This window comes from Malania oleifera, chromosome 7, assembly GCF_029873635.1.
Source record: "Malania oleifera isolate guangnan ecotype guangnan chromosome 7, ASM2987363v1, whole genome shotgun sequence".
Taxonomy (NCBI): domain Eukaryota; kingdom Viridiplantae; phylum Streptophyta; class Magnoliopsida; order Santalales; family Ximeniaceae; genus Malania; species Malania oleifera.
The window spans coordinates 19,088,868-19,233,046 of NC_080423.1; the positions used below are offsets into that span (position 1 = coordinate 19,088,868).

Sequence of the window (144,179 nt, forward strand, 5' to 3'; positions counted from 1 at the left end):
TATTCCTCCGCCATAAGTGAGGGAGTGTATGTATGTATCATAACGGGACTGCGTATAAATGGCTGCCGGTTCTTCTTAGAGTATGTATGTATCATAACGGGGCTGCGTATAAATGGCCACTAGTTCATCTGAGAGTGAGTGTGTATTTGGTAGTATGAATGTGTTCATAATGAGAGATTGCAAATTTCGAGAACGAAATTTTTGTAAGGAGGGGAGGTTGTAAGAACCCGAACCGTAGTATGTGGATTTAATATTCGAAATGAGGGTAAAGTGGAAATTTGGGCAAGCTTCATCAACGAAGCTAGAGTTCGTCAACGATGTCCCTATTATTCTTGGCGACAAAATTCAGTGTCTCATCAACGAGGAGATCCCGAGGGATTTTGGAAAAATCTGGAACCTCGGGCTCGTCAACGAGGCCACCATCTCATTGACGAAGGTAATGGTGGACTCGTCGACGAGGACGCCAATTCCTCGACGAATCCACCCAAATCAAAGGGCTATAAGTACCCAAATGGGTTGCTACCAAGCTAAGTTAGCTTAATATCTTCACTTTCTCTCTCTAGAAATTGAAGCTCTCTCTCTCTCTAAAACTCGAAGCTCTCTCTCTATCTCTCTCTTGATTTCTTCGCCGTTTGTCGCCTGATTCATAAATCTGACATCATTACGAGGATCAGGGAAGGATTCTCTACGTTTCTAGCGGATCAGAATCTCGTTTCGAGCAGTTTCAGGTTTCGGACCAAAATCGAGGTAAGGCTCGATTTTCCTTTCTGATTCAAAATATATGTAGTAGTATGAGTTGTAAGCATGTATTGTATTGTGGTTTGTAGGTTTTGGAGTCTCAGTTCGTAGTTTTGGGAACCATAGAGTTCATAGTTGGAATTCGGGTTAAGATAAGGGGATTCAATTTATATCAGTTACTTTTTGAAATCGAGATCGGTAAGCTTGTAGGCTACGATTGTATGTATGTTTTGGTAACTTATTTAAGGAAATCTATTGGGTAAAATACAGGATTTTTGAGTTACAGTTTTCAAAAAAATTTGGGGATTTCGAGTATCATCTCTACTTTGTTTGGAAAACTGTCTATTTTGTTTAAACTATATTATTGAGATGACTGTTATCCATATTTGTATAAAACTGTATACTTGAATTGGAAAACGATATGATTTGCCGTAAACCAAATAAGTGTGGTATGTATGTTTATATGTAATTGTTCCAGGTATTTTGTAAAATAGCTATGTGGCGGCTAATTACCGTACGCTGATGAGTATAGAAACATGAGTTTCAAAATGATTCTAGGCTTTGTGAAATCGGCTAGGGGCGGCTAATTACCGTACGCCGAAATAGCTATGTGATGGCTAATTACCGTATGCTGCACCATGTACTGGTGTCAAAACCTTGGGCGAGAGTGTCTGGCTCTATATCCGAGGGTGTGAAATATCACCATGTATCCCGGATGGTCACCAAGGGGTGTGAGCTACACTGTAATGGAAATGTAATTGTTGCGAAGTTTCGGGTTTCATGGAGTAGTTGCGCATTAATGTGAGCTACATCGTATTAGTAATGTAATTGTTGTGAAGCTTCGGGTTTCATAGCATAGTTGCGTAATAGTGTGACGACACTGACCGTATGTTTGGGTATCGTATGTACTGGAATAGATTTGTGAAAATACTAGAACTATATGGAATTGTATGGAAATGTTTTGAACTGTATCGTATTGTATGGTGCTATGTTTTACATAAAATAACACTGGTATGTCACACCCAGATATAACCTGCTTTCTTCCTTACTAGGAGGTGTCTCACCCTGAATGTACGTACAAATGTTTTTCAGGTCCATCAGGTAGCCGTAATGAGCATCCTAGCATTTGGAAGCAGAGGTGTCGTTAGCTACTACTAGTGCCTGTTAGGAACGAATTTTTTAATCTGGGTTGTTGGAATGGTTTTTGTAGACGCCCGGAATATGTTTTGTAATTATGGGAATGTATATCCTAGTTTTGTATAGACTCTGGTATGGTACTGTACATGTATAGAAAGACCGTATTTCGCTATGTATCTAATGAGTATGGATATGTATGTTTATGTTTTAAGGGCATCCGTGTACCCCACAGGGTCGGACCCTCATTTGGTATTGTATCATGTATGTTTTAATTGATACAGAGACAGGTTAGGTTACTGTATTCACACCTGGGACCCATCTGCAGGTTCGGGGCGTGACAAATGTAAAATTAGTTATTAATAAAAACTTTGTTCTTCAAACACAGGCTTTTTTTAGACACAGAAGCAGAATTGCGTTCAAGAAGGTTTAATTCCAACTCAATACTATGAAAAAACAACCACCCAATTATATGGCACAAACAGTATGATGCTTCAAATACAATTTAAGATATCTGATGTACATATTTGTAATCAGGACATTTGTCTTAAAACTACCTTCATATTAGCCTAAAACATGCAACAAGAAATTATTTTAGGAACACCATTTTTTACTCTCATTTACCCCTTTCAAGTTGATGAAAACGGAATTCATACTCAAATTGCAAGACAAGAAATTTTATTTGAATTTATTGATAAAATGAAAGAAAGGGAAGTCAATACGTTAAAAGACTTAGCCATAAAGAAAATAAATTTAATAAGACATAAGAGAAAACACATAAAGCATTTATCAAAAGAAATTCATCATTAAAAAATTCAAGAAAGATTACAATCTCTAGAAATTAAAATAAAAACTGAATAATTCAAAGAAAAAGAAGTTTGTTCAAATTTACCCAATGCATTCTGGTCATGAAAGAAACATTTAGTAAAATTACCTTACACAAAAGAATTTTCAGAAGATAAAATTCCGACAAAAGCAAGACATATACAAATGAATCAAGAATTACTGGAATATTGCAAAAATGAAATTAAAGAATTGTTAGATAAAAAATTAATCAGAAAAAGCAAATCCTCATGGAGTTGTTCAACTTTTTACGTTAGAAATCAAGTTGAAATTGAAAGAGGGGCTCCTAGACTTGTTATTAATTATAAACCATTAAATAAGGCACTTCAGTGGATACAATATCCTATACTAAATAAAAAGGATTTATTAAGTAGACTTTTTAATGCTTCAATTTTTTCAAAATTTGATATGAAATCAGGATTTTGGCAAGTACAAATTGCTGAAGAATATAGGTATAAGACTACCTTTACTGTACCATTTGGGCATTACAAATGGAATGTAATGTCATTTGGCCTAAAAAACGCTCCTTCGGAATTTCAAAATATGATGAATGAAATATTTAATCCTTATACAAAATTCACAATAGTTTACATTGACGATGTCTTAGTATTTTCAAAATCAATAAAGCAACATTTCAAACATTTAAATATATTTTTCGAAGTAAAAAAAAAATGGTTTAGTCATCTCTTAGCCAAAGATTAAACTCCTTCAAGTGAATGTTAGGTTTCTAGGTCATAATATCTACCAAAATACTATAACTCCTATTCAAAGAGTTTTAGATTTTGTAGATAAATTTCCTGATGAAATTAAAGACAAAAATCAATTACAAAGATTTTTAGGATGCCTTAATTATGTTGCGAATTTTATTCCTAATCTAAGAATATTTGTGATACCCCATGAATGAAAGGCTTAAAAAGACTAAATGTTACTACCCATATCAACAAGGTGCACCTTTCTTTTCAGGAGTCTTCCCATAAGAACTTCATAGTTAAGCGTGCTTGGCTTGGAGCAATCTTAGGATGAGTGACCACCTGGGAAGTTTTCTCGGGAAGTGTGTGAGTGAGGACAAAACCACACTGAAAAGGACATGTGTTGGTTTGTGGGGCCAGTCATTAGTACGATAAGGCCCGCCCCTTGTTGTCTGGTCCAGGTGGAGGAGAAGAGACGCGGTGCTCCCTGGCAAACCTAGGTTGGGGCATTACAAATGGTATCAGAGTCAACACCCAGTCGGAAGTGTGATGAGATTCACGTCGCCTGGGTTTGGAAATGTGGGTTCGCAACGAGGACGTTGCGTTCTATAAATGGGGGAGAATGTGATACCCCATGGATGAAAGGCTTAAAAAGACTAGATGTTACTACTCATATCAACAAGGTGCACCTTTCTTTTCTGGAGTCTTCCCATAAGAACTTCATAATTAAGCGTGCTTGGCTTGGAGCAATCTTGGGATGGGTGACCACTTGGGAAGTTTTCTCAGGAAGTGTGTGAGTGAGGACAAAAACACACTAAAAAGGACATGTGTTGGTTTGTGGGGCCAGTCATTAGTACGATAAGGCCCGCCCCCTATTGTCTGGTCTAGGTGGAGGAGAAGAGACGCAGTGCTCCCTGGCAGACCTAGGTTGGGACGTTTCATTTGGTATCAGAGCAATGTCCAGCTGGAAATGTGATTAATTTCACATCGCTTGGATATGGAAATGTTAGCGTATTAGGTTAGAGATGATTTATACCAGAGTATAGGAAATAGTTAGGATAAGGATGCTAAATGGATGGGTTATGTTAGGTGTTGAGAAGTAGGTATGGTGTAGGAAAGTATAGGATTTTGTCTTATAACTTGGAAGCGGAAATCCCTTGGCAGACTTCTGTGATTTTCTGATTCATTCGAAAGTTTCTGAAAACCACGGTAAATCCATCGACGGTGATGTTTCTTAGCGTGAGACTGGTCCTTATATGGAAAACTTGGACGTGTATTGGATTTAAAGTACGTAATTGTGTTGTTGAGATTATGATGTGCGATATGGTAAATCAAGGAATTATGGGAATGAAAGACCGGGTAACAAATTTTGAGGACGAAATTTTTTAAGGAGGGGAGAATGTAAAGACCCGAAATTTTAAAAGGATTAAAATAATTTAGAAAAAAATAATAAATAAAATAACAGATAAATAAATAAAAGGAATGGTGTGGGAAAAAGAAAAAAAATTAAAAATAAAGAAATTAAATTAAATTAAGATAAATTAAATAATTAAATACCTAGTTGTTAAATTAAATATTATTGTATTGGATTTATAAAAAAAATAATTAAAATAAGATATATATATATATATATATATGTAAGTAAGTTAATATATATATATATATATATAAGTTAAAGTAATATATAATATATATATATATGATAAGTATAAGTTTAATATATATATATATATATATATATATATATATATATATATATATATATATAAAGTTACTGACAGAATGAAGATAAGAAGAAGGAAGAAGAAGAAAGAAGAAAGAAGAAAGAAGAAAGAAGAAGAACCTAGAGCAGAGCTGCACGCCCCCCCCCCCTGGTGAATATTTTTCCTGCGTGTCAACCACTCCGACTTCGTCTCTCTCCTTCTCTCAATTACTCGGCGAGTTTGCGACGGATTGGGAAACGGAAGGTGCCGTTGGAATCCTGGTTCTGTTGCCGACATTTCTATTATAGCAGATTTTTCATGGGAACGGTTTAGGCACTGCTCCTGGGAAAAGGTAATTTTTCCCTATTTTCTCAATTTTGCCGTTAATATGTGGTTAAATCGATGAACGGACACCACCACGAGATCCTAGTTGTCGTCATCGTCATTTTGACGTATGTAATTTTCCAATTGGGGTTTTTTAAGCCCTACTCCAAAGCGAGAGTGGGATTTGGGAAATTTGGTAATTTGGCTAAATTTAAGGGTATATTTATTTATTTAGGAATTATGATCCTAGGAAATATTTAAATAAGATTTTATTTAAGAATAATTTATTGGGATTAGGAATTTAATTTCAGGGTCCGGGTGAGCGCCGTAGGTATTTTTCGGAGTCCCTATTGGCGTAGTTCAAGAAACCAGGTAAGGGAGAAATTTATATATTAAATCAGGTTTTTCATGAATTAAAAATGAACATGTGTTATTTATGTATATATGTTTTTTTTATGTGGGTTTAAAATGCCAGTCATGAAATTTATGTTTCTAAGCTTAGGATTGTTGATATAGTTATGTATGTGTGAAAGTAAACAAACGAAAGTGAAAGGAATTTTCTAAGGAATTATGTAAGAAATGAAGTATATTTTGAGCATGTAAATGTTAAATGTGAGTTGACTTATTTTATGAGAAATATGTATGAATTTTACTGCTAAATTGTGTGGCATGAGAATCTGTGCAAATTATATGTTAAATGTATGAGATGCAGGCTAAGTAAGTAAACAATGAGAATAAAATATGATATGGACAATGTTGCCTGTGTATGTTAAATGCAACCATGTAAATGTAAGACAACTGAAAGAGAGCCATGTTAGCAGATCTAGCACACTTCTGTGTAGACTAACTGATGACAGCTAAAAGGAGCTGTGTTAGCAGATTTAGCACGTTTCTACGTAGACTAACTGATGATGGCTAAAGACCAGCTGTAGTACGAAGTAATGAAATGAAATGTTGTGCAATGAAATGACTGATGAAATGGCAATGAAATGAAATGACAAAGGCAAATGATGTAAATGGGAAAAAGTCACTTAAAGTGAAACGAAATGCAAAGTTAAGTTATGAACAGGAATGAATGTGCATGAATGTATAATGACAGAAAAGAATGATGTATTGTGATATTAAAAGTATATATGTACGTAAAACATGTTACGATTGTGTGAGGCGTACTTTTTGCCTGAGGGCTTGCTGAGTAAGGAGAGTGCACTAGTAGTTACAAATGTGGTAGGAACCGCATAACGTACTAGGGCAGAGGGAACCTACTTGTATGGGCGGGTAGATTTCCCTATCCTTAGGGCCTTTGTCAGTAAACTTTTGTATAAACTGTGTGAGTACGAGATCAATTTATCACTTGAGGGCTTACTGAGTAAGGTGAGTGCCCTGGTATGCTTTAGTTGTGACCTTTGGGTTGCCAAATGTATCAGAGCAGAGGGGTGCTACTTGTATGACCGGGTAATTACCCCTATCCTCAGGTAATTTTATGGGTTAAACATTTGCATGTGTTTGATTAGGTTTAGGGAATGATTTCAAAAATTATATTAATGATTTTCAAATGTTAAATATTATGTTATATATAAACTCATGTTGGCCACACACTGCTTTAATATATGGTTTCTTCCCTTACTGAGATGTGTCTCACCCGAATATGAATGTATTTTTTTTTCAGGATTTCCTCGAGATCGAGCTTTGAGAGCTCGAGATTTTTATAGTGTTATTGGGGAATATAAAAGGTAAAGGGTATATTTCTATATTAATTTTGAGATGTACAAAATTTATGTTTTACGTCCTTATATTTTAAGTCTGTGGAGAAAAGAAAGTTTGTGAACATACTGAATTATTTTGGGAGTTATGTAGATTTATGGAAATGCAGGTGTTGGATGATTTAATATGGATTATAGTTAGAATTAGTAAACTCTGGTTTTATGTTATATGGAGATTATGATCATGTTTTCCACTGCGTATGTTATGTTAATTATAGATTATCGAGGGTAACGAGCCGAACCCGGGTTTAGGGTTCGGGGCGTTTCAATATTACTCAAACCTCTTTTTAGAAGACTTAAGAAAAATTCACCCGCTTGGTCTGAAGAACACACCCAAGTAGTTAAAAGGGTTAAATATGTTGTCAAGACTCTCCCATGCTAAAGTTTACCTCATCCGAAAGCCTTCATGATAGTTGAAACCAATGTCTCTAACTTAGGCTATGGTGGTATCCTTAAACAAAAATTAGACTCAAAAGAAGTTCTTGTTAGATTCCATTCTGGAGCCTGGTTAGGACCTCAAGTCAATTATTCTACCATCAAAAAATAAATTTTATCGATTTTTTAATGTATTCAAAAATTTCAAGATGATTTATTTAATAAAGAATTTTTACTTCGTATTGATTGCAAAAGTGCAAAAGAAGTTTTAGAAAAGGATATTAAAAACTTGGTTTCCAAACAAATTTTTGCCAGATGGCAAGCTCTTCTCTCTATTTTTGATTTTTAAATTGAATTTATTAAAGGATCTTCAAATTCTTTGCCTAATTTTCTTACAAGAGATTTTCTCCACGGGCAAAAATGCCAGGACAAAATGCGAGTGACTAATATTCAAAAGAGAGTTATTCAAAAGAACGTTCTCAAGAGGGAACCATTACTCATAATAGGTTTCAACCACTCATAAGGCCTTTATTACTATCATCTCAGCCATCTTTCAAGGAAATTTTGGAAGAACGAGCCTCCACTCCAAAGAAGACGACATCAAGTTATGTTGACAAACCGATTTTCAAGGATTTATTTGCTATTGAACCAGAGTGGGACTCGGTCACTCCCTTTGAAGTTATTCAAAAATACTTCTTTAGAGGATGTCATTTTGACACTCCTGACCCTCTAAAGAATCAAAATTTTTATGAACTTATTTTAATAGAAACCAATTCAGTTTTTATTGATCATAATTATAATTCGAGAGATGTCTCAAGAATAAATTTTTCTAAAATAAAAATTTTGAAAGTTATTACTCCTTCTGAGTGGGGACAACACCCAAGAAATTTAAGAAGATTTCAAGGTATTTTTAATCCCCAAACTTATGATTATAAAGACTACATCCAAGTTTGGTCAAATACTTTATTCATAAGGTATTTTAGCCACTCGTGGCTAATTCACTTCGATCAAAAAATTGCAAGGAATTTTCCAAAATGGTTTTTATCATGGTTTTAGCATTTTGGCCCTGAAGAATGTATTTTCCCTGAGAACATTCGTGATGATTTTGAATTCTTTCAAAAGAATTTTCATGCTCCTCAAGCATTTTCGGATCGATCTTCAAAGTTATTACTTTTCTGTTCTCATTTCATGATTACCTGGATTTTCTATTAGGACTATTGTATAGTTCCTCCTAAAGTCAGTATGTTATGTTACTTAAGAACCATTTGAAGAATTTTTAGAGTCCATTGGTGGGACAAATTTTCTATCCCAGAAGGCAAAGTTCAAGCTTGGCTTGCACAAAGCTCTAGTCAAAGTTTGCCCGTTTTTCAAGAAGGTCCTTCATCAAATTCTAAAGACAAGAAGAAAATTTTTGAAGACAAGGCTTTTTCTTCATGTTCTTCAAGAAATTCCAAATCAAAAAATTTCAAGGCCCAAATGCTTAAAATGATTGCTCAGCTAAAGTCTGATGATTCAGATTCATCTGCTCGTTCTGTTGACAGTCCCCTAAGTTCTCCCGGTTCAGTGGATCTTAATCAATTAGGTACAAATATTGGTAATTGGTATGACTTTATGCAAAATGAACAAGTTATTAAAAAGGAATTTCGTGCTAAGTCAAGAGATTTGAAGTCATTATCAAAGAAAAAGTATCTTTTTCAAAAGTTGTTTCTCCTTTATCAAAAGAATTGTCAAAAGTAGCGGTGCCGACACTCTAGTCCAAAATTACTTTTTGAAAAGCATACAGAAGTAGCCATCACGTCAGCTAAAGTAAGATTCCTCTTTATTAAAAGTTGTGACGCTGACGCTCTCGTCTAGATAACTTTTCAAAAGATGCCATCAAGCTGTCAAGATTTTTTTTAAAAGATGTCGTCATGTTGTCAATACTTTTTTATGACACGTTGCTCCATCATTTTGTAAACACGTATCAAGTTTTTATCCCGCAACTGTCTATTTAAAGTACTTCTTCTCATAAGTCATTCATCGCCTAGTCGCCTTACATTGCGTCCCAAAGAGAATTTGTGTGCATCCTGAGTGATCCCATGTTTCATCCCAGAAAGGATTTGTGTGATCTTGAGTGTTATCCAACCTTTCCTTGCAAAAGTTTGTATTTGCTTCTAAACTTAGAAGTTTAGAAGATTATTCAAGTGTAATTGATCAAAAGAAGTTACTATTATTCAAAAGGTGTATTTTGTATCTTGTAAGCTTTTGTTTCTAAATAAAGAGAAGTACTTTTCATTTCAATTTCCTTGAAGGTTTGATTACTCTGTTTTGTCTCATATTTTATCTCTCTTAACGGTTATTCTGAAAGTAATATTTTACTACTTTGTTATAATTTTGATTTTTAATTCCTATCTGTTTACTATTTAATTTCTTCAAAGAAGGATCTTGTCATTCTGGCGTCAGAGCAAGATGTTTTTATTAATTCCTCGTTTTCTATATCTGCATGTTCAATTTTGCTAAGCGCTTGGTCAACCTGTTAAATCCGTTTGGGTAGCCCAAGAACTGGGGTGGTCCTAGTAGATTGTCCCGTTTAGATTTTGAATTTTGCTGGTATTGTTAATCTTAAAAATAATTAAAATTTAGTTCGAAATATCATGAAGAAGAGAAAGTTTTTAGGAGAAAGTTCAAACTTTAGAACAGATCAGAATAAATCAAGTTTACAAAACAAATCTAAAAAGAAAGAAATTCAAATTTCAATAGGCAAAATTGAGAAAATATTAGCAAATTGGAAAGGTAAAGATTTACCAAAACAAGATGCAAAAGAGATCTGATGTCAAGATCTAAGTCACAAATTATTAAACAAAAGGGTTCATTAGAAGTTAATGAAGAATATATAGTAAAAGTTGTTAATAAATCAATTTCATTAAATACAAATAAAGTAAGACAACAAAAGAGATTACTGAATAATGAAGATCTTACAATATTTAAATCAAATTATGACAGAATTCATGTAGGAATGGTTCAAGTAGGTTTTTTCCCCTTAACAAGAGCCGGTCTTAATAAACCAATATGTGTATTATTAAGAGACATCATGAGTTTAATGATTCCTTATTAAGTATTATTTTGAATGTCATATAACGAAAGGGAACTAAATACCATTGATTACCAAAAAAAAAAAGCAGAGTTTAAAGATTAATAAGAGATTTGTGATTTTAGTATCAACTCTTAAATTCATGGTATTACTCATTTTTCACCATCTTAAAAGTATAAAATTAACTAACAAGACTTAATAAATTAATCCACTAGATAAAAAGGCATCAAATACAAATGTTAATTAATAAACTACACTACTAGTGAACCAATACTATTTACCTCATAGCCTCACAAAAGATGACAATCATTGAACTGAAAAAGATTTGTAAATTTTGTTATTTTAATTTACATTGTTTGTTAAAAGTTTTTTAAATCTAATACTCCTCATTCTTTTCCCCATTAATACTTATTGGCTAATTCTTTCCATTAATACAACATATCACTGCAAGTTTTAATATTTTTAAAATTTAAAAAATCAAATTTTGTTGGAGATTAGAGTGCTAGCTAGTGTGCCTTAATTCTTAAGACGCGTCATCTTGAAGGAAACATGAATATCTAATTGTTTTGTTGAAGCAAATACAACTATAATAATCTCGTATTAAATCAAATCAAAATTATTACCTCAAAAAGTTTTAAACCAAAATTTAAATAATAGCTGAATACAACAAAAATTCATTTTAGTGATTTGTAGCTCATTCTTCAAACCATTATTGAAGACTATTGGGTACAACATTTTGTAAATTTAAAAAAAGTAACAATATAGTGTAGAGATTAAAACATTGTACTGTAAGAGATTTGTAATTTTATTGTAACTCTTAGACTCAAGGCTCTACTCATTTTTAAATAAAGTCTTATATGTATTTGTTGGCCTAACAAGGCTTATAAATCTTATTTTGATGATAATAAATCAAGGGAACTTAACATATGTTGGTTAAGTGATGATGTTTCAGGAATCAAGCATATGAATTCAAGATCAAGTACTCACAAGTTTTGTTGAAAGTTTATACTCCAAAGACAAGTGGCCATATGAAAGCTTAAAGTATATTTAAAGTGTGGGCTCAAAGATAGAAAAATCTGATAAAACTTAAAGTATATTGAAACTTGAAAACAAGATAGACTCAAAGAAAAACAAGCATGAAGACTTGGTGCTTAGAATGTTTAAGTCTCAAAGAGTCTTATGTAAGTACTTCATTTAATGTTGACATGGACATATTGAAACTCTTAGGTTTCATTATTGACTAAGAGACCAAATTTTGAAAACTCCGGAAAATATTTTCAAAATTCTCAAAGCAATATGGCAAGTATAAAAGTTAACAAAAGTTTTTGGAAACGAAATTGAAAAAGCATATATTGTTGCACGTTCAGACAACTGACCTAGTTTGGTGTAGTGGTTCCAAAAAATAAAACTAAAAATAAAAATAATAAATAATAAATTAATTAATTAATTAATTATTATTAATTTAATAATATAATATAATGTAATAATATATTAATATAATATAATATAATATAATAATATTTTATATATATATTATTATAACGATTAAGAAAGGTCCTGAGATCCCCCTCCCCTAGCGAACTCTCTCTCTCTCTCTCTCTCTCCTTAAACTTTCTCTCTCTCTTCAATTTTTCGGCGATACGTGCATTGATTAAAGAAAAAAAAAATCTCTGGGTTCCATTTCCAATCACCAACGTTTTAACCGGGGTGATTTCATCGTTAGGGTATTGTAGGCACCACTCTTGGAATAAGGTAAAAAGAATAGATTATGTCAGTTTATTTTAAAAATATTTCTGATTAAATTGTAATATTTGGTTTCAAAAATAATATACATGATTTTCTGAGTGTTTAGGCTTATGAGAATGGTAATTTTGAATTATTATACGTATGTTTTGGGGAATAAATTTTAATTAAATTAAATTGCAAGGTTTTGATCAGATCAGGATTTTTGGGAATATATTCTAATTAAACTAAACTCCACAGATTTGATCAAATCATATTTTTGAGAATATTTTGGAGTTAAATTAAATTGTAGGGATTTGATCATATTCAGGTTTTTAAAATATATTGGGGATTAAATTTAAAAATGGGGAATTGATCTTACATGCGTTATAATTAAATTTACCAATTATATATTTTGAAAATTCTACAAGCAATTGGTGAAATTATTATAATTATTGAATAAATCGTGTGACATGAGATTTAATTATATTTTTCTACATAATTGAATTTGAGTATTTTTGTGGTATTATCTTAAAAATGTGATTTGGACTATTTGATGGAAATACTGGAAATGTGGTGGAATTTGTGATTTGAGAGATATGACGGCTGAGAGTCAAGTTTGATATGACAGCTGAGAGCTGAGTTTGATATGACGGTTGAGTGTCGGGTTAGATATGACAGTTATACTGATTTATGAAAATGAGAATTTTATTAAAGTTTTATTACTTAAATTGCATTATATGGTTTAAAAACCTTGAGGACCAGTTGTGATGTGAGGACGATACCATAACTAGTATTTGAGATAGTGCAACCACACTTTGAATAGAAGTGTTGGTAATGAAAAGTCGATTTGGCCACGAAATGGTTGTGCACCCCCTCCTGGAGTTTAGACTAGGCTGGGTAGGCAAATCGGACTCGCAGACATAAGGTTTGACTTCGCCTCGTGGTAGGCCAGCTAGGGTTAGGTCCAGTCTTTGGACCACACAACCCGATCATGTGAGTTTATACATGATGATGTCGTATGTCCAAAAGGGGGTTTCTTCTATGCATATATGTGAATTTATGTAAATGAGGTTATTTAAACAAACTATTTTATATTCTAAAAGAAATGTGTATTTTTAACATTATAGGTGTGAGTTATGTTGTACAAATGTCATATCTGTCAAATAAATTAAATTAAAGAATGTGTTTAAATTCATGAGAACTCATAGTAGCCACACACTAACAATAATCTATTTCATCTCACTGAAAAGTGTCTCACCCCATTAAACATACAAATTTCTTAGGACCTTCAGGAAACCGAGTCTAGGAGCTTTAGGGCGGGACCTAGACGAGTTAGCTGAGAGTGAGTAGTGTTGGGACAATATTTTGTTTATATCTGGTTGTTTTGGTTATTCAGGGTTGTAATATGTTTTTAGGGAGATGTTGATATTAAGGTTGAGAGGTAGTACTCTCGTATGCATGGTTGTAAAAGCATATTTTGTTTCCGCTATTTGTTTGTTTAAATTAATTATGTAATGATATTACTTTAGACCCCACTGGGTCCGAGGATACGGTGTGTGTGGTATCAGAAATAGCTTTGATGATGTCATTATTATGATTATTTATGGATTAATTTCAGGAGTGTTACATTTGGTTAGGAGACTGTACTTTTTATGCTAAAATAAATTGGGAACACAGAATAGACACAGTCGACTGACCCCATGAGTTTAGGCGACTGACACCATTCTGACTTTGAAATTTTGCTGGTTTTTTAAAGAGAAGGCGACTAACCCCGATAGTCCAGTCGACTGTACTTCATAACGGTCAAATTTAAACAGCGAAGAAAAGCTTCCAAATTTGTTTACTTGGACCCCAAACTTTATGAAAACTTGGAAAATACTCAAAGCAATAGGGGAACATGAAATAGAAGCTTTTTTCATCTATAAATACATGGAAAACCTAAAGATTTTTCACACCAAAAAATTGCAAACAACTTTCAAGCTATATTGTTTACACTCTTCAAAAACTCTTATTGCAAACACTCTGTTGAAGTTCTTGCTGATCAAATCACACGGTTCTTTGCTCACTTACTGAGAAATTCAAATCCAAAAGAGAACCCAATGATAAATTTTTGAGCTTCAAGTCTTTCTATATTGATATTTAATTGAAGTATCTTTGTTGTGCATTCAATTGTACTAATCAGCTCTTTTGAGAGTGTCATTGTACACAAATTGTATCTTGTTGATTTTTTACGCTTCAGGTTGTTGAATTGTTAGACTAGCGAGAGAGGATTCTTGCTAAGGAGATTTGTTGATGGTTCAAGGGATTGGATCGTTGTACTAATGAGAGGGGATTCTTGTTAAAGAGGTCGTAACTTTGGCCTAATAAAAAAGTTGGAAAGGAAAATCCTCACAGCGGTTTGCTTGGGGTAAGGACGTAGGTCTTGGACCGAACCTTGTAAAAATACGGTGTTACTCGCCTTACCCTACTCTCTTTAATTGTCTACATTTAGAAATTGGGTGGATGCTTAGTTAATTGTTAGAAATTAATTTGTTTTTGGTAATTGCGGAAACCTTGATTAAAGAAAGTACGTTGATTGCTGAAATCTTGATTAAAGGAAGTACGTTGATAAATATCAAAGTTCATTAATAGATTTAAACTCAAGTAACTTGTTTGATATCAAAATATGAATTTTGAAGACTAATTGAAATTTCTATTTTATTGTGAAATCAAGCTTATCTTATTGATTGGATTGAGTGTTGGTCATTGCAAACCAATTATACTTGTGTGATTGAGTTGGTTATAGTTCAAAGGTTTCTTAATTATTGTGTTTGTGTGTGACAGCTGAAAGGAAACATAGTTGGGGTTCAAAATTAACTAAAGGAACTTATAAAAAGAATCTGTAAAGAAGTTTTTAAATCCCAATTCACCCCCACTCTTGGAAATACACCTTATTTTTCAGTATTGAAATTAATATAACCTACACCCTTTCCCTACCATTTGCCATTTAATAGACAATTCCACATCTAGAACTACAATTTAGAGATGAATGGTTAGAAAATTATATTTGAAAAAGTATATAATGTTAACCCAAAAAAATGGAAATTATTATGCAATTGAACAAGTATTGAAGATCTTATGGTGTCAGAACTTTTATATATAACGTATAATGGTTATCTAAAACTTTTCTTCTGCATAAACATAGACATAACTTTTTTCATCAAGGACACTCCGTGACTTAGGCATATATACTATTTAGACCATCTAACTGGTCAATGCAATAGAAAATTTGAGGGATATCACTTCATTATTTACATGAGTGTACATTTATTACTTTATGTTATGCTTAACACTCTAAATTTTATTTTTAATAAATTTTAATTTCATAAATTCATTTTAAATTTGTGTTTCTATTTTAAATTTAAAAGGATAAATAATATACATCTGAATATATAAATTGATACAACAAGCTACAACTCTTGATTTAATTATTATAAAACAACAACGACAACACACTTTAAGTTTCACTAGGTGAGATTAGTTGCATGAATCATTTTCCACCAATTATACAATCAAAGGAATTTTTATTGACTAACTTAAAAGTTAGTAAATCCTTTCTTACTATATGATTTCTAGTTATTTTAGGTCTATTTCTACCCTTTTTACTACCAGTAACAGTAACTAATCCACTCTCTACTCCTTTTACTACGAGTAATAATAACTAACTCACTCACTCCTCACTAGTGCACCCCTAAGTCAACATTTCAAATGTCTAAACTATCCAAGTCGCCCTTCTTTCATCTTGTCTTTTGCTAATGTTATGTTTAACTTATTATGAATATAATTATTCTTTAATTTATCCTTTAATGTTATACCATTCATCCAGTACTTCAGTATTTGCATTGGATTGCTTTTACTTTTTAGATATGTTACTTCTTAGCTACGCAACATTTTGGTCCATAGAGTATGATTGGTCTCATTGTCATCCTATATAATTTTTTAAAACAAAAATTAAAAGTATTTTTCAATCACACAACACGCTTGAAATACTCATTCATTTTACTTAACCTACCTTTGTATTATATCCTCTTCAATCTCTTATTCTACTTGCATGATAAATTCAAGGTATCGAGATTTATTAATACTACTTATTTATGCTAAGAAAATATGGAAATGGAGAAATAAATATGAAATTTAATGGCTTGATATGGATGAGCTGCCGATCGTGGAGGAGCCAACTCTCACACGCTAGAATGAAAATACCACGTGCTTATTTATTCCATTAAATATCACGTGCTCATTTATCCCATTAAAATGCAATAACTCCTTTCCTTCTCTATCAATCCTATGTATCTATAAATGAGAGCATTTGTGTTGTGTGAATAGTGCAAACAAGTGAGCAAGGAGTATGAGAGTGTTGAAGATGAGAGAAAGAAAAGTGTGAGAAGAGTTGAGTTGAGTGTGTGTCTCCCCCTCTTGTTTTTCTCCCAGGTTATAGTAAATTCGGTGTGCTCTGTGGATGTAGGTCAGATTAGACCGAATCACGTAAATTTTGGTGTTCTTATTTTGCGTATTTGTTTTGCTTGTGTGTATGATTATTGTTCCTAAATCCCTAACAATTGGTATTAGAGTTAGATTGGAGCAAAGTCGCTAGATCAGAGCAAAATTTCCAGATCGGAGCAAAGTCGCTAGATCAGATGTCTCAGGAGCTATATTGTGCTAATTACGTTTCTAAGGAAAATTTTGTCTAGAAAAATGAGACTTAAGCGGTCCATTGTGACCCCCCACTTCCTTGGAAATTTACTTGGTGTAATTTAGCACTATCATCACTGGGCCCACTGCCACGTCATCAGTCAACCCACTTTAGCGTGACATCATCGTGCTGCGTCAGCAGGGCTAAGTCAGCATCCTCATCAGCGCTGCATCAACGCTGTGTCAGAGCCATGTCAACAGACACGTGTCAGTCGCCACGTCATCCTTGGGCCCACTTGCCACTACCTACCACGTTAGCAACCAGGTAACGGTGTAGGTAACGGCAGTAGGAATATTCCGTTAAGTGGGAGTATATTGCGTTAAGTTTAACGGAAAGTTGACCGATTTTGACCAAAAGGTTTGACCAGGTTTTCGGAGTCATTTCAGGTCCATTTTTTGAACGACTTGAACCATTTTCAAGGTTTTCAACCGTTCTGGATCCAACTATGTTGTTCATTTGAGCTGATTCCATCTCTAGATTGATGAATCGAGATGTCAAATAAAAAGAGCTCAAAGATCGAGATATTTAATGACACCAACTTCAGTTTATGAAAGATGCAGATTGAGGACTACTTATTTGGTAAGGAGTTGCACTTATCATTGAAGGGAAAGCTGGATTCTATGACGGAGGATAAGTGGGAGTTGTTTGATCGAAAAGCTCTCAGAGCTAACAGGATGATACTGGCAAAGTCTGTTGCCTTCACTATCAAGCATATGACAACCACCAAGTCTCTTATGGATGCGCTCTCCAACATGTACGAGCAGCCATCAGCCACCAATAAGGTACACTTAATGAAGAAGTTATTTACCATGAACATGTTCGCAGGTGAAAGTTTTAGTAGACATTTGAATAATTTCAACAAGTTGTTAGATCAACTCACCTCAGTTGAAATCAAGTTTGACAATGAGATCTGTGTCTTATTGATTCTTAGTTAGTTGCCTAAGAGTTGGAAAGGTGTTGTTACTATGATCAGTAGTTCCGCAATAAAAACAAAGCTGAACTTTGATGAAGTCGTCAGCATGATTTTGACGGAAGATATCAAGATGCAGTCAAACAGTGCTTCCACTTCTAATTCAACCTTGAATGTGGAAAGCTGAGGGAGAGATTCTTGGAAAGGAAGCGGGTATGGACGATTAGACAATTGCGGCAGATTTAGGACCAGGCGGTCCAAATCCAGAAATCTCAGAGGTTCCCGTGGCACAAAGAACATTGCGTGCTAGAACTGTGGAAAGTTTGGTCATTTTAGAAATTAGTGCAAAGGTCCAAGAAAGGAATATGAGGCAAAGATAGAAGCAAATGTTGCTTCAGAAGAAGGTGATATGTTGATATGCTCTTTGGAGAACAAGAAGGAGCCTTGGGTCTTAGACTCTGGAGCCTCATTTCATACCACTTGCAGTAAATATTGCCTAGAGGAGTATATAGTAGGTGACTTTGGTAAGGTATACCTTGGCAATGATCAACCTTGTGACATAACCGGCAAGAGAATTGTGAAATTCAAGATGAACAAGTCAGTATGGAAGCTGAAGGATGTCATATATATTATAGACCTGAGAAAGAACTTGATCTTAGTTGGTCAACTGGCATATGAGAGATACACCACAACATTCATTGGCGATGAATGGAAGATATCAAAGGGTGCACTGACAATTGCATGAAGTAAGAAAAGTGGAATACTTTATGTGACTTTTAATGCCTGCATGTCTATTTCAGTTGCTATAAGAAATGACGATAGCAACATTTGACATCAACAACTCAGTCACATGAGTTAGAAAAGACTCAAAGTAATGCACTCAAAGGGAAAGTTGAATGATTTATGGTCAGTAGAGATTGATATGTGTAAGGATTGTATACTCGGAAAACAGAAGAGGGTCAGTTTCCAGACATACACCAATACCCCAAAAAAAAAGAGACTTGAACTAGTCCACTCAGATGTATAGGGATCGACAATTGTCTCATTCACATGTGGAAGGAATTACTTTGTGACATTTATTGGCGATCATTCTCGGAAGGTATGAGTTTAATTTATGAAATACAAATCTGATGTTTTTGATGCTTTCAAGATTTGGAAAGCAATGGTTGAAAATGAAACTGGTTTAAAAATCAATAAGTTGAGAACTAACAACGATGGTGAGTATAAAGACACTAGGTTCAAGAAATTCTACTATGAGCATAGTATCAGGATGGAAAGAACTATGTCAGGTATGCCTCAACAAAATGGCGTAGCCGAGTGGATGAACCGATCATTGACTGAAAGAGCCAAAAATATCTGTATGTAGTCAGGCTTACCAAAGCAGTTATAGGTATAAGTAGTCAACACAGTAGCATACTTGATTAATAGGAGTCCATCAGTACTGTTAGACCACAATCTACCAAAAGAGGTATGAAGTGGAGAAGAGGTGAGACTTTCACATTTAAAAGTTTTTGGTTGTGTAGCATATGTGCATGTTAGTGATCATGTCGGAAACAAGCTTGATCCAAAGTCCCGAAAATGCACCTTCGTCAGTTACGGTGAATATGAGTATGGGTATCGCATTTGGGACGATGAAAACAATAAGGTGATCAGAAGTAGAGATGTGATCTTTAATGAAAAGGTAATGTACAAAGACAGACACACAACAAAACCAACAGAACCCACAAAACCAGTTCAATATGAAGCAACCTATGTAGACTTGGATGATATCCTAGAAGGTGTCGAGACACAACACACCGAGAATCCTCAGGTAGAGAAGAGACAACAGCAAAACGCCAAGATTCCTCAAACGGAGGAACCTGTGGAGCATATTGTCGCACCACCGCCTCCTACTCCAATTCCGGAGCTTAGGAGATCTTCTCGACTGCATGTACCAAATAAGAGGTATATGAACTATTTACTTCTTACAGGTGAAGGAGAACCCGAATGCTATGATGAAACATGTCAGGTGGGAGCTTCGAGCAAGTGAGAGCTTGCAATGAAGGATGGGATGAAGTCCCTTAACTCCAACAAAACATGAGAACTAGCTAAGTTGCCCAAAGGTAAGAAGACTCTTCATAACAAATGGGTGTACAAGATCAAATAGGAACATGATGGATCTATAAGGTACAAAGCCCGATTGGTAGTCAAAGGTTTCGAGCAGAACGAAGGAATTGACTACACTGATATATTTGCACTAGTTGTGAAGTTAACAACTATCAGATTAATCTTGAGCATTGTTATCTTAGAAGGCCTACATCTTGAGCAGTTGGATGTGATGACGACATTTCTTCACGGTGGTCTTGATGAGGAGATTTACATGCAATAGCCAGACGATTCTCAGTAAAAGGTATAGAGGATCTTGTGTGCTGATTGAAGAAAAGCTTGTACGGTCTCAAACAAGCTCCTAGAGAATGGTACAAAAAATTTGACAGCTTCATGCATAGGAAAGATTTTCAGAAGTGCAATGCTGACCAGTGTTGCTACTTCAAGAGGTATCAGTCTAGCTATATCATATTATTGCTATATGTCAATGACATATTAGTTGTAGGACCAGATATAGAAGAGATTAGGAAATTGAAGTAGCAAATGTCAGAGGAGTTTGACATGAAGGACTTGTGTTCAGCCAAGCAGATACTTGGGATGCGGATCTCCAAAGATAAGCAACAAGGAATGTTGCAGTTATCTTAGTCAGAGTATATTAACCGTGTTTTATAGAAATTCAACATGAACAACACCAAAGTAATAAATACACCTTTGGTCAGTCATTTCCATCTCTCTAAGGACCAGGCTCCCTAGACAAATGAAGAGGATGACTTCATGGCTAAGGTACCTTACGCCTCAACCATTGGAAGTCTCATGTATGTCATGGTTGGTACCAGACCAGACATTGGTCAAGTAGTGGGAGCTGTCAGCAGGTTCATGTCAAATCCAGGAAAGACTCAATGGGAAGTAGTGAAGTGGATCTTGAGATATCTACGTGACATTATTGATAAATGCCTATGTTTTGGCAAAGGAGACTTGAAAATTCAAGGATATGTTGAAGTCAATTTTGCTGATGAAATTGATCATCGCAAAAGCACCACCCGGTATGTGTTCACTATTGGCACAACAACTGTTAGTTGGATGTCGCAAATACAAAATATTGTTGTCCTATCCACTATAGAAGTTAAGTATGTAGCAGTGACAGAAGCCAGTAAAGAGATGATTTGGCTTCAAGGTTTGTTAATATAGCTCATCATAAAGCAGGAGAAATGTTTTGCATGGCGACAATCAGAGTGCGATACATTTGGCAAAGAACTATGCATTTCATTCCAAGACCAAACACATTGGATTATGTTATCATTTCGTTAGATCTCTATTAGAGGATGGAGTGTTGACACTAGAAAAAATCCAAGGTAATAGGAATTCGGCAGATATGTTGACAAAGGTGGTGACTACAGAAAAGTTGAAGTTGTGCTCAACTTCAGTGGGTCTTCATGCTTGAAGACAGATTTGAGCACATCATTTATCTATATATTGGTTGAGATGGTGTCTCCGTCTCCAAGTGGGAGATTGTTAAGCAAATATGGGAATGGAGAAATAAATATGAAATTTAATGGCTTGATGAGGATGAGTTGCAGATCGCGGAGGAGCCAGCTCTCATGCGCTGGAATGAAAATACCACGTGCTTATTTATTCCATTAAATACCACATGCTCATTTATCCCATTAAAAGGCAATAACTCTTTTCCTTTTCTATCTATCCTATGCATCTATAAATGAGAGCATTTGTGTTGTGTGAATAGTGCAAGCAAGTGAGTGAGCAAGGAGTGTGAGAGTGCTAAAGGTGAGAGAGAGAAAAGTGTGAGAAGAGTTGAGTTGAGTGTGTGTCTCCTCTTATTGTTTTTTCTCCTGGGTTATAGTAAATTCTGTATGTTCCGTGGACGTAAGTCAAATTAGACCAAACCACGTAAATTCTAATGTTCTTATTTTGCGTATTTGTTTTGCTTGTGTGTGTAATTATTGTTCCTAGATCCCTAACAATTTATTGATTATCTAGTTTAATATTATCTCTAATATTCCACCTTGCACGACTGGAGTTACATTTCATGTATTCTATCTTATTTCTACTTATCCTAAAGTCTCTAACCTCTAAAGTTATTCTCCATAGTCCTAAGTTATATTCTACATCACTATTGCTTTCATCAATTAGAATAATTTGCAAAGAACATACACCATAGGATTCTATTGTAGACATTCCTAGTGAATTCATATATCACTAAAGCAAGAAGAGATAAAAAAATTCAGAGTAGAACCTTTATGTGCTTATACTATGATTGGAAATTCTTTGTAATATATACTTAGTCCTAAAGTTGTTTGTTACTCCACCATGTAAGCTCTTAATGACGTTAGTATATTTACTGCATGCTATTTTATTTTCCAAAACTCATCAAAGGACTTTCCTAGACTTTCTCTAAGTCAAATAAAACCATATGCAAATACCTCTTACTTTCTCTAAACTTTTCCACTATCCTTTTTACAAGATAAACAAATTCTATTGTTGACCTCTTAGGCATAAAAACGAATTGATACTTTGAAACCCTCCTTTCTAATCTTATTCTTTGTTCAATTACCATTTCCCACAATTTCATTGCATTATTATAAGTTTGATTCCACAATAGTTATTACAAATTTTCATTTGTTTTTGTATAAAGGTATTAATGGGCGTTTCCTCCAACCACATGCCTTATTTGTTTGACATCAAACATATCATCTTCAAGGTATTTGTTTATACACTACAAATGATTCTTGCCCCATTTTAATGTTTTTTCTTTCCTTTTCATTGTAGCAAAGTTTAAATTTTATTTTTTATTTTTTTAAATTTTGCTTTCCCCCCTATCCACTTAGTCTATTGAAATTAAACAATATTAATTTTTTTTTTCTAATTATTGTCCACTATCTTCATGCTTTTACCCCTAATATATCTTTTACTTACATTTTTTTATATTTTTATATTCAACAATTGTAATATCTCTTAAACACACATCTACATTACAAAAGTAAATACTAAAGTTAATGATACATTTACCACACTTTCTATTTTAAACCAAGATTGCTGACAAACCTAAATTATAAATTGTGTGGACAATCTAGGGTATATTTGGTATTGTTGCTGTTTTTTTCTTTTCTCTTTATATTTCTCTACAAGTAAAGAAGTAGATTATAAAAATATGTTTGTTTATGTTGTTAGTTTTTTATTTCTATTACTGGTTTTCAGCTATTTACCAAAAAATTGAAAACTAGATTTTATGATTTTTAATTGTTTTGATAACCTGTTGTTAGAAATTTTAATATTTAGAAATAATATTTTTGGATTAAACTATTCATTTTGTACATTTTTAAATTAAAATCAAAATAAAATAATCATATGAATTTATAATTAAAATAAAAATACACATAAATTTCAAAAATAAAATAAAATAATAAAGTCAATTACAAAATACTTTCACTATTTTTCCAATTATCATGTCCAATAAAAAAATTATTGTAAGTAAAATTTAAAGTAGAACAATTAAGTAAAATAATTATAATAAATTTTATTTTTATTAATTTAATTATATTTATATAATATTATTTAATTTAAAGATTAAAATGAATATTTTTAATTAATTTATTAATTTGTATTAGTTTTATAAATATTAATCAAATACATTACTAATTTTTAATTTTAATATTTAATTTTACTTTTTAATTTTCATTTCTCCAATTTAAACTTACTAAAGTTAGAAAAAGGAAGAGTAATGACTTAAGAAATGTAAAATGTATAAAAAATGACGATGATATTGTCTTGGTTAAGGATGAAGATATTAAAGAAAGATGACGAAGTTACTTTAGCAAGTTGTTAACGAAAACCAAATAGAAGGCTTAAACTTAGAATTGTCAAATGAGAAAAAAACTAAAAATATAAGATTTATTCACAAAATTAGAGTTAACGAAGTTAAATTTGCACTAAAAAAGATGAAAAATGGGAAAATTATGAGACCAGATAATATCACAATTGAAGTTTGGAAATGCTTGAGTGATAACAGAATTATATGGTTAACTAATTTATTTAATACAATTGTAAAAATTAAGAAAATATCAGATGAATGGAGGAAAAACACTTTAATAACTATATACAAAAATAAAGGAGATATTCAAAATTGTAATAACTATTGTTGAATTAAACTTATGAGTCATATGATGAAACTATGGGAAATGGTAGTTGAATAAAGATTAAGGTTAGAAACGAAAATCTCAGAAAATCAATTTGGTTTTATGCCTGAGAGATCTACCACATAAGCTATTTATTTTTTAAGAAAATTAATAGAAAAGTTTAGGAAAAAGAAGAGGGACTTGCATATGATATTTATTGACCTTGAGAAAGCATATGATATAATACCTAGACAAGTTCTATAATGGGTTTTAGAGAAAAAAAGTGTATGTTATAGGTATACCGATGTCATTAAGGATATGTACGATGGAGTAATGACTAGTGTAAGGACTATAAATGGAGAAACTAGAGAATTTCTAATTATTATAGGCGTACATCAATGATCTACTTTAAGTATTTATCTTTTTATTTTAGTGATGAATCAATTGACTAAGAGTATTTAAAATGAGGTTCTATGGTGTATATTGTTTACAGATGATATTGTATTAATTGATAAAACTAAGGACGGAGTAGAGGTTGAGTTAAAATTATAGAGAGAAACTTTTGAATCTAGAGGCTTTAGGATAAGTAGAAATAAAACAGAATATATGAAATGTAATTTTAGTAATGATTAGAAGAATATTGGAGATAAAGTTAAACTTGATGATGAAAAAATAAATAGCACTTGTAGATTTCGATACCTTGAATCTATTATACTGAAAGAGGAATTAAAGATGATGAAATGTATAAAGTTAAAACAGATTGGGTAAAATGGAGAAGTGTTTCAAGTGTGCTATGTGATTATAGAATACCCTTAAAATTGAAAGGAAAATTTTATATAACAACTATAAGACCAGTTATGCTATATGGATCGGAATGTTGGGCGGCGAACAAACATAAAATCCTAAAAGTAAAAGTTGTCAAAATGAGAATGCTTAGATGGATGAGTGGTATAATATTGAAAGATAAATTAAGGAATGAACATATTCGTGATAAGTTAGATGTAGCTCCTATAGAAGATAAGATAAGGGAGAGACGACTCAAGTGGTATGAACACTTGTAACGTAGACCTTGTAGTGCTCCTATGAGGAAGTGTGACTTAATTATTGTGGGGGCAGTAAAAGGGGTAAGGGTAGATCTAACATAATTTGGGAGGAGATAATGAGTAAGAATTTAATATTCTTAAATCTATCAAAAGAAATGGTCCATAATCGCATAGGTTAGCGGAAAAAGATTCATATAACTAAGACTTGGTTTTGTTGTTGTTATTGTAATTTTTGAAAGATATTATACTAATGACTTGGGTTTTGGACAAAAATTGAGGGCATCCTGGTCCATCGATCAGAATTTGGCTGACATGGCCTAATCTTTTCCTCATAAAATGCGCACTAAAATCCCTCTGTGCGAAACTTTACTTCCAATAAGGCCCCTTCGTTGTCACAAAACCACATCCGAGTCCAGATTCCAGATAGAGGATCCTCAACCTCAAGAGCCTTCTCTCCCCTCTCTCTAGGAACACCCAAAACCCCTAGAAGTAGAATTAGGGTTTCGTGCTTTCTCTGTTTTATCTGTTAGAACTAGGGTTTGATCGAGTAGTACACTGTTTTGAGTCTTCTGCAAGGTCTTTGAAGTGATTCGATCCCGTTCGCCTGTCGGATAGCAGAGAAATGGATTTTGACGAGTACGATTACCTGGAGAAGGCTGTGGAAGAGCAAGAGAATCGAAATGAGTCTTCGAAGAAGAGAGGTGGAGCTGAAAAGAGTGAGAGGGAGTACAGGAGGCGGGAGCGGGATGAAGATGGCGATGGCGAAGATGACGCCGAAGAAGATGAGAGGAGGAGCAGTAAGAGGTCTAGAGGCGAGGAGGAAAATGGCGGGAGGAGAGAGCGTGAGGGCAGAGAGAGGTCAAGTCGTTCGGAGCGGCACAGAAGTGAGAGGGATGGTGAGAGGAAGATAGAAAAAGAAAGGGATGGGGAGAGAGAAAGAGGTAGTAGAGAGAAAGAGAGGGAGAGGGAAAAAGATAAGGAGAGGGAAAGAGGTAGTAGAGACAGGGAGAAAGAGAGAGATGTAGAGAGAGAAAGAGATCGAGAGCGTAGTAGGAGGGAGAGGGATGAGAGAGAGAAGGAGAGGATCAGGGAGAGAGATAGAGAGAGGGAGAGAGAAAGAGAGAGAAGAGAAAGAGAGAAGGAGAGAGAGCGGGAGAAAGAGAGGGAGAGGTCAAGGAGAAGCAGAAGTAGGTCAAGGAGGCATGAAAGTGAGAAAGAGAAGGAGAAGGAAACGCGAGAAAGAGAACGTGAAGTTGAGATGAGAGAAAGCAGGTGAAGTTTTAGATTCTTTTAATTCCGTTTGTATTTGGAACCTTGCCGTTCCTTTTTGCTTACTTTTTGTTGTAGATTGTTTTCATGTGACTTTCATACTTGAACTAGAAAGAGTGTTACTTCAATGAGTAAAAATCTACTCATGAATACTTGAGCAATAACCTCTAGCTTGGTATAAGGTTAATTGGTTTATGCTTGTTTTTTTTTTGCATGTGGCATGTAGTACTGTGGGCAAAACTGCAATGTTGATTATGAATGAATACTCAATTGTAGTCTCAATGTCTGCAGCATGGAAGCAATTGCCTTACTCAGTATTTGGATGATATGCTATTAAATCTTTTGACTTTTGTGTATATAAGCGTATTTGGTTGCTTAGTTACATTTGGATTGCCCTTCTACAGATTCTATGAGTTTTTCAAGAAGTGTGCTGTGGCTGTCAAAATTTTTCTATTGTGTGCAAAATTGAGATGACACCCTTGTAATCTGCGTGTTTTTTTCTAGAACTTGTGCTGTGTCAAATCTCTCAGTTCTTTTCTTTTTGTTATCAAATTAAAAGAAAAAACCAGATATTCAAGTTGATTGGATTTTTTCTTTTTAATAACAATATCTTAGAGGTGGCTAATGCCACTAACTTGAGAATGACCCATCACAATCAATGGAGAGCCATGATTTTGAAATGATAAAAAATACCAGTCATATTTTATTAGCTGCTATGATATGTTTCAAATTTTGAAGATTTTCTCTGCCATTATTGAATATATTTTATAATTTAGTATTTCAGTTTTTTTTTAAAGAGAAAAAAAGGTTATATTAACAACAAACCAAAGAGTACAGTAAGTGGAGTACAAGGTATCCTCCAAAGAACAAAAGGAAACAAACAGAAAAAATTACAGAAGTGCTGCCTGCGAATTCCTTGTGCATTAATTTGATACGTAAGATGGTAAGAATATAACATCAATTAAAATATCATCATCTTCAATTAATAAATGTTAGTATTTAGTATTTATAATTGTTTGGAAGATGATACAAAGGAAAATATTTCAAAATTGCTTATTTGATTCCTGCTCCAATCCAATACATTTGGTTGGTGTAGAATGATTTATCAGAATCACTGGTTAATCTCATAATTATTTCCTCTATGCATGTTTTATTTTTTTTTTTAAAATTTAATAATGTCTCTTATTGATTATTCTATATCATCGTCATGATTCTATAGTTTATATATAGATTATAGGTGTCTTCATTTAATCACTTCAAGTTTGATGCACAATGATGAAGGGTCATTCCCACTGGCTGTTACAATGTTGCCTTACCTAGTGACTGCATGTTGAATTCCAGTACACTTGCATGCATCAAGCTTTAGTGCACTGCAAATACATATTTTTGGGCTTATCACTGCATGGAAAATATTTTTTCTCTCCTACTTTTAGATCTGTTGTATGCTTTAAGGATTTCCTTGCTCTTTCCTGCTTTTCTAAATTGTTTCCATTTTGTTTGGAACTAGTTATGCTTGATTGACTGAAATTTAATGTAGTGTCAGTTTAAAAGTTGGTTGCTTATTTCCCTCTTTTCACTTGGTTGCTGCATTGCAACCAACCATTGATTTTTGTTAAATAAGCATTTTGTCCTGTTCTCTGTTACTTGATTTTTTAAATTCAAATTTGAAATCATTCATTAGAAGTTTGCAATATTTTAAGCTAATTTTCTTTGTCCTACTTTCTCGCTTTAAAAGAAATCTTACTTAACCAGAAAAAATACTCTTTTTTCTTGTTCTGATTTCTTTTTCTAAATTCTGAATAATTGAAAAAAAAAATGGTATTTTATCTAATGATTGTTCATGGTAGAGTTCTAATTTTGCTGCCCCGACTATTTTCTTTTATTATCTTTTTTTATTTTCTTTTAAACCGCTGCGTTCCAAGTCATGGGTTGTCTAGTGATGGGTTTACAGTGAGGCCTGTTTATAAACCTATTAGCATAAGTAACCTAACTTGAAAATTTCAAGGGTGGAATAGTTTTGACTTCTGAAACCTGGCCAGGTGTGCAATGTAGATGATACAAATTATTTGGATCTGAATTTATTTCGATTAGTCATCAATTCATTTGAATTCACTAATTTAATTTATTTGGATTAGTTTTCTAGCGTTTATTTATTTTTATACTTTGCAGTATTTGGAACTGTAGTTGACCACATGGATGATGGTTGGACTTAACTCTTAAGGTTTTGTGGTTGTTGTACTATAGCTATTTGACCGTTAATGAAGTTGACAAATGGCTTCAAATATGTACAGGATGATTCTGATTGATCAGGATTGAATAGCTAGGTTTTGAGTCCAAAAATTGGTTGCTAAAACTGAGCGTATGTATTTCTTAGTGAGAGAATAGTTCACGGGCTAGCATAATTAGCCTCAAACTGGGATTTATTGAGCTCATTTATGGAGCTCTCTCCATTTTTTTTTTTTTTTTTGGGATTAGGCTTGCTAGAGTGAGCTGAGTAACTTTCTCTTGGGGATTGACTTTCTTGTGGCACTGTAAACATTTTCTATCTCCTTGTGCTTTTGGAAATTTTTAAGAATTTTTTTCCTGGCAGCATAGTAGTTAATTTTATGAGGGTAATCAATGGTTGCTATGAATGTGACTCTATATCAAAGCATTATCATTAATCTGATGCAGATATATTTCCATAGCACTAGATGAGTAAAATATGAATGAAGGAATAGCTTGCATTTTGCCTTTGTGGTTTTACTGTTTTTAGTGTTCTTAATTAGGACATTGGCACTGGTTTAGTTGTCTGATGGATGACCTTGAAATGTATGTCACGAACATATGTAGATATGGTAGAAAAAAGGCCAAGATAGTTGATGCAGATATGTACCCATAGTACTAGATGAGTACAATATGGATGAAGGAATAGCTTGCATTTTGCATTTGTAGTTTTACTGTTTCTAGTGTTCTTAATTAGGACACTGGCACTTGTTTAGTTGTCTGATGAGCTGACCTCAGAATGTATGTCATGGACATATGTAGATATGGTAGAAAAGAGGCCAAGATAGCTATTGTGTTTAAAATTGTTGAGAGTAAAACTTTTCTCTATTATAATTTTTCTGTTGCTTGTTTGGGGAATGATAATAGGGTTTGTAGTTTACATCCTTCTGGGGAGTTCTCTTGTAAATCTTTATTCATGTGACTTGTGATTCTACTGCAATCCTTTTGCTTTGTATCCTTTGATTTGGAAAGCTAAAGCTCTCTCAAAAAATAAAAGATTTCATTTGGACTGCGATACTCGAAAGAATTAATAGCAATGATTTTGCTTCAGAAGAATAAACCTTATAAGGCCCTGCCCCTGACATTTGTGTCTTTTGCATGAGGAGTAAAGATGCTTGTGCACGCTTCTTTTTTCATCGCCCTTTCATGTTAGCTGTTTGGAATTAGTGATTTGGTATAGCTGGTGAAAATTGGGTCTGTCCATGCACTTTGAAGACCTTTTATACCCATGATTGTTAACATTACGACTTGATCGTAGAATCATACGATTCTAACCCTCACGATCCAGCTCCCATGGAAAATCGCATTTCAGTAGAACCGTTGCAGAATCGTACCTGAATCAGTAGAATCGTAATGATTCTACATTTTCCCTGGAATGGGTCTTTTCCCTCTTTGGGCTTGAATTGTAAGGCCCAATATGTGTTTTTACTGTAAAAGAGGGCCCATAGTTTTTATATTAAGCCCGAAATCTTGAAATCTAGGGCAAAATAGCTTTCAGAAGCGCTGTTTGACAGCTTCGGTGTTTGATTATTCGATCAGCAGCAGGGCAGCAACCAGCGAACCCTTCGAGCACTCTCGTCTCCCTCTGGCTCTCCTCTACTCTAGTTGACTACTTCTGTAAGGCTGTAACAGTCCTGTTCGTGTTCGTGTGCAGAACAGCACTCGCCATCATCTCTGTTCAATAGCTGAGGTGTTTGATACTTCGATTAGCAGCAAGGCAGCAACCAGTGAACCCTTCAAACACTCTCGTCTCTCTCTGACTCTGGTGTAGGACGGTTCTAAGTAGCCCTAGTCCTACAGTTGGCCTTCTTTGTAGCGCACACACTATATCACAATCTATGGGAAGAATTGAATTAACCAAGCAATCAAAAACATATTCTAATGATCACAAGTTGTTGGGATTTTGAAAACGTATATGATTTGGTTAGAAACCCTTAGTTGATCATTTCATTCAAATAATCAAGTTCGCTTAAAAAATGTTATATTAAAAGTCTTAGATCACAAGTCCTAGCATACAAATCAAATATCCTTAAGCATGGTACTAGCAAACATGTTCATACTGAAAATCTAGGAAGATTCAAAGAGAATGAACAAGGTTTTTCAATCTAGTATTTGGGTAGAGTTTCAAGGCTTACAAGGTACCTTAGGGGCTGTTTTAGATGGTAACAAACAAGGAATTGAAATGAGCTTACCAAAAGATTCGGAATGACAAACACCAAGACACACGAGTACTCGATTGCACCACGAACAAGCTTGTTGATCCTTAGGAATCTTGAGACAAGAATGAAGCTTGAGGTGGTTGTGGCTTTGAGCTATGAAAGAGGTGTGGGTGTGTAGTGTTGGTGATGACGATGATGTTGTTGTGGTCTCTCACCAACCTCCCTATCTTTGGGGAGTTGGAACGTAGCCTCACACTATTCACTCACAAGGAGAGGAACAAGATTCACAAATTCAATCAAAAGCTTCTTTTTTTAATTGATAATGCAAGATGCCTTTTACAATACAAGTGATGAGATATTTGTAGCCTTACATGCACATGACTTGCGCATGGCATCTTAAAAGATTAAAGAAAATATAAAAGTAAAATTAGACATTTAAAACATTGGTAATGAGGTTCCTAGGAAATAGTTTGTCATAGGAAATAGGTGCCTAGGAACTAGAATAATTATGATAGTGGAGTCTAGGAACTTAAAATGAAATAAATGCTTCTTGAAAACCCAAGACTATTTGACTTGCAAGTTGTCATCCTTCTTGAAAAACCAAGACTCTTTGACTTGCAAGTTGTCATCCTCTTTCCAAGCTAGCTTCTAAGAGAAGCTTTAATTGCTGCAAATAAAGTTCACATCAATGGTGGACTTCGGGTGGTCGTTCACATGTCATAATATCTGTGAAAGATACTCGAGGTGCATGTTGATCCCCATCAGACTCTCCTCTACTCTAGTCGACTACTCTTGTAAGGCTTCGATGTGCAGGCACTCGACAGTCGACTCTTCTGTCGGCAGTAAGTTCTGATTGTTCTTTGGTGGTCAACTCCTTTCTTCAGCCCTCTTCTCTCTATCGAACCCCTCAGCAGCCAGCAGAGTCAGCACTCTTCTCTCTTTTGACTTCTTTCTTCCTCTTTTTTTGTGGTTGTGCTTATTAAGCTTATAATCTTAAGAATTGTCATAAAATTCCATAAACATTTATTTTAAATATTTTTTAATTAAGATTATTAATTGACTTATAATTAAGCTTAAAGTCTTAATCATTGTTATAAAATTCCATATACATTTTTAAAAAATATTTTTTTACACTAAAAGTAGAATCTTACGATTCTCGATCCGATTCTACGATCTGATCCTGCAGACCCCTCCAACGATCCTATGTAGAATCCCGATTCTGACAAACTTGTTTATACGATAACTTTTAGAATTTTTGGCAAAGGAAAGGATAGGAAAGCTCTATGGCATTGCACCGTTATGGCTATTATTTGGTGTGTTTGGTTGGAAAGGAACACTAGAGTATTCAATGGTGTTGTTAGTACTAACAATTTGCTTTGGAGTAGAGTGGCATATCTTCCGTCGCTGTGTGTGTTAGCAAATGGTTTTTTTCGTCATGTTTCTCTGGAAGACTTGCAGCCGGATTGGCCCTGTTACATTGAGTTCTGTTCTCTGTATAGGTTGCAGTACTTGTAACTAGTTTCTATTGATGTACAAGGAGGATTTCTTACTCTTCCCTGTCTTTTTCATTTCCTTTCTCTTTCTGATTTTCTGATGTACATTATTTTCCATTTTAATACAATTTTTTGTTTATAAAAAAAAAAATTTCTTTTTGCTTGTTAATTGTTTTGTTTCAAACTTCAAAGGGTTCCATGTACCAAAATATGAGGTTTTTCCTTGAATTTTTCTTCATATGTTGAATGACATTTGGATGTCTGGCAGGAAATTTAAGGAAAAGAAAGAAATGGTGGAGCCTGAAGCTGATCCTGAAAGGGACCAGAGAACTGTTTTTGCTTATCAGGTTGATGGCATCAATATGTTTTCTTATGTAAAGGATTGCTAGTTGTGGATTTCTTTAAAATTTTGTTTGTTTGCATTTGTTTTTTTGCCTATTCTGTTCACTTGCAATAATTTTTGGTGATGGCAGATGCCTTTGAAGGCGACTGAGAGAGACGTTTATGAGTTCTTCTCCAAAGCAGGCAAGGTTAGTCAATTTCTTTCATCCTTACTCGGTAGAAGCATTTAAATGTGTTCCTTATATTTTTATGATATAGTCTGCATCATCAGATTTTGCGATTGTGCAGCTTTGGCAGCCATATGTCTTCCAAATTTGTTAGTTGCTTCTTGTATGTGTCATAGAATAGTTTACACTTGTCGTGTGAGAGACTCCTTATTGCTTGTTATTGAGATATATCTACTTCCTGTTGCAGTAAATGGTCCTCTGCCTTCAGTTACGAGTAGTATAATGAGTTTCTTGTGTCTCAACATTCTATATATGTGGGGTGAGTTAAATGTACATATGAGTTAAACTGATGAATTGTGTAGACACCCCCTAATTGGTGTAGCAATATATAGCATGAATGGTTAGAATCACCTCATGCATCCTAGCTTCTTAATAGATTTCTTATTTTTCCATTTGAATCATTTGAATTGTAATTTCAGGTGAGAGATGTCCGGCTTATCATGGACAGGAATTCAAGACGGTCAAAAGGAGTTGGGTATGTGCCTTTCTGCTGAACAGTGTCGTATTAGTGTGCGTGTATTCTTAGAAAGTAACTATTAGCATATATTATTTCAAAATTTAAGTTTAACTGTATTTTTAAATTCACTAGCAATGCGATAAAGAATCCATGATGAGGGATGGTGGGAATACCTTGCACTCATGTTTAATCAATTCATGCTGCGCTCAAAAGGTAGATGACATGAACCCTCCGCTACTTTTTTCATTTGATAAGGACGCCATTCTACAAGTGTGCGTCTTTTCCAGTTTCTTGATTTTATAGTACACCGAATCTGGACTGGGAATTGCATTTCCAACTCATTTGGGTTAACTTGAAACACACATGAGAATGAATTTCACACATTCAAAAAGGGGTGGAGGATGTTCTGCTTTTGGACCTAGCTGTTGTTTGTTACCATTGCTAGGAGCCGAAGTTTTATTTGAGGGACATCAGTTTGATTTATGTGTCTATACCTATTAATTTGTACAGTAATGAGTGCTAGGATTGCACACTGAAAAGTTATCAATTGGTGCACAAATTGTCTTATTTCATTTTTAATTGTTGCCTTCTCTCCATAGACAGCCTGTGGTTTCTGATTTTTATTCTATATTCAAAATTATCTTCACGCTTTCTCATCAATCTCCTTGACATATCATATCTCTTGTATTGTTGTGTTATTACCATGATGAGCTAACATTCTGTTTTACATGGGGCATCAGATTCATCAAAAAGAAACTCAGCTTCAGCTCTATACACTTAAAAAGTTTTTTCTGTGCATCTTTTTGCTATATGATTTGTAAGTTCCAATTGTTTGTTTTGTCTTATATGCCTTGAAAACTTAGTGAGCATTTGTTGTTGCGGCAGGTATATTGAATTTTATGATGCAATGTCTGTGCCAATGGCAATTGCCCTATCTGGCCACCTACTTCTTGGACAACCAGTAATGGTCAAACCTTCTGAAGCTGAAAAGAATCTTGTTCAATCTACTGCTTCTGGGGGGAGCTCAGGTGGTCTTGCGGGACCATATGGACCAGTTGATAGAAAATTGTATGTGGGGAACTTACACTTTAACATGACAGAGCATCAGCTTCGGCAGGTAATATGAATAATATTTTGTTTTGGTTTACCATTGATTTCTAAAGATGCATAATTTGTTTTGAGTCCGCCTAGGATTTTGACATAAAGTTATCTGTCCCAGTCTATGTGGGTTGGGTGGATTGTCTAAGATGGAACTTTTGATATCTTATCACTCAGAGATTCCTTTAAGGAAATTGTTATAAAATACAATGGATGTGTAAAGTGCACCTTGTAGTCATGTACAATACCTGATGGGGACTGTATCCAGCCAAAAGCAAGTTTGCCATGGCCATTTTTCCCAAGGCTTTATTGTGAAGTAGATGCAAAAACCAAATTATAGTTTTAAAACCCAGACTGGACTGGCTAGTTGGACCAGGTTCGGCTGTTTTTTGCCAGTCTGGGTGATGAAACTGGATTAGGCAAAACTGGGCGACACAGCCTGGCTTGGCTGAGCCTGGTTTTTGGTTGGGTTGATCCTTTATACAGAAATACTTAAATGTTAAGGGAGCTTGAACTGTGAACCTCCAACAAGAAGCGGCCGTTCACCATAGCAACAGTTCATGCCTTGTGCTTTTCTCAGTAGCAAATTGTAAAAAAAAAAAAAGGGGCAGCCCGGTGCACAAAGCTCCCGCGTATGCGGGGTCCAGGGAAGGGGCGGACCACAATGGATCTATAGTAGCAAATTGCATATACATTTAATTATTTATGCTCATGTGCATATATATATAATAGAATAAAAATTTCTTAAGTCTTTAAATATTTAATAATCACCATAATAATAATAGCCACAACAAATAATGTCTTTATAGTGAATGGAAAAGGTACTCCAAGAATTTTTTAGATTTTTCTGTATATTGTTTTCAGTTCTCTAATTGCCTCTTATAATTTACAGTATCTTTGCAACACACACATGCTTATCACCGATGTGACCACTTACTTTGACCTTTGTTTGACTGGTCCTGTAGCTTCTCTGTGTTGGTCACCTATCTGGGTTCTAAATCCATGGATCAAACTGCAGGAGTGTAACTCTTAGCTTCTTTAGCTTATTTTCTCAAACATATTTTTGCTCTGTAATGCAGTTTTGGGATCTATCTACTATTAAGAAAGTGATCCTTCTTTGGGGTGGGGTCCAAATAAAGAATGATTATTGTTTTAGGTATCAGGGAATCCATTTACGGTTTTCAGTTTTGAAGGGAGGGAAAAGGGAAGATAACCTTTGCTAATTTCTTTCGCTCTCTGTGCTTGGAACTATGGATAAATGATGAGGAAAGGGCGGGGGAAGAAAATTGAAGGGAAATTGTATATGCTTCATTGCAGGCAGTTGCTATGGGCCTTAAATGGTTTCCAGAAAGTATGTCCATACTGTAACCATAGTTGTGTCAAATTAAGAGGGAGAGCTGGTTTGGGTGCAAGGAAACAGGGAGATGTAGTCGAAGGCTGGAAATGACTGTAAGTTTTACACAATATTTCAGAACTCTATAAAATACAAAATAACATGCACTAGAATTATAGAAATATGCCTAACTTCAATCTATAAACTAACAGAATTTAGTAAACACAATATTTTTATTGATGAATGCCTAAGAAGTTGCAAAGTTACATAGAAATTTGATTTTTATTAAATTGCAATTAGTAAATCTTAGGCATATGACCTATTAAATGTTTTATGAGGTCCTGTCAAGATGGGAGTGAGGTTGTGTTATGATTGGATTGAGGTTTTTATCTAGGTTTTGTACTTTGTGTGAGAAGTGCTAAATTCAGTTACTAAGAGAGAAGGGTCACCTCATCTAGTAAGGAGGCTCTGTAATTAAGTTAATTTTGTTTTGAAGAAAGATTCATTAGAGGCATCTAGGGGGTGCACCAAATCCCAAAACAGAATTTTCTATTGAACAGCGTCAACAAAATCAATGACAGCCTGTAATATGAAGTTTTTTTCCACAATCGGTTACTTTTGTTACATGATGGAGATTATAACGTAGCAGAAAACGAGTAGTTTGTGAAAGCTAAGACTTGTGAAAGACATGAGAAGAGATTTCCATTTTTTCTTAGAGGATAAATATCGGTGAAGTGAAAAAATTGATTGTACTTACTTTTTGTTTAGTAAATTGCCAAGGGGCTGACATGTTTTGGAGGATAATTACTACTACTTTTTCCTATTCTATTCAAATTACTTTTTGAATGATATATCTTGTTTGGTATTATTTTTCTCAATATTAATGTAACACCTATTTTTGTGATGCATCTTTTCTCAGATTTTTGAACCTTTTGGTGCTGTGGAACTTGTGCAACTGCCCCTTGACCCTGAGACAGGACACTGTAAAGGTTTTGGGTTCGTTCAGGTCAGTGTAAACTTAATTACTCCAGCTATAACTGTTTTATGCTATTGTTGGTATTGCTATATAATATTTGTTTGTCATTTTCCCAGTTTTCTGCAGTTGACCATGCTAAGGCAGGTCAACTAAACCTCATTACTATGACTAATTGTTTTATGATACCTTATTGGTATTTGTCTGTAATATTGTTTCATCATTCCTTGCCAGTTTTCCTCAGTTGAACACTCAAAGGCAGCTCAAAGTTTGAATGGGAAATTGGATATTGCTGGGCGGATTATTAAGGCATGTTTGATCTTTTTAAAATTTCTATGCTTGGGTATTTTACTCGAACTGATGTTGCTATAATAGAATGATTTGGCTGCCAGTTGTTTCTTGTCTTAATTTTTAGCAAATACCGCAATTTATTTTGAGTGCCATTTATAACTGATTGTGTGTATATTTGTATAGGTTTCTTCAGTTACAGATCATGTTGGTGTGCAAGATTCTGGGGCAAAAACTGCAGACTTTGATGATGATGATGGGGGTGGTTTGGTGGGTCAAAGATTGCTATATTTTGGGTCACATTACTTTTGCATAAAATTCTTAACAGTGATGGACTTGGTTCTTATTTATTATATCAAGAAACTCATTTATAATAAGTGGTAACTAGTGGTAATGCAGGACAATACAGTTAGGTTGATGGTTATTTTAAAGTCTGAATGGATTGCTGTGCATGTTATGGGATATCATGTTCTTATTCGTGTGTGCTCACTTGTGTTGTAAAAGAGTTATAGATTTGGTGCTTATGGTGATGCTCATTCTATATTATTTTGTTGTAAGATATTAGATATGCAAAGAACAAAGGGTTATTGCCTCTAGTATCTTCCTGCTTGCTATCATAATAATGTAAGACTATATTATCGATGAAGAGTATTTCATGGTCATCTGTCTTTGAATATCAAGAGAATTTTAATCCCATGTTGAACTGAATGAATTTTTATTTGATATTTACATATCTTGTAATGATTGTACTTTAAATATTTCTGTTTAGCATTGTGCAAGGATGATGCAACATAACAGATATTTGGGAAAATATCTTTGAAACGTAGATGTCAGTGTTTCCTTCATATTATGAAACAAGAAAAAGTATTGTTTAGACAACAAAACCAGGACTATTAGTCAGCCCATTGATTGTGTGATAAACTTGCTGTGTTGTTTCTCCCAACAGTTGGTAAGAATATTTCAAATTTTAAATTGGAGGTGGGATCAGATCTTGTGACGCTGTTTCCTTGGTGGATTATGATTTAGATTGACCCGTAAATCAACCAGATGGTTACAGATTGAGGATCTATTGTAACAGCTTCAGAATAGAATCACATTTACATGACATCCTATTTAAATTGTACTAATGAAAAATCCATGTTCATCAAATCAATTATTGGGAATATTATATTTAACTAATTTGTTTCATTAGCGTGGATGTTTGTACGTGTGAGTCTGTAACAGCCACCACCCCTCACCCCCAACAAAAAAGCAAAAAAAAAAAAAGTCCTAACACCACCCCCCCCCCCCCCCCGCGCGGGGGGCGGGAAAAGCCTAAAAAATGCAGATGACAAAAAAAAAGAGAACGATAACTGCACCTACCCCCACGCCACCTGGGTTCTTTGGCAATATTTGCTATTAAAAAGGAGAGTTTTAACAGAACAGTGGCCTTAACCTGACATTATTAGAAAAAAGCATTTGACCTTGAACAAAGACCCATTTCTTGCGCTACTTGACTGGGATACACCGATTTGATGTTCAGAAAAAATATTTTTTAACACAGGATGGTGGTTGGATTATGGCAAATATCTGTGTGCATTCTTTTTGCAAAATAAAACTATGAAATGTTCTTGTTGAGGGTTCAAAGCCTCAAGTGTGGATGGCCTAGGGGTGAAACAGAAGACTAGCAGATTTTTCTTGCCTTGCGTTTGCAAATATCTGTTCTGTAATATCTCATTTTTTTTGTCTCTCCCTTTGGCAGGCATTAAATGCTCAATCAAGAGCTCTTCTCATGCAGAAGTTGGATCGTACTGGTATTGCCTCAAGGTTTGTTTGCAGTACCCTCTATTGTTTCCCATTGCCTGCATTGCATAACCTTACTATAATCATGTTTGCAGTATTGCAGGGTCTCTTGGAGTACCCGCACTTAATGGGTCTGTTCCAAATCAACAGACAATGAGCCTGCCTCTCAATGGGCAAGCTGCTGTTCCTGCTCCTATTCTCCCAGCTCAAGTTGTAGCTGCCCCAGCCCCTGAACCTGTTGGGAACCCGAGTGAGTGTTTACTGTTGAAAAATATGTTTGATCCAGCCACTGAGGTATGCAATCTTCTTGTCATTTTCTAATGTTCTGTTGTATGGAAGTTTTAATCTAGAAATACTAACTAATCTGGAAGTTGTTTTGCAGACAGAGCCAGACTTTGATCTGGACATTAAAGAGGATGTGGAAGAAGAATGTTCCAAATTTGGTCGAGTGAAGCATATCTATGTGGACAGGTAAGTAAATGTCTGTATATTGCAAGTTGCATAAATTTATTGTTAATCGCTTATATGCATGAATTGTTGTTAACCATCTCTTTCTGGTATAATTTGTGAATTATTCGTGACCATAGGAAATAATTTTCCAAATATGTTTCTATATCCATGAAAATGCATGGTTTACAAGGGCTTGCACTTATTTAAGGTGATGCATTAAGCACTCCCATGATAATTATACACTTTTTTTTCCCTGTGTAGGCCTACTGCATATCCAGGTGGATACTGTTTTAAAAGTTCTGTTTGACCATAGAAAAAATGCTAATAAACTATTAAAAGTCACCCAAAGGATACATTTTCGAATTTAAAACTGGTTGAATATATAGTTGGTCTACCCTTAAAAAGTTCCATTTATTTTTTTATCAGAAAAAAAAAAGAAGAATTTATTAGAAGGGCAACAAGGGGTGCCACCCAATTACAAACAAGAAAAGAAAGAAAAAACTGAAGAGATCTATCAACAAGGTGGTGGTGTATCCAAGAGAAAAAAAAAAAAAAAAAAAGAGGTATCCGGCATGTGCTGCCCACTAAACCAGCTAGATAGAGTAGAGATCCATATATCCTTGAGGATTGTGGGAGAAGTAGTAGTTCCTTCATAAGCTCTAGCATTTCTTTCTCTTCATGTAATCCAGAAAATGGTAAGAGGGATGAAGGCCAAGATTTCTTTACATATCTATACTTGTAGAAATATGCTTCACGCTCAGAATTTCTGTCCAACAAATTCAGCAGTGACCCAGTGCTGTTACGGCGGATATTGAAGATTGCAGGAAATTGAGAGCTCGGAGAAGATGACTCGCATTAGCTATCATGCCAAGGGAGGGTATTGTTCCCGTTCCCAGCATGGAAGTGGGTGAGAGTGAAGAAATCCTCCTATCCATTCGCGATTAACTTTTGAGCACTAACCCTAGAGGACTGCTTGGACTCATTAGAAATCCACCCATTGTGATTGAGGCTGTACTTAAAAGCAATGATCTTTCTCTGGTTCAATCTTGGAAAGAATGACCACTGGAGCAAGATATCCAGATTCAACCTTTATTACTTTGAATATTTTGAAGTTTTTTTTTTTTTTTCAACTTCATTTACTAAAATGCTTCAGTTCTGCATTTTAAATCTCTTTTTCGTCGCCATTCTCCATCTAAAAATGTTGACACTGGTTAGGGTTATAGGGGATCACTTTCATTCAGTTCAGATCAAAAGGGAAAACCTTCAATAGCAGACTAGATAAAGGTAGGAAGGAGATTTTTTTGTTTGTAGTCAAACCTAAAGCCGGTAGCTGGTGGGTGAGGCTTGCTTTGGTGTCAACAAAGTGGCTCTTGGATGGATTAGAATTGGTTTTAAACGGGATGGGAAAGGGATTTCGAAGTATAAGATTTGGTGGTGTGAGATCACTAGCAAAACTTAGGAAGTTTTTTAATATGAAGGGTGGGACGGAAAGGAAGACGTTTTTGGGTATGTTCCTGATGGATCAGAAGGGGATGGAATGATGGATGGCACTAGTTTGTGAAAGAATTTTGTGCGGTGTGGAGAACCACCAATGGAGGATTTTAGATGTTCATATTTTATCTAGTTTATTATATTTTAGTTTGGGAAAGTCTTGTTATTTTAGAAGTTTAGTTAATTTAGGTTTATTTTGTGTATTTTAGTACTTTAGGGTTATTTTGTAATTTTTTGTTCTATTAGGGCCTTTATGTAAATATGTGTTCTAATTAGTAGTGGGTATAAGTGCTGGACATGTAAGTTATTTCACAGTTATTGTTTTTGAATCAGATTGCAGTTTCCGTCTCTGTCTCTCTCTCTCTCTCTCTCTCTCTCTCTCTCTCCCTCAGGTTCTGCTGTTCTTCTTTTTCCTCCTCTTTTCTCCTTCTCTTATCTCTCTTCTAATTCTGTCGCTCACCTCTGTTCTGTTCTGTTCTGTTCTTCCCCTTCTCTGTTCTTCTCTTTCTGTTCTGTCTCCCTACTGCTGCTGCTGTTTCTCGTCTTCTTATCTTCTTCTTTTTCTCCATCTTCTTCTTCTAATTCTCTCATTTCTATCTATCTATATAAATTCTAATATCTGTGCTACATCAAAATGGTATCAGAGCCTAATTTTGTTCAGTTCCAGACTTCCCTGTTACTGTTCTTGCATCAGATTTGGAACCCCTAAAAAAATTCACCATTAAGGTTCATCCAAAAACTCAACCACATCCACCAACCGACTGCATTCTCTAACAGGCTCCCTTGCTGCAATAGCAAGTCAGAAGTCTCAGGAAAATCCCAGAAAACAGAAGCATTCATCAGCCTGCAACTTTTCCAGGAAATTACAGTCGTGCTCCTGGATTTCAAAACCCTAATTTCCACCAACCAAACCACAACACCTCCCTTACCACCAAAATAAGACCCTGAAACCCCTTCCCCTACAATATCATTTCCATCTGACAAGGAAGTGGCCCCACGCGCCATCTGAAAACTTTCCAGCCGACTCCCCTCAAAATCCCTCATTTCCTGCATTTTTCTTCCTGCACAACCACCCTCACTGGAATCCCCGCTCTCTGATCTCGTTCCACCCAGAAGCTCATCACCAGAGGAGCCCTGAAAGTGGCTCATGCACCACACACGCCGGCCACGCATGTGAGGAAGTTGCTGGACTTTCCCTGTTTTGCTCAGATTTGCTACAAAATTGCTTCCAGCTTCAAGAATTTGGATTTTACCTGATATTTTGAAGCATTCTGAGTGAATATTGATTTATCAAGCTTGGTTTGCATTCGTAAGGTTGAATATTGCCTAATTTTGGGCTGCTGAGCAAATTTCTGAGTTTTGAAGGTCTGCCAACATCCATCTCGAGGCCTAATTGCTGTGTTCTGAGACTACACTGCGACAAGTTGGTTTTCCTCTGTGAGATTTTGATGTTGATTTGAAGAAATTAATCTTCGATTGCTTGGTACATATTTTTGGAGGGTAAAATCAGTGTGCTATCATAGTTCTTGAAGCATCTGTGAGAAGTTGAAGTGAAATATTTGAAATTTAGAAACTGCAAAGTCAGAGCAAGGAGATTTGGTAACATTGTATGGGCTTACACTACTTGGACTTCATAGAAAGTGATTTAATGTTTCTTATCCATTTGGTACTTGTCTGAGTTTGCATCAGTCCATATTTACTCTCTAGTTGGAAAAAAAGTTAAAAAATGAATAAATTCCGTATATTGGTTCCTACATAGATGGCAATTATCAACAATTGTTGGACCAATTGTGTAGTCTTAGACAACTTTCTTCTAGTGTCGCCTACTATTACCTTAAATTTAGAGACCTCATTTATTGGTGTGCTCTTAGCAAGGAACCTAGAATGGTAATTTTGTTCAAGAAACGGTTAAGGGATGGAATCAAAAGGTTTATGATTATGCGAGTTCAAAAATATCCCGCTACTCTAAGGCTTACCACATGGCTTTGGAATCTGAGAGATTTCTCCAGCCGCCAACCTATAACACCATTTTCTATGTTGAAGAATTTCATCATTTTAGATCAATTTCTCAATGGTCAGAAGGTAGTCCTAGGCCCACCGAAGATGTTCAAGAGAAAACTCAACTTGTTAGAGGATATCTAAAGTTCCCATCCAAATTCTTGCATAATAGAATATCATGACTACATAAATGACAGGCATATAACTAGTGCACAACTTTTTGATTCTTCTGTTGATGTGAGTCATGAATCTTCTCAAAATGAGGTCATAGACTTGTCTTTAGTGACCCTAAGCACTATTGGGGCCTCTAGGCCAGAGATGGACCATGGACCTTTATTTGTCATCACACTTGGTTGTTGAAACTTGCAATGAACAACAAGATGAGTTGCCAACTACTAGGACAGATATGCTTGTCAATGACCTTACTCTTCAACCTCAATTTTCCATTTCTATCCCAAAAAATGAGGAACAATTGTCTGTTGTAGAGTTTGTTGAAAATTCTTCAATCATGGAACCTATTGTTGAAATTCCTCTTGAGATTATTTCTCCTCAATCCAGTGAACTTGCGCTTCCATCCTTTTCATCTTCTCCCTCCACATTTTCTTTAACCAAATGTAGTGAAACGTTGTCCATCATGTTAGATTATGGACCAAATGCATACTTGCTTGAGATGCCAATAGATTTGGATAATAAATTGATTTCTTATTTGGAGGACTTGTTATTTTATCAGAGGACATTGCAGCCTTCTATGCCACTTGTGGTTGGACAATCTACTACATATTCTCCAATGGTGATTGACGATGCAATGCAGATCATGCTTCCTCTTGAAAGGAACTCACTACTTGTTTTCTTCTGCATGCCGCCCTCAAACTGATGGGCATACTGAGGTTATCAATCATAGTCTTGGTGACCTACTTAGGTGTGTTCTGGGAGAAAACTGGGGCAATTGGGACTTGGTGCTGCCTACTGTTGAGTTTGCTTATAATAATTATGTGAATAGGTCCATAAGTAAGAGTCCTTGAGTGTGTATTATTTGGTTACAAACCCTGTGCACCCATTGATCTTGTTCCTTTGTCATTGGATGCCCGTATTTCTGAGCTTGCTGAGTCTTTTGTCCATCACATTCATAAGCTGCATGTCGAGCTTAGGTAAAAACATGCTATGAGTAATATGGATTATAAGCTTGCTGCAGATATACATCGTAGAGCTAGAGACTTTAATGCAGGTGATAGTGTCATGGTTCGCATAAAACCTGACCACTACCCTAGAAATTCATTTAAAAAGCTTCATGCTTGTGTCATTGGCCCTTTCCTCATCCTTAAGAAACTTGGACCTAATGCATATTTACTTGATTTACCTACTTATAAGACCATTAGTCCAGTTTTTAATGTAGAGGATTTGACACCTTACCGAGGCACTTTTGAGCCTCCTGGTTTGCCATTTGATGCCCATACAGGTTCAGCCGCTCCTTAGCTCTCCCTCTATTTCTTGACCATTGGAAACAATGGAGTTTGTGACATCTCCCCATGATGGTTTTCATCGCAATCCTCAGCCTCCCTCTATATCTTGACCACAGGAAACAGTGGAGTCTATTTTGGATGATGAATTTGTGACATCTCTTCATGGTGGTTTTCATCACAATTTGGTTGGAGAGGTCGGCTCGAGTCAGACGCTTCATGGCTTGCCGAGGATGATGTTTTTGACAATGCTCCTGACTTGTTGGAGTCGTATTTGCAGCCCCACTCTGCAGAGTAGAGTTCCTTTTGGCCGAGGGAGAATGATGGAGGACCACCTATGCCCCCTAGGCTGTACAAGCCGCCCATTTGGCACACATATTTTTGGCGTAGGTTTAGGAAAGACTTCTTTATATTTTTAGGGATTTTAGTATTTGTCAATGTTTTAAAAGGCCAAGGCATAAGAGAGGTGTTTTACCCTCCGCGAGGGGAGGCGTAAGCCTCAAAACGTTGAGGCGTAAGCATTTTGGGATTGCATTTTTTAAAATATTAATAAATAAAATAAATTTATCTTTAGTATAAAAATGAGAAAAAATTTAGAGTAATGGAGAACAAAATTCTTTAGTATCATATAGGCCAATTTTAGCTAACAAACTCAAAGAATGCATGCTAAAAAATCAGCATAAGCCATAACATTACAAAAAGAAGAGAAAATACCAAATTAAAGCATCACAATGTCTCATCATCCAAGATTCTAAGAATCTAAATCTAAATCAACAAAGTTCAAATGGAACTATCAAGGTTTTCATCAAACTCCTAGTCTTCATCAAACTCATCTATAGTAGGAGTTCTTCCACTTATAAATTCCCCCTCTCCCACTTCAACATCAACATCTTCCTCAATTGTGACCAATCTTGGCCTCTTGTCTTTTTCTTAAGTGCCTAGATATTCAATAAAGCTATAGGGTAGGAGTTAGGAGAAATGGAGAATTATAAAATAGTAGATTCAAAAATGACTATTGATATGTGCGTACTCAAGTTCTCTCAACAATCACTAATCTTCCTTTTGCTAGGAATTGTAGAATGCTAGCTACTAGAAGCTTGTGTTTCTTGAGCATTATCTCCTTCAAAAGCTACCACGGGAAAAGCTGTAATGGCATCAACTTCGAAGATATTTTCATTATCAAACCAAGAAGTGTCTTTTGGGAGGATAGATTCTTCCCTCTGGGTGATCCACTTAGCATCTGAAGCTACTTCCGCCACCAATATTGGATCATAATTTTGCCTTTTTCTTAGAGCTCTCTCCCTCAGTTTGGTGTTGTATTTCACATAAACTAAAGCATTCAATCTTTTGTGCTCTAATCTATGCCTCTTTTTCGTTGAATCTACAATTGAGTTTAAGTCATTTAAATTTTTAGATATTAGAAGATGGTTTCATACAATGTTTTAAAAGGCAAAGGCGTAAGGTGAGGCGTTTTACCCTCCGCGAGGCGAGGTTAAGCCTTTTGGGACTGCAATTTTTAAAATAATTAATAAATAAAAAATTATATATATAGTATTAAAATGAGAAAAATGTTAGAATAATGGAGAAAATATTTTATGTATTTACTATTTCCAAGCAAAATCATTTTTTTGCCCCTTGAATCAGCTCAAGACATTTTAGCAGGTGCAGCAAGGTTTAATTTAAACAATTAAAATATGAAACAAAAACGTGAGAGAAGAATAAAGAACTCAGACACGTGAGACTTCGAAAGAGAGAGAGACCAGATGCTTCGAGAGCAAGGGAGAGTAGATGCTAAGAGAGAGAGAGAGAGAGAGGGAGCAGATGCCGAGAGAGAGAGAGAGAGAGAGAGGCTTTGTCCAGGCTTCGAAAGAGAGAGCAAAGGCTTCGCCGAGCTTTGTCGAGTCTTTGAAAGAGAGAGTAGAGGCTTCATCCATGCTTCGAAGAGAGAGCGAAGGCTTCGGCAATAGAGCAGAGGAGAAGAAGCTTGCAGGAGACGGGAAGGCGTACACCTTGCTTATGAGGCGTAAAAAAGCATGGTTTTTTGGCTGAGGCGTACGCTTTGTTGGTTGAGGCGAACGCTTTCTTGGAATTACGCCTTTACACATACGCATTCAAAAACGCCTTTCAAAACACTGGTTTCATATTTGAGTGAAATGATAATAACATGGCATTTTTAAAAACTAAGAACCTGCTCAAATGTGCTCCAATTCCTCTCACATCCACTAGCACTACATGTCAGGCTAAGAATATGAATAGCAAACTTTGTCAATTTTGGGGGTTTCCCCTGAATGCTTCCACCAATCAGCTACAGAAAAAGAAACACATTTTTAAGTTCTAAGTTATAAAAAGAAACAAGGATAGAATACTACTAATTAACTATTTTTTATTGAAATATTATTTTTACCTGGGCTTCTCAATATTCTAGAGTCAATAGCCACTCAAGTCCCAAATTCCCCTCATGCATTATCAAACAAATCTAATTGGATGTCTACAGCTAGCCTCTCCTCATATCTCAACATTCTATCCATGCATTCAAATAATCCTTTGTTCACTTCTTCACAATCCGAAAAGTTCTCCTTATAACACAATTGGATATTTAGATGATATTCCGCAGCATGTAAAGGGTGATGAAGTTGTGGAGTCCATCTATCATCTATTTTTATCCAAATGGGTCCATACTTCTTGGCATTTCTAGAAAAATTTGTAGCATTTTTTTCCTTCGCCAAATCCATCAAATAAACCCCATGGCTAGTCTTTCCTTAGAATCAACTTCCCTTAGAACACACAAGAGGGACAACACTCCTGATAACATAAGCCGGAGGCAAAAAATGTTGGTCAAATAAAATAATTGAGCGAGTTCTTATACCTTCATGCTTTTTTGCATATGTAGAAGTGTACCACATCTCCGAAGAGAACATAGATTGAAGGTTTTGCTTGTGTTTGTAAATGCTTTGAAGTTTGAAGTGTCAAAAATGCAGTAGCAAAGCACGTCACTACAGGGTAGATAAGTTCTTTGTTGTTGGTGAAATGCTTCCTCATCATTGCAAGTACATAGGAATGATTATAAATAAATTTCACAACTTGCTTAGCCTTTAGGATTGTGGTTGCATGGATCTTCAATTTTGTAATATCCTCCAATGTGAGATCCAAACAATGTGTAGCACATGGAGTCCAATACAACCTCTCCCTCTTTTCCATAATCTTCTTTTCACCATTTATCATGTTCTTTGCATTATTAGTTATCACCTGCACAATATTCTCCTCACCAACTTTCTCAACCACCTCATCCACCTCATCCATATACTTAAACATCAAATCACCATTTTTTATAGAATCATAGGCATTAATGGATTTTAAAAACCATTTACCAATAGAACTATTCACAAGGAAATTAATCAAGACCTTTGAACACTCATCAATCCATCCATCAACCATGATAGAACATCCATATTCCTTCCAAGCTTTTTTGTGTTCTTTCAACATGCCATTGATGTCTTTCACTTCATCTTTAAGGATCTTTGTCCTCATCTCTTGGATATATGGAGGCTTGAAACCTGGCCCGTAATTAGCAATAGTGCAATACCATCCACTATAACACGCCAATATACATCATCCATCAAACAAAATGGTAGAGCATTGTTGAACACACAACAACCAACTTTCCTACACACTTATTTCTCTCTTCCTTCTTCCATTTTAAGTTTAGAGTGGCTTGTTTGGTAAGTGAAGATGCGAACTTTTCCATTGAACCTGTAGCCCTAGGATTAAGGCCACTCCCACTATTCTGTTGCTCAAGATCTCCAACTGATGGAGAAGTAGCACTCTGAGCCCCTCCTCTTGGACCCATCCCAATCTCTTCAAGAAGATAATTTCTTTTACACTTCTCTTCTTGGAATTTTTCAAGGGCAATCTTGCACTCATCTCTTACATTTTGAGGAGCTTTTTGGGCAAGGTTTCATTCCCTTCCTTGTGCTAGCCAAATGATGTATTAATCTTGTGACAGTCCCACTGCAAGTTTGATCACAAAATTTGCATCTAAAATATTTTTCTCCAACTTCTTTTATGTATTTTCAAACAAATTCTTTTTTTTGCCCCTTTGATTCACCTTTAGACATTTTTTTTGTTTATTGAACAGGAACAATCAGCAGCTGCAGCAGGAAATTAAAACTGAAAATTGAAAAATGAAAAGTGAAAACTGAAATCAAATCAAAAGCAGCTGCAGCTTACCTCAACTTTTAGAGACACTGGCAGGGAGTCTCCCGAGAGTCTATAACGAACAACACTGGAGAGAGAGAGAGAGAGAGAGAGAGAGAGAGAGAGAGTTGAATACTTGAATCAGTTCGAGGAGAGACCTCAGATTGAGAAGAGACCTTGAAGCTGAGTGGCTGTAGGTGTCGCGAAGAGGGACAGGAGCTGTAGGGTCACTAAAGAGAGACGAGAGGTCTGAATGGGTCATTGGAGAGAGACGAGACGTCGGAAGGGGTCATCGGAGATAGATGAGAGGTCAAAAGGGGTCGTTGACTCGTTGGAGAGAAATGAGAAATTGGAGGAGTCTTTGTAGACATACACAAGCTTGTAAAGAGACGAGAGGTCTGAAGGGTCATCAGAGAGAGACGAGACATCAGAAGTAGTCGTCAGAGGCAGATGAGAGGTGGGAAGGGGTAGTTGACTTGTCAAAGATAGACAAGAAGCTGGAGTAGTTGTCGAAGACAGACGCAAGCTTGGAAGAAAGAAGACTGTCATCGAGAGAGGGGGCTTTTGACGCTCATCAAAGCCCTAACAGTTCATTTTATTTGGTTTTTTTAAAAATATTTTAAATACCAGTATGCTCCCAAAAGGCATACACCTTCCCATTTGAGGCGTAAAAAGTGCGCCTTTTGTTCTAAGGCGTATGCGTTCTCTCTAGAGGGTGGCATTTGTCACGAGGATTTGCGATGAAACCTAAGGATGTGCAGGTGGAAAAGTAGTAGGAAGTACATGAAAAATTGGGCATGCTTCTGATTCTTCATATTCACTTGGCGTATTTCTTATGTGCCACCATCATCTCTTGACAGTTTGGAGGGGGTCTCTATGTTTGAGGAGGGGTTTGATAACGAGATGTTGGAGAGTAATCAAGTTAGGGATGGGATTTTATCCACCCTTTTGAAGGAAATTGGTGGCCAGAGTGTTGAAAGTTTGAAACTCCAGAGATGATGGATAAGTTGGGAATGTGGATGTCTAATCATGTTGGACAAGAAGCTCTCCTAGAGAGTGGTAAAATAAGGTGAGGAAGGGTAGCGAGATATAGCAACCAGTGTTATGTGAACTATGATGGCAAGGGTATTAAGAGGGCGTCTCATAACAAGGACATGTTGGTTATTTTCTTTTTTCATTTTTTTTGGAGGATTTCTTGTAGCAATCTGGCATTGGGTAAAATTTGAGGTTAATAATATAACAACTGACATTTCTATCTAATTTTTCTGCCAATTGTTATGTTAGATGTAAAGAACTCAGTTGGTCTAAAAAAGTTATGCTTTCTGTGTATATGTCTTCCTGTGTTTTTCCTGTTCTTGGGTATCTTATGAGGAAAAAAGGTTTACTTGGGTTTGAAATACTCTTTCGTTTACCTGGGTATCTTTTGTTTTTAAGAAATCATTTAAATTGTTAAAAATTTTCTCTTAATATCATAGAAAATGATTGCCAAATTGAGGAATGTAAGGGCTCGTTTGCTGTGGAAAAAAATTTCCATTTTCTATTTTTTAGTTTTTTAAAGAATTATGAAAATTTTAGCTTATTTGTTAGTTCTCAAGATTGTATTAAAAGGTAGAAAATAAAGAGTTTGTTTAAATGCGTAAAACAAATTTTAAATTTTATTTCCAGATTTTTAAAATAATTATAAAAAAGGCAACTTTTTTTTCAGTTTTTCCATAGACAATATTAGGTAATATTTTGAATCATGGATTTTAAGGCTTGAATTTTGATTTGTTTGAATTCAAAGAAACTCTATACATAATCCACACGAATTGAAGTCCAATACCTGAATTCCATGCTCACATATGCGAAGAGTGAGTTGATAATCTAAAAAAATAATAAAAAGTTGTTTTCCGAATTTTCTATATAAATTTGGAAAATTGGAAAACAAGGTGGCATTTTTGTAATTATTCAAATAATTAGAAATGAAAAATAAGATTATTTCCATGAGCAAATATTGTCAAAACTATTTTTTTGATAAGTAATAAGTTTATTGATAACAAAAATGAACACCAATTACACAAGGAGTGTACATGGGGTAAACAAATCAAAAACAGAAATTACAAGAATCTAGTAAATCAAAATCAGAAGCAAATGATTGGTTTCGCAAAGCAGCCAACCAATCCATCAAAGTTGTAAAGAAAAATAGCTTCCGGTCTGAAATGGATCTTTCCTTATCTTCAAAACACCCACTATTTCTCTCCCTCCAAAGACACCACAATAAACAATGAGGAACCATCAACCAAATTAACCCATTTCGATAATGACCAAAGCTGCCTTGTCAACATGCTAGAAGTCCCACTACAGATTGCGGCACTCCAAACAAACCAAATACCATAACCCACAAGTCCATTGCAACCGGACAATGAATAAAAAGATAATCAACTATCTCATTATTACACTCGCACATGTAGCACCAATCCAATATCCAAACCTTTCTTTTTCGTAAATTGTCAATCGTTAAGCATTTCCTTAAAGCAGGAGTCCAAATGAAAAAAGCTACTCTAGATGGAATTTTCTACTTCCAAATACTTTTCCCAAGGAAAGTATTTATTTTTGTTCATTTGTTTCATACAAATGTTGTAAAATTGAAAGGTTATTCGAGTTTTTTTTTTTGTAATTTTCTAGAAAATTATAATGGAGAAAATAAAAAATGCTTTCCACAACTGCTTTTGCTGGATTGTCTCTGAGTCAATGTAAGAATATGGCAACTTGATTTGGTTGTGGGTGTATTTACTTTTTTCTTCTTGGAGAATTCCTTGTCCTTGCTTTTTTGTGCTACTTGTTCTTCCTCATAATAAATTTACTTTTTTTATTATTAAAAACAAAGTAACCTCAAAATAGAGGAGTTATTTTTGAGATATGACAAAAGGTCAATTGTGCATGTTCTAAAATTTTAGGGGCTGTTTGGTATTCATCTTGTGTTTTCATTTCTGTAAGTGAAGAAACAAATTATGAAAATGCGTTTTATTTATATTACCAGCTTCTTGTTTTTGTTGTTGGTTTTTAACTATTTTTGGAATAGAATTAAAAATCAGATTTTATGGTTTTCAATTTTTTTGATAATGTATGCCAGAATACTTTAGTATCCAGAATTAATTTTGTGGATCAAATAATTTTTTATTAAAATTTAAATTAAATGATCATATGAATTTAAAATTTAATTAAAATTTTAAAAAATGAAAATTATAAAAATAAAAAAATAAGAACTGTTTATGAGCGATTTTTTTTTTTTTACTATTTTTCAGTCGTCTTGTACAATGAGGTTGTTCCTGTAAATTAAGTTTTGAAATATAAAAGTAAAATAATTGTAATAAATTATTTATTATAATATTTTAAAGGTTTATTAAATTATTAATTAGATTCTTGTAATTTTTATTTCTTTCTAAAAATGAGCATTTGTTCAATCAAGTTTTTTTTTTTTTTCCAGTTTTTAGAATATTAACCAAACAAGTTGCTGGTATCTGGGTTTTAGTTTTTGTTTCTGGTTTTTAAGTTTTTGTTTTTGGTTTTCATTTTCATAATTTCTTTTATGGTTTTATTTAATGGCCCCTTAACAAATCTCTGTTTATTGAGTCAACTGAAATGGCCTTACAACTTGGTGATTATGAACGGGGGAGGCTCGAGTGACTTAGTCCTATCTCTTTTACTAACCCAAGTTCCCTGCACTATTATTCTCTTTTTAGGCCTAAAACTGGCATATAGAAGCAATACATGAGGTTGGTTTATCTTTTTTACAGTTCCCTTTTTTTAACTTCAACTTCCATGGGGAATGAAAGGGAGGAAGTGGATTTCATTGTCCCAGATGCTTTTTGAACCAAAATTTAGTTTCATCAAGTCTTGAATGTGGAAAATATCCAGGATTACTTTCAAAATGAATGGGTAGTGGAGGAGGATACACATTGTGGTGGCATCTGGTTGCATTCTATAATTGTCTAATGTCAGAATTATCTAGGGCAGCCTGTCTTTTGATTTTCCTTGATTGTTGTAATATAAGCTGCATTGCAAGAATTCAAAGATTCTTTGAGCTTCTTTTTACTTTGATTTGGTACGGGAACCTCTCCTTGCACCCGACTAAAGCAGGATTAGCTGCTGGATAATAGCCATTCTGACTTTGGTGTCTGGGTACAGTGCTGGTTGAATAAATGATCTTGTCCTGAAGTTTGTTCAGTTTTGGCTACATTTGGTGTATGGGTACAGTGCTGGTTTTGTTAAATAAATGATCTTGAATGCTAAATAAGCTTTTACCCTAATTTTGTTTTGCTTGCCATTACAGGAACAGTGCTGGTCATGTGTATTTGCGGTTTGAAACTGTGCAAGCTGCAGCAGATGCACAACGAGCAATGCATATGAGATGGTTTGCACGCAGGTTGATTTCAGCTTTATATATGGTAATGTATTTTCTTCCTTCTTGCCGCAGTTCGTTAATTATCAATTTTGACCATTCCTTTATTTTGTTTTACCGGAAGGCTGTTTAGGCTGGCAGAATATGCTAGGTGAGTAGGCAAGAGCACTGATCATTTTCCTTATCGAGAAAAAATTGATTTTCATTTTCTTAACTACATGCTGCTATACATATACTAGCCATCAGACACGTGGTGTGTGTAATGTGTTAATTTTATGCATACATGATGCATGTATGTATATGTAATGAATTAATTCTTTAAATTTTTACCTTTGTCTATTTTTATAATTTAATTAAATTTTTCTGTTGCTAAAATTTACTCTATATTTCACTGAGTTATTGTAAAATGCTGACAAAATGTGGTCTAGTACATTTTTCAATTGAAGTTTAGAATTTGTATTAGACTATTGTTAGATGTTGAAAAGTAGATTTTGAAGAAAGAATTATGTAGGTAATTATGAATTAATTATTATTTTTTGATATTTGTGTTTAGATATTTGTCTTGCCATATTTCCATTATCTTTGCTATTTAACTCTTATTGTTGTAGGGATATTCTAGAAAAATAAAAAGTGGACACCAGGGTAGGAAAATTGCCTATATGTGTGTATTTGCCATCGGGTGGAAGATGCTTGTGTATTGTCTTTATTTATTTATTATATTATTCATTAAATATTTGTTTTTTTTTCTACTTAATAATTTCAATTACTTTAGTTTTTATGTGTCTAACATCTATTCTCTATTCCATTGTGAATCACTGCAAGTTGTTAAATAAGCAATGGTGAATAAATCATGTTGTTTTACTAAAATTTAGAATTTATGGAGGAATATTTTAGGATGTTAAAAATTAAACACCAGAGTATTGGAGTTATGTGTTAATTATAAATTGCCTGCTGGCTTTTTTAGGATTTATTCTAATAAATTATTCTTCTTTGTACATATTCTTCCTACTTAATATATTACTTTCTGTCTAAAAAAATTATAAATTTACTATGAAATATGTTTGTTAGTTATAAATTAGGAGTTTGTTTTCGAATACCTAATAGATATATGCGTATATATAAATTTTTATATTTTCATTAGTTTTAATATTCAAGTATTATTTGTAGAGGTATTAGAGGAAAATAAAAAGTGGTCACTAACATCTACTGAGCATTAGACACATACAATGCATGTGTAATATATCTTCATGCATTTTTTTATAGAAGGTGGAAAAGATATTCTAGGATGTAGGTTAAAAAAAAAAAAACAGCTCCAAAGAAAGAGTTGATTAACTCATTATTATAACCTGCATTTCTGTAAGTAGTTGGACGAAGTATATTCTTCTAAAATTTTCATTTCCGATTATATGCGTTCGACAAAGTTTGTACCATACTCGAGAGAGAGATGAAATGGAAATGAGCAAAATTAGCTAGTTCATCAGCTGTTGATTCTTGTGTCATGTTTTATTTGCAGTGTGGAGGGGTGGAAGTGAAATGAAATAAAATGAAAATTTAGATGAAGATATGAGAAGATCAAGTAATAAATTTGATTTCATTTTGTTTTTAAGTACCGAACATGTTTTAATTGTGATGGAAGTACCTTGTATGGTTTGATGAAAAATATGAAGAGGTCAACTAATCACTTCTGCTTGGCGCCATAATCAATACTGCAGTTTAAGACCTTTGTGTCCTATTGCTTTTTTGTTTATTGCTTAAAATCTCCAGTCTCGATGATTATAATGTAAGGTGTAGAACTTGCAATACTGAATTTTTGGTGTGGATTTGTTCATTCTTGCAGCAACCTTATGAATACGAAGCCAAGTTCAAAGGTGGACTGTAGAAAAAGCACTCCGATGCTGGATTTCTTGGGATTATTCTGGGAACCGATGCGTGCAGATATGTGAAGTCGCACTTCCAATTCTATTTTATTTTATTTTGTTTTTGTTTTTTTGTTTTTTTTCTTTTTCTTTTTTTGCGAGGGTTCCCTGTGGGAGGGGTTGTATTAGTCATTGACTTTTTGCTTTTTTGAAAAATTTTCTTTAGATTTACAGACAAATTTTCACACAATATAATACTAAACATATTATATTATATTGGTCAGCCCGTTTGGGTATATTATATTCTGCTTCTCCTACCGTGTGCTGCTCTTAATGCAGCAATTTAAACGCAGTGGTTCTTACCATCTCTGTATTGATGTGTAGAAGGATTTGGTGATGGGTTGTGTTTGGTTTTTGTCTACTTGCATTGAGTAATATTTTTCCCCTCTTTTATGGTTGGACTGTTATTGGAGAATTCACCAGCAGGCCAATGTACCTGAAGCTTTCATTATATCTTGCAGGGGCTGTGCAAGTTGCAGTCTCAACCACACCCACGAGATAAGGCCTCATTTGAGCCTCCTACTTAAAACTGAAAATGTTCTTTTTAATATACACATTGCATAAAAATATAATTGTTTCTATTCAAAAAAAAAAGATGGGTATGTCAAGATTAATGATCATGGAACTTAAGTTCTATTTGTAGTAATATGGTATAGTAGTGAAATAGATGTTTTTGTTTTTAATATATTTTATGTTGAAAATGATGCAACTCTTAGACTCTTCTATGATTATTCGTTTTGGAAGAATAATTTTTTATTAATATTATAATACTTTTGAAGAGTAATTATTTTATTTTATTGGGGAATTATTGTTAATATCCAAGTGTTTTAACCTAGAAAACAACTGATTGGCCGGAAGGAAGGAAAACAAATTTTGTTGACAAAATATTGCTGCTATGTTTGGATTATGGGTTTTTGTTTTTGAAAAAATAAAAAATTATTATATTTTATTTATACATCAAATATCAGAAAGACCTAGCAGAAATTTGACACTTGGTTACCAAATTCAAGTACGATACTAGCAGTAAATTGGCATTCAGTTGTCTTGTTCAAATTGAGAACCCTAAATCACTCCTATAAGGTTTTTGGCTCGGGAAGAGTTCCTTCTTGTGATTGTTTATTTTGCCATAGATATAAGCAGAAAGCAAGATGATCTATATTTTGTATGGCTTTCATAATATAAAAATAATAAAATTAAGCTCAATTAGGCTTGGTTAAGCGTGCAAATAGTAATAAAACGTAAACTCGATTCATTAACATACGTGTGTAGCTCGAATTCAATTCAAATTCGAGCAAAATCGAGTCTAGTCCAAGTAGCTTGCAAGTAGTCTTGACTTCACTTATACCCTTAGTCAGGATTTCACTCAATTGCCAAAGAATTTTCTCCAACTAGGGAGAGGAGCTCCAATGGCTATCCTCCTTAAGTAACTCTCTCTTATTAACTACCCCAAAATGGCTTGGATTGCTAATGTCTATTATAGTTGAAAGTTTAGGAATTCTCTAGTTTTTGGCAAGACCTTTTTAGTGTTTGACTCTTAATCCACACATACTTTTGAATGTATGAAGTGGATGCTATAGCATTAGGAATGTTTATTGATACCTATTAATTATGGTGTTGTCATCTCTTTTAAGCTAGTATATACCACTCCGCCCCTCAAAAAGAAAAGAAGAAGAAAAGGAAGGGACAAAAAGTCATCAAACAAGACCAAAAAGTCAATATAACATATTAAAAGCTAAATAAACATTAAGAACCAAGGTATGTTGTCAAAAACTAAAATTTTGAAATTTACGTGCAATTCTAACTCATAAGATAAATAAGTATTATCAAATATTAGAGGCCTAGATCAAAATGGAAGCGGAAGATGACCAAAAGAGGGAAGAAATAATGTGATTAAAGAATAATCTTATACTTCTGTAAGAATGGTCATTTTTAAGGATGTTTTGTGTAAAAATCTCTATACATTAAAAACGTGAAGGAAATGATGTACTAAATGAGAAATACTTGGAAGAGACAATTTCTCCATGTATGATTTAAAACCCGCTAATTGTAAGATGTTACATTAATGATGTTATGCGGTATGAGGACATGTGTCTTGCTAAAGATTAATTATACATGTTCAATTCAATACTTGATCAAAGACAACAAAAAATTTTACATCAGAACCAAACAAAGTTAATTAAATTAGATTTTTCACAACGATTGTTTCTAATTTGTTTTGGTGATACTAAACTATGTTTTTTGTTACTTTTCAGTTGTTTTTCGAAGCAAAGTAGGCAATTTTTTAACTCAACCTTTTAATGGTCATAAACCTCATGGGATTTTTTGGGTTAGCATGGAATCCTATTTGTTGCTTTGTTAAAATGAGACATCAAATTTCATGTTGGGAAATATAGTTGCCCAATTCATTTCTATGTGTGCTTTCATGTCATAAGACATCTAGAAATTTACATAAATTTCTACGCTGCTTGAATTTGAAAATCTTGTTAATTATTTATATAAATTTATTAACATGTATTTTAGCAAGTATTTTATATAGTAGTATTTCATAAGATAAAGAACATTATTAAATTATTTTTTGAATACAATAACATAAATATGGAATTATATATATATATATATATATATATCGCCTTTTGTGTCTCAAATGAGGAAATATTAATACTTAGAAAATAATAAAAAAATGCCTTTCATATTTAGATTCAAAGGGTGGTAAGAGTAGGCAACAACTTATTTCTACATACCCCCAGATATCTTGATTGCTTTTGTGGAATTTCCATTGACCCACTTTGCAAAATTGAAAGTACAAGATGTGTTGAAATTACTAGGTTGTAAAATTCTAGTTGCATTGTTGACACATTCCTAGCAGCAATCATTGGCTAAGTATTTATGTAATACTAAAGTTGAAGTTACTTTTTTATTGTTTCAATAGAATAATGGATCTAATTGGAGTTGAGAATGTAGACTTATATTACTATGATTAGCAGCAGCAGTTCACATTAGCATCAGCATAAGTTTTCTATTATCGAATTGTTGTATATATATACCCTATTGTAAGCTACTATTTAATGCAATGAAATTGAAATATTTTTCATAAATTTGATATGGTATTAGAATAATTTTAGAGTGTTTTCTCTCAAGCTTCTCTAATGGCCGATGCTCCAATTTCCTCTTCTCCTTCCGCATCTGTCATTCCACCTTCTTCTTCTTCTTCTTCATCAACCATTGATGATTTCGTCAATCCATATTATCTCAATAATTTAGACCATCCAAATGTTGTGCTTGTTTCTCATGTCTTAACCGGAGATAACTATCATACATGGAGTCCATCGATGCTCACTTCTTTGAATGCAAAGAATAAGATAGCCTTCATTGATGGATCTCTCCCTCAACCACTGATTTCTAATTCTCTTAACTATTCATGGAGCCGCTATAATAGCATGGATGTGGCATGGCTTCTTAATTCAATTTCTAAGGAGATTGCGGCCAATGTTATCTATGCGACCACTGCTTGTGCAATTTGGTTGGATTTTCATGATTGTTTCTCTCGTAGCAGCGGTCCTCGCATCTTTTAACTCAAGAAAGCTATCTCAGATTTATCTCAAGGTCAATTTTCTGTTACTCAGTATCATACTTAGTTGAAGGGTTATTGGGATGAACTTCAATGCTATCATCCTTCTCCCTTTTGTTCTTGTGTTCCTGCTTGTTCTTGTGGTGTTATCTGACCTGTTGTAGATTATCAACACTATGATCATGTTTTGCAATTTCTAATGGGGTTGAATGAATCCTATAGTCACATACGGGGTCAAATTCTTTTACTTGATCCTCTTCCACCGATCAACAAAGTATTTTATCTCTTGCTTCAAGGAGAGAGTCAACAACATATTGCAGTTCCATCTGCTCCTCTTTTTGATACAGTTGCAATGATTAGTTTTTCCATTCCAGCATCTTCCACACGCGGTAACACAAAGTCTTCTGTCAAGAAAGATCATGTTGTTTGTTCACATTATGGTATATTAGGTCACACTGTGGTAAAATGTTATCGGTTGCATTGTTTCCCTCCCGGATACAAATTTACTAAGTCTAAATCTGCAGCACTAAGTTCAACTCACAATGTTTCTACTGAGCCTACTTTTGATTCTCCATCATTGCCTTTTACTCAAGAGCAATGTTAGCAGTTATTAGCTTTCATTCAACCACCAATTTCATCAATTTCATGTTTTTAACTCCAACTTACATGACAGGTATTCTTTCTTGTCATTCTTGTTCTTCTTTTTCATCTCAGTCTCATGTTTTTTTCTTCTCTTACGGTTAACTCCCCTTCCACTTCATCGATTATTGATACTAGGGCTACTGATCACATGGTTAACTTGGTTACTTTTTTTTCTTCCATTACATCCATTGTTTCGAGTTTTTTTTATGCTTCCTAATGGTCTTCAAGCACTTGTTACTTATGTTGGTAATATTATGTTTTCTGATTCTTTAGTTTTAAAGAATGTTTTGTGTGTTCTTTCTTCTACATTTAATCATATTCCTGCTAGTAAATTGGTTTCAAATCTTTCTTGTTCTTTCATTTTTCTTTCTTTCTTTTGTTTTATACAAGACTTGCATCAATAGAGGACGATTGGCTTAGAGAAATTGGTTAATGGTCTTTATCATTTGATATCGTCCTCTGTTTCAACTCCGAAGTGTCTCACTGCTACACATTCTTCTTTCAATGTTTGGCATAAAAGGCTTGGTCATCCATCTGATTCCAAGCTATTGTTACTTCGTGATTTACTTTCTTTTTCTTCTTTTAAGTCTGCTAATAATTGTCCTTGTACTATTTGTCCCATGGCTAAGTAACATTGCTTGTCATTTCCTTCAAGCACTTCAGTGAACTACTTTTAGTTTTCAGCTTATTCATGCTGATATTTGGGGCCTTTTTTCTGTGGCTTCTTTATAAGGATTTTGTTATTTACTTTCCATTATAGATGATTTCTCTCGATGAACATGAATTTTTCTAATGACGAATAAAAGTGAGACACGTATGCTCCTTCAAAATTTTTTCATTTTTGTTGAAAATCAGTTTCATACCTTAGTCAAAATTCTTCGCACTGATAATGGGCAGGAATTTCTTATGTCTTATTTTCTTGCTTCAAAAGGAATCATACAACAACGCACTTGTGTTGCTACACCTTAGCAAAATTCAGTTGTTGAACGAAAGCATCAACATTTGCTTAATGTTGCCCGTGCTTTTCGATTTCAAGCTCACCTTCCTTTACCCTTTTGGGCAGATTGTATTCTCACTGCAGCCTATCTTATAAACCGAATGCCTACACCTCTTTTGTCTGACAAATTCCCTTTTGAAGTTCTCTTTTCTAAATTTTCTTCTTATAATCATTTACGGGTATTTGGTTGTTTGTGTTTTGCATCAACTTTATCTTCCTCTCATAAAAAGTTTGATTCTCGAGCTCGAAAGTGTGTATTTCTCGGTTGTCCTTTTGTTATCAAAGGTTACCGATTGTTTGATCTTCACTCTCATGAAATTTTTATTTCATGAGATGTTATTTTTCATGAAACACAATTTCCTTTTTCATCTCTTCCTTCTAATTTTCTTGCCTCTGCTTCTGATTTTCTTTCTTATAATTTAGTTCTTCCACATCCTTCTGATGATATTTTTTTTCCTTTTCCATCAAACACATTGGTTTCTCCTTCAAACACTTTGGCTTCTCCATCTAATTCTACTTCTACTGATTCTCATGTTCCAATTTCTGTTCCTCCCCGTCATTCTACTCGTATTCGTCATCCTCCATCATATCTATGCGATTATCACTGTAATTTGGCCAATATTTCACAACCCAGCAAGTCTGTACTTCATTGCTCTCGGTCTTCTTCAAGTATGCTCTATGATCTTAGTTCAGTTCTTTCATATACTTCACTATCTCCTTCCTATCACTATTTTGTTCTTAATGTCTCTTCCACTAAGGAACCAAAGTTCTATCATGAAGTAGTTAAGTTTTCTCATTAGAGAGATGCCATGGCTGCTGAGACTAAGGCTCTTAAAGAGAATCATACATGGACTGTCACTGCTTTGCCTCCCACACATCATCCCATTGTCTGTAAATGGGTATATCATATTAAATATCGTTCAAATGGTTCCATTAAACGTTATAAAACTCGTTAATAGTTAAAGGGTATACTCAATGTGAAGGTCTAGATTACATAGAAACTTTTTCACTAATTGCTAAGCTTGTTAGTGTCCAGTATGTCTTGCATGATTGCCATTAAATCATTTCTTGATGAGAAGTTTAAGATTAAAGATCTAGGTTCCTTACATTATTTCTTGGGTTTGGAGGTAGCTTGTTCTTCAAAGGGTATTTCTCTTTGCTAGCGGAAATATGCCTTAGACATTCTACAAGATTCAGGTCTTTTAGGATGTAAACCTGTTGCTTTTTTAATGGTATAGAATCTCAAACTTACCAATGAAGATGGTGAGTTACTTGCCGATCCATTACCTTATAGAAGGCTGGTTGGTCGCTTGTTATATCTTACTATCACTTGGCCTGATCTGACCTACATTGTTCAAGTTCTAAGCCAGTTTATGGCCAATCCACATACTCCTCACTTCCAAGCTACTGAACGTGTATTACGTTATCGCAAATCAATTCCTAGCCAAGGATTGTTTTTTTCAAGTAGCTAAAGTTTTCAACTTAGTGCTTTCACTTACTCGGATTGGGTTAGCTGCTCTACAACTTGAAGATCACTTACTAGTTTTGTGTCTTTCTTAGTTCATCTCTTATTTCCTGGTGTTCTAAAAGGCAAATGACAGTATCTAGATCCTCAGGTGAATATAGGGCTATGACATCTACTACATGTGAGCTGGTTTAGTCAGTGTCTTTACTTAAGCATCTCCATGTTTCTCATCCGCAATTTGTAGCTTTATACCGTGATAACCAAGTTGCTATGCACATTGCATCGAATCCAGTTTTTCAAGAACGAACCAAACATATTGAAATAGACTGCCATTTGGTATGGGATCATGTTTAGTCTGGTTTTTTTTCATTTGCTTTATATGCCTTCACGTCATCAACTAGCAGGTTTCTTTACTAAAGCTTTGGATTCGAATGCCTTCCATTCGTTACTTGCCAAGTTGGGCATGGTTAACATACACTATCCAACTTGAGGAGGCGTATTATGATTAGCAACAGTAGCATCTCACGGTTAATAGCAACAACAATAGCAACTCATAGCTAATAGCAGCAACATCTCATAGTTATAGTTTAGTTATTGAATTGTTAAGTTTTCTGTTATTGAATTGTTGTATATACCCTGTTGTAAGCTACTGTTTAATGCAATGAAACTAAAATATTTTTCATAAATTTGATGTATATAGTGAAGAGAATAAAAGAAGAGTCAAGAGATGAAAGGTTATGACAAAATACTATGTTTTCATTTGTACTATAGTAGTTGTGTAGTGACATGAGAAGCATATTGCTATAGAACCCACATGTGATGACTTGGATACTTTGGAAGTAGTAACGGTTAGAGATTTAAGACGTCTCTATGGAGGGAGTGGGAAGATCCAGTGCTTTTGCTTCATTGAGTCTACAACCAAAAAAGAAATAGAGGAGTTCAGACGTGATTGTGATGATTTTGCGTCGGATGGTTGATTCCATGACCAAGTTTCTGAATAGTGAACCTTATGTGAAGAAGCTTACTACTAAGATGGTTCTAGACGAACCGATCAAAGTTTCAGAGTTGGATCAAATGCAACTTTTAAAAGCTACGAATCTATTAATGCACGATGAGGGGAAATTCGAGACACTCTGTGGACTTCTAGAGGAGTTAAAAAAACAATACATATTTGTTGCATCTTGATTAACATGATCTATGTGACTTTAGTAGATGAAGTTATATAAATATTTTGACTGATGTTGTATTTTCAATTTTTCGTTATTTGTAATTTTTTTCTATAATTTTTTGGCACTGCATTTAGGTTTGGAGAAGTTGATGTTGAATTTTTGATTTTTAGTTTTGTAATTTTCATGAAAAAAAGAAAAAATATCTTTCCTTGGTAAAACATGACCTTAATTTTTTGGTTGTACATTAATTTTGTTTACTCTTTGTAATCTTTAGTATTTTTTAAATGGTGAGAATATTTACGAGTACATTATTACATAAGATGATTAGAAATTAAATTAAACATGCCCAAATCCATACCCATTACTTAATGTGATCCAAACAATAAATTTGGATTTGATTTGGAATTCCATTTTGATCTCACAATTTAGCCAAACCTTGGACTTGGAATTCTATTGAATTCAAATACCAATCCAACATTTATAATTCCAATTCAATTTCAAATCCATGCATCCAAACACTATCTTAGAGATATTTGTCTTCTATAATGCAGATATTATTGAGAGTTATTCAATTCATTAATGCATAAATTCCTAGAACAATCGAGAAAATATTCATGTATTTAAGAAAAACTTTAATAACTTGTAAACTATGATTAGTGGGTAAAAAAAAATTACAATATCTTCTCACTCAATTCAGAGAAACTCAACGATTTTGGCAAAGTTGCAAGATTGCCGAATTCTCTTCTCTCTTCAAAGTACAATTTACTAAATAATCCCCTCAAAACGTCCTTTGCAGTTTGCCCTTAATATTTTAAATGGCTAAACAGGAATATCAATTTTTTTTTTAAACACAAAATACCCTTAGGAAAAACCTATACCAATCACAAAAAGAAAGAGCAAATTGACTTTATACATGAAAGGTCCATCTCTACAACAATTATACGAGAATAAAATAGTTTACATAGTAGAATAATAATTCAATGGAAGACTTATAAACGTGCAACCATTCACCCCATTATAAAATGAGAGACATATATAAATAATAAATTTAATTTGGTGCAAACAATATAAATTCTATGTTACTTAATTTGTCGTTAAAGTATTAATACCCATCTTGTTATTGGCGTGCTCGAAATATTTATCTTAGAACCGCCGCTCGTCTGAGTAAAATCAGCACGTGCGAGCAAATCTTAGCTGTTGAGCGAACGATCCGCCCATCTTTAGGGCTACCAGTCGGGAGCACGAAAGCAAGGAGGAGGACTGAAGAACATGCGCGCCAGCTGATTCATACCGAACATTTTCAAATCTCTCAGCTCGCCATACCCCAGCTTCTCCATCTACTGCGCTCATTGTAAGCTCTCGTAGCTTCGCCAAAGCTCTTTTCTTTTTTCCCGCTTCTATTCTGGCAAAGGCGCCCGTTGAATCTTCACTCAGTTCAACGCGTGTTTAGGATGTTAATTCTAAGAATGGGGTCTTTCTCACGCAATAACAGCTTTTCTAGTTAATTTGAATTGGGTTGTGGCTAGGATTCATGTGATTTTTTTTTTTTTTTAAATAAAATTTATTTATTTATTTTTTACCGTTTAGTTTATGTACCGATGGTTACTTTTTTTTTTTTCTTTCTAAATGTTTCTCTTTTGGGCTATACGCGGTTAATTCAAAAGTGTTTTTATTTTTTATTTTTTATTTTTTTATGGTTTTTGGATAAGAATAAATATATTAACAGAAAAAAATGAAGTGGCTATACAAGGAGAACAAGATGTTCTCCAGAAGAACAACAAAGGAAAATCTAACAATTACAGAAGAGCTGCCCTTCAATCTCTTTGAAGGTCAGCCCGCGCACCCCCCCCCCCCTCCCCCACCCCAAACAAATGAGACCAAAAAGGGGCAAGAAACACAATTCCTTCCCACAATAATGAGGGAAGATGTGCGATCCTTGAAAATTCTCAACTTCTTCTTAATCCAAGTGGTCCATTAAGTAGCAAAAACTAAGCATTTCCATATGACTTTTTCATTTTTTTTTTTTTTTTTTGGGATTTTTCTGAAACCCCAATATGTCACTTGCAAGATTCTCCCATGGCTCAAAGAGCTACCAAAGCTTCAACAAAACAAGAGAAAAGGGCACCCCTAAGTTCTCCCTGGAGAATGAAGGAAGAGCACCGTGCATTTGTTTCATTGGACTCGTGGCACGTGGAGGCGTGGAGCCCATATTATGGTCAATAGCCTTGTAAGGTCTTCTACACTAACAAGTCATGCAGAAGACCGTAGCCTTCCAAATGACATGGGTATGAGGAAAATGATTGGTAGAGGGAGTTTTTAAGAGATGAAAGAAAAAGGATTTAGTAGCAAAGAGGCTTGAAAATCTCCCTTTGAAACTCTAGCATCATCCCTATTTGATGCAACAAAGGAATCCATGACAGTGGTCAAGGTGGCGAGTTCATTAACCTCTCTTTCATTAAGGTTATGAAGGAAGAAAATGAAAATCCAAAGAAAGGAACCCCCTCCAAAGAAAAGAAAGAACAGTGCAGTGGAAAGAGTGGAAATCTTAAAAAGATAAGGCACCATCATCCCCACTCCCCAGTGATCTCTCACCATTCCAAGTATCCTCCCAAAACTTAACCCTATTGCCATTGCCCACTCTGAACTGGGTAAGAGGAAAGAAAAATCAAGCAACTTAGGAAACAAACTTTTAAGTGTGTGCATGAGAAACAATGCCTCCTTGTCTAGTGTCTCCGCCATTTTGGTTTACCCCATACTTAACTTTTTATTATGTTGTGCGGTAGGAAATTAACCTTAAGAGGAACCTTGACAACCATTTGAACTACATTTCCTAGGCCTAGGCCCCTTCCGATTTGGGTCTCCTAACTGTCTCCTAGCTAATTAGGTGGTTTCTTTTAATTGCCTTGTACCTAGACCAAAAGAAGTCACACATTAGCCTCTCAAGAGCTCTAGTGACGTTTGAGGGAACTTTGGAAAGAGATTAGAAATAAGTGGGCAAGTTGGACATGGAAGTACTAATGAAAGTAATAGTACGCCCTCTTCCACCCATCAAACTTGCTACCATCCTTCTCAATCACAAGATCCAAAAAAGGCTCATAATCAGGGTTAGGGGAAGACATAGGAGAGCGGCCAATCTAAAGAGATGCAAACATGCTGCCAATTTAAAGAGTTGCAACCTGCCAATACCTTAAACCTTTCTAAATCCCTATCGCATGCATTAATTCCCACCACCCTGTCATTGGATAGATTTATTTTTTATCCTGAAATGTTTTTTAGTAACTATTTGGAATTTTGCAACATCATCCTCAAGAAACAAAATAATGTATCATTGAATGGAGATGTTAGGCTTCCAACTCCTCCTTCTCAATTGGTAATACTTTGATCACACCCCTCACCCCTCCACTTTGAGTGTGCATAAACATCTTGATTAAAGCATCCACAACCATAATAAACAAAAACAAGGACAAAGGATCCCGTTGCCAAAACCCCAGGAAACACTAAATCACTCCTTCAGTTGACCGTTAATAGTAACCAACATATCGGTCAAGCTCAAGAAACTTTTAAACCTCTTTCTCCACACATCTCCAAAACCTTTCTAACCACAATAGCCAAAAAACTCCAATTCACTATATCTTTGGCCTTCTCAAAATCTAGCTTAAAAACAGGCCTCCTCTTACTCCTCCTCCATCTGTGCTCGACCACCTCATTGACTACCAATATCGCATCAAGGGTTTGTCTCTTTATCAAAAGCAGATTAAGCTCTGGTCACTGTTTCATCCAAATTCTCTCTTGATCTTTTGGATTAGACTTTTAAAGGAATCTTATTGAGTCTAGTGACCAAACTAATAGGCCTAAAGTCCTCACCCTCTTACACCTCTCATTTTTCAATTGAAGTGCTTAAAAAAAGTAGGATGGACACTAGTTCCCACTGCCCCATTATGATGAAATTCCTTAGAGAACCTCAAAGTGTCCTGCATGAACCCCCCAATTCTGAACAAGAGCCATCATGAAACCATCAAGACCAGGAGCTTTTCCCTAAACTCAAACACTACTTTGTTAATTTCTTCAATTTTGGAAGGCCTTTCAAGTCACTGAACATAATTTGACTCAATGGGACTCCAATCAATGCCCTCCAAACTCAATCTATTTGGGTGCTCTTCTGATAGATTCTTAAAGAGACTTGTTATCTCATCTCCAATTTGTTTATGATCCTTCATGAAACTCCTTGAATCTAGCTTTCCAACTCCTATGAGGCCTTCTCTCCTCTCACTGGCCACCTTGTGAAAGAAACCCGAATTACAATCCCCTTCCCTCACTCACTTTGCTCTTGATTTTTGACGCCAACTCATCAGGCATGTCTTCTCTTAATGGCAACACTTTTAGATTTTAGAAATTCCATTCATCGAGCCCAACTTAAATAAACCACTTTAATAAATAAAGGTGAATTTTCATCTTTTAATGTTGAAACAGAATAATGTTAATTTTTTTTTTCTCTGCTTTATTTTTTTTGGCTACTGAATCTGGGATTATAGTTTGCAATGTGATACAGAGATTAAAAGTGGAAGGGGACAAAATAACCTTATCTGTTCTGGTTTTTCTTTTCTGATAATTTGGTTTTAAATTGCAGAAAGCTTTGGTTTCAGCTATTTTTGCGATAGTCACAGTGCTTGGTTGAGATGACAGAGCCTTCCAAAGTTATTCACATTCGCAATGTAGGGCAGGAAATATCCGAGGTACTCTCTCTTGTGTAATTTAGTTTGTTGCAAATAAAATTGGCTTACCCTGCCCTATTTTTTTTTTTGTTTTTTTTTTCTCTCAGCATAAGTTTTATGTGTTTCCTTTTAAACTTGCAGAATGATTTGCTTCAACTGGTCCTTCCTTTTGGAGTTGTTAGTAAATTGGTGATGCTGCGTGCAAAAAATCAGGTTTCTATTTCTCTTACCTGTTTTTATGCAAATTTTTGGGTTAACCATCTATCACCCAGGTGTTATCTACAAAAAAGAAAAAAAAACTATCAATTAATTTGGTCATATGTTTATCCCTCTCGAAATTACGATATATATATTTTTTATAGGCAAAAGGAATAAGTTGACCTTGTTGAATAATTGGGTAATATGGAAGACCTAATCACAATGATAGATCTATCCCTTTATTTATAATACATGTCAAAGTACATACCAATAACCATAATTCCCTTACTAACTCTCATTTATTAACATAAAACTAACACACTAATAATGCTAAATGACTAAGATAACCATCAATACTCTCCCTCAAGCTAAAATATATATATATATATATATATATATATCATATGCTCCTAACTTGTTATAAAATAATTTAACATGAGCATCCCCGAAGGCTTTGGTGAATGAATCAACAAGTTGCAAATCAGACTTTACATTGAGTGGTGGTAATGAGCTTCTGCACAAGTTTCTCTTGAACAAAGTGGCAGTCAACTTCCATGTGTTTTGTCTGCTCATGGAAGCTTGTGTTGGAGACAATATGAATGGCAGCTTGATTGTGGGTCTTCTGTTAGAAAGAGATTTGACCTAATCTTCATAAGTATATCCCTGAATATGAGTGAGATCTTGATCCTGATATAAGAGATCTCTCCTAGGTGCACCTTTGAGATATCTCAAGATGGAACTTATTGTATCCCAGTGATTTTTTCTTGGAGAATCAATAAACTGACTTATAACACTTGTTGTGAAAGATATATTTGGTTGAGTGAGTGAGATAATTCAGCTTTCCAGCTAGTTTCGATATCATCTTGGGTTGGACAACAAATCACCCATATGTGACACTAACTTACTGTTAGAACCCATAGGTGTATCAATGGGGTTGGATCCCTACAATCCAATCTCATATAAGAGATCACGAACATACTTCCTCTGTGACAAGACTATTCTTGTACGAGATCTCGATACTTCTATACCCAAGAAGTACTTCAATGGTTCCAAATCCTTTGTCTAAAACTTAGTCTGTAGAAAATGCTTTAAGCTCTAAATACCTTGTTTGTCATCACCAGTGATCGCAATATCATCCACAAGCATGATAAGCAGAATCCTTTCGGATGGAATATGACGGTGAAATATAGAATGATCTACTGAACACCTTTGAAGTCCAAACTGAAGTGCTACAACGCTGAATTGACCAAACTATGCTATGGGAGATTGTTTTAAACCATATAGTGACTTCTTGAGTTGGCACACCAAGCTTGACTCTCCCTGAGCAACAAAACCAAGTGGTTGCTCCATATAGACCTCCTCCTAAAGATCACCATGTAGGAAAGCATTTTTCATGTCTAACTGGTGTAAAGGTTAGTAATAGGTGGTGGCTGGGGTGATGAACAAATGTATTGAGGCAATTTTGGTGATAGGGGAGAGAATGTGTTTGAATAGTTTAGGCCATACACCTGAGTATGTCCTTTAGCAACAAGGAGGGCCTCCAATAGAGCTATGGAATCATTTGGATTGACCTTCATAGTGTACACCCAATGACAACCAACCACAGACTCAGAGGAAGAGGTACCAACTCCCAAGTATCATTATCTTGTATGCATAATCTCTTCTATCATTGCATTCCTCCACCTAGAATGGGTTAGGGATTTAGAAAGACTTTGGAAGAGCAATAGAAGATATAGTACTAACAAAATAGTAGTATGAGGGTGACAAGAAATCATAAGAAACAAAATTAGAGATTGGATGTTGGATACAAGTGCCTTTACCTTTTTGAATAGCAGGAGGATCAACCACTTGGGGAGGAGATCATGGCGTAGATATTTTGATTAAATGAATGACCTAACTTGAAGATTGGTCTCTCCCTCAATTTATAATACAAATCAAATACATTATAATGACCATAATACCCTTACACATTCTCAATAATTAACATACTAACCAAAAGGTTGGTAGAATTTGGATTCTAAGTGTGATCGTTGGAGGGGTCTGCAGGATCGAATCGTAGAATTGGATCAAGAATCCTAAGATTCTACTTCAATGTAAAATAAATATTAAAAAATTATATATGTGGGAACTTTATGACATGTCTTAAGACTAAAAACATAACTTTGTAATTATAAGAAGTTAAAAATACAATAAAAAGTTCAAACAATAAAAAGAAGAAGAAGAAGAAGAAGAAGAGCAAGAAAAAGAGAAGAAGAAGGAGAAAAACAGTGCTCACTATTGAGCCTTTTCAAGAGGCAAAAAATTTGTTTCAAAGCATATCTCTGCAGCTATGCTGGGCTAGCTGGCTTGGCTCTTTTCTTGGCTGCTGCTGATTGAACAAGATCTCTGTGTTGAAGATGCCTGATGTGTTCTTGTCGAACACTAAAGAAGGAAGAGGATTGAGGACTGAGTTTTTGTTGAACCCTAGGTACACTGGTTGTTGAACACCAAAGAACTGTTGATCAAACAGCAAGACTGCTAGCTGCTGCTGATCAAACGCCAGTCACCAGATGGAGGGCTCTCTAGTTGCCAAACAGGAGAGAAATTCAGGTGCTGGGTTGCTAAAAATTTCAATGAGTAGAGGACTGATGTGTCGAACTCCAGGGAAGTTAGGTGTAGACTCCGCTGAATTTGTTCATTGATGGGAGGCTGGGAGCCATTTTGCCCCAGTTTTAGAAGACTTTGGACCAAACATAAGCCTTTGTGGGTCTTTGGGTGAACAAAAACATGTGTTGGGCCACATTATTGAAGCCCAAAAAGGAAAAAAATTCCCAATCTAGGTAACAGAGTAGTATTTATGATTCGACTTATGATTCTACGATTTTGACTCTACAATTCTACTGATTCTTTTACGATTCTACTTGATTCTGATTTTTGTTGTGACTTGGATTGTTTGGGTGAATCTGGATCATAGAATCGTACAATCCTATGATCCAGATCGCAATTTTAATAACCATGATACTAACACACTTAATAATAATACTAAAAGACTAAAATAACCTTAAACACTCCACCCCCCCTTCCCCCCCAAAAAAAAAGTTGGAACATAAATATCATAAGCTCTAAATTTAACACAAGCACCCCCCAAAGCTTTGGTTAACAAATCAACAAGCTGCATATCGGACTTCACATAAGTGGTAGTAATGAGCTTCTGCACAAGTTTCTCCCGAACAAAATGACAATCAACTTCACTGTGTTTCGTTTGCTCATGAAAGACTGGTTTGATAGCAATATGAAGAACAACTTGATTATCACACATCAACTCCATAGACTGAGAATGTAAAAAACTCAATTCTTCCAACATGTTTTTCAACCAAACAAGTTCATAAGTAGTGTGAGCCGTAGCTTTATACTCTGATTCAGCACCTGACCTAGCAACCGTAGTTTGTTTCTTACTTTTCCAAGAAACCAAATTACCACCAACCAAGATACAGTATCCAATTGTGGATATTCAATCATAAGGCAACCTAGTTAAATCTGCATTTCTATATCCTTGAATATAAGTGTGACCCTGATCTTGATATAAAAACCTCCTTCGAGGTGCACCTTTGAGATATCTTAAGATACGAATTACTACGTCCCAGTGACTTGTCCTCAGAGAATCCAAAAATCGACTCTTAATACTTGTTGCAAAAGATATGCCCTCGAGTGACTATGAGAATTCACTTTCCAACAAGTCTCCGGTATTTTCTAGAATCAGGCAATAAATCACCTATATTTGGCGCCAACTTTCTGTTAGGGTCGATGGGTGTATCAACTGGTTTGGATCCCAATAGTCCAGTTTCATCGAACAGATCAAGAACATACTTCCTCTATGACAAAATAGTTCAATACAAGATCTAGGCACATCTACACCCAAGATTTTCAATGGTACCCAATCTTTGGTTTGAAACTTAGTCTAGAGAAAATGTTTTTGACTTTGAATACCTTTATCATCATTACCTATAGTAACAATATCATCCACATACACAACAAGAAGGATCCTACTCGATGAAGTATGATGATAAAACACGAGGTGATCCACTACACACCGTCGAAGCCTAAACTCAAGTACTACAACACTAAATTGGCCCTTCTTGAGTTGACACAGTAATCCTGATTCCCCCTGAGTAACAAACCCAGGTGGTTGCTCCATATAGACCTCTTCCTCAAGATCACCATGCAAGAAGACATTTTTCACATCAAATTGATGCAGATATCAGTGATAAGTTGTAGCCAAGAAGATGAACAAACATACTGATGTAAGTTTGGCAATTGGAGAAAAAGTGTCGAAATAATCCAAACCATACATCTGAGTATACTCCTTAGCAACAAGACGTGCCTTCATACGAGCCACAAAACCATCAGGATTGACTTCAACAGTGTATACTTAGCAACAACCAACCACAAACTTGTCAGGAGGAAGAGATACCAAGTCCCAAGTACTATTGCCTTGTAAAGCATTCATCTCTTCAACCATGGCATTCCACCACCTAGAGTGGGCTAAGGCTTCCGAAACAGATTTAGGAAGGACAACAAATGATATAGCAGGTAACAAAACAATAATAGGAGGATGATCAGAATTCATAACAAAGTCGGAAATGGGATGTTGTGTATACATGCGTTTACCTTTCCGGACAGCAATGAGAGGATCAACATCGTGAGAAATATGATCATCAGATGAGGAAACCAAAGGTGTGGTAGTAGAAGCTAGAGGGGACTCGCTTCCTTGGAGTTGCGGCCGTGAATACACTTGCAAATTTGGATGATCGAGACAATGAGAAGGACTCGAACTGCATGGAGACACATGTGGTTGATTGGGCAAGGACAACAAACTAGAATTTGGAAAATTAGGCAGAGGATGAGACTCATTGAGATCAAAAGCACTTAGGGACTGGATGTAGCAAGGTGTAGACTCAAAGAAGGTAACATCTGCATAAACAAAGAAGCGATGTAGTGTAAGACTGTCACAACAATATCTCTTTTGAGTATATATGAGTAGCCCAGAAAGACACATTTTGTAGCCCCAGGATCCAACTTATCCACCCTGGGAGTTAGTTGATGAACAAAGGACACAATCCTGAATATATGAGGAGGTAGAGAGAATAGGTGAATTAGGAAAGAAAATGGAGTAGGGAATATAACCACTAAGAACAAAGGTTGACACAGTAGTCAAAAAGGCACGCCTAGGCATGAGGCTCTGAGGGGCAACGAGGTTAGTGCCTCACTAGGGTTGAGGCGAGGTGACCTTCAGGAGGAGGCGCAGCAAGGCATAGTGAAGCACATTGATGCCCAAGGCATAGTGAGTCATTCCTTGAGATATCTGATCTTTTTAACTCCATTTTTTTTTTAACCTTTTAAGAAAGAAAATGCAAGGCTTTGGCAGATGTAGCCAGAGTCAAAACCTTCGAACTAGCCCTAGACCTAGCCCGAGCTAGAGGCTTTGACTCGAACTAGCAGGTCCAGTCTTTGTCTTCAAGCCTTTTAACTAGCACGAAACACCTTTGTCTTCACATCTTTGAGTCTTTGAGTCTTCCCCAGCAAGAGAGCCTTTGCAAAAGACCTTTGTCTTCGAGGTTCGTGCCTTCGAACTCATACAACCTTTGTCTTTAAGCCTTCAAACCAGCATGAAACACCTTCATCTTCAAGTCTTCGAGCCTTTGCCAACAAGAGAGCCTTTGCAAGAGCCCTTTGTCTTCGAGGTTCGAGCCTTCGAACCAGCACGACCATCGTCTTTGAGTCTTCGAGCCTTTTGCCTGTGAGAGAGCCTTCACCATAGCCTTCAAACACGCGAGAGGCTTTGAGCTAGTGAGAGACGTCATCAGCAGTCTTCGTGAGTCGTCAGGCTGCTTCAAACTCATAAGTTGTCTTCGTCTTCTTGTTCTTGTTCTTGTTCTTCTTCTTCTTCTTCGTGTTCCTTAGGGCTCAGTATTTTGCTGCTGCTGCCTGCTTTTCGCTAGTTATAGATTAACTTGCATTAAGCCATTAAGTTAATATTCTATAATATGTAATTAATTATGTAGTTTAATGCAAGTTTATAATTAATATATAATGTTTTTTAACTGAATTTAGCTGCCATTTTGTTTGGAAATATAGTATACAAACTATACATTTTCCTGAATTTAATTTATTTATCAATTTAAGATTATTTTTTATTTTTGAAATATAGTATACATTGTTTTTGCATTTAGGATACTAGGGATTAAATCTTGCTATTGATGTGTTTATATATCAATTACCCATCAAATAGGCATTGTACACAAATTTTAATAGTTGTGCGTGTCACCTTCGTGAGGCGTGCGCCTTCGCCTTGGTTCCAAGTATCCTTTGTGCCTCGGTGCGCCTTATGCCTTTGACTACTATGGGTTGACATCATGTTGATAAGATAGTAAACAATAAGTACAATACCACTCCAAAACACTTTAGGTACATGCATTTTATAAAGTAAGGCGCGAATGATTTCAATGATATGCTTATTTTTCCTCTTTACAACCCCATATTATTGAGGAGTGTGGGCACAAGATGATTGATGAACGATACTAGACTGAATCATATAAGTAGTGAATTGAGTACTAAAATACTCTTTAGCATTATCACTTTGAAGTATTCGAACTGGCATACCTAATTGAGTCTTTATTTCATAACAAAAGGCACAAAATATATGAAACAACTCAGAATGATCTTTTATTAAATATAGCCAGGTCGTCCTTGAATAATCATCCACAAAGGTTACGGAGTGTTGGAAACCCAACTTGGACACAATTCTTCTAGGACCCCAAACATCAGAATGGACTAATATGAGAGGGCTTGTAGCCTGTTTATTGACTTGGGAAGCAAAAGTGACACGATGATGCTTTCCTAATTGAAAAGACTCACAATGAAGACTAGACACAAAACTTAAATCAGGAACAAGACGTTTCAACTTTTCCAATGAAATATGACCAAGGTGACAATGAATTTGAAGAGGTGTGACAACAGCAGTATAGGCGGTAGAAGGAAGATTGAAAGAAAACTTGGGAATATGCAAAAGAGAAGGGAGAGAAATAGAAGAAGTGGGATTATCAGTCGCAATTCCCTTGATGACAATGATGGATCGATCATCAAGAAACATGGTAGATTTGCAGGATATTGAAGATTGGAGAAGAAATTAGGTATACCTGTGATATGATCAGTGATAGCGGAGTCTATAACCCAAGGACTAGGATGAGAAGTATTGGATGATAGGAATGCTATGGGGTTATCTATTTGGGCAAGAGATAATATTGGACGAGAAGTTTGTTGTGATGCTTGATATTGTTGGAACTAAAAATTACTCTTCCTCTGACATAGATACAATACATTGCCCCCTACTTGGCCCTAAAGGCGTGGAGTTGATGGTGACTGCATTGGTTACCACCCAAAGGTGTGGAGTTGGAGGTGGTTGTATTGTCTACACGTGAAGGCTTACCATGGAGATCTCAATATTGCTCAATTGTATGATTACCTCGCCCACAATGTGTGCACTTGTGAGGAGTACCTTTACCTCGTTCATCTCTACCACCAGGACCACTCAAACCGCTTTGATAACTTCTGCAGTTGTTTGGTAGAGAACTAGAATCTCCATGTCTAGCAAAGGCTGTCCTCTCAGAGCCAGGTGCAAGAGCAAGAGGATGTGTGGTAAAGGAAGCACGAAGGACGCGAGAATAAACATTGGCAAATGATGGCAACTCTGCACTTCTAATTTGGGACCGGATTGCCTCAAGCTCAAGTCTCAAGCTTGCTAGAACCCAAAGAACTGTCATATCCTCCCTCTGCTTCTACATCTCATGAATGTTGACAGTTATAGGTTGCATGATGTTAACCTCCTCATGAATACGTTTCGTTTCTCCAAAATAATCTGCAATGCTCTTGTCTCCTTGCCGTAACTAAAAGTACTCTTGGAATAAATCTTACATCAGTGTAATGTTACTAGTGTATAGAAGCTTGGGATAATCTCAAATATCCTTGCATGTATCTAGATGCATGCACATCCGTGCAATTTGGGGCCCCATCGAATTCCACATAAGGGAAACAATCAAGGTATCTTCCTAAATCCGCCCTTCTTTTCTCTTCTCATCAGAAGGATCAGATTGGAGCAAGTGGTTAGATTTTCCTAATCCTGCTATATAAACCTTAACAGCCTTGGACCATTGAAGATAATTCTTTCCATCCAACTTTTGAGTTGTATTTGTGGCAGCAATGAAGGAAACATGTTTTTGGGATTCATAGACTCCATCCCAACACTCACAAACCAACAACCACACCAATGTCAAACAAGAAGAACAATCAAAACAAATTGGGACAACTACGAATGATGTGAAGCACCAAAACAACCACGGACAAGGTAATCCACTTACAAATTGATATAGCATTGCCACAGCCTCACAAATCAACTCATGAACACTGCCATGCTCCAAGAAACTCACAAAAAAGCCTTTATGAACACCAAACAACATTTAACAAATTACCATGAATACTTGAAAAAGGTTGGATCTTTGAGCAAAAAACATGCCCAACAACTTGATAATATGGTCTAGGGAAGGAATCAGAACATGGTGGAGGAAAAATTTAGAAAAAGATGGTCAGACTCTTTCTCATGCTCTGGTGCGTGGAGTTGGGACTGCCGGCATTCCGCTGGCACGTGGCAGCATGTGGGACACTTTCTGGTGATTGGATTTTGTAGGGTTAAGTTTCAGAGGGTTCTATTTTAGACTATATGGTTGGTTTTGTGAAATAATGAAGGGTTCAGGTGGATCTAAGAGGGGCAGCAGCGAGAGCGTGTTTTCCAGCAATGACTAAGTGTGATAGGGTTTAGTTTGGATCTATACCATGTTGAGATTTTGATTAAATGAATGACTTAATTTGAAGATATGTCTCTCCCTCTAATTATAATACAAATCAAATACATTCTAATAACCATGATACCCTTACTAACTCTCACTTATTAACATACTAACATACTTAATAATAATACTAAAAGACTAAAATAACCCTTAATAGAGGGAATTGGAGGCGTAGAAGTAGAAGCTGATGGAGACTCTCCTCCCTTGATTTGCTGTGTATACTTATAGATTGGGATGATCCAAGCAACGGGAATGACTCAAACTAAATGAAGCTGTAGGAACATTGGACAGAGGGATTAAGTTAGGATTAGGAAGACTGGGTAGAGGAAGGGACTTATCAAGGTCATCATAACTCAAGGAATCAGAATAGTCCGGTGTAGACTCAAAAAATGTGATATCAGCAGAGACAAAGAATCAATGTAAAGTGGGGCTATAACATCAATAACTTTTTTGAGTATAGGAACAACCTAGAAAAATACATTTGATAACACGAGAATCTAATGTATACTTTCTTGGATTTAACTAATGAACGAAGGACACGCAACCGAATATATGAGGAAGAGAGAAAAAAGGAGCCTTAGGGAAGATAATCGAATGTGGGATTTTACCACCAAGGACAGAAAATGGCATCTTATTGGTGAGAAAGCAAGCAGTGAGCACAATACATCACTCTAAAAAACGTTGGGGACATTCATCTGATGCAATTGGGTTTGGGTGACTACAAGAATATGTTAATTTTTCCCCCTCGCTACTCCATTTTGTTGTGGAGTGTGGGTGCAAGATGACTAATGAATCATGCTAGAGTTAGTTCCATAGGTAGTGAATTGAGTACTGAAGTACTCCTAGCATTATCACTACGAATTATCTAGACTGGCATATTAAATTGAGTCCTTATTTGAGAACAAAAGGCACAAAAAATATTAAACAACTCAGAATAATCTTTCATTAAATGCAACCAAGTTATTTCGGAGTGGTCATTGACACCTAACTTTGACGTGACATGACTAGGACCTCAAACATCGAAATGGACTAACATGAAAGTGCTAATGGCTCTTTTATTGACTTGGGAGGCAAAGGGAACATGATGATGCTTTCCTAATTGACAAGACTCACAGTCAAGGTTAGACATGAAACTCAAAGTAGGAACTAGCTGTTTTGACTTGTTCAATAATGGATGAACAGGGCGACAATGAATTTGATGTGGTGTGGCAGTGACACTATAGTTAATAGGAGAAGAGAGCGACTCAAAGTAGTAAAATCCACCAGCCTTTTGTCCTGTGCCAATTGTCTTCCTTGTCTTTAGATCCTGAATAAGAACAGAATTAGGAAAGGTCATAGAGCAATTTAGTGACTTTGCAATTTTACTAACAAACATGAGGTTAAAGAGGGATTTAGGAATGTTAATAAGAGAACAAAGAGAGATGGATGGAGTAGGATTTATTGTTCTTATTCCCTTAAAAATAGCAGTGGACCTATTAGCCAGGGTAACTTGTGGTAGATTTTTAGAATACTAGAAAGTAGAAAAGAAGTTGGTGACACCTATCATATGGTCAGTAGTAGTAGAGTCGATAACCCAAGGGCTAGTGGGAGAAATACCGGATGACATATAGACAGTATGGTTACTTTTCTAAGCAAAAGATGCAATATGATAAGATGCTTGTTGGGGTGCCTGAAACTATAGGAACCTTGAATACTCCTCCTTTTAGACAGTTATAGTGCGTTGTTCACTCAAACAAGTAACTGACAGCAAAGACACTTTTGGGATTTGGGAATTCCATCCAACACGTACGACCTCAATAGAGCAGCAGATAAAAAATGCACAGCAAACAACATGTTTTTCGAATTCACCAACTTGATCCCAACATACACAAACTTTGACATCTGATGCAAACCACAAGCCCATGATGTACGAATCTAAAACACAGAAAATACCACTGTTTCAGGCCCAGTAAACTCAATAAACATTGACAAACAGCTTCTGGAAGCATCAAACAACCATTCCTTGGGTGGTGCACATGAGCATTTAAAAAAGGTGAGATCTTTGGACAAAAAACATCATGAAAAATTTCAATAATATGTTTATAGAGGGATTCGAGCACTGCTGGATGAATTCAGGCCAGAAAAAGCCTGAAATTGGCTTGATGCGTTGGCGCGTGGGGCTCTGGCAGCCTTCGACTAGCGCGTGAGGGCACATAGGAGATTGTTAGGAGATGGGATTTCAGTTAGGAGATCGGCACTGTCTGTGTGCGACTATGGTGTTGTTTTTGCAAAATCTATAGTGGATTTTGTGTTCCTAAATTGGCAGTTGACCAGTAAATTTCTGCCGACTGCTCTGGCTTCTGGAAGCTGCTGTCTGTTTTTTTCGGGCTCTATTGTTGCCTGAAATTCTTCTATGATAATAGATGTGCAACGGATTTAGTGTTTTAGGCTTAGGTTCAATTCACTTTCATTAAGGACACATAGATTTTATGTGCTGCATTGGTGGCCAATGAGGTAGTAGAGGAGAGGAGGGGCAAGAAGGGGCTTATCTTCAAGCTGGCTTTGAGAACAAGTTTGAGTCCAAGCAAACAGCCTCTGCATAAAAAGCAAGGGTAAGGTTGCGTACACTATGACTATGGTCCTCCCTTACCTCCGCAAAGTGGGGAGCCTTATGGTGTGGGGATACCCTTCTTCTTCTTCTTTTTCGTCTTCTAGCATTGAAGATCAACTTGTTCAAGAGTGGGGTGGTGGGTTTCAATGAGGATGGTAGGGATTTAGATGGGTTTGAGGCCTTGGGAATTGTGCCTACTTTTAGCTGCTCACCTACCTTGGTCTATTGCTTGGTGGTAACCTTAACTCCATTGCTTTTTGAGATCCTTTGATTGAGAGGGTTGGTAGGAGGTTGGGGAGGTTGAAAGGACATACTTATCTTTATGAGGTCATACCTCCCTCACTAGTGCTGCTTTTCAAAGTCTTTACTTTCTCTCTCTTTTCCAAATTCCCGTGTGCGTGGCTAGGATCCTTGAGAGGAGGATGTGTGATTTTCTTTGCTTGGGTTTTGGGGAGAATAAGAGAGATCATCTTGTTAGTTGGGAGGTGGTTAGTAAACCAAAATTGGAAGGAGGATTGGGGCTTGGCATTGTGGTTTCCAAGAGCATCTCTTTGATTGGAAAATGTTTGTGGGGGGTTTTGTTCATAGATTAACTCTTTAATGGCACTAGGTGATTAAAAGGAAATACGGGGCTCAACGGAATGGTTGGGACTCTAGAGGAAGTGGCAATGTTTCTTATCCATGCCCATGAAAGTTTGTGTCCCAAGTTTGTCTTTTCTTCCCCATCACCTGATTCAAAGTTGGGAATGGCAATAGAGTTTGATTTTGAGAGGAGTGTTTGGGTGGGTGAGATCTTTTGGAGATGGTGCCTTGCCCATTGAGACTTTCTATCCTCCCAATGCACCTACCAATGCTTTTTTCTTTTCTTTTTTAAGGGGAGGGGCCTCTCTTTTTTGGGACTTCCTTTTTCTTTATTGAGAAGAAGATAAGAGAGGAGGCACAACTTGGCTCCAAAAAACCAATAGGCAGCAATAAGAAGCTGGACACAAGCAAGGAGCTGAAATGCTTGGAATGTACAATTAATTATGATAACTGGGAGGTTGCACATATTTGGTGGAGGCAACCAATAGTCGGGTGTGTACTAAGCCATGTTAAGGAAACTCATTTCCTAGAATGTGAGGGGATTAAATGACAAAGATAAAAGGAGCCTAATCAAATACTTTCTTAAAGAATGGAGAGGCAACACTGTCTGCTTATAGGAAACTAAAATGGACAATATGGATCAATTCTTAATCAGAGATCTTAAGGGACGGGAGAATTGTGGATGGATCTCCCTTGGTGCTGTGGGCAACGCAGAAGGCATCCTTATTTTGTGGAATCTCACTGTGGTGGAGATGATTGATCATTTCATCAACTCCTCCTCTGTTTCTTGCTTGTTTAAAAATTTAGATGACAACTTATATGGGTTCTCGTTAGGTTCTATGACCCAAGTGAAGGACCTCTCAAGACATTTGTTCTAAACTAAGCTCTTGGAGATTAAAGGACATTGGGATGCACCTTGGGTTACTAGAGGAGACTTCAACATGGTAATGTATCCCCATGAAAGAAGTGGGGGCGGAGTGGAAAACTGATGTATGAGAGAGTTCCTAGGCTTCACCAGTGTGAATGTCCTCATTGATTTCCCTCTTATTGGTGCTACTTTCGCTTGGTCCAACTTTAGGGACCCGCCTTCTGTCCCAATAATTGATAGGTTCCTTATCTCAGTGCATTGGGATGCCTGCTTTCCCAAAACCACTCCGGCCTATGTCGGATCATTTCCCTATCATCATCATCGTTGACACGAGTGGAATCAAATGGGGACCAACCACATTCTGCTTCAAAAAATTGTGGTTAAAGCACAATGGCTTCAGGGGCCTCATTAAGCTCTAATGGTCTAAATTGCACGTTGAGGGGAAAGCCAACTTTGTGCTAGCTTCAAAATTGAAAAGTTTGAAAGAGAAGCTCCAAATGTAGAATAAAAGCACTTTTGGGAACATTCAGGAGAAGAAGACCATTATTTTGAACGACATCATCCTTGATGAGAAAGAGCTAAGACAAGGGCTTAGTCCTGATGAAAAGACAAAAGAGTTTTGTTAAAGAAGGAGCTGATTGAGGCTATTAGCCTATAAGAGATCTCCTGGAGGCAAAAATCTAGAGCCTTATGGATCAAGGAGGGAGACCTGAATACCAGATTTTTCCACTGAACCACAAAAGCCCATCTTAAACTGAACACCATTTCCAACATTGAAACCGGAGAGGACACCTTAACTAAGGAGGACACTAAAAGAGGAATCTACAACGTTTATAAAGCTCTTTACTTTGAACTCAAAAGTTGGAGGCCTGTAGTGGACATCATTGATTTCAAATCTCTCAGCCCTCCACCGTAGAGTGGCTTGAGAGACCCTTTGAGGAAGCTGAAATTATCCAAGCCATTAGAGATTGCAATGGAAACAAAGGAACCCAAGGCAACCAACATTAAGGACTTTCATCCAATTAGCTTGGTGGGAAGTATCTATAATTTCCATGCTAAACTCCTTGCTATGAGGCTTAAAAAAGCCATTCCGGAAGTCATTGGGAAATATCAACATGCCTTTGTGGTGGGAAGACAAATGATGGATGCAGCCCTAATTGCTAATGAGGTAATGGATACTTACTGGAGGGAAAAGAAAAATGGAGTGGTGTGCAACCTCGATATGGAGAAAGCTTTTGATCATGTCAACTAGAACTTCCTTCTCTTTACTCCTAGGAAAATGGGTTTTGGGGAGTTTGGCGTGGTTGGATTGCTCATTGTATCAACACACCAAGCTTCTCTGTGTTAATCAATGGGCAATCCACTGATTTCTTCCACTCCTCCAAAGGTCTAAGACAAGGGTGACCCTCTATACCCCTTTTTGTGCATCGTGGTGATGGAGGTGTTGAGCCTCATGTTGATAAAAGCTATAGAAGGGCTGCTCAAAGGCCTTACAATTGGTAGACATGATAGGCCTATGGAGGTCACGCATCCCCGTTCGCTGATGACATTATAATTTTTTGTGAGGATAACCCTCTCCACATTCTGAATTTAGGATGTATCTTGGCAGGGTTTGAGGTGGTTTTGGGTTTGAAAGTTAACCTTGGAAAAAGTGAAATCATTTGGGTTGGGGAAAATATAGATGGGCCTCTCCTTGCTGGTATTCTGTGTTGCAAAATGGGTGTGTTTCTTATTAACTACTGGTAAGATTTGATTAAAATGAATGACCTAACTTGAAGATAGGTCTCTCCCTCTATTTATAATACAAATTTAAATACATTCTAATGACAATAATGCCTATACTAACTCTCACTAATTAACATACTAGCACTCTCAATAATAATACTAAAAGGCATATATAACCTCTAACACTCCTCAGATTGGAGCATAAATGTTAGAAGCTCCCAGTTTGTTACAAATGAATTTAATAAGAGCACTCCCCAATGCTTTGGTAAACTAATTAGCGAGTTGCATGTCTGACTTCACATAAGTAGTTGTAATGAGCTTCTGCACAAGTTTCTCTTGAACAAAGTGGCAATCAACTTCAATGTGCTTTATCTGCTCATGAAAGACTGGTTTGAAGGCAATATAAAGAGCAGATTGATTATCACATATCAACTTCATAGGCTGGGAATGCAGAAAACCCAATTCTTCCAACATGATCTTCAACTAGACAAGTTCACTGGTAGTGTGAGCCTAGCTTTATATTCTAATTCAGCACTTGACCTTGCCACCATTGCAAGAAGCCAAATTATCACCAACCAAGATACAGTACCCGAGTCCTGCATTTATTCTTATTGTTCTTCTTCTTTGTAAATATTCCCTTCCTCCACATTTCTAATGAAGTTGGTTGTCAATATTTGCCATTCTATGAGAGGTTTTCCCCATGTTTGGTGGCTTGGAATTCAAATTCTAGATTTGGATTTGTATGGTTTTGGATATAATGCAATACAAAATTCTACTTTGTTTCTTCCAAATCCACTCAAATCCAAATCTTAGGTTTGAAATTCGTGCCCCCAAACACAACCTTTGTGTTTTTGTTTCCTTTAGCCAATGCAATCTTTTGACTTTTGTCTTCATAAAATCTCCTCCTTTCCAATCACTTTGGATGCTCTTTCTTCTCGAAAAATCATCACCCTTTCTTGGCAATCTCCTATGTTTCCTCCTAAAGTCCAGCCGTGGTTACCAGAAAATGCTAACACCCTGGCCAACCACAAACTCGTATGAACGTTCTGCAACATGGTCTATTTCCATTTTGGATTGCTAAATATAATGATCAAAAGTTTTAACTAGATATTTCACTTAACATTTTTTTTTTGTTGAAATATGAAATTACTTCACTGTAATTCTATTTTCATTCATAATTAATCAATTTCATAAGAGAAAATCTCTTCTAGATTTAGAAACACCTCAACATCCTCTCCATAATATATGAGTGCTATTACACATTTTTTCACCAATGTATCCATACAAGCATATCTCTAATGTTCCACATCTTAGAGCATGTGCCGTGCTGCAATCCCATTGCCATTCTGCGAATTGTAATGTTTAGCATTCTAGGTAACATTGGGTCCAGCTCCTCCTTCCTCATTCTTGAATTTCCCAAGACTTATTGGTTCCATTTCTTCAACTCCATCTTCAAACCCTTGTGGGGATTGTAATGTTCTGCATTTTAGGTAAGCTTGGGTCCAGCACTTTGGTTTTCTTTAGTAGGTCCTCCTTCCTCATTCTTAGTCTCCAAGTACTACTTTGTTCCATTTCTTCAACTCCATCTTCAATCCCTTGTGTGAACTGTGAGTCTTTAACGTTCTGTGTTCTAGGCAACATTGGGTCCAGCTCCTTGGTTTTATTCCTCCCTCAATTCTTAAATTTCCATAGATTTCTTGGTTCCATTTCTTCAACTCCATCTTCAGTCCCTTGCGGGAACTGTGAGTCTGTAATGCTCTGTGTTCTATGTCACATTGGGTCCAGCGCCTTGATTTTTTTAGCAGGGTGCCTTCCTCATTCTCAAATCTCCAAAGGCTTCTGGTTCCATATGTTCAACTCCATCTTCAATCCCTTTAGTTTGGTGACCATCACAAAGCTAGCATACCATTCCACACTTATCTTCTGTCACCATCGTTGCACTGGGCATCATGTTTTAGAAAGGAAAGGGTGTTGTTCCTCTCCAAAAACCCTCCCGCATAATGAGTGCGATGATTAAACTTCAGCAAAGGAAGAAACTTTTGAACTTCAGTGTGAAAATTCTCCACCCAGTCCATTGATAACAGAAATTTATCAATTCTGGATAATGTTAGATTCTTCCTAAAATTATACAAGTCCACTATCCTCCTGAGAGGATGATCCACATTCATGCTGACGTAGTCTATGAACTTTTTAATCATGTCATTTCCCTTATTTCTCCACTTTTCACTTTTCACTAGCCTTCCCTAAACATCTAGGGATCTCCATTCCCCCAGGGATCTCCATTCCCCCAGCCATAGTAACTTGTTCCAAAGCTGCTGCTTCCATCCTCTTCACTAGGACCATGCACCCCTGTAAACCACCACACATACCCATTGTTCTACCCCTTGAGCAAGAAAGAACAAAAAATTCTCCCAAAAACAGAATCATGCAGATCAACGACTTAGGATTTCCATATAACACCACCCCCCTTCTCACCCAAAAAAAATGATCCATTAGGTTGCAAATATTAGAAATAATCCCTAAATTTACATATACTTCTTATCTCTGCATTATTGATCAACTCCAACTTAGTTTCCTGATCTGACACTTTACCAATCTTTCACTGTCAAAAAAATTTTCTTGACTGCCCTTGTTTTTAAGCCTTCATGTTGCTGACTGGGCCAGCTTCTTCAGAAAAGCCCAGCCCCTCATATTCAGCCCTAACAACCTGCTTCCCCTTGTCATTTGGGCCCTTCAGTGTCCAATCCTCACTCACTGAAGCCCACAAAGATACGGGGCTTGTTCTGGTGCGACAGTTTTGGAATTCAAACTTGGATAAAATGAATTTGTGCACCTCTCAAGGTACTGGCCCCTATGCATTTGAGCATGTGGGTAGCACATACTGTCTTCCTCTTCCCTTCATCCTGGGCCTGGAAGCCTAGCCACATACAAATCAACCCTCTTCGTAAGGTTCACATTCCCACCCGGATCAAAGCCTGATTTGGGACATCAACTTTTAAAGAAAATATTATTCTCCTTTGGTTACCTCTTCTCCCTCTCCTTCTCGTTCACCAACTCCATAAGTGCACTGTCTTTTGAGCTCGTCCCTCTGAGATCCCCTATTTTTTTATTGTCCTTCTTAACCAGACAGAACTTAGGGTCCCTAGTTCCTTCAAGCTTTCTGGAAACCTTCCTCCACCCCTTAGCGTTAAACCCCTTGAGGGAAAGCCCTCTAGGAAAATCATCATTCTTCTTACTCCACTGTTAATCTGCAGCAACTCAACAAATTTATGCATTCTACTCCTCTTTTTTGAGAATATCAGAGTTTGAACTCCATTGCGCAGCCTCCTAAACCACAGTTCATTGCTCCATGTGCACATGTATCCTCCCATGCCTGAATCAGCATCTAATATACTAATCTACATCAAATGGAGAGAGGTCTCCTATTTCTCTCATTTTATAGGATTTTTCAATTTCTCCCTCAAGTGCAACCTCACAGAGTTGCCTCTCTACAACCACAAACCTCCTCACCTTCTTGCTCGCCATCCCTCATGTCTTTTCTATCTACAGTATTAGTAAATGAAAACACGTACCTTGTAATTTGCACTGTGGGACTAAGACATGTGGGTACATGGTTAAACAGCAAAAATGTCATAATCTAATTTATATTGCATCTTCTGTTGTTGAAACAGGCACTTCTCCAGATGAATGACATGCAATCAGCTGTCAATGTGCTGCAATACTACACGAATGTTCAGCCCAGCATCCGGTATTATTATTTTATGACTATTTTTTATTGTAATCCTGTACATGAGTCATCATCCTCCCCCACTAAAAAAAAAAATGGTGCTTGTGGAGCAAATGTTGCAGCCTCATAATACTATCAGCACCCCAACATCCAACCCCCTAAAAAATCGTGCATGCCGATCAATAGAGACTGACATTTTGTTGATTTATTTGTATAACTTCATGGCTATAAACTAAACTTATTTTGTCTTACTTTAGGGGGAGGAATGTTTATATTCAATTCTCTTCTCATCAAGAACTTACCACAACAGATCAAAATTCTCAAGGACGCAAAAATGATCAGGTTGGTACTTTGTACTTGTTACCTGGAGAATGATTTGTTTCATTATGATTGATCAAACTATGATTTGAGTAACCCAAGTCATTATGTTACTTGACTGACATTTTTTAAGTAGTAGAACTCATTTAACTTAGTATGTGTTCAGTATGGTGTTTTGAAATGCTTTTGGAGGTTGCAGTCAACATTTTGGTAGTTTGTGTTTGGTAATCGTTTGTGGTTTGCTACCACTAAATTGTACTGTTTTTAAGTGTTTGGTTACAGTAACTTTTACAGTTGGCAGTTGCCAAAAGCTAATAAAATAGTTCAAAAAAATTGCTGTTAGCAGAAACTCCGTGTTAAAGCTTGATATACATTGTTGCCCACAACCTAATAGCTTAAGCTTTTAGGTAAAGTGGTAATCTAACATGGTATCAGAGCTGGGTTACCAAGAGGTCCTGGGTTCTAGTCTTGTTGCCTATGTTTATTACGTGGTATTTAAATAAATATTGTATACCCTATAATGGGTGATACTATCGTGTCTTTATCTGTCCACGTGCTTCGGGCTGCACGTGCGGGGGGCAGTTTCCGCTAGAGAGTTCTTCCCTGTGGCATTTGGTTGTTAAAAGCAAGTATGGATTAGACGAGAATGGGTGGGATATTAATTTCAAATTTAGATGTTCTTCAGAGAGTCCATGGAAAGCCATCTTCCAGAGTTATCCCTTCTTCATCCCCCATATTAAATTCCTAGCAGGAAAAGATAGTAATATGTATTTATGGTAAGATCCTTGATTGGAGAATGTAGTTTTGTCCATCTCTTTTCCATGCCTTTTCGCTTGAGCTTTGGGCAGGATGGGTCCATTTCTTCTTTTGTTGTTGATCCAAGTGGTTCTTGCCTTCTTGGGATTTCCACTTTTGTAGTTTGTTAAATGTTGGGGAGATGGTAGAGTTATCCTCTTTGTTAGTCTTGTTGATTAATTGTCATTTTTCTTTTGAGGAGGATAGGCTGTCTTGGTCTCTTGATCCTTTGAGGGTTTATTTGTGCTAATATTTTTGTGATTTTTTGAATAGGTCTAATTTATCTTTTCCTCTCTATAGTTCCATCTAGAAGGCCAAAGTCCCATTTAAAATTAAGGCTTTTACCTGGTTGGTTGCACTTGGTAGAATTAATACCAATAACTTGCTGCAGGTTAGGAGACATTTGAAGGCTATATCTCCAGACATGTGTGTTCTCTGCTTTAATTGTTCAGAATCATCATCGCCTTTTTTTATTCATTGTGACTATGCTTGCAGGGTTTCAAATAAGTTATTTGGTATTTTAGGTGAATTTTGGGTGAGTTCCAAGGCAGTGGAGGATTTTTTGGCAGTTACTTTTGCTGGCTTTGGCAGGAAAAAGGAAAGGGCAATGCTTTCGAAATGTTTTTTTTTTTTTGCAGTTTTTTGGGGGTTGTGGATGGAGCATGGTGTGTGCATTTCTCTAGGGAAGAAGTTGTCTCAGTTGCTGGTTTGGGAAAAGATGCATTATTTGGCTTCTATTTGATGTGTGGGACAAGGGAATTTTAAGGGGGTGAGCTTTTCTGATATTCAGCATGATTGGTGTTCTGTGTTGGAGTGTTAGTTCATGCTGATTTTTCTCTCTTTTGTTGTTTAGTCTTTAGGTTGTTTCTTTGTGTTTTTTTATCTGGATTTTCCAGACTTTGTTAAGGAGATGTCTTATTCTCCTAGCTGTATATTCTTATTCTATTAATGAAATTCTTCTTTCATTATAAAAAAAAAAAATGAGGTTAGTGCGCTTGGTGAACTACGACAAGCCGATAGGGTGCTCTGATCTGGGAGAGGCTGGAAGTAGCCGAATTGGCAATTCAATGTTGAGGAAGTTAATCTTATGGAATGTGAGGGGACTTCATGACAAAACCAAAAGATCCATAGTCAGATTGTTTCTCAGTGACTGGAAAGGGAATATATTCAGTAAACGAAGGTGAATTCCAGGGATAGCAGGTTGGTAAACAGCTTATGGGGAATTGAGAATTGTAAATGGATTGCCTTGAATGCAACTGATAATGCAGGAGGTATTCTTATTTTATAGAATATTGGAATGTCCTGGATGTGGACTTGCTGGATCATTCCATCAATGCCTTCTCAGTCTCTTGTTTGTTCAAGACTTGAGGATTTTGTTTTGGAACTTTACTGGAGTTTATGGTCCAGGTGAAGGGCCTTCCAAACATCTTTTTTGGAAAGAACTTGTTGAAATCAAAGACAAATGGGACAACCCATGGGTCATTGGGGGTGATTTCAACATGATCCTTTATCCTCGTGAAAGGAATGGGACTTCTTCTGAATCGATCTGCTTGCAGGAGTTTCATGATTTTGTCAATGCTTATGCTCTCATCAACCTCCTCATCGGTGGCCCTTTCATGTGGTCAAACTTGAGGTCTCACTCAAGGATTGACAGATTCTTAATTTCCTTTGATTGGGAGGAACACTTGCTGAGATACCCGATCCTTGCTCCTTTGCCCTATCTCAGACCACTTTCCTGATCTTCATTGACACGGGGAACCAAGAGGTGGCCAACCCCTTTCGGCTTTGAGTCATATGGTTTAAACATGAAAGGTTTGATGAACAGGTTAAAAAATGGTGGCTTGAGCTTCAAATTGAATTGAAGGCCAGCTTTATAGTTGCCTCAAAGCTGAAATTGCTCAAAGAAACACTGAAATGGTGGAATAAAAATGATTTTGGCAATATCACTATGAGGAAAAAGGAGTTTCTTGATTATATTAAAGAATTGGATGAAAGGGAAATTAGTGAGGGTCTAAATGCAAAGAGCAGGTCAAGAAGGCTTGCTCTAAAAAAATATCTTGTGCAAATCATCACCATAGAGGAAATAATTTGGAGGCAAAAATCTAGGGCTCTTTGGTAAGAAGGGGGATGAAATACTAGTTTCTTCTACTGTGCAGCTAATGCGCATCACAGATTTAATATGATAACCAGAGTAAAAGTGGAGGGTGAATTGTTGGTGGATGAGGGGAAAATCAGTAGAGGCATTTGCGACTATTTTAAAGCCTTGTACACTGAACCAAAGTCATGGAGACCAACAGTGGATAAAGCATGCGGTCTCGATGGCTTTAATATGGCTTTCTTTCAAAGGAATTGGGACCTTCTCAAACAGGCTGTAGGGGTTTTTGAAGATTTCCATAGAACCTACAATTTTATGTTCGTATGAGCTCATCCTTTATCTCCTTGATTCCTAAGAAATCGAGGGGCTTGCAACATCAACACTTTTGCTCGATCAGCTTGGTTGGCAGTTTGTACAAAGTGCTACCCTAAGTCCTGGCAGCTAGGCTCAAGCATGCAATTTCAGAAGTTGTCAGAACGCACCAGTACGCTTTCATTGCAGGTAGGAAAATCATGGATGCCCACTTTGATTGCAATGAAGTTGTCGATGCCCACGTGAAGCGTGGGAAAAAGAAGTGGTGTGCAAGCTGGAAATGGAGAAAGCATTTGGCCATGTTAACTGGAATTTTCTGCTGTACATTCTCAGAAGAATGGGTTTTGGGGATTCTTGGTGCAGATGGATCAGTCAATGTATCTCTACTCCATATTTTGTGGTATTGGTAAATGGCTGCCCTATTGATTTCTTCAAAAGCATCTCGTGGTCTGAGACAAGGTGACCCTTTTTCCCCCTTTTGTGTATCTTGGTCGTGGAAGTGCTGATTCGTATGATAACAAATTCAAATGAAGGTGGTCTTCTCAAGGGGCTTAGCATAGGAAGGGACAGTGTCGCTATGGAAATTGCCCATCACCATTTTGCAGATGACACTATCATTTTTTGTGAGTATGGTCCGGAGCAAAGTCTTAATCATAGATGCATCCTCCTTGGTTTTGATGGGTTTTTAGGCTTAAAAGTGAAATCTAGGAAAAAATGAAATCATTCCAATAGAGCATGAGGCCTCCCTACGGGAAGCAGACCAATAGAGCTTGAGGTCTACAAGAAAGTATTGAGTTGTCGCTTTGAGTAGGCTAAAACACATCGAGGGCGTGGTGCCATCCATCATCCCAAGGGGTAGTGCCAATAGAGCTTGAGGCCTTCCTACGGGAAGTAGACCAATAGAGCTTAAGGTTTGCCAGAGAATATTGAATTATTGGAAGCCTTGAGTTGTCTGAAACATATCGAGGGCGTGATGCCATTCATTGTCCCAAATTGTAGAGCCAATAGAGCTTGGGGCCTCCCTGCAGGAAACAGACCAATAGAGATTGAGGTGTGTCAGAGAATATTGAGCTGTCGGTAGCCTTGAATAGGCTGAATGACATCGAGGCCGGATGCAATCCAGAATCCTATGGGTTTGTGCCAATAGAGCTTGAGGCCGCCTTACGAGAGTTAATTGAGATCGTTGCTTATGTTGCGCATATATAGGATGGGAAAATAATCCATGACAATTCGATGGGTAAGTGAGTAGAAGACTTCCAATAAGACTACAGAGAGAAGGTAATGGTTCACACCAAGCACCCAGGAAAGTAGGCAGGGTGCCACACAAAAGTGTAAAAGGGAAGGCAATGTGAACGTTGCACACTCTATAAGTCAACATGGTAGAGAAAGGGTAAAGGTTCACACCAAGCGACTAGGAAAGCAGGTAGGGTGTAACACTAAGCGCTAAAGGGTTGGTAGGGTAAATGATGCATGCTTCGGTTGGTTTGGTAGAGAAAGGATAATGGTTCCCGCCAAGTACCTAGGAAAGGAGGCAGGGTGACACACCAAACGCACGAAAAGGGGTAGGCAAGGTGAACGCTGCACGCTCTGACCAAGTTAAGATAGATAATTGCAAGCCTCTGATGACTTGAACGATGGTATGATGCGAGATTCGGTAGATTTCAATACCCAAAAGACAACCAACTAGAATGGATGAGTCGTATGCCTTTTCAGTTCTTTACTTGTCAGTTGTCGTAGTTACCTCACATAGTTGATGAGTCGTATCCTTTTTAGTCCTTTACTAGCCAGTTGTTGTAGTTACCTCGCACAGTGGATGAGTCGAATACCTTTTTCAGTTCTTTACCAGTTAGTTGTAGTAGTTTACTTCGCACAATGGGTTGAGTTGTATCCCTTTTTAGTTCTTTTCAAGTCAGTGGTTGTATTTCTCTCATATTGTGGATAGGTCATATAGAGTAGATACTAAATATGTAGAGTATAACCTAGTAGACAGGTAGTCAATGGCGAAGGTCACCCACAACAAAAGGGTGAAGTCTTCTTACAAATAAATTGACGAGGTCGTTGATAGAGTGAGTGGGGGAGAATGTTAGGGGTTGATAGTGTGACCTCAGTTAAATGGGGAGGAGAGATGTCTTCACTTGCCCTCGCCAAGGATTTTTATACTGGATGTTGAATAACTCGGATGATGGCTTGTGTGGTTGTCTTGTTGATTGAATATAACGACTAGTTCCACATGTCATTGAGTATGAAGGTCGCTTATCTTCATGAATTCATTATTGTTGGAATTGATATTTCATACCTATGATGGTTTTCGAAAACCTCCCGAGTGATCATGACAGCTGGATTGAACGTGTAGTTATTGGCTGATTTTGTCGAGGGTGAGCCTCGACGAGTGCTGCGCGGACTGTTAATTGGGTTTAAATTGGCAGTCCGTGACACCATGCCTGACAGCCGGCGCTCTCATGTAATCTTGCTAGCAAGTCCAACTATCCCATTTTAAAATAGTTTTTGGGTCTAAATTTTTTCCTTTTTGATTGTAGTTTAGTGAGTGGATGGACGGGCTTTTTCTTCTTTTTTAATAGAAGCTTTTGCTTTTTATTGGCTTCTTACTGATTCTGTATTTTCAGTCTTAGTGTTCTATTTTCAATTTTAATTTGATGATTACATATGAATGGATGTATATATGTATTACTTTAATATGATGACGGGACAAATGAATTTAATGTGTACAGTTCAGATTCTGCCACATATCTATTTATTATTTATATAAATAATAATATAGCTATGATGTCATATTCACATCATCCGGTTGACCAGACTGGTCAGAACGATTGACCTGAGACCCAGTTGGGTTGCTGGTTTGTTGTTTGGTCCGCTTTTCATCAAACATATATCGATGGAATGTGGGGTAGCTTGTATATGGGGATTCTGAAGGTGATTATAATCTCCTAGACATTCTGGAAGGTGGTCCTGAGGAGGAAACTGCTAATGCTGAGTATGAAAATCCTTTCATCATGCTGGAGCTTCGAATCATGTGGTGCGAGTTGGAAAGAGAAAGAGTTGGGCCATTCTCTTATTTAAATGGTGCTAGCATAAGTATAGAACCATAAAAATTACTGATTTTCTAGGAAATATGCATGCTGAAGATTATTTGGATTGGGAAGCATGCTTGGAGAATTATGTGGTGTGTGGTGGAATGAAAGAGGGGTTAATCTGTTACATGGTGCTGGAATAAGGGTAGAACTGTAGTAGTTACTGATTTTCTGGGAAAGATGCATGCTGAAGATTATTTGGAATGGGTAGCAAGCTTGGAGAAATATTTTGAATGGCAGCTAATTACCTAAAATAGGAAGGTGCTGTTTGTTGAACTTAAATTGAAGGGCACTGCACTTCAACGGTGAATGCTAATTGAAGAGCTGTGCGCATGAAAAGGCAAGCCAAAATTAGTACTCAGGAACACAGGAACCGAAGATGAGGAAGCAATTTTTGCTGGCTAATTATACGAGTGTTAGACAAAGGCGTAAAGTGAGGCGGTTTATCCCTGGCGAGGTGAGGTACAAGCCTTTTGGGAATTTATTTTTTTATTAAAACATACATAAATAAATTATAATGGAGTTTTGGATTGTAATTATTTTCTTTAGGTATTTTCTGCGCTGTGTTTTTTTTTTTGGTTTTTTTTCAGATTTCCTAATTGGTTGAGGATTCCTTGTCCTCTAATCATGTACTCCATTTCTCAGGTTTAATAAAATTGTTTTCTTTTTTTCTATGAAAAAAAATTTATAAATATTAAACTGTATATAAACTTTACTAAAATAATTAAAATAAATTTTGTTATATAATTTTTAAATAGATTGAAGAGTGGCTAAATTCGGAACTTCAGATCCCACATGCATATGCCTTTCTTGGTTAAAAAGAGCCATGTGTCCCTAAAAATATAAAAAGAAATACATCCCGCAGCAGATCCAATAACCCATGTTTCTTGACTCTTCTATCTCTTTCAACTTTCTCGTCTCTCAGCGTCTCTTGATTCTCTCTCTCTCTCTCACAGATTACTCTCTATGGAATTAAAGAGAGATCTCTTAGTTGTTTGGTTTGCTGAAGTGAGAAAAGTGATCTGCAAAGAGAGAGGTGTCTGGCTGAAGATCTGGAGAAGATATGAAGCAGTTGAGTTTCGAAGGCCGGAATTAAGTCTTTAACGTGGAGAAAATCTGAGGTTGGCTGACAATTGAAGCAGGTCGGGGTGGGGGGAGGGGGGAGAGAGAGGGAAGATTGGGAATTGTGGTGCTTGATTAGCTGAAGAGAGATGACAGCCCAGTGGTCCTGTCCGAAGATTCTTGCCAGAGAAGATTGACCAAGGAAGGAGAGTATTCATCGACACTGAGGAAGCTGCTTCTGCTCTGTAATTTGCATAAATGATGGGGTCCAAAATTCATACGCCTTGTCTGTTGAGGCTTGAAATGCAAGTTTTTTTGGCTGAGGCGTACACCCAACTCCAATTTGCATATGCCTTTGGATGCTTTTGCCTTTTTATATTACGCCTTGAGGTGTTTTAGCCTCAAAATACATCAAGGTCGTTTCAGGAATGCCTTTCAAATCACTGGATCATACAACGGAATTTTAGGAGAGATCCCATTTACTGAAGCAATGTGGCATGTCAGTGGATGAATATACTTTTGGTTTATTAGCTTATCTATAAGAATTGGTTTGAATGAAACGAATGAACGGATGATTTCTCGTTATCTTGCTGCTATGGATCCATCTATTAAAGATGAGATGGGAGTCATTATTTAGCCTTGAAGATGCTCAACTGTATGTCTATAATGGCTGAGAAGTGAGTATGCTAGAGTGGACAGAGACCAACCTACAGCAAGTCTGAGGATGGTCCACAGGGTAATCTGGTTGCTGTTCAAGGTTCTTGAAATAATCAAGCAGCCCAGCCGAGCGGTCATGGGGCTACTTAACAGCCAACAAAGTGGGGGAAGTGCAGTCCATGGTGATTGGAAAAATATGTAGCACAATATGGTGCGTGAAATAGCTCTGGCACTGATATTCTGAAGTCTGCTGCTACCCACAGATTCTATGTTTCACCTTTGATGAAATGGGACTACCACTTCTCTCTACTTTGAAAGGAGTTTGAGGAAGGCTTAGAGCAGGTATTAGAGAATGAAGAGGAAAATTGGAGGCGGCATAGCATTTTCTGGACATGTTCTTTGTGGCTGGTGTCTGGGAGACACCATGACACCATACCAAAAGAGCTGATCATGATTATAAAGTGGGTACAAAAATGCTGCAAATAAAAATAAAGAAGAAGAATGAGAATAAAGGCAAGAGAAAACTCCCTGTCATCTTTCATTAATCTCACCATTAAAGAGTGCATAACTTGCTTTGAGATGACAAAGACCAATTAGCTTCTCCCTTTTTTTTTCTTGATAAAAAAAGAGAAGCTGGTTGGTCTTTGCCATCTCAAGCATAATTATGAATAGTCGAGTCATGAAATTCTCCCATATTTATTTTCAATCAATTTACTGCCTTATTAAAAAATAAACTGATTAAACATAAGTTGTCATCCCCTCAGCAAATTGTGATTTGGAATGGCTGTTCCGAAATTTGGATTGAGAGCGATTTGGAGCACAATATTCAAAGTTCTGATGAAATTTATAAGAAGATGAGGTGATATCACAATCATTTATATGAATGTCTGATACATAATATTGGACTGTAGATGGTTGATCCAATTAAAAAATATAAAATAGTGGAAATAGAAAAATCTATTGATCTTAATGATTCTCTACGACACCATGATGCTGCTGTTTTGTTGCATTTCATAGAAGGTTTAGTTTGTAATTTCGTACACTGAAAGAGGCCGACTAACACCGTCTTACATTCCATGCAAACGTGCATTCTGCCTTCCCTGCACCTGTTCCATGTACCATAATGACCTAGACAGTAAACATCTTAGTGGACTGGGCTTGCTCACAATCTGTGGGAAGAAAGTAATCTTTCATCTCATTCTCTGTGTCCTAACACTAAGTCAGGTGTCAGGACCCGTTGGTAGACCCTAAACTAGCTTTGAATGTATTTATGACAGTCTTCTTGATAACAATTATATATTCAAAAAGCACCAATCAAACAAATAAAATATTTTTTGCTTAATGGAAAGTGATTGTATGAAAGTCTTGATTGCCTTTTCAACAAGCAAGCAAAATGTTTGTGTGTGAGTGACATAAAAAGGGGAGGAACCAATATTGTAATACAAAGCCTTGTGTGATTTTGAATGCATACAATGATCTTCAAAATAATCATAATTGTGGGCATCTCTTGAATTTAAGGGATAATTAAAGAGCCTTCTCGCTCTCTGTCATTCTTCTCATAATCATAAATATATTATGAAGAGCTTCCCTTGCTTAACTGTATGTTCATAACTTCCCACATCTCCTTGTTTAATCACACATTGTTAATGCAAGTAAGCGACACCCAAAATTGCTAATGTGGGAGAATTCTTCTGTGGCGAATGTGGGATGTCTATGCTGAAGTCTTAGAAAATCAAAATAGAGACAGGAGAGCATGATAATGAAATAGCTAATATTATGGTTTAAAGAGTATCAAATGATAAGATAGATTTCCCCCTCCCCCCTCCTAACTAGCATATTTTTGTTTATTTCTCCCATATTGCTAACGAAAATGAATCATAAATCCCTATTTCCAAACTTCTACCATGCACATACACACATCTGAGGGAGATGTGTGTGGTGTGCGCGCACTTAGTATTCTTACACAATGTCAAACCATGAAATTTTACGAAGTTGAATCCAAGAATTGTTTTAGTTTTCTCTTCACTATTTTTTCCTATTTTTTCCCTCAAGAGAGTATGATACCCATTATATTATTCATTTTTGCAATGCTGAGGGTTATGAGTCTCTTTTGCTCTCTTTTGTTATGTTTTGTCGGGGGTGGGAATGAATAGCGTTCCATGTGTATATATATTTTTTAAAAAACATCTTTGATAAAATTTTTGTATTTGTTAGATTTTTTCCCAAGCAATAAGCTTTTTCCAGTTATTAGAAACCAAATTCTTTTCAAGAACACTCTCCATATAAGAATACAATTATTGATTTCTTCCAATTCATTTCTTGTTTCTCTGTTTTGTCCAAAAATCTCTATTACTTGTTTAGTTTGGTAATGCATTTTTTTCCTATAGTTCTTTTGTATTCTTCTCTCATTTATTTTCTTATTTCTCTCTATTCTCTCCTTTCTCAATGCTGGTGTTGTGGGCACTCTCAGGATGCACAACCTAATCGAATTCTCTTAATCACAATTCACCACATGCTTTATCCAATAACTGTGGAAGTGCTTCATCAAGTTTTTTCTCCTCATGGTTTTGTGGAGAAGATCGTCACATTTCAGAAGTCAGCTGGTTAGCATCTTCAAGTCTTTAACTCTGTTACTTATTATTCTCTAACATAAGAAATTTGCCAATAGATTTTGCTTTCAGTTTTGCGATAAGATTCTTATTGTCATTTTGTCCATGCTTTTGATTTTGGAGCTTTAATATTTTAGGTTAGTCTTCTTTTTCTTAGGGGGGTTCATAAAACCAATCACGCCAATTTTGTTCCAATCAGTTCTTTCACTGAATCTCCACTTGTTGGTGAACATAATCAGAAAACTGGTTGTGTTTTTTGGGGGCACTGAAATGCAGACTGTTATATATTTTCTTCTCTTGCACTTACTGTGTCATACAGGCATGTTGGCTTTGTCCTCGGTGTGTTTTTTTTTTTGTATAAATCCTTTTTATTTGCTCATTTTGTACATCTCCTCAAACCCTAAAATTTCTTTCTTTTCTCCCTTAGCGGCCACACATCTCATCTTGCTTCTTTTCCCTATTTTGGGGCCTATTGTTCACTGTATTTTCTCCTCTCCTCTCAGCCCAAGATACCAGGCTCTGTATATATATATATATATATATATATATATATTGAGAGAGAGAGAGAGAGAGATTTCTTCCCTTTGTGGAGGGTATTTTGTAGAGATTTTATAATGGCCCTTTGAGTTATCTGAATCTTGTGAAGATTCCTCCTAGTTTGCTCCAGGTTACATGGGCATTTTCAGTTAGTTGCAGATTAGATGATTCATGATTTCCATGATTTTGTGGGAAAATTTTATATTTATGTTGTCTTGTTGGCTTCTGATTTAACTCTTAACTCTGATTTTGTTGATCAATTTTTTGTACTGTTGTGCTATGGTACTAATGTACTTTTTATTGCACTGAATTGAGGCAGACTTAACAAAATGAATAAATCAATTTGGTTTTAGCAAGATATCAGTTGGCATCAGTTTGGATTTTTTTTTCTAACCAGTTGGTCCAGTTTGGTGTGAGAAAGCCTCCAATGCCAACCATTGCCAACCATGAACATGCTACCTTTTCTTTAGCCATAGTGGACATATCTCCAGCTGCTTAAATCATGCATTATCTTATTGTGGACTTGCTGGGGAAAAAGGTTTGCAAAAATATCTGACAATATTCCTTTTTTTTTTGTTTTTGGAAAATTGTGTAGGCTTTCAGGCACTTATCCAGTATCAATCACTCCAGTGTGCTGTTTCTGCAATAAATGCACTTCAGGTATTTGCACATTTTAAACATAATTGGCGGCACATATTTTTTGAATTTGTTCTAGCAAAGGGGTTCCAAAACTTGGCTTCTTTGTAGGCGCGAAATATTTATGATGGCTGTTGTCAGCTGGATATTCAATTCTCAAAGTAAGCCCAATCTTTTATTGGCTTGTTATCCAGCGGTTTCATTTTGTGATTGGATATTGATTGAACCTCATTTGTGTGTTTTTCCAACCATGAATCAGCCTTACTGAGCTACAAGTGAACTACAATAATGAGCGATCCAGGTCTGCTTGCTACTTCCGGATTACAAGATTCTTTATTATGTAACTTCGTGGTGCTGGTAAAAAGTCCATCTGCTCATTCTAGGATCTTCCTGTGCGTTCAATGTGCAGGGATTTCACAAACCCATCTCTGCCTTCAGAGCAGAAAGGCAGATCCTCACAAGTGTGTTTGATGATGTTTTTTTCCCTTCAATCCTATGCAGATACATGATAATTCATCATTGCTTTCATTCTTTAATTCTAATTTTATTTCTATTATATTTGTACTCGATTGGTCAATATATGCAACAGTCTGGATATGGTGATTCGGGGGGCATGTATGCACTTCAACCTCCTGGAACGAGGGCAGCAGGTATTCAGAGTCTGTTATCTTTCTGGAGTTTTAAAAAATTATTTATACAAATTTTAACCAATTACTGAGCAATTATATTGCATCTTTGGTTGCAGTTGCATTTCCACAGGTTTGTGTTCATCAGGCTGTATACTGAGCCTTGTCCAGGTTGTCTTGTTCCCAGTTTTTATTGACAGATTTCTTTGTCAAGGAGCATGTAATACTTCTGGTGTCCACAAGCTAGTCCCTTTTTGTCCCACAACTCTTCTGTGTGTGGTTAGCTGGTTAGCAATACACTAGCAAGTGGCATTGCAATATGCTTTTGAATTGTTATCCCATACTTATATTCTCTCTGTGCATATTTGCGTAATAATTTATCAACTTTTAGGGACAAAATGGGCTGTTATAGTAAATTATACTTTCACAGAGAGTGACTGATTGTATATGCTATGGGGATTACAATCCTGCAACTCCACCACTACATAAATCCCTAGTGATTTTGTACCTTCATGAGCTGATGCATAGAAATTATGTTGCAAGAACAAAAGCCTTGGATGTCAATCAGCAATATTTTGCTGATTTAGTTCTCCAGTATGTCTACTTAGTAGCGGGACTAGTAGGACGGCTTGCTGCCATATGGATGTTATCAGGAATATTATTGCAGGAATGTTAATTACATTCTAATTAGTTTTTCTGATATTTGTTTGCTTATTAAATTTTAGCAATGCAAATAACTGTGTTCATGTTGTTCTATTTTTGTGTTTGCTTATGTAGGTGGGAAATACTGCAGCCATTGCAGCTGCCTTTGGTGGTGTCCTGCCTCCTGGCATAAGTGGTACCAATGACAAGTGCACTGTCTTGGTCTCTAATTTGAATCCTGATGTAAGTGATATTTCTTGTCTTGGCTTCACATATAATTATATTTTTTTATATCTACTTATGCTTTCTACCTGTTCTCCAGAAAATTGATGAAGATAAATTATTCAATTTATTCTCTCTCTATGGTAACATTGTGAGGATCAAGCTTCTCCACAGTAAACCGGATCATGCACTTGTTCAAATGTTAGATGGATTCCAGGCTGAATTGGCCGTACACTTCTTGAAGGTTTGGTTTTCAATAATTCCCCTATCCTCCCTAAGCAGTTTTTTATTTTTATTTTTATTTAGAGGCTTACCTTAGGCATGATACAAGCACATAAATATCTAATTTTGAAAAAAAAAATGCAAGAAACAAACACATAAATCTTTAATTTACAAATCAAAAATACAATATTCTTACATAGAAAACCAAGTTTGATTTTTCTTCAAAATAATATTTTAAAGTGTTGTTACTGTTTTAAGTTTTCAAAAAAAGAGTTAAATTCTTGGATTGGAATACTTTGGGCTTTGAAGTTGATGAATTTTCCTTTTTTAAAAATGAAGGTTTGGAAAGTGTGGTGTTGTATTTTCCCCCTACCTACATTGTCATTTGATGCAACTGCAGGATTTCTTGCATAGGAGTTAAATCATCTACATATTTTTTGTGAATATGCACGTAGAAGCTTGTTTGCATATTTTTATGCATAAAAATTTATTTTTAACAAAGAACAACAAAACCAAGCCTTAGTCCCACTAGGTGGGGTCGGTTATATGAATCATTTTCCGCCAATTTATGCAATCATGTATAATTTCTTTTGACAGATTCAGGGATATTAAATCCTTACTATCTACTCCAAAGTTATTTTAGGTCTACCCGTACCCCTTCTACCACCCCCCCAACAGTAACTAACTCACTCATCCTTACGGGTGCACTGTGTGGCCTACGTTGCAAGTGTCCATGCCATCTGATTCGTCCCTCCCTTATCTTATCTTTTATAGGAGTTACACCTAACTTATCGCGAATATGTTCATTCCTTAATTTATCTTTCAATGTTATACCACTCATCCATCTAAGCATTCTCATCTCGGCAACTTTTACTTTTTGGATATTTTGTTTCTTCGTCGCCCAACATTCTGATCCATGTAGCATAGCTGGTCTTATAGTTGTCCTATAAAACTTCCCTTTCAATTTTTAGGGTATTCTACGATCACAGAGCACACTTGAAGCACTTCTCCATTTTATCCAATCTGCTTTAACTCTATGCGTTACATCATCTTCAATTCTTCCTTTAGCTTGTATAATAGCTCCAAGGTATCGAAATCTACAACTACTATTTATTTTTTCATCATCAAGTGTAACTTTGTCTACGATATTCCTCCTATCATTACTAAAATTACATTTCATATATTCTGTCTTGTTTCTACTTATCATAAATCCTCTAGATTCCAAAGTTTCTCTCCATAATTTTAACTCAGCCTCTACTCTGTCCCTAATTTCGTCAATTAATATAATATCATCTGCAAATAACATACACCATGGAACCTCCTTTTGAATACTCTTAATCAATTGGTCCATCACTAAAGCAAAAAGATAAGGACTCAAAGCAGATCCTTGATGTACACCTATGGTGATTGGAAATTCTCTAATTTCTCCATCTATAGTCTTTACACTAGTCATTACTCCATCGTACATATCCTTAATGACATCGGCATACCTACTACATGCACCCTTTTTCTTTAAAATCCACCATAGAACTTCCCTAGGTAACCTATCATATGCTTTCTCAAGGACAATAAATATCATATGCAAGTCCCTCTTCTTTTTCCTAAACTTTCCATTAATCTTCTTAAAAGATAAATAGCTTCTGTGTTAGATCTCCCAAGCATAAAACCATATTGATTTTCTAAGACCGTCGTTCCTAACCTTAATTTTTGTTCAACTACCTTTTCCCATAGTTTCATTGTATGACTCATAAGTTTAATTTCACGATAGTTATTACAATTTTGAATATCTCCTTTATTTTTGTATATAGGTATTAAAGTGTTTTTCCTCCATTCATCTGACATTTTTTTAGTTTTTATAATTTTATTAAATAAATTAGTTAACCATATAATTCTGTTATCACCTAAGCATTTCCAAACTTCAATTGAGATGTTATCTGGTCCCATAGCTTTCTCATTTTTCATCTTTTTTAGTGCAAACTTAACTTCGTTAACTTTAATTTTGCGAATAAATCTCATATTTTTTAGTCTTTTCCTCATTTGATAATTTTAAGTTTATGCCTTCTATTTGGTTTTCATTAAACAACTTACTAAAGTAACTTCACCATCTTTCTTTATTGTCTTCGTCTTTAACCAAGACAATATCATCCTTACTTTTTATACATTTTACATCTCGTAAGTCCTTACTTTTCCTTTCTCTAACTTTAGCAAATTTAAATATAAATCTTTCCCCTTCTTTTGTACCTAATCTATGATACAAACTATTAAATGATTTATATTTAGCTTCATTAACGGCCTTTTTTGCATCTTTTCTTGCCTCCTTATACTTTTCAAAGTTGTCCCAGTTTCTATATTTTTGCCACGTTTTATTCCAAATTCTTTTTGTCTTTTATGGTTTTTTTTGTACATCTTTATCCCACGACCAACTTTCTTTGCTATTGGAGAATCTTCTCCTTGATTCACCTAAAATCTCTTTTGCTATCTTTTTAATAGAGTTAGCTAATCTACTCCAAAGAGTATTTGTATCTATCCCATCCTTTATAGTACAATCCTCATCTTTGATCATTTTATCTTTAAATTTCATTATATTTTTGCCTATTAGGTTCCACCATCTAGTTCTCTTACATTAGTTTATTATTTTATCTTTTTTCTTCCATTTTTTAATACATATATCTAACACTAAGACTATGTTTTGTGGTTAGACTTTCACCTTTAATAACTTTACAATCCTTGCATGATAAATGATCTACTCTCTTAGTTAAAAAAAAAAAAAATCTATTTGACTTCTATTTTGTCCACTTTTAAAGGTTATTAAGTGTTATTCTTTCTTCTTGAAGTAAGTATTCATTATGCTAAAATCATATGACTTAGCGAAGTCGAAAATCATCTCCCCAGACTCATTTTTGTCTCCATATCCATATCCTCTATATATCCTTTCATAATTTTTATTATCCCTTCCAATGTGTCCATTCAGATCTTCTCCTATAAATATTTTCTCAGTCCGTGGTATGCCTTGTATAATACTATCCATATCTTCCCAAAATTGTCTCTTAAGATTTTCTTCTAAGCCGACTTGAGGAGCATAAGCACTAATGATATTTATTATCTCTTGTCCTAACACAATCTTGATTTTTATAATTCTATCCCCTACTCTAGTTACATCCACAACGCTATCTTTTAAGTTTTTGTCTATAATAATGCTTACTTCATTCTTAATAAACATTTATTTTTGATAAGAGATTTAATGGTTACAAGTCTGAATCCGCTTACTACTTGTTTCTTTTCCCTTGCCATTTAAATGAATTTTTTAAAAACCAGTAAGATAGTTGCAAGTCTTACGCTTCTTGCTTTCATAGATACATGTTGCTTTAGCCAATATAAAATATTAGTTCTTTGTATTGTCCTGCTGAGCTACCCAGAAATGACATTGTTTACCACCTTGTGAGGGCAACACTGGTAGCCTGAGTAGAATGTTTCTTTTGGTTTGAGCAATTGCTTGATCTGCAAGATTTTTTTTTTTTTGTTTTCTTTTTTATTAGGAGAATTTGCAAAGAATTGATTTTTTCCTCTCACCGTGCCTCTATGTAGTGATATCTTTGGACTTTTTTTTTAAAGGGTGTTTATTAGTGGGTTCCTAAGAAAAAAACACTTATAATTAAATATGCTCAGAAGGTGTTTTCTTTGTTTTATAAAATCTTCTGAAACATTCATTTTACAATTGTTAGTGCAGTTGCAACTTGCCAAGGTATCATAAATCTGCCCAGTTTTTTTTTTTTGTTTTTTGACTGTTTTGGGAACTTGAAATTCAGAACCTGAATTTGGATTTGTGCAGATTTAGACTAAATGCAATGCAAAATTCAACTTGAGCTTCACTCAAATCAACACTAGTTTAAATCTTAAGCAGGAAATCCTTGTACCAAACACACGGAAGTTTTTTTGAGTTTTGAAAGCGCTGGGAAGTGATGTTAAACATTATTGATTCATTATTTTATCAGTTCGTATTTCTCTTTTCCAGATCCCGGCTGATAGTCTCTCTCTCTCTCTCTCTCTCTCTCTCCACAGCACCTTCTTTTCTCTGCAAAACTGTGGGAGAAAACCCAAAAGAAAATATTGAAAAAAAACATAAAGAAGTCCCATGTATTGACTTTTTGTCTCAGTTGCCACTGCGTATTAAAATGGTGCTATGATGTGACATAGGGAGCCATGCTGTTTGGGAAACGGCTGGAAGTAAACTTCTCCAAGTATCCAAACATAACTCCAGCTACGGATACACATGATTACTTGAACTCGAACCTCAACCGCTTCAACCGAAATGCTGCAAAGAATTACCGCTACTGCTGTTCTCCAACCAAGATGATCCACCTTTCCACCCTTCCCCAGGACATTACAGAAGAGGACATTGTGGTCCACCTGGAGGAGCATGGCGCCATTGTCAACACCAAAGTCTTCGAGACAAATGGAAAGAAGCAAGCTTTAGTCCTTTTTGAGACTGAAGAGCAGGCCACAGAAGCCCTTGTCTGCAAGCACGCCAGCTCCATTGATGGATCAATAATCCGAATATCCTTTTCCCAATTGCAATCCATTTAGGGAATTCATTCTGAAGAAATAAGGTGCACTTGGATGAGGATAGTAACTTGAACACTTCTGTGTTGCTTGTTTTCCTAGTACGCGGTGAATCATGTGAGGCCCAGTAGACTGCTGCAATTGTTTTGCTGGGTAATGTATTTTCTCAAGTTAATACGTTATTGTTTTCATTTGCTTGTGCTGTGTGCTGGTTTTGTCCCTAGGGTTTGTTCAGTTCCTCCGACATTGGGCACTGCCCTTGGTGTCATTTCTCCATCTTGTACCATATGTTCTTGCGTCCAGTTTTTGTTGAACATTTTTTCAAAGTTAAACTATGCATTACTAGTGGCTGAATTTCAGGGGTGCTAGATCTAATGTTTGAGTGCTGCGAACCATTTTTTACAGTTTGCTTGTAGTTAAAAGTTTGATATTGAATTTTTGTACTCAGCTGCGAACCCTTTTCCCTTTCAAGTAATGAGCTTGCTGTAACTTCTAATTGCAGGAAAAAATATTTGATGCAGAAAACAAATCCCAGTTGCATTGGTACCTCTGTTTTGAGTGTCATACATCTCTTATGATGCCTCTTAATAGTATCCATTGACATCACTTGGAAACGGCTAGAGAATATTATATATATATATATATAATTTACTTTTTTTATGTTAGATTATTGAGGAAAGTAAAGAAAAAAAGATGTAATAAGTCACTGAACAAAATTTTAATTTTAGACCATAATAAGTTAGTAAAGTGTGATTTTACACTGTTGTAATGTTAGGTTTTTTGTAAAAAAAAATTGTGATATTGAAAATTTTTTATTTTTAATAATATTTTATATTGAAAATCAACTGGGATGTTAGTATTTTTGCATTCAATCTTATTTTCTTTTAAGAAAGTAGAAAATATTTTTTATTTTTTTGTTTTATTACTTTGCAAAGAATTATAAAAAAATTAGCATATTTAGTTTTTTAGGTATTAAAAATTAGAAAACAAAGAGTTTATTTAAATATGGAAAATGATTTTTAAAATTTTTCAAAAAAATATGTAAAGTAATTTATAAGATTATGGATTTTGGGGGCTGGCTTTGAATTTGTGTGGGTTTGAAAGAAAGAAAATAAATAATCCACACAAATTAAAATTGAAGATCCAAATTTTATGCTTTCATATGTAAAGCGGTAGAAATTTAGAAAATCATGAAAGGATGTATTTTAATTTTTATATATAAATTTAAATAAATAAAAAAGTGATATTTTTGTAATTATTTGAAAAATTAAAAATTAAACTATTTTCACAAGCTAATAACGCCAAAACTTTTTATTGTTCAATTATTCTGCAAAAATAATGTAAAAATAAAAAATTAGCTAATTTTTATAATTTTTTAAAAAGTTAGAAAAGAAAATGAAAATTATTAACTAAAAGGGTCCCAAGGTACTCTTTAAGAGACCCATGAAAGTTTGAAGCAGCTATTAATTTATTTATTTTTGGACAGTAGTGTTAAATTTTCATACAATAATTGTTTTACTTAATACAACAAACCTTTGTTTTTTTATTTAATGGTAAGACCAAAGTTGTTCTGGTGTAGTGCATTTAAGCAATGTCGTCTCTAAAGTTCGTAATTACATTTGGGTTGGGCTTGGTGAGTGTACCACAACTTGTCAATAGGGTTTAATAAAAAAAAATTATAATGTATGACTTGTTTTCTTTGAATTCTATTCCAAATTTATGTGTTAATTAAGTTATTAAAGTTGAAGCGTTTAAATTTATATTTGAATTATTTTTTTCAAAAATATTTATTTTTAAAAACATAAATATTATTAAAAATGGTAAAATATTTTTACTAGCATGCACTGATTTCTTTCCACCACCATCTCTTAATAATTTGAGAATTTTTTAGAGTCCGTTTAGCTTTGGAAAATAATTCTCCTTTTTTATTTAATTTTTTTTCATAAATTTACAAAAAAAAAAATTAACTAATTTTTCAATTTATAACATTTGTATAAAAAATAAACAATCAAAAATGTTTTGTCACTATATATTTGTAGATATAATTTTATTTTTAATTTCTAATTTTTCAAATAATTAAAAATATCACCTTATTTTTCATTTTTTAATTTATATAAAAGTTTGAAAAATATTTTTAAATATTTTTCATATTTTTGACTTCTCTTATAAATTTTAAAAATTTTGATTTCTTACCTTTCGTTTTGGAATGCAGAATTTAAATCATGAACTTTGATTTAAATGAATTATGATAAAATATAGTATAAGCTTATATTGAATTTCTTACAAACCCATATAAATCCAAGCCCCAATTAAAAATCAATTATCCTAAATACTAACTTACATAAATTTTAAAAATTTTAAAAAGTTTTCTTTGTTTTGTAATTATTTTAAAATTTAAAAATAAAAAATAAAAAATAATTCTCAGCTGAACAAACTCTTTATTTTTCTAAGTTTTGAATAAGAATCTCAAGAGATTAAAAAAAGCTCAAATTTTTATAATTATTTAGAAAACTAAAAATAAAAAATAAAAAATATTTTCACAACTAAATAACCCCTAATGTTTTTGAAATTCTTATTTAAAATGTAAAATAAATAAATAATAATAATAAAAATAACTACGAAAAAATACAAAAAATGAATAAGAAACAGAGGCATGCACCTTTTGTTGCTTTACGCATACATACGTGCACTAATAAAGGTAGTAGAATGTTATTCACTAAAATTGAAAAAAAAATCCACAAATTTGAAGCATGAATATTAAACTATGTTCAAGGTGATATTTGTCCTACTCAATTGAGTTTATTTTATAATTGTCACTATTTTTAATATAATATTTTTTTTGTGTTACTCAATTGAGTTTATTTTAAAAACTTATTGTGGATACAATGGTTAGAAGAAGAATTAATATAATTTGCCTTCAAGAAATTAAGTGGGTGGAGAAGAAAGTTAGAGAAATTGATAAATTAAGATTTAAACTTTGGTACACTGAAAAAGAAAAACATAAGAATGAAGTAGGGATTATTATAGACAAAAACTTAAAAGATAGCGTTGTTGATGTAAATAGAGTAGGGGATGGAATTATAAAAATCAAGATAGTATTAGGATAAGAGATAATAAATATCATTAGTGCTTATGTTCCTTAAGTTGGCTTAGCAGAAAACCTTAAGAGACAATTTTAAAAATATATGAATAGTATATTATACAAGGCATACTAGGGACTGAGAAAATATTTATTGGAAGAGATCTGAATGGACACGTTGGAAGGGATAATAAAAATTATGAGATGATACATAGAGGATATGAATGTGGAGACAAAAATGAGCCTAGCGAGATGATCTTAAACTTCGCTATGTCATATGATTTTAGTATAATGAATATTTGCTTTAAGAAGAGAGAAGAATACTTAATAACTTTTAAAGGTGAACAAAATAGAAGTCAAATAGATTTTTTTTTTTAACTAGGAGGGTAGATCGTTTATCATGCAAGAATTGTAAAGTTATTTTAGGTGAAAGTCTAACCACACAACATAGATTCTTAATGTTAGATATATGTATTAAAAAATGAAAAAAAAAGGATAAAATAAACCAATCTAAGAGAATTAGGTGGTGGAACTTAAAAGAAGAAAATATAATGAAATTTAAAGATAAAATGATCAAAGATGGGGATTAGACTATAGAGGATGAGATAGATATAAATACTCTCTGGAGTAGATTAGTTAGCTCTATAAAAAATATAGCAAAAGAGATTTTAGGTGAATCAATGAGAAGATTCTCGAATAACATAGAAAATCGGTGATGAGATAAAGAGGTACCAAAGTCATAACGACAAAAAGAATTTGGTATAAAATGTGGCAAAAATGTAGAAACAAGGATAACTTTGAAAAATATAATGAGACGAGATGTTAAAAAAAAGTCATTCGTGAAGCTAAATATAGATCATTTAATAGTTTGTATGTTAGATTAGATACAAAAGAGGGGGAAAGAGATATATTAATTAAACTTGCTAAAACTAGAGAAAGGAAGAGTAAGGACTTAGGAAATATAAAATGTATAAAAAAATGAGAATGAAATTGTCTTGGTTGAGGACAAAGACATTAAAGAAAGATGACGAAATTACTTTAGTAAATTGTTTAATAAAAATCAAATAGAGGGCTTAAATTTAGAATTGTCAAATGAGAAAAAGATTAAAAATATGATATGTATTCGCAAAATTAGAGTTAATGAAGTTAAGTTTGCACTAAAAAAATGAAAAATGGGAAAACTATGGGACTAGATAGCATCCCAATTGAAGCTTGGAAATGCTTAGGTGATAACAGAATTATATGGTTAACTAATTTATTTAATACTATTATAAAAACTAAGAAAATGCTAGATGAATGGATGAAAAATACTTTAATACCTATATACAAAAATAAAGGAGATATTCAAAATTGTAATAACTATCGTGGAATTAAACTTATGAGTCATACGATAAAACTATGGGAAATGGTAGTTGAACAAAGATTAAGGTTAGGAACGAAAGTCTCAGAAAATCAATTGGGTTTTATGCCTAGGAGATCGACCATAGAAGCTATTTATCTTTTAAGAAGATTAACGAAAAAGTTTAGAGAAAAGAAGAGGGACTTGTATATGATATTTATTGACTTTGAGAAAGCATATGATATGATACCTAAGGAATTTCTATGGTGGGTTTTAGGAAAAAAAAAAAAAAAGGGTGCATGTAGTAAGTATACTGATGTCATTAAGGATATGTACGATGGGGTAATGACTAGTGAAAGGACTGTAGATGGAGAAATTAGAGAATTTCCAATCACCATAAGTGTACATCAAGGATCTACTTTAAGTCCTTATCTTTTTGCTTTAATGATAGACCAATTGACTAAGAGTATTCAAAAGGAGGTTCCATGGTGTATGTTGTTTGCAGATGATATTGTATTAGTTGATTAAACTAGAGACATAGTAAAGGTTGAGTAAAAATTATGGAGAGAAGCTTTGGAATCTAGAGGATTTAGGATATGTAGAAATAAGACATAATATATTAAATGTAATTTTAGTAATGATAGGAGGAATATTGGAGACAAAGTTAAACTTGATGATGAAGAAATAAATAGCATTTGTAGATTTCGATGCCTTAGATCTATTATGCAAGTTGAAGGAGAAATTGAAGATGATGTAATGCATAGAGTTAAAGCAGGTTAGGTAAAATGGAGAAGTGTTTCAAGTGTACTCTATGATCGTAGAATACCCTTAAAATTGAAAGGGAAGTTTTATAGGACAACTATAAGACCAGTAATGCTATATGGATTGGAATGTTGGGCGATGAAGAAACATAATATCCAAAAAGTAAAAGTTGTCGAGATGCGAATGCTTAGATGGATGAGTGGTATAACATTAAAAGATAAATTAAGAAACAAACATATTCACGATAAGTTAGGTGTAGCTCCTATAGAAGATAAGATAAGGGAGGGACGACTCAAATGGTATGGACACTTGCAACGTAGGCCACATAGTGCACCAGTGAGGAAGAGTGAGTTAGTTACTATGGGGGGGGAGGGGCAGTAGAAGGGGTATGAGTAGACCTAAAATAACTTGAGAGGAGATAGTGAGTAAGGATTTAATATCCCTGAATCTATCAAAAGAAATTGTACATGATCACATAAATTGGTGGAAAATGATTCATATAGCCGACTCCACCTGGTGGGACTTTGGTTTTGTTGTTTGTTTCTTATCTTATTCAAAATTCAATTGTTGCTCCTCGTCGATACCATCAAAAAATTAAATTTTAAATATGAAATTTTAGTCATCCAAGCATGTGCTCAAGTAGTTGGCCTCCAAACTCTTTTCTCCAAATTCAATTTTAACTTAATATTAGAATGCATGTCACCTTAAATGTCATATAAACCCTTTCAAGATTTTCTAGGACAAAGGTTTATGGAAGAAAGACATCTCAATTGTAATGCAGTCTTAATCTAATTTCAACAATTCCCACTTAGACTGACACTTATAATTTTATGTCAAATACTTAATCGTTTCTTATAAGCAGTTTTATTTCGATTTAAGCAACATGTTATTGTTCATACTTCAACATTAATTGTGATTTAATCTTAAATTTTTTGTCTTGGAATTAGAGATATACCCTCATGATGCTTCCATAGAAGTTTTAAAAAAAAAAAAAAAAACTTTGTTATGATTTTGTATTACTTTTAGGTTTCTATGATAAATTTATATAATTAACACAATTCTTTATTAGAAGCAGTAGCACAACTTTTTAATTATGTCCTTATACTATAGGCACATTAAAAATATTAACTTTAGTAAGATTATTTTACTAATTCTCTCATTAATTGGTCGCATTAGTTATTCGTCAAATGATTTTAAAATAAGTGATTACTTCCAATATAATCAATTAGTAACTTGTTATTACATCGAATCAATTAATCGATAATAATATTAGGAAAAAGTTGAGCTCCTAATACTAGTGACTTGAGAAGAGTTTTAGACCTGCTCTAATTAACATGGTTTTATCTCTCGAGACATCTTTTACTCCACTGACTATATATAATGGTGATCATATCTTTCAAAATTTAGTTGCTTCACAAACTAATTTCTCTAGGTTTGCTATGACACTATTTATTAATGTTGTAGACATAGGTACTTCACAATTTAGTGCAAATAAAAGACTAATATTGGGATTAGTTGTAGAAACCTGAATCCATAAAATAAAAGAAAAAATATAGCAAAAGAGATTTTAGGTGAATCAATGAGAAGATTCTCGAATAACATAGAAAATCGGTGATGAGATAAAGAGGTACCAAAGTCATAACGACAAAAAGAATTTGGTATAAAATGTGGCAAAAATGTAGAAACAAGGATAACTTTGAAAAATATAATGAGACAAGAGATGTTAAAAAAAAGTCATTCGTGATGCTAAATATAGATCATTTAATAGTTTGTATGTTAGATTAGATACAAAAGAGGGGGAAAGAGATATATTAATTAAACTTGCTAAAACTAGAGAAAGGAAGAGTAAGGACTTAGGAAATATAAAATGTATAAAAAAAATGAGAATGAAATTGTCTTGGTTGAGGACAAAGACATTAAAGAAAGATAACGAAGTTACTTTAGTAAGTTGTTTAATAAAAATCAAATAGAGGGCTTAAATTTAGAATTGTCAAATGAGAAAAAGATTAAAAATAGGATATGTATTCACAAAATTAGAGTTAATAAAGTTAAGTTTGCACTAAAAAAATGAAAAATGGGAAAACTATGGGACTAGATAGCATCCCAATTGAAGCTTGGAAATGCTTAGGTGATAACAGAATTATATGGTTAACTAATTTATTTAATACTATTATAAAAACTAAGAAAATGCTAGATGAATGGATGAAAAATACTTTAATACCTATATACAAAAATAAAGGAGATATTCAAAATTGTAATAACTATCGTGGAATTAAACTTATGAGTCATACGATAAAACTATGGGAAATGGTAGTTGAACAAAGATTAAGGTTAGGAACGAAAGTCTCAGAAAATCAATTGGGTTTTATGCCTAGGAGATCGACCATAGAAGCTATTTATCTTTTAAGAAGATTAACGAAAAAGTTTAGAGAAAAGAAGAGGGACTTGTATATGATATTTATTGACTTTGAGAAAGCATATGATATGATACCTAAGGAATTTCTATGGTGGGTTTTAGGAAAAAAAAAAAAAAAAGGGTGCATGTAGTAAGTATACTGATGTCATTAAGGATATGTACGATGGGGTAATGACTAGTGAAAGGACTGTAGATGGAGAAATTAGAGAATTTCCAATCACCATAAGTGTACATCAAGGATCTACTTTAAGTCCTTATCTTTTGCTTTAATGATAGACCAATTGACTAAGAGTATTCAAAAGGAGGTTCCATGGTGTATGTTGTTTGCAGATGATATTGTATTAGTTGATTAAACTAGAGACATAGTAAAGGTTGAGTAAAAATTATGGAGAGAAGCTTTGGAATCTAGAGGATTTAGGATATGTAGAAATAAGACATAATATATTAAATGTAATTTTAGTAATGATAGGAGGAATATTGGAGACAAAGTTAAACTTGATGATGAAGAAATAAATAGCATTTGTAGATTTCGATGCCTTAGATCTATTATGCAAGTTGAAGGAGAAATTGAAGATGATGTAATGCATAGAGTTAAAGCAGGTTAGGTAAAATGGAGAAGTGTTTCAAGTGTACTCTATGATCGTAGAATACCCTTAAAATTGAAAGGGAAGTTTTATAGGACAACTATAAGACCAGTAATGCTATATGGATTGGAATGTTGGGCGATGAAGAAACATAATATCCAAAAGTAAAAGTTGTCGAGATGCGAATGCTTAGATGGATGAGTGGTATAACATTAAAAGATAAATTAAGAAACAAACATATTCACGATAAGTTAGGTGTAGCTCCTATAGAAGATAAGATAAGGGAGGGACGACTCAAATGGTATGGACACTTGCAACGTAGGCCACATAGTGCACCAGTGAGGAAGAGTGAGTTAGTTACTATGGGGGGGAGGGGCAGTAGAAGGGGTATGAGTAGACCTAAAATAACTTGAGAGGAGATAGTGAGTAAGGATTTAATATCCCTGAATCTATCAAAAGAAATTGTACATGATCACATAAATTGGTGGAAAATGATTCATATAGCCGACTCCACCTGGTGGGACTTTGGTTTTGTTGTTTGTTTCTTATCTTATTCAAAATTCAATTGTTGCTCCTCGTCGATACCATCAAAAAATTAAATTTTAAATATGAAATTTTAGTCATCCAAGCATGTGCTCAAGTAGTTGGCCTCCAAACTCTTTTCTCCAAATTCAATTTTAACTTAATATTAGAATGCATGTCACCTTAAATGTCATATAAACCCTTTCAAGATTTTCTAGGACAAAGGTTTATGGAAGAAAGACATCTCAATTGTAATGCAGTCTTAATCTAATTTCAACAATTCCCACTTAGACTGACACTTATAATTTTATGTCAAATACTTAATCGTTTCTTATAAGCAGTTTTATTTCGATTTAAGCAACATGTTATTGTTCATACTTCAACATTAATTGTGATTTAATCTTAAATTTTTTGTCTTGGAATTAGAGATATACCCTCATGATGCTTCCATAGAAGTTTTAAAAAAAAAAAAAAAACTTTGTTATGATTTTGTATTACTTTTAGGTTTCTATGATAAATTTATATAATTAACACAATTCTTTATTAGAAGCAGTAGCACAACTTTTTAATTATGTCCTTATACTATAGGCACATTAAAAATATTAACTTTAGTAAGATTATTTTACTAATTCTCTCATTAATTGGTCGCATTAGTTATTCGTCAAATGATTTTAAAATAAGTGATTACTTCCAATATAATCAATTAGTAACTTGTTATTACATCGAATCAATTAATCGATAATAATATTAGGAAAAAGTTGAGCTCCTAATACTTGTGACTTGAGAAGAGTTTTAGACCTGCTCTAATTAACATGGTTTTATCTCTCGAGACATCTTTTACTCCACTGACTATATATAATGGTGATCATATCTTTCAAAATTTAGTTGCTTCACAAACTAATTTCTCTAGGTTTGCTATGACACTATTTATTAATGTTGTAGACATAGGTACTTCACAATTTAGTGCAAATAAAAGACTAATATTGGGATTAGTTGTAGAAACCTGAATCCATAAAATAAAAGAAAAAATATAGCAAAAGAGATTTTAGGTGAATCAATGAGAAGATTCTCGAATAACATAGAAAATCGGTGATGAGATAAAGAGGTACCAAAGTCATAACGACAAAAAGAATTTGGTATAAAATGTGGCAAAAATGTAGAAACAAGGATAACTTTGAAAAATATAATGAGACAAGAGATGTTAAAAAAAAGTCATTCGTGATGCTAAATATAGATCATTTAATAGTTTGTATGTTAGATTAGATACAAAAGAGGGGGAAAGAGATATATTAATTAAACTTGCTAAAACTAGAGAAAGGAAGAGTAAGGACTTAGGAAATATAAAATGTATAAAAAAAATGAGAATGAAATTGTCTTGGTTGAGGACAAAGACATTAAAGAAAGATAACGAAGTTACTTTAGTAAGTTGTTTAATAAAAATCAAATAGAGGGCTTAAATTTAGAATTGTCAAATGAGAAAAAGATTAAAAATAGGATATGTATTCACAAAATTAGAGTTAATAAAGTTAAGTTTGCACTAAAAAAATGAAAAATGGGAAAACTATGGGACTAGATAGCATCCCAATTGAAGCTTGGAAATGCTTAGGTGATAACAGAATTATATGGTTAACTAATTTATTTAATACTATTATAAAAACTAAGAAAATGCTAGATGAATGGATGAAAAATACTTTAATACCTATATACAAAAATAAAGGAGATATTCAAAATTGTAATAACTATCGTGGAATTAAACTTATGAGTCATACGATAAAACTATGGGAAATGGTAGTTGAACAAAGATTAAGGTTAGGAACGAAAGTCTCAGAAAATCAATTGGGTTTTATGCCTAGGAGATCGACCATAGAAGCTATTTATCTTTTAAGAAGATTAACGAAAAAGTTTAGAGAAAAGAAGAGGGACTTGTATATGATATTTATTGACTTTGAGAAAGCATATGATATGATACCTAAGGAATTTCTATGGTGGGTTTTAGGAAAAAAAAAAAAAAGGGTGCATGTAGTAAGTATACTGATGTCATTAAGGATATGTACGATGGGGTAATGACTAGTGAAAGGACTGTAGATGGAGAAATTAGAGAATTTCCAATCACCATAAGTGTACATCAAGGATCTACTTTAAGTCCTTATCTTTTTGCTTTAATGATAGACCAATTGACTAAGAGTATTCAAAAGGAGGTTCCATGGTGTATGTTGTTTGCAGATGATATTGTATTAGTTGATTAAACTAGAGACATAGTAAAGGTTGAGTAAAAATTATGGAGAGAAGCTTTGGAATCTAGAGGATTTAGGATATGTAGAAATAAGACATAATATATTAAATGTAATTTTAGTAATGATAGGAGGAATATTGGAGACAAAGTTAAACTTGATGATGAAGAAATAAATAGCATTTGTAGATTTCGATGCCTTAGATCTATTATGCAAGTTGAAGGAGAAATTGAAGATGATGTAATGCATAGAGTTAAAGCAGGTTAGGTAAAATGGAGAAGTGTTTCAAGTGTACTCTATGATCGTAGAATACCCTTAAAATTGAAAGGGAAGTTTTATAGGACAACTATAAGACCAGTAATGCTATATGGATTGGAATGTTGGGCGATGAAGAAACATAATATCCAAAAAGTAAAAGTTGTCGAGATGCGAATGCTTAGATGGATGAGTGGTATAACATTAAAAGATAAATTAAGAAACAAACATATTCACGATAAGTTAGGTGTAGCTCCTATAGAAGATAAGATAAGGGAGGGACGACTCAAATGGTATGGACACTTGCAACGTAGGCCACATAGTGCACCAGTGAGGAAGAGTGAGTTAGTTACTATGGGGGGGAGGGGCAGTAGAAGGGGTATGAGTAGACCTAAAATAACTTGAGAGGAGATAGTGAGTAAGGATTTAATATCCCTGAATCTATCAAAAGAAATTGTACATGATCACATAAATTGGTGGAAAATGATTCATATAGCCGACTCCACCTGGTGGGACTTTGGTTTTGTTGTTTGTTTCTTATCTTATTCAAAATTCAATTGTTGCTCCTCGTCGATACCATCAAAAAATTAAATTTTAAATATGAAATTTTAGTCATCCAAGCATGTGCTCAAGTAGTTGGCCTCCAAACTCTTTTCTCCAAATTCAATTTTAACTTAATATTAGAATGCATGTCACCTTAAATGTCATATAAACCCTTTCAAGATTTTCTAGGACAAAGGTTTATGGAAGAAAGACATCTCAATTGTAATGCAGTCTTAATCTAATTTCAACAATTCCCACTTAGACTGACACTTATAATTTTATGTCAAATACTTAATCGTTTCTTATAAGCAGTTTTATTTCGATTTAAGCAACATGTTATTGTTCATACTTCAACATTAATTGTGATTTAATCTTAAATTTTTTGTCTTGGAATTAGAGATATACCCTCATGATGCTTCCATAGAAGTTTAAAAAAAAAAAAAAAAAACTTTGTTATCATTTTGTATTACTTTTAGGTTTCTATGATAAATTTATATAATTAACACAATTCTTTATTAGAAGCAGTAGCACAACTTTTTAATTATGTCCTTATACTATAGGCACATTAAAAATATTAACTTTAGTAAGATTATTTTACTAATTCTCTCATTAATTGGTCGCATTAGTTATTCTTCAAATGATTTTAAAATAAGTTATTACTTCCAATATAATCAATTAGTAACTTGTTATTACATCGAATCAATTAACCGATAATAATATTAGGAAAAAGTTGAGCTCCTAATACTAGTGACTTGAGAAGAGTTTTAGACCTGCTCTAATTAACAGGGTTATATCTCTCGAGACATCTTTTACTCCACTGACTATATATAATGGTGATCATATCTTTCAAAATTTAGTTGCTTCACAAACTAATTTCTCTAGGTTTGCTATGACACTATTTATTAATGTTGTAGACATAGGTACTTCACAATTTAGTGCAAATAAAAGACTAATATTGGGATTAGTTGTAGAAACCCGAATCCATAAAATAAAAGAAAATAAATATAAAAGAGAGAAATAAAGGAAAAAAAGAAAGAAAGAAGGAAATTGGTTTGGAAAGACCCAAACCATCGACGGTTTTATAGAGCTTGGAAAAACTGTCGCTAGTTTCAGTCAACTAGGAGAGTCAACTGCCAAACCGTCGACGATTTTGTGAGTGTAGGGAAAACCATCGACGGTTTTCTTGTGGGTCTGCTTACTTAAGGGCTAAGCAACTCATTTTCAAACATAACTTAAAAATTCTCTCTCTCTCTCTCTCTCTCTCTCTCTCTCTCTCTCTCTCTCTCTCTCTCTCTCTCTCTCTCTCTCTCTTATGGTTTTTGGACTCTCTTTCTCTACTCTCACTCTCTTGTGGCTCTCTTTCTCTCTCCTATAGGCTCAACTGGAGCCCGTGCTCGGACTCCGATCACCTTTCTCTCTTCTCTCGGCTTGCTGGTTCATTTTCGGTGGTGGGATCGAAAAGTTAAGCAGTCCTGTTTTTCGAACGGAATCGGTTTCTTTTTCAGGAACTAAGGGGATTAAGTTAAATCACGTTTTTATTAAGTTTGAACCGATTAAACTTCTTTATATATACATATACTATGATTTCGAAGGTTATTTCGAAAACTGACCGTTCAAAATGGACTTTACAAATATAGGATATATGATATGGTATTTTGAATAATTGAACAGTGAAAAACTTGGTTTTACTTTACAAACTAGTATACTACAAGGTACTCCTCGGTTGCTTATGGGATTATATTCAAATACTGAAATCGTGTGGCAGGTGAATGATCTATATGGTTTATTGTATAACGAAATTTGGGTATGGTTGTGAAAATACTGAACTGCTTTTGCAAAATACTGGAATTTTATATGACGGTCGGGGGCCGGGTTTTATTAAATTGCAGGATATATATGAAATGAGTTTATACTATAGTTTTTATTACTGAAATTGCATGATATGATTTAAGAACCTTAAGGATGAGCTGTATTGTGAGCACGATACCATTGCTAGAGAATTATTCTAAGACCATGTGCGCTCACACTATACTAAGAGGTGTAGAGTGGTCTCAGCCGATTGATCAGCATAAGAATAAAGTACCTTTCCTAGGGACTGGACTAAGAAGTAGTAAGGCAATCGTACTTGCAATTGGGTTGTGGATGCCTGCAGACGCACTTGCAAACGGTTACTTTGACTGTGTCTGGGTTGATCCCTCAGGGCTTAAGTCCAACCTTCGAGCCGCACAACCCGTACCATAGGAGAAGTAAATGGTGTGTTAGTCCCAGGGAGTGTCTTTTATGCTTATGTGCTAATTTATGTAAATGACGTTATTATTTATTGAACTGGTTTATAATGAGGAAACAAATGCATATTTTTCAACTGTAAAGGTGTGAGTACATGTATGTGATATAAAATGTATAAATGTTTATGGCGAAGTAAACTCTCCACCCGAGGGCTTGCTGAGAAAGGCGAGTACCTTGATAAGTATCAATTGTAGCCATACTAGGTTGCATAACATATTAGAGCAGAGAGGAGCTACATGTATGGGCATGTAATCTCCCCTATCCTCGAGAACGTTCGCTTATAAATAATTGTGTGTGTGTGTGTGTGTGTGAGTAAGGTTTGAGAATGATTTTATAACTGTGGTTAATTAACAACTGGTGATATTTTGTATACATTAAAACTCACGTTGGCCACACACTTATATCAACTTAATCCGCCTTACTGAGAAGTGTCTTACCTTAATATACAAATCATCTTTTCAGGATCATGTCGAGATCGAGCTTAGCAAACTCTCGGGGGGTGATAGCTAGTTTCAGTTTTTGTGAGTGTCTGTAAGAACTCTAATGTATTTAAGTTATGTTTGAAGTCCTTGGATATGTAATATGGTCGTATGGACTGAGTTAGTTTTCTTTCTTTTGGTTAGGATGTAATATGGATATTGGGAGACTTCTATGTATGTTAGTAGTTTAGAACTGTGGTAATGTTTGGGAGAATGTATCATTTATTTCCACTGCTTTTATATGATGAATATGGTATTAGGTACACAAACGTCTCTAAAGTAGCACCCTAGGCCCCACGTTGCTGGTCGGGACGTTACAGGTGGTATCAGAGCGTAGGTTTGCTAGGTTCTGCAGACTTCGATGGTTAATAATTACTGGAGTTTAGGTTGAGATAAGTTAAGGATAAGAATGGGTAGATTAGGGGAGTCTTGGTCTAGAAGGTTTGAGATAGTGATCCTTTGATGGTCTTCTGTGCTTTTCCTAGAATGACGATTTCAGGAAAACCATGGTAAATCCATCGATGGTTTCTTTTCTAGGTTGAGAGACTGGAACTTGGGAACTTAAGTAGGAATGTTAGGTCGGGTGAGTAGTGTTTAGTTCTGGTGTTGTGATTATAGGTCGATACTTTAATTTGACTGAGTTTATATGAGCAGCAAAAGGTAGTATGGTTTGCAGGAAGAAAACCGTCGACGGTTTCCTATGAGGAAAATAAAACCATCGCCTGTTTTCTTTAAAAAGAGGCCTCTGTAATTTAGGTTTTCCGTTGACAGTTTTGGGACCCTTTAGAAAAACCGCTGATGGCTTTGTGGTAGAATTGTGTAAATGATTCTTTTTAACTATGAACTTATATGTTATATTATTTCTTCATTCCATACTTGCATCAACCATGATAAATGTGGAATTTCTAAGTCGGTTTCTATCCTATGTTTAGGATGGATTCTAGGGGAAAGGACATTGTAGCTGGAGGGGATAATCACGTGGATACTTCTAGTGAGGATGATATGGATGCCTCGGTAGTGCTGTAAAGTATAGCGTGGAAGGCTAGGAAGGAAACCCGGAGGGACTCTATAGAGTAGGATCAATCATCAATTGCTCGAGACTGCACTTTTCAGCAGTCTACTAGGACGAATCCGCCGGAATTTGTAGGTGGAGCGAACCCGATTGTAGCTAAAGATTGGGTTAAGGAGATAAAGGAACTGTTGGGTGTGCTGGAGTGCATAGAGGAGCAGAAGGTGTGGTATGCCACTTTTAAATTAGTGGGGGAAGCAAATAGGTGGTGGAGATCGGCAAAACTGGTGGAGGAACAGCGGCTAGGACCTGTGGCTATAACTGGAGCTGTTTTAGGGAGGTTTTCTTTGATAGGTACTTCCATACTGCTACCTAAGAGGCTAAAGCAGAGGAGTTCCTAAATTTGACTCAAGGACACTTAATCGTATAGCAATATGTGGCCAAGTTTATGGAGCTATCCCTCTTCGCTCCATACATGATCCTGGACGAGCTGAAGAAGGCCCGGAGGTTTGAGAAGGGTTTGAGGCAAGGAATACGTGCACAGGTGGTGGCATTGTTGACTTAGTGTTTTTCTAAGTTGGTGGATAAGCCCATGGCAGTTGAGGCCAGTATTCAGGAGGGTAAGAGAGTAGTAACCAGAAGAAGAGGCCCTTACCTCAGGGATTTCAGACTAGTACCAGCCAAGGTTTGTGGAGGAGGCCTAGTAATTTCACGGGCAAGCAGCAGGAGATGGGATATAGGGGAATCCACCGCGTCCTACCTGTCCTAGATGCCATTAGAGGCATTGGGGCGAGTGCAAGGGTGGACCAGCTAGCTACTACTGGTGTGGTGGGGCTAGATATATGGCACAGTACTGCTGTGCGACGTTGACTCACACTCCTCCACAACATCAATATCATGAAGGTAACCTTGAGGTGGTCACAAAAGAGGCACCGTCTAGGCATGAGTGTACTTGCTTACGCTGGGAGATGCGGAGAACGCCGGCGATGTGGTGATAAGTACTATTTCCATTTTGTCCAATAGTGTTGTAGTGTTGTTTGACTCAGTTGCAACACACTTTTTTGTATCTCGAGGATTGGTTAAATTGTGCGGGGTAAAGACTCAATTGTAAGATGTGGAGTTAGGTGTGGTCACGCCGCCAGGGTCAGCTGTGGTGTCTAGTAAGGTGATTAGAGACTACCTAGTGGAGACCCAGGGGAGAATGCTGTCTGCTAGCTTAATTGTTTTGACATGCATGGGTTCAACGTCATTTTGGGGATGGACTGGCTAGCATCTAGCAATACGAGTATCGATTGCCACAGGAAGGAGGTAGTGTTCAGACCTCCTGGAGAGCAGGAGTTTAAATTTATCGGGTTATGTGTGCGCTCTGCACCATAGATCCTTTCAGAAATTCAGGCAAATAGGTTACTACTGGAGAGTAGCTAAGGGTACCTTGCATTTATAAAAGAAGCACCGAAGGAGGGACTTGAGCTGGAGGATATCCCAGTGATAAGGGAGTTCTCAGATGTTTTTCGTGAGGACTTACCAGGATTGCCACCTGATCGCAAGGTGGAGTTTGCCATTGAATTAAATCCAGGGATAGTGTGACGCCCCGATTTCATACCAATTTTTTTTTTAAAACAATATTAAACAATCATATATCGGCTACGTCAACAACTCTAATACCATACACATAACCCAACCCGCATTGGGTACCGGGTAAACATGCATTTCATATACACAAACCTAACAGCGGAAGACATAATGTACATACCATCCAGAATACAATATGCAGAGTATCAATACACATATACACCCATTCTATCATACCCAAAAACAACACAACCCTAGGGGAATTACACCTCCTTAGTCCAAAAACTCACCCTGTATATCAGGATCTCAGCTCTTTACTGTCTCGGAACTCTATCACCTGGCCTATCTATATTCCCTAAAAAATTTAGATCATTTGGGTGAGACACATTTTAGTAAGACGGAATAAACTATTTACAGTGTGTGGTAATATGAGTTTCATTATATTATAATATATAAACATATCAGTGATTGTATCTTCTGAGAAAATATACCATTCCATATATACAGTCATATAGATATACAACACAAGCTTTCAAAAGTTTTTAATTTTATTTCCAAAATCATTCGTACACAACTCATGTTTACAGCGAAGTTCCTAATAATAGGGAAGCTTACCCGCCCATACAAGTAGCTTCCCTCTACCCTGATATCGTTTGTATTCTTACCCGAATAACTTGGGTTCAACCATAACTGATACATATCAGGGCACTCACCTTACTTAGTAAGCCATCAGGCGATGAGTTTTACTTCGCTTTAATTATTTATAATGTTAACTCACACAATTTCATTTCACATTTTCTTTCTCATTCCCATTTTTGTTTTATTTCCATTTTCATTTCCTTTCCACTTTCATCTAGCTTATGAGTGTGCTGGGTAACCAATATACCCATGTCTATAACTCATGGCTACCTTGAGGATATTTGCTACGCCAAGCTTTACCCCATGGTCGAGGTCTCACTCCATATTCCACGCCATGCTTCTCCCCATGGTTAGGGTTGTGCGGCCCGAAGGCTGGATCTAACCGCGGTTGGCAAACCCGGTTAGATCAAAATATCATATCATATATCCTGTATTTGTAGTATGATTGGCCGACCTATATGTAACGGCCCGAACCCTTAAACTCGGCCCGGTGCATTATACCTAATAAAATCTTGATATTCCATAAATACATTCAAACATACGCAACGGAAAACATAACTATGAGCCTCAATCATAAAAATAAATAATACAAGAGTTTACTATTTCTATCTGTAATCCATAAGTAACCATTCATCACCTGTATTCCCATATATACACATATCTCCAAAAATATTCAATATTCTCAACACTAGTATGTTCCACAACCATCCATAAATTCTAGAAAATATAAAACCTAAAACATAATTTATATACATCCCAAGTATTATAAAAAATATTTATACCCTTTTCTCTTCCTAGAACCCTAAAAATGCTATCAACCTCGAGCTTCTCTAAGCTCGTTTACGGGGTGGTCCTAAAAAGGATAAATTTGTAATCGGATGAGACACATCTCACTAAGGAAAATAAAAAATATATATTAAAATAACGTGTGGTCCGCATAAGATTATAATCAACATTTTAATATCATTTGCGAAACCAATAGCATATATTCTGAAATCATTTTCCGAACCCTATCAAACACATGCAAAACATTCACCTATGAGACTACCCAGGGATAGGGGTGATTACTCGCCCATACAAGTAGCACCCCTCTGCTCTGATACAATAGGCAACCCAAAGGTCATAACTGAAGCAAACTAGAGCACTCACCCTACTCAATAAGCCCTCAAGTGTCAAATTAATCTCGTACTTACACAGTTCATACAAAAGTTTACTAGCCAAGGCCCCCAAGAATAAGGAAATCTACCAGCCCATACAAGTAGTTTCCCTTTGCCCTAGTGCGTTATGCAGCCTACTACTACATCTGATACTACTAGTGCACTCGCCTTTCTCAGCAAGCCCTCAGGCGAAGAGTTTGCCTTGCCCTAAAGTAACATGTTCTACTAACATACATACTTAATAATACCACAATACATTATTCTATCTGTCGTTATTTAACCATCCATAACTGTTCATGTTCATAACTTTAGCATTTCTTGGCATTTCACTTTACATAACCTTTAACATTTTACATCGTTCACATTTCACGTTTCATATCCATTTCATTCACATTTCCATTTCATTCATTCGTACTACAACTCCTTTTTTTTTTTTAATATCGCCGAGTGTCCACGCCCGTCAACGTCCGTTTTACGGTCCGCACCGATCGTGACTAATCCCACGCCCCGCGGAGATGGCCCACATCACCACGAGGGGGGTAAATTCAGGAGCCCGCCGCAGGAATTGAACCCGGGAGGCATTTTTGCTAACTATCAAGAGGCACTCCACATTTCCATTTCATTCATTCGTACTACAACTCCTTTTAGTTGTACATCAGTTAGTCCACATAAATATGCTCTAGAATCTGCTAACATAACTCCTTTTAGCTGTCATCAATTAGTTTACAGCTACTTTTTGCTATCATTGCATACATGGTTGCATTATCAAACACAAACAACATAGTCCTTATACATTTCATTATCATTGCATTTATTACATAGTCTGCATCTCATACATATAACATACGTTTACAAAGCATTACCATCTGCTCATTTATACATTGCCTGTAAAATAAGCCAACCAACATTTAACGCTTATATACTGAAAATACCTTTCATTTCTTACATAATTATCCTGAAAATACTTTCCACTTTCATCAATTCATTTTCACATATACGTAGCTAAATAGGCAACCCTAAGCTTAGAAAATATAATTTACATGGTTGACATTTTATACCCATATGGAAACATATATACGTAAATAAAACATAATCCATTTTCATTTAATTCATGAAAACTTGATTTAATATATAAATTTCCCCCTTACCTAAATTCTAGAACTACACCAATAGGTATCCCAAACTGATGCCTGTGATGCTCACCCGGACCCTGGTTCAAAAACCCTAATTTAATTAAATAAACCCCAAATAAACTACTATTTCCACATTTTCTCAACTTAATAACCTTAAATAACCTTTTAAAAAAACCAAAAATTGAGAATCATGACCCTTACCTTAACTTAGGAGCATTTCCCAAAAAGCTCAGTTTAAGAAACTGGTTCGCTAGATGTGTAGAGAATTTTTCCAAAAACATTGTAGCGACCTCCGATCGTCGATTCGGGCTAAATCCGAGCTACATTCTTAGAGAGAAGTGAGAGAGACGAGTTTAGAGAGATAAAAATGGAGAAGAACTGAATTTCTTCTCCAAGAAGTTTCCCCATTCCTTTATATACCCGTCTTTGCCACGTGGACTCATCGACAAGAAAACAGGACTTGTCGACGAACCACTGAAGTACACTCGTCGACAAGACTGTGAGCTCGTCGATGAGTTTTAGAACATCTCATCCCTCTCGGTTAATCTTCATTGACAAGACATGCCTACTTGGTGACGAGTTTCTGAAGATCTCTCATTGACAAGAAATTCCTTTTCATCGACGAGCACATGTTCGTACCTTTTTACAATTTCTTTTCCCCTCTTTTCCTTTAATTCTTATTTATCTTTTCCATCTATTATTTTTTTTTCTAATTATTTTATCATTAAAATCTTCCAGGTCATTACACTATAGCCCAGATCAGGACTTAGGGAGCACAGCAACTCTACTATACGACTCAGTCGACTGTTACACCACAAGCGCCACTAGTTCGTGTGGTTGCACTAACACCACTAGCAACGGTACCGTGCTCAATATCACAACCCATCATTAGGGTTCCATATCCATCCCTCAGGGTTATCATTACTATATACCCGCAATCTTTATGTGGCATTGGCATTTTATCAATCATATTTCAATGATCCCATTGCAGCTTTCGCACTTTATAATGTTCACATTTTCCAGTATTTAATGATCCCATTGCAACTTTTGCACTTTGCAATGTTCACATTTCAATATTTATATTGCAGAATTTACATTGCAATATTCCCATTTTTAATATTCACACTTCAAAATTCATTTCATAATAATACATACATACATACATATATATATATATATATATATATATATATATATATATATATATATCTCATTTCACAGTATTCAACATTTTCGAGTGAAATGTTTCTACACTTCATATTTTATCATTTTTCAAAAAATACTCTTCAATATATTTATATATCCACGTTTCAATGTTCTTCAATAAAACAATTCTTATATCAGTATATTTTAATTCATCTCAATAAAAATATTCTCATCATTTTCTATGTACATTCCATCTTCTCATTATAGTATATACCATGTTTCACATATTTGAACATTTCTCAGAAAATACTCATTAGTATTTATCACTTTTCATCACCTCTTATATTTCAAATACCAAAACACCTCAAATCAATATAAGTCATATGTCACACAATTTTATCTGATATTCATATCATAATAATTTTATGCAAAATAACATATTCTCATTTTCATGTATTAACTAAGTCAATAATTCTTAAAAATAACTGTAATAATTTATTCCCCTTACCTAACTTATTGAGATCTTGCTAAAAATACCCAATTCTGACGCCCCTCGGCTTTTGCAGCCCAAAAACCTGAAATTCACATTATCCCAAATTATTCAACTCAACTCCCAGAATAATTTTCGTTTATCGCTTCCTAGATTTCGTTTACTCCAAATTAACATTAAAATTCTAAAATACTCCACTTACCCTAGTTTTTTCTGAACTACACCTGCACGAATCCTGAAATTATACAATATTAGCCAAGAAATTAAGGAGAGTGGGAGGGAGAACGAAGTAGAGATGAGAGAGAGAACGTGAGATACAGAGGGGGGGCGTGCTTACTACTAGAGCTTCCTGAAGCTTAAAGCTTCAGGAAGCTTTACTTACATATATATTAATATTATAATATTATATTTTATTATATTATTTTAATTAATAATTATGATTCAATTATTTATTTAAATTTTAAATTTCAATAATTATTATTATTATTATTATTATTATTTTTTAGGATCACTGTACCTAAATATTTTTTGGGATCATTATAGACAGCCCCAATTTCTAAGGTTCCATATAGAATGGCTCTGCTGAACTAAAGGAGCTAAAGGAGCAACTATTGGAAAAGAAACTATTTGCTAAATTTAAAAAATGCAAGTTCTGACTGGAACAAGTTGCATTTATAGGGCATGTAGTGTCCAGGGAGAGAATTTCAGTGAACCCGAGAAAAGTAGAGGCCGTATTTGATTGGGCGAAACCGAAGAACGTGCATGAGGTTAGAAGTTTCTTGGGTCTGGCAAGATACTATCGCCGATTCATTGAGGGGTTTTCGAGGCTATCAAATCCTCTAACATAGCTTACGAGAAAGAATATGAAATTTGAGTGGACTGGTAATTGCGAGTAGAGTTTCTAGGAATTGAAGCAACGACTAGTCACTGCCCCAGTTTTGACCATTCCATCAGGAGAGGGTGGATTTGTGATCTATAGTGATGCATCTCATAAAGCACTTGGTTGTGTATTGATGCAGCAAGGAAAGGTTATTACATACGCTTCTCGCCAACTCAAGTAGCACGAGAAGAACTATCCTATGCACGACTTGGAGCTGGCAACTGTAGTTTTTGCATTACACCTATACGATGAAAAGTGTGAGATCTTTACTGATCATAAGAGCCTTAAATACTTTTTCACTCAGAAAGAGTTAAACATGAGGCAGCGAAGATGGCTTGAGTTGATAAAGGACTACGACTGTACCATTAGTTACCACCCATGAAAGGCTAATGTGGTAGCTAATGCCTAGAGTCTGATATTGGTGGGTGCGTCAGTTGCAGCAGTTGTTGTACAACATCAGATTAGGATGGACCTGGAGATGTTGAGTGTGGAGTTAGTGGAAGGTAATTCATAGGAATTCATTTCCATTTTGATCATTCAGCCAACCTTATAGGAGAAAATTAAAGCCACACAGATGAGAGACATAGAGTTAATGGAAATTGTGGAGAAAGTACGGAGTAAGCAGTAGCCAGACTTCAATACTTATGAGGATGGAGTTCTTAGATTTCATGATAGATTGTGTGTACCTAGCGACGCAGAGATTAAAAAGAAAATTCTAGAGGAGGCTCATTGTTCTCTCTATACTGTTCATCCGGGAATCACGAAGATGTATAGGGATCTGCGAGAATCGTTCTAGTGGAGTAACATGAAAAGGGAGAATACTAGATTTGTAGAAGATTGTCTGACATGTCAACAGGTAAAAGCAAAGCACCAAAGGCCAATAGGACCACTACAACCACTTGATATCCCTAAGCAGAAGTGGGAGCATATCTCGATGGACTTCATATCGGGGTTGCCTTCAGCAGTGTATGGACAAAATTTCATCTAGGTAATAGTGGATCAGTTGATGAAGACTGCACACTTCGTTCCAATTAGAGTAAGTTATTCTATGAATAGGCTGACAGAGCTTTATGTGCAAGATATTGTATAACTTCATGGCGTCCCGGTTTCCATTGTTTCATATCGAGATCCATGGTTCACCTCTCAGTTCTGGAAGAACTTACAGGATGCCTTGGGATCCCAACTCACTCTCAGTATTGCATTTCACCCGCAAATGGATGGACAGTCTGAAATGACCATTCATATTCTAGAGGATATGCTGTGGGCATGTGTGCTAGATTTTGGGGACAGTTGGATTCGCTATCTACCACTCATTGAGTTTGCGTATAATAACAGTTATCAGGCTAGTATTGAGATGGCACCATATGAGGCTTTATATGGTCGCCGGTGCGATCTCCGTTGTATTGGGATGAGGTAGGCGAGCGGCAGATTTTGGGACCGAAACTAGTTCAACAGACCTCTACAAAGGTCAAGCTCATTAGGGAAAGGATTAAAACAGCACAGTTTCTACAAAAGAGTTACGCGAATACTCACCACCGGGAGCTAGAGTTTGAGGTAGGTGATATGATATTTTTGAAAATTGCTCTGATGAAAGGGGCGATGAGGTTTGGGAAGAAAGGAAAATTAAGTCCTAGGTACATTGGGCTATTCGAGATCGTGGAAAGGATTGGTCCAGTTGCCTATCGAGTGACGTTACCCCCAGCTTTGTATAGGGTTCATGATGTTTTCCACGTGTCGATATTAAGGAAGTATGTGTTAGATCCTTCGCATGTGATAAGTTATGAGTCTTTGAAGATTGGGGATGCTTTAGCATACAAGGAGGTACCAGTTTAGATTTGGATCGAAAAATACAGGAACTACATACTAAGAAAATACGATTAGTGAAGGTGCTATGACGTAATCATGTAGTTGAGGAGGCTTCTTGGAAGTTAGAGACAAAAATACGACAGAAGTACCAACAACTTTTTAGAGAGGTTCGACATTAGACAGGTAGGTGTTTGGTTTTGTATCCAGGTTGTGTAAGGTAGGTTTGTTTAGTATTATTAGTTGTTTATGATTTTAGTATATGAATGGTCTTTGGGAGAGTTTTGTATGATATTATAACGTCTTGAGACGTTGTGTGTAGCCACAGTATTCCTTCGCCATAAGTGAGGGTATTTAATAAACTTGGGATGGGGCCACTACGTGGGTGGCTACCGACTCTTCTGTAGAAATGGATCGATATTTAAGAAAAACTCCAGAGGCTGTGATCAGTAATAGTTAGCAAATTTTGAGGACTAAATTTCTATAAGAAGGGGAGATTGTAGAAACCCAAACCTAGAAAATAAAAGAAAGTAAATATAAATGAGAGAAATAAAGGAAAACAAAAGAAAAAGAAGGAAATTGGTTTGGCAGGACCCAAACCGTCGATGGTTTATAGAGTTTGGGAAAACTGTTACCGATTTCAGTCAACTGGGAGAGTCAACTGCCAAATCGTCGATGGTTTTGTGAGTGTAGGGAAAACCGTCAACGGTTTTCAAACATAACTTAAAATTCTCTCTCTTTCTTTCTCTCTCTCTCTCTCTCTCTCTCTCTCTCTCTCTCAGGATTTTTTGACTCTCTCTCTCTACTCTCACTCTCTCGTGGCTCTCTCTCTCCCATAGGCTCAAGTGAAGCTCAAGCTTGGACTCCAATCACCTTCCTCTCTTTTCTCGGTTTGTCAGTTCGTTTTTGGCGGTAGGATCGAAAAGCTAGGATTTTTCGTTTTCCAAACGGAATCAGTTTCTTTTTTAAAGACAGGTAAATGAATTAAGTTAAGTCAGGTTTTTATTAAGTTTGAACCAATTAAAATGCTTTATATATAGGTATACTATGATTTCAAAGGTTATTTCGAAAAACAACCATTCAAAATGGGCTTTACAAATATAGGATATATGATACGGTATTTTGAATAATTGAATGGTGAAAAGCTTGGTTTTACTTTACAAACTAGTATACTACGAGGTACTCCTCGGTTGCTTATGGGATTATATTCAAATACTGAAATCGTGTGGTAGGTGAATGATCTATGTGGTTTATTGTATAACGAAATTTGGGTATGGTTGTGAAAATACTCAACTGTTTGTGAAACATACTCGAACTGCCTTTGCAAAATACTGGGATTTTATATGACGACCGGGGGCTGGGTTTTATTTAAAGGGCAGGGGCCGGGTTTTTTTAAATGGCAGGTTATATATGAAATGAGTTTATACTACAGTTTTTATTACCAAAATTGCATGATATTGTTTAAGAACCCTGAGGACCAGTTGTATTGTGAGCACGCTACCGTTGCTAGGAAATTATTATGAGACCACGTGTGCCCACACTGTACTGAGAGGCGTAGGGTGGTCTCAGCCGATTGACCTGCATAAGGATGAAGTACCTTTTCTGGGGACCAGACTAGGAAGTAGTAAGGCAATCGGACCAACAACTAGGTTGTGGATGCCTGCAGACGCACTTGCAGATGGTTACTTTGACTGTGTCTAGGTTGATCCCCCAGGGCATAAGTCCAGCCTTCGGGCCGCACAACCCGTACCATGGGGGAAGTAAATGGTGTGTTAGTCCCGGGGAGTGTCTTTTATGCATATATGCTAATTTATGTAAATGATGTTATTATTTATTGAACTGATTTATACTGAGGAAAAAAATGCATATTTTTCAACTATAAACATATGAGTACATGTATGTGATTTAAAATGTATAAATGTTTATGGCGTAGTAAACTCTTCGCCTAAGGGCTTGCTGAGAAAGGCGAGCACCCTAATAAGTATCAATTGTAGCCATACTAGGTTGCATAACATATTAGAGCAGAGGGGAGCTACATGTATGGGCGTGTAATTTCTCTCATTCTTGAAACTTTCGCTTATAAATAATTTTGTATGTGTGTGTGTGAATATGGTTTAAGAATGATTTTATAACTATGGTTAATTAACAACTGGTGATATTTTGTATAAATTAAAACACACATTGGCCACACACTGATATTAATTTAATCTGTAACGTCCTCAAAAAATAATTATTAGAGGAGGATGTAGTGGTTTCCAAAAAAATTAATAATAATAATTATTAATTAAGTAAATAAATAAATAAATTATTGTTGTTATTTAAATAATATAATAATATATATTAATATAATTATATATATATATAATAAACAAATCCTTCCTGAAGAATTAGAAAGGATGGAAATTTCAATTTGAAATTTCATAACAGAACCCCCCCTCTACGCCTATCTCTCTCACGCCATTCTCTCTTCTCTCTCTCCTCAGTCCCTCCTTCCCTCTCTCCTTGATTTCCTCACCGAAACGGGTGCCGATTGAAAAAACGGAAGATACCCCTGGATTCCATTATCTGTCTATCAACATTTTTACCATAGTGGATTTGTCGTAGAAGCAACGTAGGCACCACTCTTGGGGTAAGGTAACCTCTCTCTCTCTCTCTCTCTCTCTCTCTCTCTCTCTCTCTCTCTCTCTCTCTCTCTCTCTCTCTCTCTCTCTCTCTCTCCTCAATTTTTCATTAAATCTCTAGTCAAATTGACGATTGGACACCACCACAGGGTCCTAGGTTTGATCCTCATCATGTTAGCTAGAGCAAATTTTTAATTTGGGTTTCCTAGGCACCACTTCAAGGTTAGGGTAGGATAGTGGAAATATATCCATTAATTATTTTTAAAGTTTAATTTTTATGGGGAGTGTGTGAACTTAGGAAATGTTAAAATAATTGTAATTTTGGGGTTGAGTTAATTGAATTGGGAAAAATGTGATTTTAGGATTTTGAGTTCTGTATGTCGTGGGAGTAGATCTAGGATTTTTTGCAGGCTTCTCAGTGAGCAGGTAAGGGGAATAAATTATAACAATTATTTTGAGAACTACAAGTTGAATTAATACATGAAAACGAGAATATGATATTTTGCGTGAAATTATTATGATACGAGTATCAAATAAAATTATGTGGCATATGATTTATACTGGATTGTGGTGTTTTGGGATTTGAAATTTGGGAAATGATGAAGAGTGGTAAATAAAATTGTTTTATTGAGAATGATGAATTATGTTATATCAACGTGTATTTTACTAGGAAGTGATGGAATATGAAATGCGAATATAGAAATGTTTTTTATGATAAATGAGGAAATATAAAATGATGATATGTTTTATTGAGAAATGTTGAAATACGTGAAATGAAATATATACTAAAATGTGAATACTACAATGCGAATATTGCAATGTGAATACTGAGTTGTGAATACTGAAATGTGAACAATGAAATGTGAATATTGCAACGTGAATATTGCAATGTGAATAATGCAATGTAAATACTGAATTGTGAAAATGGAAATATGGGAATGAAAACCCTGATGGACTAGAGTATTTTCTGAAAGCACTGTACCGTTGCTAGTGGGATAATAAGTGCAACCATATGGTCTTGTGGTGAGTGTAGCGTGACAGTCGATTGAGCCAATGAGAAGGGTAGTTTTGCCCCTTGGTCCGGACCAAGGATAGGCAGACTAATCATACTACGGACGAATTGATGGATTTCTTATTTTGATCTAACCGGGTTGGCTAATCGCAATTTAGATCCAGCCTTCGGGCCACACAACCCTGACCATGGGGGGAAGCATGGCGTGGTGAATATCCTTAGGGCAGCCATAAGTTACATATGGCACATGGATGGGTTACAGTGGACACTCATGAGCTAGATTGTGAAATGAAAATGAGAAGTGAAAGAGTGTGAGTTTAATTACATAAATAACTAGGACGAAGTAAAAATCTTCGTCTGAGGGTTTACTGAGTAGGGTGAGTGCCTTGATAAGTATCAGTTGTAGCCGCACCCAAACTATTCCAGCAAGGTTACAAATGATATCAGAGCAGAGGGGAAATACATATATGGGCACGTAATCTCCCCTATCCCCGGGAACTTTCGCTGATAAATATGGGTTACATGTGTGTAACAACCTGCTATTTAACTAGGGTTTTTTTAATTTTTTATACTATGATATTTAACATGCTCTGATACTATATTGGATTGAACCCAATCATTAACCTAAGTAACAAGAAGTGGAAATCAAATGAACATATCCATATATAAATATATACAATATCATACCAGAGTACTAACATTTTTTCCCAAAATATACACATATCCCTGTTTCCCCAATATCTTCAACCGGTGAGGGGTATACAAAATATTCCCAAAATATACTCACTCTCTCTCTGACAGGCAGTACTGTGACCTCTCTACCTGCGAGCCTGGTCTGCTCGCCTACCTGGATCACCTGAAAAATGATTCAACACTGGGATGAGCCAACGCTCAGTAAGACGAAATATGCTATTACTAGTGTGTGGCAAATGAGCTACAATGTTATGCAAATCTGTTTTCATATAATCATGTATCATTGAATTTGTAAAGCACAGTACTAGAAATATAGTCTTCATCTTTTTCCTGTTGCTTAACATTTCTGTACTTTAGGTTTCTATTCAAAATACTGCTAATATATGTATACATTTTCTGTTTCTGTAAAGCTGTATAAACATAATAATAACTGTAAACCTCCCTGTGGATAACTGTGTGTCATGATTTAACCCCTCATGACAGGGTTGTGCAGCCCGTAGGCGGGATTTACCTTGACTACCCAACCAAGAATAAATCACTATGCTCCATAGTCTGATCAGCCCTCCTCAACCCATATCTTATGGGGAGCCTGTCCACTCGTGGGCTCTATGCGATCGACCTTTATACCACGTATTATCTGAATAGGTGGTTGCACTCTATAAACTGTATGTAGCTACAGTACCATGGTTTGTAACTGTATGGTTCAACAGGGTCTGATACTATATAATTCATCTCTATATACTACTATCTGTTTTACCATGATTCTGTAATAACTGTATAAACCATGACGCTGTAGAAAACTGTATCTATATCAAATGTGTCTCTGTAATTAACTGTAAATCTGTATATCATGGTACTGTAAAACTATATAATCATGGTATTTCTGTAATTGCTGTAAAATACATTCACTGTCTATATATTCTGTAAAACATATCTCTGAAAATACTGTAAAGCATGTTTCTATACAATATTTATATTCTCAAGCCACACAGTAATTTTAAAACATATTAATCACATTTGATAAACTGTATAAATCTCTACTATAAACAATACTTTGGTGGAACATTTATAATTTCATACTGAAAACATATTCATATAACCTAGCATAACTTATTTCCCTTACCTATTTCCTGCTAAAAATCCCCTACTATAACGGGTCCAACACCTGCAGGGTTCTCCACTCAACACCCTGAAAATCATAAATCTCATAACAAAACATCAATATTTCATGGCCTACATCATTTCCTACAACTTCCAGGAAGCCAAAAATTGAATAAAAAACCTTACCCTGGATTTGGGATGAATTCCAACTTCATTTCACCAACGATCCGTTTCGGTAGACTTCAAGAAAACTCTGCCAAAAATTTCGTGGTGGCTTCGGATCATCAATCCGGTGACTGATGGGGCCAAAATCGACGGAAGAAGGAAGAGGAGCCGTAGTGGAGAGAGAGAGAGAGAGAGAGGGTTTGGCTAAAATTATGAGATTAAAAATCAGTTTAGGGCTATTTATACTGCGGGATTCGTCGACGAGCCACATCATCTCATCGATGAGTCCTTAAGGAAATTCATCGATGAACCGTCGACGAAATTCAAAGGAGCCCATTCTTCTCTCGGTATTTTCTCGTCAAAAAAATGGAACCTCGTCGACGAGATCCTGAAGACCTTTGTTGATGAATCCCTGTATTCGTCAACGAAGCCTGGTAGTTTTCTTGAAATTACATTCTCCAAAATGCAATGTCGTCAACGAACGTTGTCTACTGCCTCCTTCAGTTACTGATTCCAATTCTCTCTCTTTTTATTATTTAAATACCATTATTTTCCGGGTCGTTACATTCTCCTCCCTTATAAAATTTTGTCCTCGAAATTTACTATCTGTATATCTGTCTATACTCTCCATCATTCAGTAAAAAAAAAGGGTCTACTTATTTTATTACCCGCCCTCACTTATGGCGGAGGAATACCGTGGTTACATGGGTAGTTCTAGGAGATTACAACCATAAAATAAATTTCCCCCAAAACCAAAATACTTCCTAACCTATACACTACATTACAATTCCACCATGCTAAATAAAATAAAATTACTATTACTTTAATTATACATCACTACCATGACCCACTAAATAAGTGGGGATATTTCCGTCTAATCTCGCTTTCAAACTCCCACGAAGCTTCTTCTATAGCGTGATTTCTCCACAGGACTTTTACCAATTGTATCTTCTTATTGTGCAATTCCTGATCTTTTCTGTCTAAAATCTATATTGGAGCTTCCTCATATGCTAGATCATCCTTGAGTTCCAAGTCTACATAGTTGATGATATAGGAAGGATCGGGGACGTATTTCCTTAACATAGAAACATGAAACACGTCATGAATCCTGGATAGAGATGGTGGTAAAGCTAGCCGATAGGCTACTGACCCAATCTTCTCAAGTATCTCAAATGGGCCAATGAACCTAGGGCTCAACTTACCCTTCTTCCCAAACCTCATGATTCCCTTCAATGGTGCGATTTTCAGAAATGCATTATCACTCACTTCAAATTCTAGTTCTCGGTGGCGAGTATCCACGTAGCTTTTCTGCCGACTCTGACTGCACTGATTCTATCTCGGATAAGTCAAACTTTATCGTACACTTGCTGTACTATTTCTTGCCCCACAACTCGCCTTTCACCTAGCTCACTCCAGTATAAAGGGGAACGACACTTCCTACCATAAAGTGCCTTATAAGGAATCATACCTATGCTTTCCTGATAGCTATTGTTGTAAGTAAATTCCACCAATGGCATATACTGAGTCCAGCTACCCCCAAAATCCAAAACACACGCCCGCAACATATCCTCGAGTATCTGAATGGTCCTTTCTATCTGATCGTCAGATTGAGGATGGAAAGCGGTGCTAAATGCTAGTTGAGTCCCTAGTGCCTCCTGTAAACTCCTCCAGAACCGCGATGTGAAATGTGGATCACAGTCTGAGACTATGGATACTGACACTCCATGGGGTCGAACAATATCCTGTATATATATCTCTACTAACCGGTTCATAGGGTAGCTAATCTTAATGGGCAAAAAATGCGCTGTCTTTGTCAATCTATCAACTATCACCTAGATGGCATTCTGACCATGCGGTGCTGGCGGTAGCCTAGTAACAAAAATCCATGGATATGTGGTCTCACTTCCACTTAGGAATGAATAATGGCTACAATTGACCGGTCGGTCTCTAGTGCTCAGCTTTAACCTGCTGGCATGTCAAAGACTGCTGCACAAACTCTACTATCTCCCTCTTCATGTCACTCCACCAGAAATACTCTCGCAGATCCCTATACATTTTAGTACTACCAGGATGAACAGTGTATAGAGATATGTGTGCCTCCTCTAAAATCATCCTCCTGATGCTATCATCTGCAGGCACACACAATCTGGTACAAAATCTCAAAGCCCCATCATTAGAAAGACTGAATTCCTCTCCCTAACCATCTTGTACTTTGGCTATCACCTCCACTAACTCTGGATCATCTCTCTAAGCAGCTTTAATTCTCTCATAAAGTGTAGGTTGTATCACTAAATTGGAAATAAGCGCCTGGGGATCATCTTCCACTAATTCCACACAGAGTCTCTCTAAGTCCATTAGAATCGGATGCTGAACTACCACTACTAGCTGTGCTGTGTCTCCTGATTTACGGCTCGAAGCATCAGCCACCACATTTGCTTTACCTGGGTGGTAACTGATGGTGCAATCGTAATCCTTAATGAGTTCCAACCACCTCCTCTGCCACATGTTCAACTCTTTCTGTGTAAAGAAGTACTTTCGGCTCTTATGATCAGAGAATATCTCACACCTCTCACCATAAAGGTAATGCCTATAGATCTTCAGTGCATGTACAACCGCAGCCAATTTCAGATCATGAGTAGGGTAGTTCTTTTCATATTCTTTCAACTGTCTGGACGCATACGCCACCACCCTACCATGCTGCCTCAGCACACAACTGAGCCCTTTCAAGGACGCGTCACTATAGATAACATAACCATCACCTCCTAATCGAATCGTCAGAACTGGCGTAGTGACAAGCCACTGCTTTAATTCCTGGAAACTCTGCTCACATTCTTCATCCCACACAAATCTGGCATTTTTCCTAGTCAATCGCATGAGAGGTTCTGACAAAGTTGAAATTCCCTCAATGAAACGGCAGTAATAACCTGCCAGTCCTAAGAAGCTTCTGATTTCCTACACATTTCTTGGCCTAGCCTAATTTACCACCGCGTCAATCTTGCTGGGATCCACTGAAATACCGTCCCTTAAGATCACGTGGCCTAAAAATGCCACCTTCTCAAGCCAGAACTCACACTTTCTAAACTTAGCATAAAGCTTCTCCCCTCTGAGTGTCTGTAACTCCTGCCTTAAATGCACCTCATGCTCCTCAAAACTCCTCGAGTACACCAGTATATCATCAATGAAAACTACTACAAACTGATTTAAATACTGGTGAAAAACATGGTTCATCAAGTCCATGAACACAGCCGGGGCATTCGTCAGACTAAACGGCATATCGAGAAATTCATAGTGCCTGTACCTAGTCCTGAAAGCTGTCTTCGCAATGTCCTCCGCTTTTACTCTCACTTGATGATACCTGGATCTGAAGTCAATCTTGGAATATACTCGTGTACCCTAGAGCTAATCAAACAAATCGTCTATACGGGGTAGAGGATATTTATTCTTAATAGTAACCTTGTTTATCTCCCTGTAATCAATGCACATCCTCATGGACCCGTCTTTCTTCTTTACGAACAACACTAGAGCTCCCCACGGTGATACACTGGGTCATATAAATCCCTTGTTCAGCAAATCCTACAACTACTCCTTTAATTCTCCCAATTCAGCTGGAGCTATACGGTAAGGAACCTTAGAGATCGGCGCAGTCCCTAGAGGTAAATCTATAGGAAAATCTACCTTGCGCATAGGAGGCAACCCTGGTAGCTCCTCTGGAAAAACATCTAAAAATTCTCGTACTACTGGAGTGCTGACAATCTTCAATTCATTTTCAAATACTTCTTTCACAAATGCTATAAACCCCTGACCTCCATCCAGGAGTAATCTGCTCGCCTGCACGGCAGACACCAGTTGTATTGGAGCACATACCCGTGAACCAACAAATCTGAATTCCTGCTCTCCAAGAGGTCTGAAAATTACTTCTTTCTGGAAACAAATAATGTTAGCGTGATTGGCAGCCAACCAGTCCATACCCAGTATTATTTCGAACCCACACATATCAAATACAATCAGATCTGCCGGTAGCACTTTCCCCTGAATTTCTATCGAATAACCTCTAAGTACCCTCAGAATCTGATCACTAATCTTGATGGCGTATCTACCGACAATGCTATATCTAATGATTGGATCTCACTCTCAAATAATTTAACATAAGATGCGAAAATAAAAGAATGAGTAGCACCCGAGTCAAAAAGAACAATAACCGGATATGATAAAACAGTAAATGTACCTGTCACCACATCCGTAGAGCCTCTGCATCTCTTGGCATCAAAGCGTATACTCGCGCTGGGGCCACATTCCTTTACTAACCACCACGAGGTGCTTGATATCATCCCTGAGGTGCCTGATATCCTCCCCGATAGGGCCTGGGAGCTGGGACTTGGTCTGGCGGACCTAGACATGCACGTGCCATGTGGCCGAGCCTCCCACATCGATAGCATACATCGCTCCCTACCCGGCACTCCCCTGGATGACGTCTCCCGCACATCTGACATACCGGGATGATCGGTGCACCCTAATTTCCCCGAGGTCCCGCCATCTGCCTCTGGTCTCCCCTATCACGACCTCCTCTCCATGGGCCCCTACTGGAGCTAGCCTGAAAGCCCTGAGGCACAAGCCTCTTCCACTGACTCTAAGCCGCTATACCCCTCTGAATGCCACTCTTAATAATTGCAACTCTATCTACAACCTCTATGAATGTTTAAGCCATGAAACCAATTACCAGCTCAAACAAATTCTGCCTCAGTCCCTCTTCAAATTTTCTCGCCTTCTTCTCTTCATCAAGTGCTAGATGTGGAGCAAAACGCGACAACTCGATAAATCGAACCGCGTACTGGGATACAGTCATCTGCCCCTATACCAAATGCAGAAACTCTGCTATTTTCGCACTCCGAATGATAGTAGGGAAATACCGCTCGAAGAACAGATCCTTGAATCGGTCCCACATCACTGGAACTGGAACGGGCCTCTACTCCTCTATCAAACGCGCTGCTCTCCACCAGCGCTTCGCCTCCCCTGGCAGCTTAAATGTTGCAAATGCTACTTTCTGTTCATCCGTACATGGAAGCATTGCTAATGTCTCTTCAATGTCCTGGACCCAATTCTCGGCTACAATTGGGTCATCTCCTCCAGCGAAGGATGGGGGCTCCATCTGCATAAATTGCTCAATCGAATAGCCACGCTCCCCAAAACTCCTGGCCATCTCAGCCATCACCTACTGAGTGATGCTGTGCAATACAACATCAGTATCTCCTCCACCTATGTTGGAAGGTCCTAGCCTATCCTCCCCAACATTCTGACGCTGCTTCCTAAGTCCATCTTGAAAACAAGGAACACACTTAAGCACTTTGTCTCCTATACGGACCTATCCTGTACTAACTCAAAATTAATTACCTTCCCTGACCTTAACTCGATATCCAGTTCTGTCACCTAGACACACAACCCGACAATAGTTTACTATGATTTTCCTGAAATCGTCACCTCAGGAAAAACACAGAAACCACCACGGAAATCCTGTACCCAGACACAGAACAAACCCCAAATCCTTTTCCTATACTCTGGTATTGCTTCTACTGCACTCTATAGTCTACAAAACCTAACAACTTAGGCTCTGATACCAAATTGTAATGACCTGCTATTTAACTGGGGTTTTTTTTTTTTTTGTACTATGATATTTAACACGCTCTGATACCATACTGGATTGAACCCAATCATTAACCTAAGCAGCAAGAAGCGGAAATCAAATAAACATATATAAATATACAATACCATACCAGAGTACTAACATGTTCCCCAAAATATACACATATCACTGTTTCCCCAATATCCTCAACCGGTGAGGGATATACAAAATATTCCCAAAAATATACTCACTCTCTCTCGACAGGCAGTACTATGACCCTTCTATCTGCGAGCCTGGTCTGCTCGCCTACCTGGATCACCTAAAAAATGATTCAACACTGATATGAGCCAACGCTCAGTAAGACGAAATATGCTATTACTAGTGTGTGGCAAATGAGCTACAATGTTATGCAAATATGTTTTCATATAATCATGTATCATTGAATCTGTAAAGCATAGTACTAGAAATATAGTCTTCATCTTTTTCTTATTGCTTAACATTTCTGTACTTTAGGTTTCTATTCAAAATACTGCCAATATATGTATACATTTTCTGTTTCTATAAAGCTGTATAAACATAATAATAACTGTAAACCTCCCTATGGATAACTGTGTGTCATGATTTAACCCCTCATGATAGGGTTGTGCAGCCCGTAGGCGGGATTTACCCTGGCTGGCCAACTAGGAATAAATCACTATACGCCATAGTCTGATCAGCCCTCCTCAACCCATATCTGATGGGGAGCCTGTCCACTCGTGGGCTCTATGCGATCGACCTTTATACCATGTATTATCTGAATAGGTGATTGCTCTCTATAAATGGTATGTAGCTACGGTACCGTGCTCTATAACTGTATGGTTCAACAGGGTCTGATACTATATAATACATCTCTATATACCACTATCTATTTTACCATGATTCTATAATAACTGTATAAACCATGACGCTGTAGAAAACTGTATCTATATCAACTGTGTCTCTGTAATTAACTATAAATCTATACGTTATGGTACTGTAAAACTGTATAATCATGATATTTCTGTAATTGCTATAAAATACATTCACTGTCTATATATTCTGTAAAACATATCTTTGAAAATACTGTAAAGCATGTTTCTATACAATATCTATATTCTCAAGCCACACAGTAATTTTAAAACATATTAATAACATTTGATAAACTGTATAAATCTCTACTATAAACAATACTTTGGTGGAACATTTATAATTTCATACTGAAAACATATTCATATAACCTAGCATAGCATATTTCCCTTACCTATTTCCTGCTAAAAATCCCCTACTATAACGGGTCTAACACCCAAAGGGTTCTCCACTCAACACCCTGAAAATCATAAATTCCAGAACAAAACATCAATATTTCATGGCCTACATCATTTCCTACAACTACCGGGAAGCCAAAAATTGAATAAAAGACCTTACCCTGGATTTGGGATGAATTCCAACTTCGTTTCACCAACGATTCGTTCCGGTAGACTTGAAGAGAACTCCGCCAGAAACGTCGTGGTGGCTTCGAATTGTTGACACGGCGACTGACAGAGCCGAAATCAATGGAAGAAGGAGGAAGAGCCGTTGAGGAGATAGAGAGAGACAGGGTTCGGCTAAAATTCTGCAATTAAAAATCAGTTTAGGGCTATTTATACTACGGGATTCGTCGACGAGCCACGTTATCTCATCGATGAGTCCTTAAGGAAATTCGTCGATGAACCCTACCCTTCGTCGACGAAATTTAGAGTAGCCCATTCTTCTCTCGGTATTTTCTCGTCGAAGAAATGGGACCTCATCGACGAGATCCTTAAGACCTTCATTGACGAATCCCTGTATTTGTCGATGAAGTCTACTGCCTCCTTCTGTTACTGATTCCAATTCTCTCTCTCTTTATTATTTAAATACCATTATTTTTTGGGTCGTTACAATGTGCATGAATTTGAGAAATGGAATAAAGCTTATAAAAGATTGTACTTTATATCTATATGGTTATGAATACGAATTTGTATATTTTCTCATATGGTATTATCACTGAAATGAGTATATTATGATATAACGAAAATCATACTGCCACACACTGTAAATAATTTATTTCGCCTTACTGAGATGTGTCTCACCCAAATATCTAATATTTCAGGAAACCGTGACAGATCTAGAGATAGAGCTCTGAGATAGAGGGGAGCTAGTACCCTGATATACATGGTAGGTGTTTTGTGTAGGGGATGTGTTGTGTAATCCCCTAGAGTATGTTATGGATTTTTGGGTTGTGTATGGATATATAGAACTTTGGTTATTTGTATTCTGGATGGTTTGTACATATTGTCTTCTGCTGTTAGGTTTGTTTGTATGTGATAGTCTGATTACCCGATACCCTACTTCGGGTCGGGTTATGTTGATATGGTATCAAAGTTTGTGATGTGGCAGAGAATCAATTTATTGATTACTATTTATATTTTAAGAAAAAATTGTATGAAAAATCAGGCGTCACATAATCTGCCTTACTGAGAAATCTCTCACCCTAATATACAAATCATCTTTTCAGGATCATCTTGAGATCGAGCTTAGCAAACTCCCAAGGGGGTGATAGCTAGTTTCAGTTTTTGTAAGTGTCTGTAAGAACTTCAATATATTTAAGTTATGTTTGAAGTCCCTAGATATGTAATATGGTTGTATGGACTGAGTTAGTTTTCTTTCTTTTGGTTGGGATGTAATATGGATATTGGGAGATTTTTATGTGTGTTAGTAGTTTAGAACTCTGGAAATGTTTGGGAGAATGTATCATTTATTTCCGCTGCTTTTATATGATGAATATGGTATTAGGTACACAAACGTCACTAAAGTAGCACCCTAAGCCCCACGTGGCGGGTTGGGGCGCTACATTAGTCAACTATATAATATTTCTCAACCATTCTGTTCCTTTGCTCGCAATAGCTAATGCAACAAATTTATAGTTCACTGTGTAATATATAATGCACATATGCTTCTTGGAAGCCCATGACAGTACTAGTCCTCCACCGATTTAAACACTTATACTAGCATGGGATTTATTATCATTTATATTATTTGTGCGAATGCATTGCTTGTAACAATAACTCTAATATCTAATAGTAAATTTTTCAACCATTCTGCTCTTTACTCCTAATAGGTAATTTAACAAATTCATATTTCACTGTGAAATGTGTTAATATGTATATGCTTCTTAGAAACCTATAAAACTAATATTCCATCGGTTTAAACACTAATCCTAGTATGGATTTACTGTCATTTATAGTATTTGAACGACTAGAATGAGAATATTATTTGTATGTTTAAAAAGTTCGTAGAATCTAAATTTATGCCTACCTTAGGGCAGTTTAATGTGAACACTAAGTTTTTATATATTAATTAAATGTTTTTATAATAATTTTAATTATTTCTTTATTAAGTAAAATAACAACATCATGTGGAGTTCACACACTGTAGACACCCTAATTTTAACCAAGCCTTTCTAAGGAGGCCCTTCGTGATATAAATAAACTTTGTATCCTGAGAATGCGAGGATCTGATTGAGTCCCAATTTATTTCAAAATTGAGTCCTTTTCAAAATTGAGTTCTTTTAATTGAGTCTCGGATTTTCTTAAATCGAGTCCTATTATTTTTAATTGAGGCCTTTAGTTTTCAAAATTGAGTCTTTTTATTTGAGTCTCGGGTATCTTTAAATTGAGTCTTTTAATTTTAAATTGAGTCTCTTAATTGGGTCTTTTAATTTTAAATTTGATATTTTTTTAAAAAAAAAAAAAAAACTTGATTTCTTTAAATTTTAAAATTGAGGCCTTTTTAATTGAATATTTTGTTTGAGTCCCTTTTATTTTATTTTAGTCATTTTTATTTTGAGTCTGAATACTTTGTTTCTGAGAATTATGTGCAACACAATTGGGTGGCAAAAAGAGTGCATGGGCCAATTCATAGTTTCCAATATAGGCTAGTCGGAGCCATTAAGGCCTAGAAAAAGGATTGCATGGCCCATGCAGCAATGCAATTAAAGAAGGAGCCTAGGGTTTTTATTTTGAAGCCTATAAAAGGAAAAGAAAGAGGGCGATGCTGGGGAGGACACTCGCACACACAACTCACCCTCACTCGTCCCCCATCATCATCTTCACCCCTCTTCTGCCTTACAACTTCACAGACACACACACACTTGCTGCCATCTCTCTCTCTCTCTCTCTCTCTCTCTCTCTCTCTCACACACACACACACACACATTTTTTCTCTACTACACAGCCTCCCTCACAGCACAACCGCCATCCACCAAGTTGCAT

General features: G+C 35.8%; 2 protein-coding genes across 3 annotated transcripts; both read left to right on the top strand.

Moving 5' to 3' along the window:
* The first annotated feature begins 25,654 nt into the window (after positions 1-25,654).
* LOC131160300 (uncharacterized) lies at positions 25,655-55,048 on the top strand. Of its 2 annotated transcripts, XM_058115830.1 has the most exons (13): positions 25,655-26,533; positions 32,716-32,794; positions 32,921-32,977; positions 33,436-33,491; positions 34,359-34,590; positions 36,824-36,910; positions 37,112-37,186; positions 37,352-37,435; positions 38,907-38,971; positions 39,043-39,241; positions 39,330-39,418; positions 52,850-52,964; positions 54,756-55,048. In XM_058115830.1, the coding sequence occupies exons 1-13, from the start codon at positions 25,884-25,886 to the stop codon at positions 54,795-54,797; spliced, it is 1,830 nt and encodes a 609-aa protein (XP_057971813.1). In that variant the 5' UTR covers positions 25,655-25,883; the 3' UTR covers positions 54,798-55,048. The 2 variants fall into 2 exon arrangements, with proteins under 2 accessions (XP_057971813.1, XP_057971812.1); XM_058115829.1 differs by having other exon boundaries at positions 25,660-26,533; positions 52,850-55,048.
* An 8,758-nt stretch (positions 55,049-63,806) lies between these two features.
* Positions 63,807-104,706, top strand: LOC131160301 (polypyrimidine tract-binding protein homolog 3-like). The gene is made up of 15 exons (XM_058115831.1): positions 63,807-64,026; positions 67,303-67,408; positions 67,529-67,600; positions 85,901-85,977; positions 86,214-86,298; positions 96,755-96,887; positions 98,026-98,090; positions 98,178-98,227; positions 98,326-98,367; positions 98,476-98,527; positions 98,656-98,716; positions 98,812-98,825; positions 99,470-99,577; positions 99,657-99,800; positions 103,973-104,706. Exons 2-15 carry the CDS (start codon positions 67,352-67,354, stop codon positions 104,360-104,362), a joined length of 1,350 nt encoding a protein of 449 aa, XP_057971814.1. The 5' UTR covers positions 63,807-64,026; positions 67,303-67,351; the 3' UTR covers positions 104,363-104,706.
* Positions 104,707-144,179: the final 39,473 nt, after the last annotated feature.

Bases quoted from the DNA above. Each gene is read 5' to 3' on its own strand.
- LOC131160301 (XM_058115831.1), top strand. From the start codon at position 67,352: ATGACAGAGCCTTCCAAAGTTATTCACATTCGCAATGTAGGGCAGGAA. The intron at 67,409-67,528 runs GTACTCTCTCTT...TTAAACTTGCAG, and splicing joins TAGGGCAGGAAATATCCGAG to AATGATTTGCTTCAACTGGT. The intron at 86,299-96,754 runs GTTGGTACTTTG...GGGCACTCTCAG, and splicing joins AAGGACGCAAAAATGATCAG to GATGCACAACCTAATCGAAT.
- LOC131160300 (XM_058115829.1), top strand. From the start codon at position 25,884: ATGGATTTTGACGAGTACGATTACCTGGAGAAGGCTGTGGAAGAGCAA. The intron at 32,978-33,435 runs GTTAGTCAATTT...TTGTAATTTCAG, and splicing joins TCTTCTCCAAAGCAGGCAAG to GTGAGAGATGTCCGGCTTAT. The intron at 38,972-39,042 runs GTTTGTTTGCAG...TCATGTTTGCAG, and splicing joins CGTACTGGTATTGCCTCAAG to TATTGCAGGGTCTCTTGGAG.